The sequence below is a fragment of the Salvelinus fontinalis genome, chromosome 30, assembly GCF_029448725.1.
Source record: "Salvelinus fontinalis isolate EN_2023a chromosome 30, ASM2944872v1, whole genome shotgun sequence".
Classification (NCBI taxonomy): Eukaryota; Metazoa; Chordata; class Actinopteri; order Salmoniformes; family Salmonidae; genus Salvelinus; species Salvelinus fontinalis.
Window position 1 is genome coordinate 15,237,217 of NC_074694.1, and position 134,680 is coordinate 15,371,896.

At 42.6% G+C, this 134,680-nt stretch overlaps 4 protein-coding genes across 4 annotated transcripts; 3 read left to right on the plus strand and 1 right to left on the minus strand.

Annotated features, from left to right (window-relative positions):
• Positions 1-24,087: 24,087 nt before the first annotated feature.
• Positions 24,088-35,813, plus strand: fam83b (family with sequence similarity 83 member B). Its single transcript, XM_055889846.1, has 5 exons — positions 24,088-24,220; positions 27,978-28,480; positions 31,664-31,828; positions 32,493-32,617; positions 33,456-35,813. Exons 2-5 carry the CDS (start codon positions 28,016-28,018, stop codon positions 35,623-35,625), a joined length of 2,925 nt encoding a protein of 974 aa, XP_055745821.1. The 5' UTR covers positions 24,088-24,220; positions 27,978-28,015; the 3' UTR covers positions 35,626-35,813.
• A 9,392-nt stretch (positions 35,814-45,205) lies between these two features.
• hcrtr2 (hypocretin (orexin) receptor 2) lies at positions 45,206-67,799 on the plus strand. Its single transcript, XM_055889847.1, has 7 exons — positions 45,206-45,590; positions 47,559-47,737; positions 56,410-56,653; positions 64,662-64,777; positions 65,071-65,291; positions 66,024-66,145; positions 66,513-67,799. Exons 1-7 carry the CDS (start codon positions 45,374-45,376, stop codon positions 66,680-66,682), a joined length of 1,269 nt encoding a protein of 422 aa, XP_055745822.1. The 5' UTR covers positions 45,206-45,373; the 3' UTR covers positions 66,683-67,799.
• Positions 67,800-68,754: 955 nt separating this feature from the next.
• gfral (GDNF family receptor alpha like) lies at positions 68,755-77,597 on the plus strand. Its single transcript, XM_055889849.1, has 10 exons — positions 68,755-68,859; positions 69,570-69,704; positions 70,279-70,431; positions 72,445-72,834; positions 75,428-75,493; positions 75,624-75,954; positions 76,089-76,342; positions 76,620-76,700; positions 76,847-76,925; positions 77,010-77,597. The coding sequence occupies exons 1-10, from the start codon at positions 68,820-68,822 to the stop codon at positions 77,074-77,076; spliced, it is 1,596 nt and encodes a 531-aa protein (XP_055745824.1). The 5' UTR covers positions 68,755-68,819; the 3' UTR covers positions 77,077-77,597.
• A 2,031-nt stretch (positions 77,598-79,628) lies between these two features.
• hmgcll1 (3-hydroxymethyl-3-methylglutaryl-CoA lyase-like 1) lies at positions 79,629-111,682 on the minus strand. Its single transcript, XM_055889848.1, has 9 exons — positions 111,284-111,682; positions 106,534-106,611; positions 105,044-105,151; positions 104,494-104,589; positions 104,151-104,299; positions 91,176-91,239; positions 89,632-89,820; positions 80,051-80,176; positions 79,629-79,780 (listed from the first exon to the last, which is right to left on the minus strand). The coding sequence occupies exons 1-9, from the start codon at positions 111,377-111,379 to the stop codon at positions 79,676-79,678; spliced, it is 1,011 nt and encodes a 336-aa protein (XP_055745823.1). The 5' UTR covers positions 111,380-111,682; the 3' UTR covers positions 79,629-79,675.
• Positions 111,683-134,680: the final 22,998 nt, after the last annotated feature.

Consider the following 134,680-nt stretch of genomic DNA (forward strand, 5'->3'; position numbering starts at 1 on the left):
ATTTGTAGACTGCAAATTCACTGCAAGAAGCCCAAACAGATATAATATTTGACAAAAATATAATCATTTAAAACCTTGCTTATATCTATATGCTATTACATCTACACTACATGACCAAAAGTATGTGGACACCTGCTCGGCGAACAGCTCATTCCAAAATCATGGGCATTAACAGCATCCACTCTTCTGGGAAGGCTTTCCACTAGATGTTGGAACATTTCTGTGGGGACCTGCTTCCATTCAGCCACAAGGGCATTAGTGAGGTCGGGCACTGATTTTGGGCGATTAGGCCAGGCTCGCAATCGGCATTCCAATTCATCCGATCTCGACAAACCATTTCTGTATGGATCTCACCTTGTGCACATGGGAATTGTCATGCTGAAACAGGAAAGGGCCTTCCCTATCAGGTATCAAGGTAAGACCCAGATGCAGAACATGTCGAAGTAACAATGTTCATTACAGCAACAGGGGCAAAGGTACAGGACGGCAGGCAGGGTCAGGGGCAGGCAGAGTGGTCAGGTTGGTACAGGGGCAGGGGCAGGCAGAGTGGTCAGGTGGGTACAGGGTCAGGGGCAGGCAGAGTGGTCAGGTGGGTACAGGGTCAGAACAGGCAAGGGTCAAAACCAGGAGAAGGAGAAAAGAGAGACTGGGGATAAGCAGGAGCTGACACAAAAATATTGGTTGACTTGACAAACAAGACGAACTGGCAACGTACAAACAGAGAACACAGGTATAAATACACAGGGGATAATGTGGAAGATGGGCGACACTTGGAGGGGGGTGGAGACAATCACAAAGACAGGTGAAACAGATCAGGGTGTGACACTTCCCCAAACTGTTGCCACAAAGTTGGAAGCACAGAATCGTCTAGAATGTCATTGTATGCTGTAGCGTTAAGATTTACCTTCACTGGAACTAAGGGACTTAGCCCAAACCATGAATAACAGCCCCAGACCATGGTTCCTGTTTCACCAAACTTTACAGTTGGCATACATTGGGGCAGGTAGTATTTTCCTGGCATCTGCCAAATCCAGATTTGTCTGTTGGACGACCAGATGATGAAGCATGATTCATCACTCCAGAGAACGCGTTTCCACTTCTCCACTTCACCTTTCAGCAATGGGTGTGGCTGAAATAGCCGATTCCACTACTTTTGCATATATAGTGTATCTCTCTATTATATGTGGGAATACTTTGGATTTCCAAAATTAAAATCACCCGGAGATGATTTGCTGGTGTTTTAACAGTCATATGTCCAACAATAAAACACTTTTTTGGGGGGGGTCAAATAAAATCACCTGTTCAGTTGGGGAACCCTGCTCTAAAGGCTTATCAAGCGACTCTCCGATCCATTCAGCGGTTTTCTTTAACAACGATAGGCCTCAAAAATTTGCATTCTAATATAGAGAACCACTGAACAGACATTGAAGAAATCCAACAGAGTTGTCAACATCCATTTGAATATTTAAAAAAATGTGTTGTTGATATGATTAAAAACAATCTTTAAGTTTGGACTGCTATATTCAAAATGATGGACAGCTACAATTGCACATGTTAAAGGTAGACTCAGCGAAATGACGTTGCCACAAACAGCACCTCAGATATTGAGATGACCGAGATGCAAGACTTCACACGTAGTATCTGTGCTTGTGCAGGGGTTCACGTCACACTGTTCCCAGCGTGGTAGCCTTGGCATCAAAACAGAGGAGGGGTTGAGCCTCGCGCTTCAACACTCTTAGTTGTTACGGAAATTGACCCCACTATGCTGTTTACTTTCTGAATCTACTGGGTATCGCTAGTTCTAATACTGTATGTCAAATGCTAATTCAGCTAATTCATATTTGTTGAAGGAGAAAAATATTATTTATAGAAATGGTATCACATACATCCTCACTCAAGTCAACCAGCGTATGTTGATTGTATATCTATTGTACATCGAGTATACAAAACATTAAGAACAACTGCGCTTTCCATTGACATAGATCAGGTAAATCCAGGTGAATCTATGATCCCTTATTGATGTCACTTGTTAAAGCCACTCCAATAAGTGTAGATGAAGGGGAGGAGACAGGTTTTAAAGAAGGATTTTTAGGCCTTGAGACAGTTGAGACATGGGAATGTGTATGTGTGTCATTCAGAGGGTGAATAGGCTAGACAAAAAATTAAGTGCTTTTGAACGGGGTATGGTACTAGGTGCACTGGTTTGTGTCAAGAACTGCAACGCTGTTGGGTTTTTCACACTCAACAGTTTCAAGAATGTACATGTGTATCAAGAATTGTCCACCACCCAAAGGACATCCAGCCAACTTGACACAACTGTGGGAAGCATTGGAGTCAATATGGGCAACCATCCCTGTGGAACACTTTTGACACATTGTAGAGTCATGCCCCAACGAATATAAGGCTGTTGACGAATTGAGGTATTTGTGCTTTAGGCTAGAAACAGCCCAACAAATTCTAAAGAAAGATACAACTCTGACGCACATTTTTGTTTTGTGTCTATGGCATTGACTGTCAATGAGTCATAAATATGTTTAAATGTTTTTACTTTGCTTTGAATGGGAATTAAAAGTCATCCTGTAACATGTGTGAGTCAGTTGCCATCAGTTGAGCTATACAGTCTCTGAAAACTGCACAAAGTAAAGGCCTTAAGCATTACATTTTGGTTGTGTAATTAAAACATCCGAATAAAGGAATTTCTACCTCCAACTTGGCACGTACGAAAATGTCCAATTTTGAAATGTGCACCAAAGTTTTACAGCAAACTCAGCTTATTACACCTGCTACAGCTATTGATGTTCATAGGTCAAATTTGGAATATCCTGTCTTTTTGGGGTATTGTCAACACTAAATATGTTAAACAGTTAAAATGTAGTTTTTGTGTTTAATTGTACATATAAAACTAAAAACATATACATTGTATCAATCCAGAGCATCCTGGACGAGCCCTTATATATTACGAAACCATCTAGCTAGCCTAATGATATTGCTGCTCACGCTAAGTCTAGGGGTCCTAGGCCTAGCTAAATGGTCTGTAACCAAGTTTTCCGTGAAAAGTCAGAGAATGTGGACTCGTTGAGAGCGTCGATTGGCTAATGGCGAACAAGTTGCATCATCCATTAAAGAAAAGTACAGCTATCATGCTCGGAAATGAGTTACAGTATAGTATTCAAAAACCATAGGAATAGATTGGTTTTTATGAATGCTATTTTTGTATATTTTCTTTGTATATTTGTATTTTGTATGTAACATCTAACATATTTTCTGCTGAAAATGCTGTTATCAAGTTAATTCCCTTAGTATGTGATGTCGGAGTTCACAATGTGGGAGAAGTTGGAGCACAGGTATGATAGACAAGTTTCCCACTAGTAATTACAAGATGGAGGGGGGTTTCAGTGGATTTTTTCCATATGCTCGTATTTATACATTTATGAGATGTCATGAACACAGCATAATTGTGCTCAAAATAACTAAATTACCTTAACTCAAAACATCCCTCTGGAGAAGAGCTATAGGTCGCTAAAAATTCATTAACCTCGTCTGGTGCAGAACGATACAAACTGAAATTATTAGACTGTGTATTGGAATCCTGAGCACATCTCCTCTGAATTAATTGTTTTAAGTCTGGACTCTTTAGTCAATGTAATGCTCGTCGACGTCACTTCTTTCAGCCTCGAATTCATCCTTTTACTTCTCTTCAACATCCAATCAGATACACACTGATTATACAGTGCATTCGGAAAGTATTCAGACCCCTTGACTTTTTCCACATTTTGTTACGTTACAGCCTTATTCTAAAATGTATCAATCTACACACAATAACACATAATGACAAAGCAAAAACAGGTTTTTAGACAATTTTGTGAATGTGTTTTAAATTTAAAAAATGAAATATCACAGTTACATAAGTATTCAGACCGTTTACTCTGTACTTTGTTAAAGTTCCTTTGGCAACTATTACAGCCTCAAGTATTCTTGGGTATGATGCTACAAGCTTGGCACACCTGTATTTGGGGAGTTTCTCCCATTCTTCTCTGCAGATCCTCTCAAGCTCTATCAGGTTGGATGGGGAGCGTTTCTGCACAGCTATTTATAGAGATGTTCGATTGGGTTCAAGTCCGGTCTCTGGCTGGGCCACTCAAGGACATTCAGAGACTTGTCCCGAAGCCACTCCTGCATTGTCTTGGCTGTGTGCTTTGGGTTGTTGTCCTGTTGGAAGGTGAACCTTCGCCTCAGTCTGAGGTCCTGAGCGCTCTAGAGCAGGTTTTCATAAAGGATCTCTCTGTACTTTCCTCCGTTCATCTTTCCCTCGATCATGACTAGTCCCCCAGTCCCTGTCGCTGAAAAACATCCCCACAGCATGATGCAACCACCACCATGCTTCAATTCAAATAAAATACAATTTTATTTGTCACATGCGTCGAAAACAACAGGTGTAGACCATGCAGTGAAATGCTTACTTTCAAGCCCTTCACCAACAATGCAGTTTTAATAAAATGCCAAAAAAATGTAAGAGAGAAGAATAACAAATAATTAAATAGCAGCAGTAAATAACAATAGCGGGGCTATATACAGGGGTACCGAGTCAATGTGCAGCGGCACCGGTGTCAATGTAATTGAGGTAATATGTACATGTAGGTAGAGTTATTAAAGTGACTATGCATAGATAATAACAGAGAGTAGCAGCAGCGTAGAAGAGGGGGGCGAGGGGGCAATGCAAATAGTCTGGGTATTCATTTGATTAGATGTTCAGGGGTCTTATGGCTTAGCAGGTAGAAGCTGTTTATAAGCCTCTTGGACCTAGACTTGGCGCTCCGGTACCGCTTGCCGTGCGGTATCAGAGAGAACAGTCTATGACTAGAACAGTCTATGACAGTCTATGACTAGGGTGGTCTTTAACCATTTTTAGGGCCTTCCTCTGACATCGCCTGGTATAGAGGTCCTGGATGGCAGCGAGCTTGGCCCCGGTGATGTACTGGACCATACGCACTATCCTCTGTAGTGCCTTGCGGTTGGAGGCCGAGCAGTTACCATATCAGGCTGTGACGCACTCCGTCAGGATGCTCTAGATAGTGCCGCTGTAAAACCTTTTGAGGATCTGAGGACCCATGCCAAATCTTTTCAATCTCCTGAGGGGGAATAGGTTTTGTCGTGCCTTCCCCATGATGGTCTTGGTGTGCTTGAACCATGCTAGTTTGTTGGTGATGTGGACGCCAAGGAACTTGAAGCTCTCAACCTGCTCCACTTCAGCCCCATCGATGAGAATAGGGGCGTACTCCTTTTCCTGTAGTACACAATCATCTCCTTTGTCTTGATCACGTTGAGGGAGAGGTTGTTGTCCTTGCACCACACAGCCAGGTCTCTGACCTCCTCCCTATGGGCTGTCTCATCGTTGTCGGTGATCAGGCCTACCACTGTTGTGTCATCGGCAAACTTAATAATGGTGTTGGAGTCTGGCCTGGCCGTGCAGTCATGAGTTGTTACGTTCCCCAGTTTCTGTGTTGTGGTTTGTTAGGTGTGTGTTTCAGGATGGCTTCCTGAAATCCCCCCCCAAGCAGCTGATTGGTCGACTCCATGGCTAATTGGAGAGCTGACCCCGCCCCCTCGTCAGGACGCAGCTGTCTCCAATTACCAATGCCTTCTGAAGCTATGTAAAAACCAGTGTTCTGTTGCTCAAAAAGAAAGATCATTGCAGACAGATCATTGCTGAGAGATCATTGCTTAGAGAGGAGGTTGATGGCTGAGGGTCATTATGTTGGTGGTTGCTAAGAAAGATCATTGCAGACAGATCATTGCTGAGAGATCATTGCTGAGAGAGGAGGTTGATGGCTGAGGGTCATTATGTTGGTTGTTGCTAACAGAGATGGTTATGTTCTGTGGTTGTTGCTGAGAGAGAGAGCTGATTTGATGTCCTGTCTTGGTTGTGGCTCAGAGTGTAAAGGCAGTCATTGTTGTTCTCCTCCTCAAACGAGGACGAGCATGGATAGGACCAAGATGCGGATTGAGGGAAATAAGCCATCTTTTAATAAACACAGCAAACAAGACACTACAAAACTACAAAACAACAAAATGAGACTAACCTTCAACTGTCCTGTGAGGACACAGGAACAAACACCCACAAAAGCCTACTGCCTATGGCTACCTTAAATCTGGCTCCCAATCAGAGACAAATGAATGACAGCTGTCTCTGATTGAGACCCAATCTAGGCAGCCATAGACATAACTAGACAACCTAACAAACACTATCCCATACACATACAACACCCATGGACTAACCAAACACACACAACATACAATGCCCACCCCAACTCACGCCCTGACCAACTAAACATAATCAAAATAACATAAAAATAGGTCAGGAACGTGACATAACCCCCCCCCCTCAAGGTGCGTACTCCGAACGCACCACCAAAAGTCTAGGGGAGGGTCTGGGTGGGCATCTGTCCACGGTGGTGGCTCCGGCTCTGGACGCTGTCCCCACACCACCATAGTCACTCCCCGCTTCCGTATCCCCCACCCAATGACCACCCTCCAACTAAACCCACCTAACTGAATGGGCAGCACCGGGATAAGGGGCAGCACCGGGATAAGGGGCAGCACCGGGATAAGGGGCAGCACCGGGATAAGGGGCAGCACCGGGATAAGGGGCAGCACCGGGATAAGGGGCAGCACCGGGACAAGGGGCAGCACCGGGACAAGGGGCAGCACCGGGACAAGGGGCAGCACCGGGACAAGGGGCAGCACCGGGACAAGGGGCAGCACCGGGACAAGGGGCTCTGGCAGGTCCTGGCTGAGGGACTCTGGCAGGTCCTGGCTGAGGGACTCTGGCAGGTCCTGGCTGAGGGACTCTGGCAGGTCCTGGCTGAGGGACTCTGGCAGGTCCTGGCTGAGGGACTCTGGCAGGTCCTGGCTGAGGGACTCCGGCAGGTCCTGGCTGAGGGACTCCGGCAGGTCCTGGCTGAGGGACTCCGGCAGGTCCTGGCTGAGGGACTCCGGCAGGTCCTGGCTGAGGGACTCCGGCAGGTCCTGGCTGAGGGACTCCGGCAGGTCCTGGCTGAGGGACTCCGGCAGGTCCTGGCTGAGGGACTCCGGCAGGTCCTGGCTGAGGGACTCCGGCAGGTCCGGGCGTAGAGACTCCGGCAGGTCCGGGCGTAGGGACTCCGGCAGGTCCGGGCGTAGGGACTCCGGCAGGTCCGGGCGTAGGGACTCCGGCAGGTCCTGGCTGAGGGACTCCGGCAGGTCCGGGCGTAGGGACTCCGGCAGGTCCGGGCGTAGGGACTCCGGCAGGTCCTGGCTGAGGGACTCCGGCAGGTCCTGGCTGAGGGACTCCGGCAGGTCCTGGCTGAGGGACTCCGGCAGGTCCTGGCTGAGGGACTCCGGCAGGTCCTGGCTGAGGGACTCCGGCAGGTCCTGGCTGAGGGACTCCGGCAGGTCCTGGCTGAGGGACTCCGGCAGGTCCTGGCTGAGGGACTCCGGCAGGTCCTGGCTGGACGGCTCCGGCAGGTCCTGGCTGAGGGACCCCGGCAGGTCCTGGCTGGACGGCTCCGGCAGGTCCTGGCTGGACGGCTCCGGCAGGTCCTGGCTGGACGGCTCCGGCAGATCCTGGCTGGACGGCTCCGGCAGGTCCTGGCTGGACGGCTCCGGCAGGTCCTGGCTGGACGGCTCCGGCAGGTCATGGCAGGACGGCTCCGGCAGGTCATGGCAGGACGGCTCCGGCTGGTCATGGCAGGACGGCTCCGGCTGGTCATGGCAGGACGGCTCCGGCTGGTCATGGCAGGACGGCTCTGGCTGGTCATGGCAGGACGGCTCTGGCTGGTCATGGCAGGACGGCTCTGGCGCTAGGCAGACGGCAGACTGGCCGGCTGAGACGCACTATAGGCCTGGTGCGTGGTACCGGAACTGGAGGCACCGGGCCGTGGGCACGCACCTCAGAGCGAGTGCGGGGAACAGGAACTGGGCACACTGGACTCTCGTGGCGCACTCCAGGCCTGGTGCGTGGTACCGGAACTGGAGGCACCGGGCTGGAGACCCGCACCATAGGGAGAGTGCGTGGAAGAGGAACAGGGCTCTGGAGATGCACTGGAAGCCTGGTGCGTGGTGTAGGCACTGGTGGTACTGAGCTGGGGTGGGAAGGTGGCGCCGGATATACCGGACCGTGAAGGAGGACACGTGCTCTTGAGCACCGAGCCTCCCCAACCCTACCAGGTTGAATGGTCCCCGTAGCCCTGCCAGTGCGGCGAGGTGGAATAGCCCGCACTGGCCTATGCAGGCGAACCGGGGACACCACCTGTAAGGCTGGTGCCATGTACGCCGGCCCGAGGAGACGTACTGGAGACCAGATACGTTGGGCCGGCTTCATGGCACTCGGCTCGATGCCCAACCTAGCCCTCCCAGTGCGGCAAGGTGGAATAGCCCGCACTGGGCTAAGCACGCGTACCGGGGACACCTTGCGCTTTACCGCATAACACGGTGTCTGACCAGTACGACGCCCTCTTACTCCACGGCAAGCCCGGGGAGTTGGCTCAGGTATCCTACCCGGCTTCGCCACACTCCCCTTTAGCCTCCCCCCAAGAAATTTTTGGGTGAGCCTCTCGGGCTTCCAGCCTCTCATACGTGCTGCCTCCTCATACCAGCGCTCCTGGGCTGTGGCTGCCTCCTTCTCCTCCCGAGAGCGGCGATTCTCTCCCACCTTAGCCCAGGGTCCTTCTCCATTGAAAATTTGCTCCCAACTCCATTCCTCTTCTCTCCATTGCTTTAGTTCTTTTTCTCTCTCCTCAATCCGCTTGGTCCTGTTGTGGTGGGTGTTTCTGTAAAGGCAGTCATTGTTGTTCTCCTCCTCAAACGAGGACGAGCATGGATAGGACCAAGATGCGGATTGAGGGAAATAAGCCATCTTTTAATAAACACAGCAAACAAGACACTACAAAACTACAAAACAACAAAATGAGACTAACCTTCAACTGTCCTGTGAGGACACAGGAACAAACACCCACAAAAGCCTACTGCCTATGGCTACCTTAAATCTGGCTCCCAATCAGAGACAAATGAATGACAGCTGTCTCTGATTGAGACCCAATCTAGGCAGCCATAGACATAACTAGACAACCTAACAAACACTATCCCATACACATACAACACCCATGGACTAACCAAACACACACAACATACAATGCCCACCCCAACTCACGCCCTGACCAACTAAACATAATCAAAATAACATAAAAATAGGTCAGGAACGTGACACAGAGACAGGTTTTGTTAAGTATTTTTGGTATGTGTGTGCTAATGTAACTGTGTTTTTGATTCTTGAAATTGTTTAATTACATTTGGATAATTCTGATTCAGTTGTTCCCAGGGGGGAAGGGGAAGGCACCTAGGGAGTGCTTAGGCAAGAGGCCCACGGGCATACATATACCCGTAGTATATTCACAGTCTAGGCACACTAGGAAAGACCTGGGCGGACCACCCCCTGTATTTTGGTTAGCGCACCAGGTGGTGCTAAGTTAGGTAAGTAGTGGGTAGGCAGGTAAGGTAGGAGAGGGGGCTTTGATATTTACTTTCTGTGCTTTGGTTCCGTCCAGCCCCTTTTCCCCAAAATTCCCGTGTGACGGAATAAATTCCTTGTAAACGGTACAATTCTCTGCCTTTTGTCATCCTTACTCACACCTACAGTCCATACCTCCTTCACTTCACGGAGAGTTGAGTTGTAGCAGGGTGTTGCATTCCCTCTTCATAGAGGCTTGCGTAACACAGGGAGTACAGGAGGGGACTGAGCATGCACCCCTGAGGGGTCCCCGTGTTGAGGATCAGCGCGGCGGATGTGTTGTTACCTACCCTTACCACCTGAGGGTGGCCCGTCAGGATGTCCAGGATCCAGTTGCAGAAGGAGGTGTTTAGTCCCAGGGTCCTTAGCTTAGTGATGAGCTTTGAGGGCACTATGGTGTTGAACACTGAGATGTAGTCAATGAAAAGCTCTACCCTTTCGCTCAGTATGAATATTGCCTGTAATCCATGGCTTCTGGTTAAGGTATGCACGTATAGTCACTGTGGGGATGACGTCATTGACACACATATTGATGAAGCCAGTGACTGATGTGGTGTACTCCTCAATACCATCGGAGGAATCTCGGAACATGTTCCAGTCTGTGCTAACACAACAGTCCTGTAGTTTAGCATCTGCTTCATCTGACCACTTTTTTATAGACCGAGTCACTGGTGCTTCCTGCTTTAATTTTTGCTTGTAAGCAGGAATCAGGAGGATAGAATTATGGTCAGATTTGCCAAATGGAGGGCGAGGGAGAGCTTTGTACGCATCTCTGTGTGTGGAGTAAAGGTAGCCTAGACACCCCGTGTCTTACAAGAGGCTGCTGTTCCATCCTACAGATAGTGTATAACCTGCCAACTGTATGTTATTAATGTCGTCGTTCAGCCACGACTCGGTGAAACATAGGATATTACAGTTTTTAATGTCCCGTTGGTAGGATATATGTGCTTTCAGTACATCCCATTTATTTTCCAGCGATTGAACGTTAGCCAACAGTACGAATGGCAAAGGCAGATTAGCCACTCTTCGCCTGATTCTCATAAAATACCCCGATCTCTATCCGCAACATCTCAGTTTCTTTCTCCAGCGAATGATGAGGGCCTGTTTGGGTGTTTGGAGTATATCCCGTCCAACTCATTAAAGAAAAATTATTTGTCCAATTCGAGGTGAGCAATCGCTGTTCTGATGTCCAGAAGCTATTTTCAGTCATAAGAGACGGTAGCAGCAACATATGTACAAAATAATTTACAAACAATGCGAAAAAACAAACAAAATAGCATGGTTGGTTAAGAGCTAATAAAACAGCAGCCATCCTCTCCGGCGCCATCTTTCTCGCCACCTTCACCGTAGGGATGTTGAAAGAGTTTCCTACAGATGTGACGCTTGGCATTCAGTCCAAAGAGTTCAATCTTTGTTTCATCAGACCAGAGAACTTTGTCTCATGGTCTAATAGCCCCTTAGGTGCCTTTTGGCAAACTCCAAGCAGACTGTTATGTGCCTTTTACTGAGGGGTAGGTTCCGTCTGGCTACTCTACCATAAAGGCCTGATTGGTGGAGAACTGCTCCACAGAGGAACTCTGGAGCTCTGTCAGAGTGACCATCGTCACCTCCCTGGCCTATGCCCTTCACCCCCGATTGCTCAGTTTGGCCAGGTGGCCAGCTTAAGGAAGAGTCTTGGTGGTTCCCAACTTCTTTCATTTAAGAATGATGGAGGCAACTGTGTTCTTGGGGAACTTCAATGCTGCAGAAATGTTTTGGTAGCCTTCCCCAGATCTGTGCCACTACACAATCCTGTCTTGGAGCTTTACGGACAATTCCTTCGACCTCATGGCTTGGTTTTTGCTCTGACATGCACTGTCAACTATGGGACCTTATATAGACAGGTGTGCACCTTTCCAAATCATGTCCAATCAATTGAATTTACGACAGGTGGACTCTAATGAAGTTTGTGGAAACATCTCAAAGATGATCAGTGGAAACAGGATGCACCTGAGCTGAATTTTGAGCCTAATAGCAAAGAGCCTGAATACTTACAGTATGTAAATAAGGTATTTCTGTATTTAGGTTTAATACATTTGCAAAAAAATCTAAAACCTGTTTTTGCTTTGTCATTATGGGGTGTTGTGTGGAGATTGATGAGAAACATTTTTTATTTTATCTATTTTAGAATAAGGCTGTAACGTAACAAAATGTGGAAAAAGTCAAGGGGTCTGAATGCTTTCCAAATGCGCTGTATATGATGTACGATCTGTTCTAGTAACTTTATCAAATCCTGATACATCCAATGAATCAGTCATGTAAAAACCAGCACACGGGTATAATTGTTCCTCATAATCCGTTTGTTCCACAGCTTCCCGACAGATGTAACGTTTTCCTAATAAAATCAGGTCCAATTTTTTTGTCACATGCGTCGTAGAGAACAGTTGTAGGCTAACAGTGAAATGCTTACTTACGAGTCCTTTTCCAACAATGCAGAGGTAAAGATAAAAATTTAAAGAAAAATGTTTAATGGTGACCCGAGGTATAAATACAGTGAATAATGAATCGAAATAATGACAAAAAATATTATGGCTATATATAGGGAGGAGAAATAACATGGCTATATACAGGGAGTACCAGTACCGAGTCGATGTGCAGGGGTATGAAGTAGTTGACGTAGCTACTATATGTACTGTACATATAGGTAATGTCGGGGTAAAGTGACTAGGCAACCGGTTAGATAATAGACAGTGTTAGCAGCGTATGTGGTGAGTGTGAAAGTGTGTGTGTGCGTATGTGAGTATGTGTGGTGTCATTATGCATGTGTGTGCATGTTATAATTGTGTGGGCATATGTAGTGTGTGTGTATGTGTGTGTTGGGGTGTCAGTGTAAGTATGTGTGAGCGTGTGGGTAGAGTCCAGTGTGTGTGCATAGAGTCAGTGCAAGAAAGTTAGTTTAGAGTCAATGCAGGTAGCATTGTGAAGCCATTTGATTAGCTATTTAGCCGTCTTGTTTAGAAGTCTTATGGCTTGGGGGTAGAAGCTGTTCCAGACTTGGTGCATTTTGTTATGAACGTAAGGAGAGACTATTAGTATATTTTAATTTTATTTAAAAAGGGCCTTGTCGGTCGTCCTTACCACATCCTTCATTATTTCCAGATAATGTACAGACCGTCAGCGTTCATCCCTTACCTAAATATGACAGTAGGGCTACACACATTGTTTCTTAAGCATAACCACACACAGTTTGTTAGAAGGAGTGGCATCCCAGAGCTTCATTGTGCTTACATCAGAGTTGGGAATGACAAGACACATGTCTGGGCATGAGTCAGACCCAGACAGCCTGCCAGTCACAGATAAGGACAACATCACAGCAGGGCTTGAATTTCCCAGGGAGACTTACCAGTGATGCAGCTTCAGGTGAAGTAATGCACAGTTAATGACAAAAGACATACCTTACATGGACTAAATGACTACTACACCCACTTCCAGATTATAGCTGGAAAATGCAAGATCATATTATGTCCTACCTGATTCCTTTCAGGTTCAGAATTGGGGAACTAACTACCAGAGGCATTTCATTCATATTATGATATATTCAGGTATACAGTAGCTGTTGTAACATGGGACAGTTGTAACACTTGCAATTCCTCCAATCAGGAGAGAGGTAGAATTACGGGATTCACTGTGCACATGCTCAGTTTAGTCCTGAACCCTCATGTTTAAAAGCAAGTCCCGGTGATAAACATTTTTTGAAGTAAGAAAGTAATTATTTTGACCAATTGTGTTTCTGTGATGGCATCAACTGCTTTGTAGTTCCATTCACCAAACTTATGTCATGTTTCTAACCAGTCTGTGTAGGGATATTTGATTCAAGTTAGCAATGCTAAAGTTTTAACATTTATCTAAAATGGAAGCTAGCTAAGGGCTACAAGGGTCAGGGGTAGTGGTAACAACTTGTGAGAAAATGTTTAAACCTACCCTGAGGCGGCAGCGTAGCCTAGTGGTTAGAGCGTTAGACTAGTAACCGGAAGTTTGCAAGTTCAAATCCCCGAGCTGACAAGGTACAAATCTGTCGTTCTGCCCCTGAACAGGCAGTTAACCCACTGTTCCTAGGCCGTCATTGAAAATAAGAATTTGTTCTTAACTGACTTGCCTAGTTAAATAAAGGTAAAAAAAATAAAAAACTGGATGTTTTTGGTACATGTTTTCATATCAGCATGCCTAGATAGTGGAAAAGAAAGACAGACAGGGAGTACCTCTTCACACTTTGAAAAGAGCATCAAATTATGTAGCAAAGCAGGGGAAGTCAATCAGATCGGTTGCAAAGTTGTATGGCATATAATGCTGTACAGATTCTGCAAAGCGAGAAAGAAGCTACTGGAGAAGGGGTTGAGAGAGCTTCCTCATGTAGGCTACAGTAGTAGAAACAGGGTCTTCATGGAAAAGCAGGAGCAGAAGCTGTCAGAGTATCTCTTGAGGGCAGCTGATTTATGCCCACTGTGCCTACTGCTATCCAGCCCACCTCTCCAGTTGCTTTCCAGGCCACTTCTCCAACCACTTCACAGGGCACCTCTCCAGCTGCCTTCCAGGCCGTCTCTCCAACCACTTCACAGGGCACCTCTCCAACCACTTCACAGGGCACCTCTCCAGCTGCCTTCCAGAATGTCTCTCCAGCCACTTCACAGGGCACCTCTCCAACCACTTCACTGGGCACCTCTCCAACCATTTCACAGGGCACCTCTCCAGCTGCCTTCCAGGCCATCTCTCCAACCACTTCACAGGGCACCTCTCCAACCACTTCACAGGGCACCTCTCCAACCACTTCACAGGGCACCTCTCTAACCACTTCACAGGGCACCTCTCCAGCTGCCTTCCAGGCCGTCTCTCCAACCACTTCACAGGGCCCTTCTCCAACCACTTCACAGGGCACCTCTCCAACCACTTCACAGGGCACTTCTCCAACCACTTCACAGGCCACCTCTCCAGCTGCCTTCCAGGCCGTCTCTCCAGCCACTTCACAGGGCACCTCTCCAGCCACTTCACAGGCCACCTCTCCAGCTGCCTTCCAGGCCACTTCTCCAACCACTTCACAGGGCACCTCTCCAGCCACTTCACAGGGCACCTCTCCAACCACTTCACAGGGCACCTCTCCAGCCACTTCACAGGGCACCTCTCCAGCCACTTCACAGGGCACCTCTCCAGCTACTTCACAGGGCACCTCTCCAGCTGCCTTCCAGGCCGTCTCTCCAACCACTTCACAGGGCACCTCTCCAACCACTTCACAGGGCACCTCTCCAGCTGCCTTCCAGGCCGTCTCTCCAACCACTTCACAGGGCACCTCTCCAACCACTTCACAGGGCACCTCTCCAACCACTTCACAGGGCACCTCTCCAACCACTTCACAGGGCATCTCTCCAACTGCCTTCCAGGCCGCCTCTCCAGCCACTTCACAGGGCACCTCTCCAGACATTTCACAGGGCACCTCTCCAGACATTTCACAGGGCACCTCTCCAGACATTTCACAGGGCACCTCTCCAGACATTTCACAGGGCACCTCTCCAGACATTTCACAGGGCACCTCTCCAGACATTTCACAGGGCACCTCTCCAAACATTTCACAGGGCACCTCTCCAGACATTTCACAGGGCACCTCTCCAGACATTTCACAGGGCACCTCTCCAGACATTTCACAGGGCACCTCTCCAGACATTTCACAGGGCACCTCTCCAGACATTTCACAGGGCACCTCTCCAGACATTTCACAGGGCACCTCTCCAGCCACTTCACAGGGCACCTCTCCAGCCACTTCACAGGGCACCTCTCCAGCCACTTCACAGGGCACCTCTCCAGCCACTTCACAGGGCACCTCTCCAGCTGCCTTCCAGGCCGTCTCTCCAACCACTTCACAGGGCACCTCTCCAACCACTTCACAGGGCACCTCTCCAGCTGCCTTCCAGGCCGTCTCTCCAACCACTTCACAGGGCACCTCTCCAACCACTTCACAGGGCACCTCTCCAACCACTTCACAGGGCACCTCTCCAACCACTTCACAGGGCACCTCTCCAACTGCCTTCCAGGCCGCCTCTCCAGCCACTTCACAGGGCACCTCTCCAGACATTTCACAGGGCACCTCTCCAGACATTTCACAGGGCACCTCTCCAGACATTTCACAGGGCACCTCTCCAGACATTTCACAGGGCACCTCTCCAGACATTTCACAGGGCACCTCTCCAGACATTTCACAGGGCACCTCTCCAGACATTTCACAGGGCACCTCTCCAGACATTTCACAGGGCACCTCTCCAGACATTTCACAGGGCACCTCTCCAGACATTTCACAGGGCACCTCTCCAGACATTTCACAGGGCACCTCTCCAGACATTTCACAGGGCACCTCTCCAGACATTTCACAGGGCACCTCTCCAGACATTTCACAGGGCACCTCTCCAGACATTTCACAGGGCACCTCCCCACATGTATCAGGCTGAGGCTGGGAAACACCTGATTACTCTTCTGATTTCAACCCAGTTGATGTACGCCCCTTCCCAAAAGCAGGGCCCAGGAAAATTACAACAAGGGGTAGGAAAATAAGAAAAACTGTGATTTTGATGGATTCACCCAAGCATGTACTGGAAGAAGAGCATAACAAGTCAAGCGCTCAGCCCTGCCTAACAAAACTGCTAGAAAGAAGCAAGCCGAGACAAATCTTACTGAATAACAACTAAAAACAATCCTGCCTGAGAGAAAAGCCAAGACAAATCACATTGAAGCAGAAGATTCAGATTCCTCTATACGAGGAAAACTTCTGCATTGTGTGCATGGAGCCCTTTAACACTTTCAAGTCCAAGGAGGTCTCGGTGCAGAGTTCTGGGAATGCAAATGATGGGCCCACCAAGCCTGTACCCCAGTACAGCCATAACACTGTCACAACTGTGACTCTGATTAAGTGAACATGTCCAACATTCAGGAACACACACACACACACACACACACACACACACACACACACACACACACACACACACACACACACACACACACACACACACACACACACACACACACACACACACACACACAGGAGACACACACACCACAAACGTTCAGGTGTTTAGTTTAGCCTAGTTGTGGTTTGGTTGAGAAATACCATTTAGTGGAGGGTAAAATAATAAACATTTTATTATTTATATTTATTATTATTTCTGCCAAACAAAAGGTTCAACATGGCACTGTTGCTCTCATGGTCTCAATAATTAGTTGCATGTCATGATTTATGCACTTTTTCAATCTGTTACAATTCACCCCAAGCACTTACAGCTTACCCAGACCATGGGGTAGATTGTAACACTTCCTTGTATTTAAGACAACACCGTGCATTTGCAGTTTGATTTACATGTATAATAACCTCACCAATTGGTAAAGGATAGATGTAGGTTGTTTGTATCATGTTTTGAATACACTACCATAAACGATCTCTGAGACGCGGATGAAAAGGTGAGAAGTGTTACAACCATCCCCGGTCTCCCCTACTATATCTCAGGACACAAAGACACAGGGGCTTTGTGGACAAAAATGCAAATCTTGTCTGATTCACTGGCCTAGGTTTGAACATTACATTCTAAAGAAGTCAAGATAACATGCTTTGAATTTTACACATGCATTCTAAGATAATATTTGTATTCATAGGAACCGTTGGACTGACAAGACACACGATGATGGTAATAATTTTGTCTTTGTCATGTACACTGGTATCTTTTTATTTTATCAAAAAACAATTTCTGGCTTTATCTCAATCAGTGTATTAGTATCATAGATTTTTTTTTAAACAACACCATATACAATCAGTCAACATTCATGTTTCTGTTTAACAAAGTTTTTTGTTGTTGTAAATGATAAGCATACTATTGTTTTAGTCCAAACAAAAGATCCAACTGCGGCAGAAAGTAAATACTTCAGAAAATCCACTACAACCAATGCCACAGGCACCAACACAAACCTAATTTCCTGTCTCTATCTCATAATAGATGAGATAAAATAGAATAGATGTGTGTTGGCCTAGTAGTGTGATGATTCATTAGAAATAGATGTTTGAAAGTACAAACAAGCAGCATCATTGTTCATAGGCAGACAGTCCAAACACAAAGCAAGCTGCTCTTCAGGAAATAAACATGTTAGCTTAGTAACATGGAAATAAGGCGAGCCACTGATTTGCAGATGAGGGTGATTTAACTGAAACAGCAGTCCGAGTGTCCTTGTCAGTCGATGTGTTGAACTAAATTGAATATAAAAAATAACAAAAAACCACACACAAAATACATTTGTTCTCCCCAGGCTGATAAAAAACAACATTTGGCCTCCCCAGATGAGAGTTAATTTAGTCAACTCTGTATGACTCCAAAGCCCCCTCTCTGCAAAACTTTGATTGAATAAGGGAATAGTGGTCTATTGCCCATTGACCTACTACTGCAATTACACACCCCACGTAGGCATTTAGCCCTGGAGCTCACACTGTCTGACTGAGTCTAGACTGGTAAAGAAACTAAGTGCTCGGGATATCTGATCATTTTATTCTTTGACATACATGTCAGATAAGTGTAAGTACTCTTCTTTATGTTTGAAATGACCCCAGGAAATGTTTTTAGTTTGAGGCACGATTTCAAATACATCGTTTTCATATTTCTCAAATATTAGTATAAATTCAATGCAGCGTTAATACTTCAAACCAATTTGCCCCAGTTATTTCTAAATGACTCTATTAGCTAGGTTAATAGAATGAATGGAATAAAGGCCCTGCTCAGATTCTTTCAGTTATTTCTAAATGACTCTATTAGCTAGGTTAATAGAATGAATTGAATAAAGGCCCTGATCAGATTATTTCAGTTATTTCTAATTTACTAAATGACTCTATTAGCTAGGTTAATAGAATGAATGGAATAAAGGCCCTGCTCAGATTCTTTCTATTTCTCACCAGGCATGGGTGATGAAAGACTGTGGCTGCTTGCAGTATTCAAAGGCACCAGGGGAGATTTATTTTTTTAAATATACAGTATATATGCTATATTGTCACACACCAGTTAGGTACAGTGAAATGTGTTGTTTTACAGGGTCAGCCATAGTAATACAGCACCCTTGGAGCAAATTAGGGTTAAGTGGCTTTGCTCAAGGGTACATCAACAGATTTTTCATCTTGTTGGCTCGGGTATTCAAACCAGAAAGCTTTTGGTTACTGGCCTAACGTTCTAACCGCTAGGCTACCTTCTGCCCTAAAGACTGTGGCTGATTGCTGTATTCCAAATCTTTTCAGTTAGCTCAAGCTACACTTATGTACATGGTATAAGATATGTCCTCACTCAGGGATTCTCTGTGACTCTGATTGGCTCACTGATTTGGAGTGCAATGTTTAAACCTCATTTAGTATTCCACACTTCCCTTGCTGAATCTGAAGAGGCAGCTTCTCACCATGATGAGATCATTTCAATACATTGCCTGATCAAAGTGTTTCTGGCTACACAAGAATGACTGTCATGTTGACTGGATGTAGTCTGTTTGGGATGGATTGTGGTAGGTTTGGGTCAAGAGAAACCCAATCCCTTAAAACAATTAAATACACTGCAGGAAGACTGCATGTGGAGCTTCTTAGTACAAAATAATTCACTCTTACAAATAGCATAGATAACAAATAGATAACAATAATCAATAAATAGATAACAATAACAATACATAGAGAACAATAATCTTGTGTTTTCATGAGGTCACGGCATACACTTGTCAAATAAACAACAGGTGAAAAACCTGAGCCGTGCGCATTCGGAGGGTAATAATAGTTCATATGGTAAGGAACAAAGTAAGTGTTTGACATGGTTGTCAAGTAAGAGCTGTTCAGTGGATAATTGCAGTGATTATTAGTCAACTAGAATAATCCCTGATACACAGAGAATTATAAATAGCCTCAGAGATATATGGAATTGTATGCCTAATTGATCAATATTGCAAAATAGCAAAAATCTCTGAAGCTGGAGTCTTATATCTCCCTCTCTAACTTTAAGCATCAGCTGTGAGAGCAGCTTACCAATCACTGTACCTGTACACAGCCCATCTGTAAATAGCACACCCGACTACCTCATCCCCATATTATTACTTACCCTCTTGCTGTTTTGCACCCCAGTATCTCTACTTGCACATCATCATCTGCACATCTATCACTCCAGTATTAATGCTACATTGTAATTATTTTCACCTCTATGGCCTATTTATTTCCTACCTCCCTACTCTTCTACATTTACACACACTGTACATATATCTTTCTATTTTTCTTTTCTTTTGTGTTTGTTACGTTCCCCAGTTTCTGTGTTGTATTTGAGTGTGTGTGTTTCAGGAGATGGCTTCCTGGAACCCTCCCCAACCAGCTGATTGGTCGACTCAATGGCTAATGGATGATTAGAGAGCTGACCCCGCCCCCTCGTCAAAATGCAGCTGTATCCAATTAGACTCCTGAAGCTATATAAAAGCCAGTGGTCTGTTCAGGAGGAGAAAAGATTGAATATTTTGGAGAAATGAGAGAGAGAAGAGAGAGAGAGAGGAAGAGAGAGAGAGAGAGAGAGAGAGAGAGAGAGAGAGAGAGAGAGAGAGAGAGAGAGAGAGAGAGAGAGAGAGAGAGAGAGAGAGAGAGAGAGAGAGAGAGAGAGAGAGAGAGAGAGAGAGAGAGAGAGAGAGAGAGAGAGAGAGAGAGAGAGAGAGAGAGAGAGAGAGAGAGAGAGAGAGAGAGAGAGAGAGAGAGAGAGAGCGAACCAGAGCGAGAGAACCAGAGAGAGAAAGAGCGAGAGAACCAGAGAGAGAGAGAATCAGAGAGAGAAAGAGCGAGAGAGAATCAGAGAGAGAAAGAGCGAGAGAACCAGAGAGAGAAAGAGCGAGAGAACCAGAGAGAGAGAGAATCAGAGAGAGAAAGAGCGAGAGAACCAGAGAGCGAGAGAAAGAGAACCAGAGAGAGAAAGAGTGAGAGAGTGGGGGGTGAGAGAACCAGAGAGAGAACCAGAGAGAAAGAGAGAGAACCAGAGAGAGAGAAAGAGAGAACCAGAGAGAGAGAGAACCAGAGAGAAAGAGCGAGAGAACCAGAGAGAGAGAACCAGAGAGAAAGAGAGATTCAGAGAGAGAAAGAGTGAGAGGGGGGGGCGAGCGAACCAGAGCGAGAGAACCAGAGAGAAAGAGAGAATCAGAGAGAGAAAGAGAGAGAAAGAGCGAGAGAACCAGAGAGAGAGAGAACCAGAGAGAGAAAGAGTGAGAGAGTGGGGGGGTGAGAGAACCAGAGAGAGAACCAGAGAGAAAGAGAGAGAACCAGAGAGAAAGAGAGAGAACCAGAGAGAGAGAGAGAGAACCAGAGAGAAAGAGAGAACCACCCTCTGTTGAATTAATAAAGAATGCCCAGGCCCTGTTGGCTTGTTGACAACCACACAGAAATAAGTAATTGGTTCACAATCTGTTGGATTGCTCCAGACTCCTCATGCATCCCAGGGTACCACTGCTACAGTATAAACCTGATAATAGTAGCCTACTGGTATATCATTGTTGAATGGTGGGAAATTGACAGGTACTTTTGGATCTGGTTTGAGCAGGCAGAGTGATGTAGAGGCAAACACAAATGGCAATCAAATTTGCATTTTAAGGCATGGTTTTTATCATTAACAGTGACTCCACAATAATGACCTTAATGACACCATGGTTTTTATCATTAACATTGCAGTGACTCCACAATAATGACCTTAATGACACCATGGCTTTTATCATTAACATTGCAGTGACTCCACAATAATGACCTTAATGACACCATGGTTTTTATCATTAACATTGCAGTGACTCCACAATAATGACCTTAATGACACCATGGCTTTTATCATTAACATTGCAGTGACTCCACAATAATGACCTTAATGACACCATGGCTTTTATCATTAACATTGCAGTGACTCCACAATAATGACCTTAATGACACCATGGCTTTTATCATTAACATTGCAGTGACTCCACAATAATGACCTTAATGACACCATGGCTTTTATCATTAACATTGCAGTGACTCCACAATAATGACCTTAATGACACCATGGCTTTTATCATTAACATTGCAGTGACTCCACAATAATGACCTTAATGACACCATGGCTTTTATCATTAACATTGCAGTGACTCCACAATAATGACCTTAATGACACCATGGCTTTTATCATTAACATTGCAGTGACTCCACAATAATGACCTTAATGACACCATGGTTTTTATCATTAACATTGCAGTGACTCCACAATAATGACCTTAATGACACCATGGCTTTTATCATTAACATTGCAGTGACTCCACAATAATGACCTTAATGACACCATGGCTTTTATCATTAACATTGCAGTGACTCCACAATAATGACCTTAATGACACCATGGCTTTTATCATTAACATTGCAGTGACTCCACAATAATGACCTTAATGACACCATGGCTTTTATCATTAACATTGCAGTGACTCCACAATAATGACCTTAATGACACCATGGCTTTTATCATTAACATTGCAGTGACTCCACAATAATGACCTTAATGACACCATGGCTTTTATCATTAACATTGCAGTGACTCCACAATAATGACCTTAATGACACCATGGCTTTTATCATTAACATTGCAGTGACTCCACAATAATGACCTTAATGACACCATGGTTTTTATCATTAACACTGCAGTGACTCCACAATAATGACCTTAATGACACCATGGTTTTTATCATTAACATTGCAGTGACTCCACAATAATGACCTTAATGACACCATGGCTTTTATCATTAACATTGCAGTGACTCCACAATAATGACCTTAATGACACCATGGCTTTTATCATTAACATTGCAGTGACTCCACAATAATGACCTTAATGACACCATGGCTTTTATCATTAACATTGCAGTGACTCCACAATAATGACCTTAATGACACCATGGCTTTTATCATTAACATTGCAGTGACTCCACAATAATGACCTTAATGACACCATGGTTTTTATCATTAACACTGCAGTGACTCCACAATAATGACCTTAATGACACCATGGTTTTTATCATTAACATTGCAGTGACTCCACAATAATGACCTTAATGACACCATGGTTTTTATCATTAACATTGCAGTGACTCCACAATAATGACCTTAATGACACCATGGTTTTTATCATTAACATTGCAGTGACTCCACAATAATGACCTTAATGACACCATGGTTTTTATCATTAACATTGCAGTGACTCCACAATAATGACCTTAATGACACCATGGTTTTTATCATTAACACTGCAGTGACTCCACAATAATGACCTTAATGACACCATGGTTTTTATCATTAACATTGCAGTGACTCCACAATAATGACCTTAATGACACCATGGTTTTTATCATTAACATTGCAGTGACTCCACAATAATGACCTTAATGACACCATGGTTTTTATCAACAACATTGCAGTGATTAATGACCTTAATGACAGATTGAAAAGAAGAATACAAAAACATGCATCCTGCATGCAACAAGGCAACAAAAAAACCACATGGTACATTGACCTAAATGCAAAGCCTTATGTTTGGGACACATCACTGAGTAACTGCGTCCTTATTTTCAAGCATGGTGGTGGCTGTATCATGGTATGGGTATTGTTGACATCAGCAAAGACTGGGGAGTTTTTCAGGATAAAAAGAAACAGGATGGAGCTAAGCACAGACAAAATCCGAGAGGAAAACCTAGTTTCAAGGCCACTGGAGTTGTTTACCAAGAAGACAGTGAATGTTCTTTAGTGGCCAAGTTATAGTTTTGACTTAAATCTACTTGAAAATCTATGGCAAGACTTTAAAATGGCTGTCTAGCCATTGTCACCAACACCTTGACAGAGCTTGAAGAATTTTGAAAAGAATAATGGACAAATGTTGCACAATCCAGGTGTGCAAAGCTCTTAGAGACTTACCCAAGATGACTCACAACTGTAATAGCTGCCAAAGTTGTTTCTAACATAATATTGACTCGGGGAGGGGGCAGGGGTTAAATCAAGGTAAATTGGTGTTTTATTTGCCATTAATCTTTTTTTTTATTACAAAAATCTTTCATTTAGACATTACAGAATATTTTGTATAGATCATTTTCAAAAAATGACAATTATATACATTTTAATCCCACTTTGTCACAATGAAATGTGAAGAAATCCAAGGGGCGTGAATACTTATGATAGGTAAGTGTCATCAAATAAGTTAACAAGTACAGTTAAAGATTAATTACATATTACCATATTACATGTAAAAAGTGCAAAGCCTTTAAATTTGCTTGAAAAGATAACTGACTATCAAAACCTCCATTGTCTACACACCATAATTGAACTTTGAACGCTTGAAGAAGGAAGGGGTGTGGCTCCTATCTGAAACAGGTTTATGGCAGCTCTTGGCCTGTGAGCAAGTTTGAAGCCGGTGCTATTTGCATGAGAAAACTGGAATCCACACCCTCCCTCCACAGAGTGCTTCTCATGTTGAGACACCTCCTTGTCTTTGTTACTTCAGTTGGCAGATATCAGCTTTTGCTCCAATACGTCTAAACAGTCGGAAGAATACATTGAAAAATGCAGTACTGGAATTTATTGGGAAACTACAAGAGGATTTTTCTATAACTCATACTTTTAATGTAAGTAACTACTATAGAGTTTAACATTAGACTGTTGTGATACGGAATGTACAGTATGCTTTAAAATAATTAAATAGACTAATGAATGAATAACAATAGACACATGGACTAATAAGCATAACAATAAGCATAGCAATACGCATACCAATATACATAACAATATACATAACAATACACATACCAATATGCATAACAATACACATAACAGTATACATACCAATATGCATAACACTATGCATAACACTATGCATAACAATAGCATAACAATACGTATCATCCCTATTCATCTAAATATTTTCTCATAACAATTAAGAGAGTCTTGCAAAAATCAATGAAACACTTGTCTTTTGTTACTAGCACTGTCTTTGCTGATGGCTACTTTATGGAGGAGAAATTGTACTTGTACGTCACTTAGCAGACGCTCTTATCTTAGGGTTAAGTGCCTTGCTCTTTTCAACCTAGTCGGCTCTGGGATTCAAACCAGCACCCTTTTGGTTACTGGCACAAAGCTCTTAACTGCTAGGCTACCTACCACCCTTAAAATGACTGTGATATGTGGTTGTGCCATCTAGCTACCTAACGACGAATGCACTAACTGTAAGTCGCCTATGTATTAACCTTAAAGTCTCCATTAGGCAGGTTGACATTTATTGTCATGGTGAGTCTTGTCCTGGAGTTAGGACTGAACGATTTCCACTAGATAGGCCAGCTGCAAAGTCAAAATTGGCTATATTGTAAAAATTCCTGAAAACAAAAATGTGCTTTTTGGTCTTAATTTAAGGTTAGGGTTAGGCATTAGGGTTAGCAGTGTGGTTAAGGTTAGGGTTAGGTTTAGTGTCTCATTAGTATGCTGATTTGGTACAGCTGTTTCATTTATGGTCTCTAGCTAATGGTGGTTATAGGTGTCAGGTTTAGTGTTTATTATGTTTAACTACTTGATAAGCCTGAATGACATGTCATATTATGCTTCCTGCATTTTGTTTTCAACGCTCGTTCAAGGTTAAACAAATTCACCAGACAATTTGGGTGTAAACAGGGCAGCACCCACGTAACCGAAGTATCTTAAATGTAATTTGATAGCTCGAGGTAAGGTGAAAATCAGAGGATGTTAAATAAACACCTTTAATAATATCATTACCCCCCACCCTTTGATGTCTATATAGAGGCTGGAGCCAAGTTGGAATGTTTGTATTTCTTAGCTCTCAATTACAGAACGCTGCCATGCTCTACATCAATTAAGTGATGATGCCCGAGAACCCGGTGTTTGGAGGATATGTTGGCACGGTTGTTGTGCCAATATATCCTCCAAACACCACCTTTGAGAACATGATCACTTCTATACAACAGCTTATCAACATATTCAAATAATGATTGACATATTTTCATTAAAAACGTTATATTGATGATTTATTCATACTATTTCATCCTTCTACAAGATATAGTCCCGAAACAAATCTAGGGTTGCTGCCCAAGTCGGCTGGTTGTTCGTTCTATTGATTCGGTTGCCAGAGACTCAACCCAGTCGTTCAGTGTTTTTGTTCTGTATCTATGGATGTTCGTTTTACATTTACCATTGCCATACTGGCTGGCAACGTTCTTATCCTTTGCTTGCTAGCTAGCCAACTACGGCTAACTTACAGTCACGTCAAACAGTGCAGACAGAATAACAACAGTAGCTGCATTTGTTTAAGCTGCTTTCCAGTGACATTTATTTGGATACATCCATAACAATGAGCTAATGAGGCACGGTTTCATCTGGCAGAGAACATGTGCTCAGTCGTCAGGACACTGTTGTTCAGAGGAGCTAGCCAACAACACAGCTAACACAATCACTTCAAACTGAAGCTGGAAAGACTGCAAACTAGCTGCAATTGTTTCGTTTGACCTTTTTTTCAATTGACATTTCTGTGTATATATCTATAACATATCTATAATTGGCCTTTCTAGGGAGTTTTTCCTAGCCACCGTGCTTCTACACCTGCATTCTAGCTGTTTGGGGTTTTAGGCTGGGTTTCTGTACAGCACTTCGAGATATTATCTGATGTACGAAGGGCTATATAAAATAAAATTGATTGATTGATTGATAACAATGATGCCAGCTGATTCATGACTTTGACTGGCTGAAAAACGCTGCCTGCCTCTCTCTTTCGTTCAGACTGCCGACCCCTACACGTTCATTACTATGGGACAGTTGGAGATCGAATTTGAATATTGAAACAATGTCGGCGAGACAGACAGTAAGGTTAATACAAATCTCCGCTGTTGAAAACTAAATGTTTAAAAGAAATGTGAGATCATGTCTAGATGCTTTTTATAGAGGAGATGAAGTCCATAACTTCCTTGCCTGGGCTGATGGGACAGTGGTCAGACGGAACAGAGTAAATAGGCATTTTAACGGCATAGATTTAACCGCTGTTAATAGACACCGACTAGAATGTGCTTTTAACCAATCAGCATTCAGGATTAGACCCATCTGTTGTATAATGCTTAATGACATCTGGGTTTAAATTATATCTTAATAAAGGAATAGTTCTGGATTTTGGCAATGAAGCCCTTTATTTACTTCTCCAGAGAGATGAACTCGTGAATACCATTCGAGGGATGTAATTTCATGATAACTAGTTAGTACAAATACTATCTGTACCCGAAGACTTCCAGTCTTTGCGCTAAGCTAGTTAGCACTAGCTCTCAAAATTACCTCGAACTTCCTGCATACTGAGCACAGAGACATAAAAATGGTATCCATTGTCAAAATTGCGAACTATCCCTTTAAGATCTCCTTTAAACCCGGCTTTTATTAAGCATTGATGTAGAGCATGGCAGGGCTCCCTAATTGACTGCAGAGAAATACAAACATTCCAACTCGGCTCCAGCCTGTATATAGACATCAAAGGGTGGGGGGTAATGACATTATTAAAGGTGTTTATTTGACAACATCTGATTTTCACCTTACCTCGAGCTATCAAATTACATTTAAGATACTTCTGTTAGATGGGGCTGCCCTGATTTACACCCCAATTGGCTGGTGGATTTATTTAACTTTGAACAAGAGTATAAAACAAACGTGCAAAATGCAGGATGCATAATATAATATGTTAGCCCATTATTAAAACGTCATCCTGTCACGTTTTTGCAAAAGGTTAGTCATCAACAAATTGATGCTTATGTATACTGGCCATGCTCCCACCAAGATTTGCGGTGCCAATGGGAAAAGATAAGGATCAACCAATTGATCCTTATGTAAATACATTGCACTCAATGGGAAAAGATGAGTGCCAAAGGCTTGACGCTTATGTCAAAACATTGCAGTCAATGGAAAAGAGAAACTTCAACCAATTGATGCTTCTGTCAATACATTGCATTCAATGGGAAACGATGAGTGTCAACCTATTGAGTTTATGTCGATACATTGCATTCAATGGGAAAAGATGAGTGTCAACCTATTGAGTTTATGTCGATACATTGCATTCAATGGGAAAAGACGAGTGTCAACCTATTGAGTTTATGTCGATACATTGCATTCAATGGGAAAAGATGAGTGTCACAGGGTTGATGCCCCAAAGCTTTACAATGATGGTGAAAACTTGGGGAAATCCTGGGGTTAAGTGGATTAAAATCTTCCTAGAAGTTGGACAAACATGACCTGGGAAATGCCAAAATGTATTTTCAGTGAAAACATATAATTTATTTAAAGGAAGACACACTCTCTATCAGATTGTTTTTCTAATGCCTTGCTTCTTGTCTCTTTGACTTCAAGCATCCACCATCTGTAACAGAACGCACTAAGCCACTCTTATGATGGATTCCCAACAACTCTCCCTGCTGTCCTCCTTGAAGGAAGAGTTGAAGCCTGAAGATTACATTCAGCCCCACTATAAGGAGGCATATCGCCTTGCCATTGATTCCCTGGTGAATGACGGCAGAGAGAGCTACCAGGAGTTCCTCAAGTCCGAGCGGATAGGGAGCTTCCTCTCAGAAGATGAACTCCACTTCATCACTACAAACGCCTCACAGCCATTGCCTAGCAACCACGCAGAAGAAATTGATGGCCCAGCTCCGGACGCTGCGGCCAGCAAGTCTTCAACTGGAACGTACTGGCCTGTGGACTCTGACATAGCAACACCTGACTTGGAGTTAGGGTGGCCGGAGGTCATGCCTGATAGACTGCAAACCAATATAAATCTGTTCTTCCATCCACCCAGACTAAACAGACCCACCATCAAAGAGGTGATCCGGAAACACATTCAGGATGCCAGACAGGTAATCCTGCAATGTTTTGTGTCAACAACAATGGCAATGCTTATGGAGCTAATAGAGTTTATGGAATGCAAATCTTTTTTAAAAGCTGCTGCTCCTTTTTTTTTATGTATTATTATTATTGTTATTATAGTAAAATAGTATAGCATATACTATATAATTTATAGAATAATGTCTGTTCTTCAACTGTGACTGTCTCTTTGTGTGAACGTAATCGCTCCTGAATCACAAATTGAAACTATTCCAGGACAAAATGATTTACAGCACAACTCCCCAGCTCTCCCCAGCTCCCTTTTCTCCCAGGGCAGAATTATACCCACATAGTTCCTTTTCACTAGACAGGTGTGTCTGAGGTGGTATCACGGTGGGTCTATAAAATATATATATTTTTTACAATTTACCTTCATGAGTAGGTGCCGCAGCAACGAAAACTCACCCGGTATCCTTGAATGTGAGGTAACTCTCGTAGTTGTGGGTCAAATCCTGAGATTATACCATGTACAGATTATCCTGCTTCTAACCTTGTTCTCTGTGTGATTCACAAGACATTTTTAGACTACCATTACCAGAAATAGAAATGTAAAGATCAATAGACTTTTACCTTATGTTGCACAGCAGGACAGTACACAGATCATGGATTGCCTGCAGCTGTCATGCAAGAAATCTGTCAATGCTGTGTTCAAAGAAAGAACCGGTTGTACAGGAACTGGAATCATCAAAGGATGTTCCTGAAAACCTATCATCGTAGCAGTCATAACTACACTCTCAGAAAAAAAAGTTACCGAATTGTACTTAAAGGGGTACAAATTATTGTCAATGTAGTGCTACCCTGTAAGGTACATCCATTGTCCCATTAGTTATAAGTACATAATTGTACCCTTGCATAATTGTACCCTTACATAATTGTACCCTTACCTCAAAAGAGCCAAAAGGTACAAATGTGCCTTTTTAGGGTACCACCACAGTGACAAAGCCATTTGATAATTTTAAGTGGAAAAAAAGTACCTATTCTCTATGCCAAGTCCCTCACGTGTACATGCCTCTCCGCCATAAAACTTCTGACACCAATGTAGCAAATTGAGAGGATTTTGATCTACTGTACTTTGCCCTAACTGTACCCTTTATTCTGAGAGTGCACTTTGAATCCTATCATGCAGTCATATAATCTGTTGGCTATGCAATGCCAAACCCCTGATAATTATATTTGCTGCTTCATCCGCTTCGGTCAAGGATGGGTTATTTTGAACATTTACAAATCTCCTATCAGAACACTCAAACTATAGTTTTACTGTAGTTTCTCATGTGATTTAGTCTACATTGTCTAGCTAGTATTAGCTACAAGTATTCCAAATACATGAACATCTCATTCCAAAATCATGGGCATTAATATGGAGTTGGCTCCCCCTTTGCTGCTATAACAGCCTCCACTCTTCTGGGAACGCTTCCTCTAGATGTTGGAACATTGCTGCAGGGACTTGCTTCCATTCAGCCACATGCATTAGTGAGGTCTGGCATTGATGTTGGGTGATTAGGCCGGGCTCGCAGTCGGCGTTCCAATTCATCCCCAAGGTGTTAGATGGGGTTGAGGTCAGGGCTCTGTGCAGGCCATTCAAATTCTTCCACAACGATCTCGACAAACCATTATTCTTCCTTCAACAAACTTTACAGTTGGTACTATGCATTCGGCCAGGTAACGTTCTCCTAGCATCTGCCAAACCCAGATTCCTCTGTCGGACTGCCAGATGGTGAAACGTGAATGATCATTCTGGAGAAAGCGTTTCCACTGCTCCAGTCCAATTGCGGCGAGCTTTACACCACTCCAGCCAACGCTTGGCATTGTGCATGGTGATCTTAGGCATGTGTGTGGCTGCTCTGCCATGGAAACCCATTTCATGAAGCTCCCGACGAACAGTTATTGTGCTGACGTTGCTTCCAGAGGCAGTTTAGAACTCGGTAGTGAGTATTGCAGCCTGTCTGCAATAGGCTGAGAGAGGCTGGACGGAGGGCTTGTAGGCCTGCTGTAAGGCAGGTCCTCACCAGACATCACCGGCAACAACGTCGCCTATGGGCACAAACCCACCGTCGCTGGACCAGACAGGACTGGCAAAAAGTGCTCTTCACTGACGAGTCGCAGTTTTGTCTCACCAGGGTTGATGGTCGGATTTGCGTTTATCGTTGAAGGAATGAGCGTTACACCGAGTCCTGTACTCTGAAGCGGGATCGATTTGTAGGTGGAGGGTCCGTCATGGTCTGGGGCGATGTGTCACAGCATCATCGGACTGAGCTTGTTGTCCTTGCAGGCAATCTCAACGCTGTGCGTTACAGGGAAGACATCCTCCTCCCTCATGTGGTACCCTTCCAAAATGATAATGGCACCAGCCATAGTGCTCGTTCTGTGCGTGATTTCCTGCAAGACAGGAATGTCAGTGTTCTGCCATGGCCAGCAAAGAGCCCGGATCTCAATCCCATTGAGCACATCTGGGACCTGTTGGATTGGAGGGTGAGGGCTAGGGCCATTCCCCCCAGAAATGTCCAGGAACTTGCAGGTGCCTTGGTGGAAGAGTGGAGTAACATCTCACAGCAAGAACGGGCAAATCTGGTGCAGTCCATGAGGAGGAGATGCACTGTAATACTTAATGCAGCTGGTGGCCACACCAGATACTGACTGTTAATTTTTATTTTGACCGCCCCTGTAAGGACCGACGCTGGACAGGAGAAGCAGGTACGGGCAGTCAGACATTTATTCGGGAACAGACATAGAACAAGACAGGAACAGCGTCGGCACACGGGTAACACGGACATATGACAAACAATGCAGCAGCGGGGAACAGAGCTGGGGAACTGACAAATATAGGGGAGGTAATAAATAGGTGATTGAGTGAGTCCAATATCGCTGATGCGCGTGACGAGGGAAGGCAGGTGTGCGTAAATGATGGTGGCAGGAGTGCGTAATGCAGGACAGCCTGGCACCCTCGAGCACCAGGGAGAAGAGCGGGAGCAGGCGTGACACCCCCCTTTGTTCAGGGCCAATAAACTGAAAATAAACGCAGTTGACAGTGAGAGGTCGTTTTTTGGTTGTTGCTGAGTTTAGTATGTAATGGTATACAAATTATTTTCATAAATCATCATGTTTTTCTGTACTTCTGGTTCTAATTTGTGTTGTTATTGTCCCTTCTTTCCCTACAGGTTATTGCAATTGTAATGGACATTTTTACAGATGTGGATATATTCAAAGAGGTGGTTGATGCCTCCACCAGAGGAATTCCAGTGTATGTGCTTCTGGATGAATTTCATCTGCAAAGCTTTCTCTTAATGGTTGAGAATCAAGACATCCAAATCCCAAAACTTAGGGTAAGTTCAGAGCCTCTGCTACAATGGTAACGTATGCAGGTAGAGATCTATATGCATCGACTGATCATCCTCTCATCGTATAAACAGTATTGATTCAACCACTGACAGTAGGCCCTCAAAATGACAGACTGAAGAAGTCAAAGTCTCACTCCTCCTGTTTTTGCAGGGTGAGGCAGTTTAAAGGGCGAGGTAGTTATTACCAGAGGGATGAAGCTGTTCTGGCTCGCAGTGGCCCAACGCCCTATTAAGACACTTTATGTTGGTGTTTCCTTTATTTTGACAGTTAACTGTATTTATTACCAGAGGGATGAGGTATTTAGCACACAGCAACCACACCCTTTAAGTATATTCACAAAAGGGCGACAGTTAGTCTAGCATTTAGAGTGTTGGGCCAGTAACCGAAAGGTTGCTTGTTTGAATACCCGAGCAGACAAAGTGAAAAATCTGTCAATGTGCCCTTGAGCAAGGCAATTAATCCTAATTTGCTCCAGGGGTGCTGTACTACTATGGCTGACCCTATAAAACAACCCATTACACTGCCCCTATCTGGTGTATGTGACAATAAACCTTTTCTTTTTTTTAATATATATTCAAGCTTTGCATAAAGCGATGTGTTACCATGGAATGGTCTTAGTAACATTCCACTGACTCTCTTGGTCTACAGAACATGAGAGTACGGACAGTGAAGGGTCAGGATTACCTCTGTCGTTCAGGAGCTACATTTCATGGAGCAATGGAGCAGAAGTTTCTGTTGGTGGACTGCCAAACAGTGGTGTATGGATCATACAGGTAAATGGAGATAGGAGCTCAGGGAGAAGAAATGTCCAATAACCTGACCCTATTGTTACTCTTAATGCAATCCAGTTTCCTTGGGACGTCCCTAACCTAAACCCTAACCTTAACCCCTACTCTTACCCTAACCTTAACCATATCAACTTCAATGGGCGTGACGTCAGAGCTGGGACGTCCCAAGGAATCCGGATAGCAAGTACACTATCGTTACTGTATGATAATCTAGCAGGTCAGAAAAGGCTTTTCCAATATTGATTAAAATGTTCTTTAGATATAAATGAAAGGCACTTTATTGAGTCCTTATCATGTTCTTTCTTTGTATTATGACAGTGACTATTTGATCACGATAAGGGTAAGGCTTAAAGGGATGGTTTTCTGAATATTTATCCCAATCATAATTGTTTTCTGTAAACAATGAATGGAAAATGAGAATGAAATCTTGGACAAAGTTTTTAGGAAAAAGCTCTGTTCCAAAATGTTACATGACAGGGCTGTCTGTAGAGCCTGTATTTCAATTCTATATGGAATAAGAAAACATTTAAGATTGGGCAAAAAAATCGAAAAGGGTTCACTTTTCAAAAACATAATTTTTATGAGGTAGGGGCTGATATATTCCTAGAATACCTATGGGTAACAGATAAGGCAATATTACTTTTTTATTAATATTTTACTTTAGACAGCCTGAAGGCTTATCTTCAATACATCTTCAACAATTTACTGATATTGTGAAACTGTCTACCTCTGTTGACCGTGTGCAGTTGACTGAGATAAAAATGACTGTTATTTCATTTTCACTGAAGTAATTGCTGCTCTCTGTTTATTCTTCTTTGCCTAGCTTCATGTGGTCCTATGAGAAAATCAACCTGAGTATGGTGCAGGTCATAACAGGCCAGCTGGTGGAGTCCTATGACGAGGAGTTTAGAACGCTCTTCGCCCGTTCCTTCGTGCCAGCAGTTCTCACCCCTCCCGAGACCGTGCTACTAGAACGGAATGGAAGACATGCTCGGGCAAAGTATGCTTCTGAATCCAGACAAGCCTTTGAGAGGAAGGACCAGTTGAGACATACCCTGGACACAGTGTACAGGAAAGCCTGTGAGAGACAGATGGGCATGACGAGCCATATCGGAGAGATGGAGGAGAGACTTTATGACAAGGAGCCATTTGAACACAGACCCATGATAAATCACGGCGAGAGTGTTCAAAACCGCATCCATCAGTTCCAGTCTGCAGAGACTGTGAACTTCCTGAAAAGGCACAGTTATGCTGGGGAGAGACAAGAAGTCCCATATGTTCCACACAACACAAGGTATGGGGCAAGCAACTGGAACGTGGCTGGAGATGGAGGTAATCACTGTGCTCCTGGAAGAAGCCACTTTTCCAATGCTTTGGAAGACCATTCTCAGGGGGCACAGATAATCAGAGGTCGCAATTTTCGCCAGTCCTACCACGGGAATGACAAACAAGTCCGCTCTATGCAGCAGAACATGCCGACTTTGAAGAACACAGCTAAGTCCTTCTTGCGCACATATAGGATTGAGTCTTACCTCAATAACACTGATGATCCTATTGGGGAATCCTGTGACTATCTGGATCAGTATGAAGCACAGGAAAACAAAACTAGCTCATTGATTCCTTCCAGACTTAGGTCATCCCTTGTTTTCAAGTCCACTATTCCAGAGAAACCGGAGACAAACAGTCACTCAAACAACTCTTCCTCTTCCATACGTCAGGTCGACCCCTCTGCAAAGCCAAATAATGCACCGTATTACTCTTCAATGCAATTGCAATGGAATCCAGCAACATCGATGGAAAACAGAATGAGACAAGATGAATACATAATGAAAAGGCGGAGTCTGCAGATTTTGGATGATCCTAGGAATAACATTGGCTATGGCCCAGGAAGAGACCCATATCAGTCGGTCTATGCCTGCCTGGGAAGAACCAAAGAGGGACTGGTAATGAAAACCCCTGAGCTCCTTCAAGATAACTGGCACAAAAGACACAGTGTGGCAGACTCAAAGACCAACAGTGACTACAGAGTCAATAAAGAGTCCTCCAGTCACATGTACGGTAGGGCCTTTGGGAGGAGTCAGCCAGATGGTGGTGGAATAAGATTGGGTGCACAGAATGGAGGATATTCTTCAAATTTGAACAAGGATCAGAGATCTGTCTCTCATTATGACGTCAAAAACGTTGTGGACACAAAGCCTCCCTACAGAACTGTGTCTGCAGCAGCCATTGATATGAACAGCAAAGAGCCTACCTCCAGAACTGTGTCTGCAGCAGCCCTTGATATGAACAGCAAAGAGCCTACCTCCAGAACTGTGTCTGCAGCAGCCCTTGATATGAACAGCAAAGAGCCCACTTACAAGTCCACCAGCACGGCATTGGGTTCACCACATTTCCTCAAGAAGAGCACCAAGCAAATCAGATCATTGCTCAAAATACCGGAGAAAAAAGGGGGTTCCCCTAAAAGGGGTGGTAGCTCAGACACCATAGTCACTGACGAAGAGGTACAAAGACCAGAGAGAGAGGGGAAGGTTGCATCACAGAGTAGCATGCTCCAGATGGACAAGAATCACTGTGCAGATGATATAGGGTTATCCTCAACCCCTCGTTTTAGCACTGAAGAGCTGCACCAAAATCTTCCTGACAGAACTAAATCCATGGGGACACAGGGGCAGCATACTTCCATTGATAAAACGCATGAAAGAGCAAGGCTTGCGTCAGGAAATTGGCGTAGCGATCGGGGTGGCGATAGTCGTTTGTATAGCAGATTTGAGCCTTTCTGTTCATTGGAGAAGGAGCGACCCCATTCCTCACAATCTGCAACAGGCCCTGCCCCCATACACTCCCCAGAGAGGACCAAGAGCATGTACTCTGCTAAAAGTAGCTTCACCAATGAACAACACAACCACACTGGCCAGCAGACATATAGCCACCATGAAAACAAACTGGGCAAATTCATACAAAGAGTGGGGCATTTCATTCACAAAAATAAGTAGTAGAAAAGAAAGTTAGCATAATACAACATGGATTACTGGTCAAATTTACAAAAGCTTTCAAGGGCCCAATCAAATGGTAGGCAGAGTGGAAACAGTGTACTGCGCTATTTAACTTGAAAACTGGTTACATGAAGAGATTACATCCTTTTAGGACTCTTTAAGGCAATTACAAACAGATTTTTACTTGAATTAAGGGGGGGGTGGGGGGGGGGGGGGTCAGCATGGTCCAGGACAAGGCATCACGGACTGTGAAATCAAGTCAGGGGCCCACAGTGTCAGTCGGAACAGCAGAACTGGATCAGCAGCACGGCCAAGTGAACAGGGACCACATGAGGTTGGTGGCAGCTTAATTTGGGAGGCAGGGCTCATGATAATGGCTGGAGCGGATTCAGTGGAATGGTATAAAATACATCAAACACATGTTTGATGCCATTCCATTTGCTCCATTCCAGCCATTATTATGAGCCGTCCTCCCTTCAGCAGCCTCCAATGACAGGGACAGCCAGGAATTGGCAGGCCAGGTTGCTCTGAGGCACAATCCAATGTCCTTGTGGTAGGGGAGACAGAACTAGAAGGGAATTAGTGGTCAGCGGCAGGGAATCCGAGTGGGGAGCCGGCCAAGCAAAGACAGAAAGGGTGGCTCGTCACTCCAGTACCTTGACGTTGATAAGTCTTCAGTCCAAGACTAAAAGAGGTAAGATAAAAGTGTGTGTGTGTGTGTGTGTGTGAGTGTGTTTGTACACTTCAGTGTGGGGAAACACTGAACACAAATTTGTTACATCTTATTTGCTCTTCGAGTCGAAGAGTGCTTTAATATGTTATGCTTTTTGGTCTTTAATACATCAAAGATATATATTCTTCATAATATATCAAAGCCATTGGCATTTTTTTTAAAACCCAGAACCAATCAGCTGCTCGATGGCTGTGATGAGAGACTAAACGTTCATAATGCAGTAGCTTCATATCCATTTAAAACACAGGAAATATTTTAATTTTAAAGATGTCTTCACAATAGCAACTCTGATCAAAAGAGTGAAAACAATCTATTTGTTAGCCACAATATCAGAAAAACATATCCAGAGTACAGGATTTACAGTGTGTACATGTGAATTGCATGATTGGGTGAATTAGTTAGTCTGTCAAAACCTAATGCCGCTTTTGTCATCATTGCAGTGTCTGGAGTGTTTTGGAGTGTTTTTTTTCTTGGAAAAATGTCTTGGCAAAATATGCTTGGATTTTACAGGTGTTGTGGGAAATGCAGTGGTATTATGAGGGACTAATTTAGGGAAATGTACATTGTGTGTCAAATATTTGACCTGTACAAACACTGACAAAGTTGGTTGAAAAATATAGTTGCTTTTTCCAAACAAATGTGACATTGTGTTTGTGTTAGTGCATCCTACAGTACCACCATGAGGTGAAGTATTTATTTCAGTCTGTTTAAGCTATGGAATAGTTTTTTGGCCAGGTTGTATGTGTTCGTATTCAACCCATTCCTCTGACAAGCTAAAGACAATTTCACAGTCAACATGATACATAAGCATGACTTGAATAGAGCACAGCATTATTTTTGCGTTTTGCATTCCACTGATTCTGGACTATTTGAACTACGCTTTTTTGAACCATGCCTTTTCATTAGACGGGGTTCCTACTGTCACTAAGTACTTCAAGACCTCAATGTTTCACATCACATAGAAAGTGTATCATTCAATGTGAAATTCACAGAGTGCATGCATGCAGGCATTCAGCTGCTTGTAATTGATATGGGAATAATTGTCATTGCATCAGGTATACAAGAAATCACATTCATAATAAAATGGGGGGGGGGGGGACATATGATGGATGGAAGGTTGGGAATTGTTCTATTGAAACTTTTTTTAATCTGTGTTTGATAATATGATGTTGGTATTTGCTCTCGAGAAGCATAAGTGAACACTTAGCCCTTTTATAATTTGAATTGAATTACCTGTTGTTGCGTTGTGTTTTCCATCTTTAGTAATGATGAGAATAGATATTGTCCAATAGATCTGTTATAATTTAGAGCTATGAGGTCGGAATTATGAGATTGTAGTTTACAAGAGGCTTCTATGGAGGTCAGCATTATGACCATCAAGTCAGAAACATTATTTTGTAATGTCGCTAGGAAGATGTGTCATTGTCATTTTCCCACTGGGTTTCTAATTTGTGCAATATGTAATATATATGCAATGGAATAAACTGCTTCCAAAAGCCTCTCATAAGTATACATGTATATTGTTATGTTCCACTAAGAACATTATGCGCCATTACGTGCCATTACGTGCCATTAAGCTCAGAACAAATAGGAGTTACTGTACAAATACATGTGGTCACTAGTCTGATCAAAATAATTATTTATAAATCAGTAGATTAGAGTGTTTATGGGAATTACAAAAGTATAGAGTCTCTTGACTATATTTTATATGCAATAATAAGAATATATGCTATTTAGCAGCCACTTTTATCCAAAGCAACCAGGGCCGGCTCTAGTCTTTAGGGGGCCCTAAGCGAGAATTGGTTGGGGGGCCCCCACCAAGCGGGCAAAAAAAATGTGACCTCCCTTGACAGAGGAGAATTTTTTTGTTTGTTTTAAAGTGAATTTCCTGCAATTCTAAACATTTTGCCATAGGGTGCAAAGAAAATGTTAAAGTTTTAAAGCAAGTTTTCTGCATTTCTATATATTTTGCCGTGGGGAGTAGAGAACAAAAGATCACAACTGCTGATGCACAACCAAATTTCGAACTTGCACCTTTTTTATTCTACTATTCTAACTCTCTAGCGGCTGGGGGCCCTAAGTGACAGCTTATGGCGCTTATGCCTGGAGCCAGCCCTGAAAGCAACTTACAGTCAAGCATGCAAGGACAGCTACGCCACCCCACCCCATGAGACCTGTGTTTGCTGATCTATTTATTGTAAATATTTCATTAACCTTGGAGCTCGCATAGCTAATGATGAGGGAAGAACATTTAATGTCAAACTAGTTGCTGCAGGACAGTGGGACAGGGTTGGGAACAATTCAGGAAGTACACTGAAATTCCAATTCTCTTCAAAGCTTTTCAATGAGGAAAACGTGTAATTGGAATTTGGTTTACTTTCTGAATTGACTAGAATTTAAATGGAATGGACCTGCAGTGGGATAAAGCAACATAGTGTCCAATAATATGAAAAACAGACATGACTATTCTTAAAGACCCAGTTGAAAACTTGTTATTTAATGAGGACACTGCCACAACTGGAGGTCTGCTTGTTGGATTTTTATTTGCCCTGCGCACGAAGAGACAACCCACAATATGTTAGCCCTTGGCGCAGTCACAGCTCTCAGGCATCTCGCTAGCTGAAGGTCAGGCAAGAGAGCAATCAAAAGGAAATAACTGGTGCTGCGTGCACACATTCAGTGCACAACAGCACACAATACAATACAAGTAAAATGATATACAACATAGTTTGGTTGTATTCATCAACCTGCCCATCTAAAATAAGCACTGGGACCACATAACTGAACCCATAAAGCTGATTTTTTTAAGTCACACATGCCCACTGGGCTAGTTTGCGTCCCACCACAACCCACCAGAATGATGTCTGAAGGAGCTAGAAAGTTCCCCTCTACCACTCCCGCCTCTCTCAACCGAGGTATAATATCTGCACGCAGAGTAGTAGCCATGGACCCACTATCTAACATCCCCTTCAGCTCAACTTTATCCTGTACTAGCACGGTGGTGTAAAACAAACGGTCATTCTGAGTAATTGTCATTGTGTTCTGAAAAATGACTGTTGTTGGGTACTGACAAAAATAAGAATAAACAGATTGGATATCATCATCAGTGGAGGAAAAATTAGACTGCCCCACATTGCCCTCCTCAGAATGGAGGCTTTCTAGTTTTCCTGATACCTGCTGGTCTGTCCACATCCAGGGCTCTGTTGCTGACCAGTCTCACTAAAGTCAAAGCTCATGTGGCCAGGAGAGAAGCACTTGAAACACAGCTGGTGCAAAGACGGCAGCCACCTGCTGTGAAAGTTGTGTTCTATATGCTTAACGCTCCCTGAACAGTTCATCCAAACGATCCTGTATCTCACTGGCTGTCCAGTCATGAAGGGGTTTGCTTTTGAACACTTGGGCCAACTCTTTATCAGGACAGTTGCGTACAAACATGACTGCCAACTCTGAGCACTGTTCAGCTGCCTCTGCAGCTTTGTTAAGCCTAATCCAGAAATCTAGTGGATCCTCATTAGCATATGGTTTGATTGAATAGAAATTTAGCTAATGGCATACCTGAGCAGACAGTATCCCCAAAGTGTTGCTTGAGAACACTGAACACTGCCTTAACATCTGTGACAACAGGGCTGTTACGCATCCAGGCTTTGGTCACATCCTGTGCCCTCCGCATGAGCCTAGACATCACCTCCCCAACATGCTCAGACCCAGTGTAACAGCTCTTCTCTAGGTAGACTCCCATTAGCTCCTCCCACTCCAGGACAGAGTACTTATCTGAGCCATCACCCCTAAAGAAAGGTGGAGCACTAACATCTGACTTCACAACCAGATTCAGCTTGGACGTATCAATAAAAGTTGACCCACATTGATCAGACAGGGGAAACTGCTGGGGTTGGTGAGGGGGATGGGCAAGAGAAAGACTTGAAGCCCCAGGCTGCAGTTAACTTGCTATGATTGGTTCAGAGATAGGAGAATCTATATGCTTAATAAGGTCACTAAGCTGACTCGGACATGTCCCATTATTACTGAGGACTGGTGATGATGGTACATCAAAAGATAAAGATGGGATACCCTGCTCAGGTGGAGTAAACAGCCTACCCCTCTCAGTGCAAGAAAGATCTTGTACAACGCTTTGTACTACTCCCTTCACAGAACAGCGCAAACTGGCTCTAACCAGAACAGAAAGAGGAGTGAGAGGCCCCGGTGCACAACTGAGCAAGAGGACAAGTACATTAGAGTGTCTAGTTTGAGAAAGAGACGCCTCACAAGTCCTCAACTGGCAGCTTCATTAAATTGTACCCGCAAAACACCAGTCTCAACGTCAACAGTGAAGAGGCGACTCCGGAATGCTGGCCTTCTAATGTTTTACTCACGCCAGCCACGGAGAAGGAGAGGGGGGTATGCAGTCCTTGTTAGCGGGTCACGATGATGGCCCTGTATTTTCCTCAAAGCGGGCAAAGAAGGTGTTTAGTTTGTCTGGAAGCATGACGTCGGTGTCCGTGACTTGGCTGGTTTTCTTTTTGCAGTCCGTGATTTCCTGTAGACCCTGCCACATACGTCGCGTGTCTGAGCTGTTGAATTGCGACTCCACCTTGTCCCTGTACTGGCATGTAATTTGTTTGATTGCCTTGCTGAGGGAATAACTACACTGTTTATATTCAGTCATATTCCCAGATCTCTTTCCATTGTTAAATGCTGTGGATCGCGCTTTCAGTTTTACGCGAATGCCGTCATCCCATCCACGGTTTCTGGTTAGGGTAGGTATTAATAGTCACAGTGGTAGTTTAATAGTCACAGTGGGTACAATCGGAATATATTCCAGTCCGCCTGATCAAGACAATCTTGAAGCGTGGCTTCCGATTGGTCGGACCAGCTTTGAATGGTTCTCGTCACTGGTACATCCTGTTTGAGTTTCTGCCGATAAGACGGTAGTTAGCACGATGACCTCGTGGACGGATTTGCCGAATGGAGGTCGGGTTTCGTATGCATTGCGTAAGTTAGAGTAGAAGTGGTCGAGGATATTTCCCATGCACGTAGCACAATCATTATGCTGGTAGAATTTAGGTAGCCTTGTTCTCAAATTTGCTTTGTTAAAATCCCCAGCTACAATAAATGCAGCCTCAGGATATATGGTTTCCAGTTTGCATATAGTCCAGTGAAGTTCCTTGATGGCCATCTTGATGTCTGCTTGAGGGGGAATGTACGCAGCTGTGACTATAACTGACGAGAATTCTCTTGGTAGGTAAAATGGACAGCATTTGATTTGAAGGAATTTTAGGTCAGGTGAGCAGAAGGACTTGAGTAGCTGTATGTTGTTATGATTACACCATGAGTCGTTAATCATGAAGCAAACACTCCCGCTGTCACGGCCGTTGAAAGAAGAGGACCAAGGCGCAGCGTTGTAAGCGTACATTTTCTTTTTATTTGAAAAGACGCCGAACAAAACAATAAACACTACAAAACAAACCGTGAAGCTAAAGGCTATGTGCCATAAACAAAGTAAACTTCCCATAAAGACAGGTGGAAAAAAGGGATACCTAAGTATGGTTCTCAATCAGAGACAACGATAGACAGCTGTCCCTGATTGAGAACCCTACCCGGCCAAAACATAGAAATACAAATAATAGAACATAGAATACCCACCCCAACTCACACCCTGACCAAACCAAAATAGAGACATAAAAAGGATCTCTAAGGTTAGGGCGTGACACCCGCCCTTCCTCTTCCCAGAGAGGTGTTTATCTCTGTTGGCGAGATGCATGGAGATGCCCGGTGGCTGAACCGATTCCGACAACATATCCCGAGAGAGCCATGTTTCCGTGAAACAGAGAATGTTACAATCTCTGATGCCTCTCTGGAAGGCAACCCTTGCTCGAATTTTGTCTACCTTGTTGTCAAGAGACTGGACATTGGCTGGTAGTATACTCGGGAGCGGTGGGCGATGTGCACGTCTACGGAGCCTGACCAGAAGGCCACTTCTGTGGCGCCCTTGTTTTGGTTCGACTACTGGAATTAGATCCATTGTCCTGGGTGGTGTTCCGAACAGAGAATCTGTTTCGGGAAAGTCGTATTCCTGGTCGTAATGTTGGTAAGTTGACATTGCTCTTATAGCCAATCGTTCTTCCCGGCTGTATGTAATAAAACTTAATTTAAAAAACTTTAAAAACTTTCATGGGGTGTTACGTTCCCCAGTTTCTGTGTTCTGTTTTGTATTTGAGTGTGTGTTTCAGGAGATGGCTTCCTGAAGTACTCCCCAACCAGCTGATTGGTCAACCCCAGGCTAATTGATGATTGGAGCTGACCCCGCCCCCTCGTCAAGAAGCAGCTGACTCTAATCACCATTGCCACCTGAAGATAAAAGCCAGTGTTCTGCCCAAGAGAGAGAGAGGAGAGAGATGAGATAAGGAGTAGAGATTTGGAGATTGAGAGAGAGAAAAATTAGATTGTGATATAGTGTGGGTTGTGTATCAGAAAGTGTGGTATGTACTGTTGTTGTTGGTAGCAGTTTTTCTATGTCCTGTGTTTGTGAAATTGTTAATAATTACTCTGTTTCGTTTGTTCCCAGGGGGGAAGGAGAAGGCACTTTGGGAGTGCTTAGGCAAGAGGCCCGCGGGCATACATATACCCGTAGTATATTTACTGTCTAGGCACACTAGGTAAGACCTGGGCGGACCACCCCCTGTATTTTGGTTAGGGCACCAGGCGGTGTTAAGTTAGGTAAGTTAAGTGGGTAGGCAGGTTAGATAGGAGAGGGGGAACTTTGATATTTACTTTCTTTGCTTTGGTTCCGTCCAGCCCCTTTTCCCCATATTACCGTGTAAGAAAATAAATTCTAGTAAACGGTAAATTCTGCTTTTGTGTCATCCTTACTCGCACCTACAGTCCATACCTCTTGCACTTCAGAGAGTTGAGTTGTAGCAGGGAGTTGCGTTCCCTCTTCTCAGAGGCGTGCGTAACATGGGGTAACAATGTAAGAAATAATACAGAAAAAACGAAATACTGCATAGTTTCCTAAGAACTCGAAGCGAGGCGACCATCTCTGTAGGCGGCATCTCCCCGATTCTCTACTGCGTAACTCTGTCTCTCTTCCAGGTGGGCCTAGATCACTATTCACTTTAATAATGCCAGTTTAATAATGTTTACATATCTTGCATTACTCATCCGATATGTATATACTATATTTTTATACCATCTATTGCATCTTGCCTATACCGCTCGGTCATCGCTCATCCATATATTTTATATGTATATATTCTTATTCCATCCCTTTACTTACATTTGTGTGTAATTAGGTAGTTGTTGTGGAATTGTTAGATTACTTGTTAGATATTACTACACTGTCGGAACTAGAAGCACAAGCATTTCGCTACTCTCGTAATGACATCTGCTAACCATGTGTATGTGACCAATAACATTTGAGTTGATCTGTATCTGCAAAAGTTATTTCTGGGAAGATGATAGGTTTCCCTCAGCAAATCAAAGGAGGCAAAGGCTATACATTTTAAACTGTAAGCATTTAAAGGTTGGTTTTACTGAAAGATATAGGCCTAACTATTTCACTGTGTAAACTTCTTCCAATACCATTAATAATTTTACTTTCAGGCAGCTAAGCAAGCACACAAAGTTTCTACTGAAACTTCCTTTTCTAGTTGTCATTGTTGTCAAGCACCCCTCCTTTTCTTTTGTTTGCTGAAGCGCGAAGACCCACCAGAACTCACCAAAACTATCACAGCTTATTGTGAAATAAACATTAATTACTTATTCAAAATTTGTGACAGGCACAAGAAAAAGTACACTTCTTTCTTGTGTATAGGTTTTCTTTCTTCCTTCATAATGCAGCCGTGTCTATTTTACAATAATCTGTGATACTGGGTTGAACTCACACAACCTATACCTGTCTGTATGAAAACAGGAAGATACAGTTTTCAGCACAGGATGCTCTTCCTTTAGAGCACCTCAGCATCAAATTGAAGTGCTCAGAGGCTTCTAAGAGGGAGTGCCAGTCCCTCACCACCAGTAAACATGCAGGAGTGCATGAGGCTATGGCCAAGTTTAATGATAGGTGCCAAACCAATTTCAAACCGCTGGGGTATGTGATCCCAATCAACCGCTGTAGACAATTTTGGGGATTAATGAACAGCTAGCTCAGGGTTTCCCAAACTCGGTCCTGGCCCATTATCTTTCAATATAATGGAAAACCCCCAACCTGGAAACAACATGCTGTCAGACAATGCCGTCAATATGCTGTTGCGTACCAGTGATTTATATGTGTAGGGAACCACTTGTCCAAGGCTAGGCAACCCTGCTCCTGAATTCATGTTTTTGTTTTAACCAACATGGAAGACCAGGCGTGTTGAATTTAAAATGTTGATCACTGAACTGATAAGCTCAGTTGGTCTGGTGTGGTGCCGAGTTGGGACATAATCCTCCATTATCTGTGGCACTTTGGGAACAGGGTGGTCTACCCCTGCACTATATTTATATTGGTTTATAAACAAATGTGATGGACATCCCTCTCCTGTCAGAGTGGTTAATTGTCCACTTCTGCTTCCTGGTGACTTTTTCAAACTTTTTCCCAAGACAAAGATCTGACTTCAACTCTGGTCTTACTTTGCTTCAATAAGGTAACGATCAGGACCCTCCACTGAGACCTTTTTCAGTTGATTGTTACACATTTGTATATCACATCTTTCTATTAAAAATAATGTTATTTGATGAAGTCATCAAATCTGGTCTCCTCAATTCCTCATGCAATCACTTGTGTTTTATGACAGGGCTTCTGATATTTGTGGAATTAACCCCCCCCCCCTCTTTTTTGTCAACAAGGAATTTTCTGATTGGTTTCTTGCCTTGCATGATCCCTGCTTTGGAGAGATGGTCACGTTGACGATGCCAAAGCTATTCAGATCTGGTGCATAGCCATTCTATTAGCAGACGTTAAACCCGATAGTCTGTTGCTCGTTCCAGGCGCGCTGAATGAACACTAAAAAGACCGTAAACACTTCCAACTATTGAAGGATGTCGGGGATCACAGTGAATTCGGATTGTGGAGAATGTTCACCCCCTTCGCATGAGCCTTGCACCACGGAATTACACCCATACTCTAGCATCGATGACGACGATGAACTGCTGAAGTATATCTGGAGGGAATATTTGCATCCCAAGCAATATGAGTGGGTTCTTATTGTAGGATACATACTTGTTTTTTTTGTTTCTCTCCTTGGAAACACACTAGGTAAGTTTTGGTAAAGGTTTTGGCGCAGGTTGGATTAATTGAGCCAGTATAATTTCTAAAATGTCATCCTCATTTTAAAGTGCATAGCATTATATCAAGTCCTCAAAGTTATCTGGGCTTCATTGAACATGATGGTAGTTTTATAGAAGTTAGGCTACTGGTGAGTCGAATGTAGGCTATGTATTACATATATTATTATTAATATTATTATTATATTCATTTGGTGTTCACTAATTTAGTATCAGTAGACTACCTTCTAAACAAGAGGTGACTGACAAACGAATGTATTTGGGAAGCGCAAAATAAAGACATTATCCCGAGTGCGGACATGCATGGGCATCTGTCTTATTTGGATGTGCATGCGACACTCGACAGGGAAAACGATAAACCATGGGACCTGTAAAGTGATAAACCGCAATCAAAGTGCTGTAGCACTTCTCTGTAGCATTCTCTTTAAACGGTCGTTTTATGTTTTAGCTGTTAATAATAGTTGACAAATATAGTTGAGGGCATATTAGAAATTGTCAATAAAATATTTTTGGAACATCCTTATTAGGCCTATACTTCTAGTTCAGAATAAGATGCCTGTGGAATAAATCAAGTCTACTGCATTAACATAGTCCCTTTACAAGTAGATGCTTCCAGTTTTCAGAACACGATTCTCGGGCAGTATCTTATCAAGACACTTAAGATACTGCTTAAACATGGCATATTTAAATACAATTTAATCTAGCCCTTGATAACTGCTATTATTAAACTATATGCTCATTAAATTATTGTTAATGGTCTTAATTAAATGTCTTAATTGATTCTAAACAATTTTTTTCGGTGCTGACAATACTGGCATAATTTGACAATGTTTTCAAGTAGCCTACAATCCGTCTCATTTTCTCAGCGTGCAGTTTCTCTTGTTACTATGGCAGTGCTGTTCGCTTGAGTTGATCGGGCTCCCGATTGGCGCAGCGGTCTAAGGCACTGCGTCTCAGTGCAGTCCCTGGTTTGAATCCAGGCTCTATCACATGTGATTGGGAGTCACATAGGGTGGTGCACAATTGGCACAGTGTTGTCTGGGTTTGGCCGGTGTAGGCCGTCATTGTAGTTAAGAATTTGTTCTTATCTAACTTGCCTAGTTAAATACAAAATAGTGCAAGACATTTTGCTGTGAACTGAAAGGCAGTGTTCAACAGCCATCAGCGAAGACGCTTTACCCAAAGTTTAGGGCACAATTTTACTCATTCTTCATGAGCTGTTTGTGAATGAGACTGGTTTATTTGCCAATTATAATACATGTGTCTGTAGTGAGGGTACATTGTGTATATAAGGCAGGAGGAGCGTTCTGTGCTTTTTGAAGAGCAGCGTTGGAGAATGGAATGATTCACTGCAGACTGGGGAACCTTTGAAAACGAGAAACCTGTTCAATATGTTTAACTCTCCTGAGTTTTTTTTAAACCTGTCCACATACCCTGTGGATACTGAGAGTAGGCTATGTTTACTGTGTTCATATCCCTTATTTTTACCTTCCACATTATTTTGGAGTAAATAAGAAATGTGTTTATGACAGTCTTGTTACAGATGTAGGCTTATTGTAGATTAAATGAGTCACTATTATACAATGTTGTTTGCCTGCCCTTTTCATAATCACCAACTGACATTTAAGTGACATAACAGGACAACAGGTTCATTTGTAATACCTTCATATTGATTATGCAATTGATAGTTGTTATTCAGGTGTTATTCAGGTGTTATTCAGGTGCTGCTATTCAGGTGTTATTCAGGTTCTGTTATTCAGGTGTTATTCAGGTTCTGTTATTCAGGTGTTATTCAGGTTCTGTTACTCAGGTGTTATTCAGGTTCTGTTACTCAGGTGTGTGCTGTGTGTTGTATTGCATTTGATTTAAACCAATTAAAGTCATTGATGTTTCCCTCTATTGCTAACAGCAGCAGTCCTTGGTTGTGTCTTGTTGTCAGTTTGTTTTGCAGTGTGGAAAAACCATCACATGCGCACAGTGACCAACTGTTTCATTGTGAATCTCTCCTTTGCTGATGTCCTGGTCACCATCACCTGTCTCCCGGCAAGTCTTGTGGTAGACATTACAGAAACATGGTTCTTTGGAAACACTCTTTGTAAAATACTGCCTTACTTACAGGTAAGAGGATGTCTCAAGGTTTTTATTTTCACATTTCCCAACTTTCACTTTATATTAAAACCAAATAATATTTCATTTGTCACATGTGCTAAATACATTTACATTTTAAAATATGCTCTTATCCAGATGACTGCATACATTTTTGTACTGGTCCACTGCAGGAATCAAACCCACAACCCTGGCGTTGTAAGCACAATGCTCTACTAATTGAGTTACACAGAACTGCAAAAGGTGTAGACTTTACCATGAAAAGCTTAGGTACAAGCCCTTTACCAACAACACAGAGTTAAAAAGCAAAAAAAGATGAGCACAAAATAAATAAATAAGGAAATGGTAACACAATATAATAACAATAACGAGACTATATACAAGGAGTACTGGTACCGAGTCATTGTGCAGGGTTACGAGGTAGTTGAGATTATTGAGGTAATATGTAGGTAGGTAGGGGTAAAAGTGACTAGGCAATCAGGATACATTAATGAACAGAGTAGCAGCAGCGTATGTGAAGAGTGTGAATGTGTGCCAATGTGTGAGTGTCAATATGCATGTGTGTGTGTGTGTTTTGTGTGTGTGAGCGGATGTACTGTAGGACAACAAAAAATAAAAGTGTGTACTGTATGAGAGCATCATAGACCCTTTCATCAACATGAAAGAGAGGAGGATGGCATTGGCATTTCTCTGCAAGAAGGGTGAGTCAACATGTTTTTTCTACTTGCAGGAGCGCACACATACACACAAATCAGAACCATGTCATGGACAGAGACATCATATTTAGCTTAAGTTGATTGGACTAAATTGTTTTTGGTATCTTTTAGTTGTCACTGTATTAGACTAAGTATAGGTGATTTGATGATGTTGAAATGTTGAAGATGTGTGTGTGTGTGTGTGTGTGTGTGTGTGTGTGTGTGTGTGTGTGTGTGTGTGTGTGTGTGTGTGTGTGTGTGTGTGTGTGTGTGTGTGTGTGTGTGTGTGTGTGTGGGTGTGTTGGAGTGTCAGTGTAGTATGTGTGAGTGTGTGGGTAGAGTCAAGTGAGTGTGCATAGAGCCAGTGCAAGAATGTCAGTGCAACGGCTGGTTGGGTTGTGCTTCGGAGGACGCATGGCTTTCGACCTTCGTCTCTCCCGTGCCCGTACGGGAGTTGTAGCGATGAGACAAGGTAGTAATTACTAGCGATTGGATACCACGAAAATTGGGGAGAAAATGGGATAAAAAAAAAAAAAAAAAAAGAATGTCATTGCAAAGAAAATACAAATTGAAGAAAAAAAGGGGGTCAATGCAAATAGTCAGGGTAGCCATCTAATGAACTGCTCAGCAGTCTTCTGGTTTGGGGTAGAAGCTGTCTAGGAGCCTTTTGGTCCCAGACTTGGCGCTCCGGTACTGGTACCGCTTGCAACTTCAAGCTTGATAGCTGGTACGGAACTCCAGGATACTGAACAGTATTCTTTGAAGGGACCCCATGGTGATCCTTGTGCCATGGGAAAGTATTTTGCTTTCCCAGCTCAACTGCCATGGGCTTAGTCTTCAATGGATCAACATCATAATTCTCTTTTGATCCAGTGTGATGGAACATCCACTCAGCCGTATGGGGCAGAATCCTATGCCAATCTGTGTGTCAGAGGATTAGCCTAAAGATTCAGACCTTACAGCCACTGTAATTACATCTTCCCTGTATGGTCTGAACGGCAGGCTGCCATGATAAGGACACCGCGGAGCCGACGTGAGATATGGCACAGAAAACGTATCTCATTCCTGAGATGGGATAAGGTGCTGTACACCTAATTATCCCATTACCAAAAATGATACAGTAAGATTGAAATACTGCTATTCTACTCTATGGGATAGGTGTCCCTACACCGGGACAGTTGAGCTATGTGATTAGCGTGACGTTTGTAAGTAACAGCAAACCTTCCAGGACACAGACATGTCTTATATGGGCAGAATGCTTAAATTCTTGTTAATCTAACTGCACTGTCCAATTTACAGTAGCTATTACAGTAAAAAAAAATACTATGCTGTTGTTTGAAGAGAGTGCACAACAACAAAAAACTTACCACAGTAACTGATCTGATACATTCACCTCTGAAGGTAAATCATGTACTTACATTCAGTAGTCTTGCTCTGATTTGTCATCCTGAGGGTCTCAGAGATAAAATGTAGCATAGTTTTGTTTGATAAAATCCATTTTATATTCAAATGTAGGAACTGGGTTCTACAGTTTTGAACCTCTGCTGTCTGTGGCTCCACACCCACCCTGCCCGGCCATCTAGATGTGTGAAAGTTAGTGTAGAAGCTAATGATCCGTCATGTATGATATTCCTGGGAGTGTGTAAACTTAAATGTTGTATTACCATATCATTTTTGTATTTTGTCTATAGTTATGTACTTTGACCAATTAGTTATGTATCAATTGACCAATTCGGCACATTTGGGCAGACTTGATACAAAATATTGTCCAGTATGGCTATGCTTCACTGGATCAATCTGAAACTTTGCACACACACTGCTGCCATCTAGTGGCCAAAATCTAAATTGCGGCTAAACTGCAATATTGTGTTATGGCCTTTCAAAGATGATGGATCAAAAACAATAATAGAAAACACATGTTTTTTTGTTTGTGTTATCTGTTACCAGATCTAATGTGTTATATTCTCCTACATTAATTTCACATTTCCAAAAACCTGAAAGTGTTTCCTTTCAAATGGTGTCAAGAATATGCATATCCTTGCATCAGGTCCTGAGCTACAGGCAGTTAGATTTGGGTATGTCATTAGCTACAGGCAGTTAGATTTGAGCTTCAGGCAGTTAGATTTGGGTATGTCAGATTATTATATGATTTAATAATTTATATCAGTCTGCTAATACAGGACTAGTTAAGGCCCAGTGCACTACTTTTGTGAATACATTTTTGTAATTTAAAAAATATATATTATTATTTTGTTTTGTATAGATTTTTCAGGGGTACTGCAGCACCCTCAGCACCCCTACTTTCCATGGCTATGAAAGCAACCCATTGGATTCCACAACACTTATGTTAACTACTCACCCCAATGCATTTTCAAGGAATCCAATTGGCTGCTATAGCATTAGCTAGCCCAGCATGCAGTTTAATAAAAAAACTAGCAGTTTTCCAATCTTCTCAATTCACCATTCATAATTTCAGGAGAATTAGGAGCACATTGACATATTCCATCACTGGACTGAGGTATGTTTTCCCAGCCATACACTGCACTGGGCTCTGACTGTCCACATTCTGGCATAGCACCGTTCCGATAACAGAGAAGAAATTAATGAATGTTGGATTCTGGCTAGTCCAAGGATATGAGAATATTGTCTAAAATGTTAGCCTTTTTTAAAAGTTTTATGAAAAGCTCTAAAGTCTAAACAAAATTACCTTTCTTCAGTCTCAGTTTATTTTCATGTTAAATGGGGGCATACTTTATCAATCAAACATACTTTATCAATCAAACATCTGATTGCCTAACCGTTGAGAAAATATCATTGAAATGATCTAAAGACAGCCTCTCATCCATTTGTGACTCATATTATTTTGCATTCATGCTGGGGACAAATATAGTGGATAGTGCCCTTACATATTTGCAATGCTGCCTGTTGACAAATATAATAAGTGGTCAGGAGATTGAGAAAGGGTTTATCAGGGTAGCTGATCTTTGGATTTCCTTAACACTGGACTGCATCCAAAACCCACAGACAAACGCTGGGAGTCCTATCAGTAAGGTCCTGGACTGAATTAAGGTCTTATCATTCATGTCTGCCTGAAAGACCGTGTTGAGAGGACTACAATTACCAACAGAGGAGAGGCAGCTGGTGGTCTACCTCACCCCATCAAGAGATAAATTTAAACCATTTATAAAACCTTTACCTGATGAGCTGAAGAAGCAGAATATTAAACTGGGTTTCTCCACTGGCCTACTTGCAGTGTGTCAAAAGTGCTTTCCCAAGGAAGGTCATCTGTAAATGCTGCACAAACTTCGTTGACATTTCATTAGTTACTCCAATATTTACTACAACACTGTGTGTACATCGTGCCTCTCCTAATGGCTGTGTGAAGCATGTCTGAGGTAAATTGGAATAGCTGTAACAGCTGTAGGGCCAATTTGATGTGTCCATTGGCTATAGGATCTTAATGAGAGAGCGCTGAAAATATCCCCCATCGTCAATCAGATGGCCTCAATTGTAATTCTCACAGCTCCTCTACTGTCTACAGGCTCTAATTGATTTTTGAGTAATGGCTGCAGATATGAAAAGAACATAACACTCTAAGATCAAAGTGTGTCAGCTGTTTTAAACCATCAAAAGTAGTCTAATGTCAAAAACAGTCCCGTGTAGCTCATTTGGTAGAGCATAGTGCTCGCAGTGCCAGGGTTGTGGGTTTGATTCACACAGAGGACCAGTATGAAAGAAGGATTAAGCTGTATGCACTTACTACTCGCTCTGGATAAGCTAGTCTGAAATGTAAAAGGCCCAGGCTGTCTGTTTTGCAGATCCAGCTATATGACACAATCTAAAACGACTGTAAAGAATACACGAGCCCCATATCATTTCCAAATCTGTGATGTCTTTCTTTTTATTAATATGAAGTTGACAAATTATCTCTTGAAAGTGTTATGGTTAATATAATCATAAATCCCGCCACTCTAAACCGACAGAGGAAACAAGGATAATAGAAAATGGCTGGTAGATTCATATCACTGTGATGAGTAAAAATCAACATTCATGGAATTTCGGATGACGGTTATTCGTCAGCCGAATGACCAGAGTCACGTCATAACCGTTTGAATAGCAAAAAATAACAACCAAAACACATCATTTTTTAAAGATGCACATTTTCTCCTCTCCTCCGCTCCTGTCTGCATGTGCTGCCATAGAAATAGAATGAATATAACGGGCGGACCTCATTCAAGTCAAGGATCGCATAATGGGTGGACTGTTGGCCGTTGGGTTGGTCTTATTTTAAGGTTAGGGATAGGCATAAGGTTAACAGTGAGACGGTTAGGTTAACAGGTTAACAGGTTTTAACAGGAGACGGTTAGGTTTGGTGTGGCTGGCTCCGTTGGTAGAGCATTGCGCTTCCATACTCAGGGTTGTAGGTTTAATTCCCATGGGGGAGCAGTACAAAAATGTATGCACTCACTACTGTAGGTTGCTCTGGATAAGTGCATCTGCTAAAATGCAACATATATTTTAAGAAGATAAATTGAAGAAATAGGCAGGGTTTATGACTTTGTGGCTGTGATAACTAGTGACGACCGCTGTGATTTGTTGGTTCAACTCAACTCAAATTAATTTGATTGCATGAGCCACATCAGTTAACATCATTTGAATGAACATTCTAAATTACCATGGAAATTATTGCATCAATACCGTAGAAACAAACTCAACCGCACGAATGCCCGGTCGTCACGTCTAAAGTTAGCTGTTCCTCCACAAAAACAAAATGGTTGTGACGGTTATTTTATTTTCATTGTAAATAAGAATTTGTTTTTACCTGACTTGCCTAGTAAAATAAAATAAAAATGCTGAGAATGTTGAATGTTAAGGGAGTATAGACCTGTTGAATATAGACTAGGGCCCCCATACTTTGATAGTATTTCGCCATATCAACAGTAATGCCGTTTTTTTTTGTGTCTATTGTGTAAACTCAGATTCATCATCAAATCAAATCAAATTTATTCATATAGCCCTTCGTACATCAGCTGATATCTCAAAGTGCTGTACAGAAACCGGGCCTAAAACCCCAAACAGCAAGCAATGCAGGTGTAGAAGTACGGTGGCTAGGAAAAACTCCCTAGAAAGGCCAAAACCAAGGAAAAAACCTAGAAAGGTACCAGGCTATGAGGGGTGGCCATTCCTCTTCTGGCTGTGCCGGGTGGAGATTATAACAGAACATGGCCAAGATGTTCAAATGTTCATAAATGACCAGCATGGTCAAATAATAATAATCACAGTAGTTGTCGAGGGTGCAGCAAGTCAGCACCTCAGGAGTGAATGTCAGTTGGCTTTTCATAGCCGATCATTAAGCGTATATCTACCGCTCCTGCGGTCTCTAGAGAGTTGAAAACAGCAGATCTGGGACAGGTAGCACGTCCGGTGAACAGGTCAGGGTTCCATAGCCGCAGGCAGAACAGTTGAAACTGGAGCAGCACCACAGCCAGGTGGACTGGGGACAGCAAGGAGTCATCATGCCAGGTTGTCCTGAGGCATGGTCCTAGGGCTCAGGTCCTCCGAGAGAGAGAAAGAAAGAGAGAAAGAGAGAATTAGAGAGAGCATACTTAAATTCACACAGGACACCGGATAAGACAGGAGAAGTACTCCAGATATAACAAACTGACCCTAGGCCCCCGACACATAAACTACTGCAGCATAAATACTGGAGGCTGAGACAGGAGGGGTCAGGAGACACTGTGGCCCCATCCGATGATACCCCCGGACAGGGCCAAACAGGAAGGATATAACCCCACCCACTTTGCCAAAGCACAGCCCCTACACCACTAGAGGGGTATCTTCAACCACCAACTTACCATCCTGAGACAAGGCCGAGTATAGCCCACAAAGATCTCCGCCACGGCACAACCCAAGGGGGGGGGCGTCAGTGACTCAACCCACTCAAAGATCACGTCAGTGACTCAACCCACTCAAGTGACGCACCTCTCCTAGTGATGGCATGAAAGAGCACCAGTAAGCCAGTGACTCAGCCCCTGTAATAGGGTTAGAGGTAGAGAATCCCAGTGGAGAGAGGGGAACCGGCCAGGCAGAGACAGCAAGGGCAATTCGTTGCTCCAGAGCCTTTCCGTTCACCTTCACACTCCTGGGCCAGACTACACTCAATCATATGACCCACTGAAGAGATGAGTCTTCAATAAAGACTTAAAAGTTGAGACCGAGTCTGCGTCTCTCACATGGGTAGGCAGACCATTCCATAAAAATGGAGATCTATAGGAGAAAGCCCTGCCTCCAGCTGTTTGCTTAGAAATTCTAGGGAAAATTAGGAGGCCTGCGTCTTGTGACCGTAGCGTACGTGTAGGTATGTACGGCAGGACCAACTCAGAAAGATAGGTAGGCGCAAGCCCATGTAACGCTTTGTAGGTTAACAGTAAAACCTTGAAATCATCCCTTACCTTAACAGGAAGCCCGTGTAGGGAGGCTAGCACTGGAGTAATATGATCACATTTTTTGGTTCTAGTCAGGATTCTAGCAGCCGTATTTAGCACTAACTGAAGTTTATTTAGTGCTTTATCCGGGTAGCCGGAAAGTAGAGCATTGCAGTAGTCTAACCTAGAAGTAACAAAAGCATGGATACATTTTTCTGCATCATTTTTGGACAGAAAATGTCTGATTTTTGCAATGTTACGTAGATGGAAAAAAGCTGTCCTTGAAACAGTCTTGATGTGTTCGTCAAAAGAGAGATCAGGGTCCAGAGTAACGCCGAGGTCCTTCACAGTTTTATTTGAGACGACTTTACAACCATCAAGATGAATTGTCAGATTCAACAGAAGATCTCTTTGTTTCTTGGGACCTAGAACAAGCATCTGTGTTTTATCCGAGTTTAAAAGTAGAACGTTTTCAGCCATCCACTTCCTTATGTCTGAAACACAGGCTTCTAGCGAGGGCAATTTTGGGGCTTCACCATGTTTCATTGAAATGTACAGCTGTGTGTCATCCGCATAGCAGTGAAAGTTAACATTATGTTTTCAAATGACATCCCCAAGAGGTAAAATATATAATGAAAACAATAGTGGTCCTAAAACGGAACCTTGAGGAACACCGAAATGTACAGTTGATTTGTCAGAGGACAAACCATTCACAGAGACAAACTGATATCTTTCCGACAGATAAGATCTAAACCAGGCCAGAACTTGTCCGTGTAGACCAATTTGGGTTTCCAATCTCTCCAAAAGAATGTGGTGATCGATGGTATCAAAGGCAGCACTGAGGTCTAGTAGCACGATACATATAAATGTTTATATTGTAATCATCCTTTGGTTATGGCAGTTAGTCAGACTTCATCATATATACTATACATATATATAATATATAATTCTAATACCTGACAGTCAATTATCTCTGCGCTTCTAACAAAAGCTAAGAGTACTTAGCACCTCTGAACAGAGTGCCGGCCGTCATTTTCAAAACAAGTGCAAGTCGATTCTACATTCTACAGAATCGTGCGAAAATGTCAGCAGTCAGATATCCACCCGTAGGTGGTCCCTAAAGAAATACTGCGCTTAACGAATGGCAGATCAACATTCGGTGCGGTGTGTGTGGTCTCTAAGGGTTGCCTTACCATTCTGCTTTACATCATACCAATTCTAATTAGTCCATATAAATAGTTGATGCCTTGGGGGAGGTTGGGTGTAATCGTCCTGGGGGAAAACGGTTGCCCCTGTCAATATCTAGATCAGCCAATTGTCCCTGTCCATCAATGTTTTTCTGCTGGCAGTGACAGAATATTCATATTGAGAAGTCTTTTAAATGAGAAAATAGATAAAAAGAACAGTCATTTTCTTCTTCTCAATAATGAAGAGAAAGTATTATTTTTTTGCCCAAAGGAAATCCCAGATTTTCTCTCAGCAGGTATATATTAAGTGTAGTACTTTTTGTACTGCTTCACTTTGTGCTTTAATTAACTGGACATCCTCTTTTTCAATCTCCCAGACAATCTCCGTATCTGTGTCAGTCTTGACTCTGAGCTGCATTGCTCTCGACCGCTGGTACGCAATCTGCCACCCGCTGATGTTCAAAAGCACGGCCAGGCGCGCCCGCAAGAGTATCCTCCTCATCTGGGGGGTTTCCTGTGTCATCATGATCCCTCAGGCCATCGTGATGGAGTGCAGCAGCCTGCTCCCTGAGCTCACCAACAAAACCAGCCTTTTCACTGTGTGTGAAGAGCGCTGGGGAGGTAGGCGGGCATCCACAAAATCCCTCCTCTCAATGCCATAGGAACTCGCTAAGGCAATGTAACCTCAGACCAGACCAATTTCTAATACTCTAACTCTGCTGGATTAAGCTTGATTGAGAATGCCTGAAACAATTGAGTACTCCACTGGAGTAGTCCCAAAAGTATTAAGCCAGCCCATTTAGCATTCCAGACAGCCTCTAGTAAACAGTCACTGTTTGAACCAAGGTCTGGACCAAAGGCGACAGGCATATTTCAGTTATTGTGACTTAACCTCCTGGAGCTGTTGTCAGATGGGGAATAATTAAGCAATAAGTTCAGAGAGGGTGTGGTATATGGACAATATACCACGGCTAAGGGCTGTTCTTTCGTATGACCGAACGCAGAGTGCCTGGATACAGCCCTTAGCCATGGTATATTGGCCATACACCACAAACCCCCGAGGTGCCTTATTGCTATTATAAACTGGTTATCAATGTAATTAGAACAATGATAATATTTTTTTTGTCATACCCGTGATATACCACGCTTTCAGCCAATCAGCATTCAGGGCTCGAACCACCCGGTTTATAATTTGTGTTACACTACACCAGCTACACAAATGTGCTCGTTCTTTTCTGATGGAATCAGTATTTCATAGGAGCATTAGAAAAAAACATCTGTAATGTCATATACTGTAGTGTCTGCTGTGTTGACATCACTCTTAAAGGAAAATTCCACCGAAAGACTATCTATTGGTATTTGTTTCATTAATCCAATGTTCCTATAGTCTCAAAATGTTTTTCATGTCAGCAATCAAGTTTTCAAGATATATAACTTTCAAAATACAGAAAAGTGCAGCATCATATGATGCAAAATGCATCATACCAGCTGTATTTCTGAAATTTGAAAGTTATATACTGTATCTTGAAAACTTGATTGCTGACATGAAAAACATTTTGGGACTAAATCAATAATGGACTAATGAAACAAATACCTAAAGATCGTGGGGTTTTCCTTGAAGGGATTCTGAAGCTGTGTGAGACCAGTATCCAAATGTCATTAATCCGCTGCTGTATAGTATTCTAATAATATACTAAGTGTGGGGATAACTAGGGAATAACTAAGTAGAATTCAAAAGGTACTCACACTCAAACCATGCAGAAAAAAACATGCAGGAGGCAGAGATAAAATGCTATTGGTGTTTAATTACATACTTGACAGTGAACACAAAAAGGTGCAAATCTAGGATGCAAACAGAAAGCATAGCTTTCAGCTTCATACTGTACCGTCAAGTCACTGTCTTCCTTTGATAGGAAAAACGACTATCTAACCAGACTGTATGTTTCAGGCAGTGGTGGATGGTAGCACTTTAAATGGGGACGACAGGCTCATAGTAATGGCTGGAATGGAATAAATGTAAAAATATCGAACACATCAAAGACCTGGTTTTTCATTCCATTCATTGTTATGAGCTGTCCTCCCATCACCAGCCTCCCATTTATCTGTTCTACTGCATGATTAAGGGTCAGACAGTTGAAAAATACTTGGAATGCATTGAGGGATGACTTTGCAGGTTATCCGATAAAAGAGGCTTGGATGCCTCTTGATTGCTACAGACAAATACTCTTTCACAGAAAACCATACAACTATTGGCAGCACAATTGTTTAGATAGAAAATAAATGAATGTGTCAAGGCTATCGATTAAATGAGCGAGATGAAAGTTCTCCATCTCTCAAATTCGTTTTTGGGTGGAAAACCTTTGCAGGAATGTGTCCTCATGCAAACTCTCAACTTTAAAGGTTGATATCTACAGACGTAGGATCTTAATTTGCTGTAGGATCTTAATTTGATGCATGACATTTAAAACTTGTAGTGTATCTGAAGTGTAAAATGTCCATGCGTTATGTAAGGGATAATCAGCGAGCGGCATATGCATTCTATGGAAAATAATGGACGACGTGGAAGGCATAGAGCCCCGGTTGATTGTCCCTTTTACAGTATACCATGGCTATAATTTAACACATTTGCCACTAGAAATGTTTTCATTTGCCTTGGTAACCAAACAAATAGACTTGCTAGTTTAGCTAATCAAACTATCAGTCCTAGCTTGCTGTTATGAAAATGAAATTCACCGATGTCAATAATGTTTTCAATTCGACTTTTGCTTTCAAAAGCAGGTCAAACATAAAACATGTAAGAAGGAACTATTGCCATTAAATTCAAACATGCGGATATTCCGTGCTTTACAGGGAAATAATGTATGCTCTAGAATTCCCTTCAAGCCAATCAGAAACGAGTATTCAACAATGCCATTGTATAAAATCCATATAATAGTTTACATTTCCTGTGGCTGCAGGATTATTTTCGTGCTGTAGCAAACTGGCTCAAATTAAGATCCTACATGGCAAAAGTATTAGTGGATTCGGCTATTTCAGCCACATCTATTGATGAAAGGTGTATAAAATCAAGCACGCAGCCATGCAATCTCCATAGACACACATTGGCAGTAGAATGGCCTTACTGAAGAGCTCAGTGACTTTCAACGTGGCACAGTCATAGGATGTCACCTTTCCAACGAGTCAGTTTGTCAAATTTCTCCCCTGCTAGAGCTGCCCCGGTCAACTGAAGGGTTGTTATTGTGAAGTGAAAACATCTAGGAGCAACAACAGCTCAGCCACGAAGTGGTAGGCCACACAAGCTCACAGAATGGGACTGCCGAATGCTGAACCGCGTAGCATGTAAAAATCGTCTGTGAAACACTCACTACCGAGTTCCAAACTGCCTCTGGAAGCAACGTCAGCACAATAAATGTTCATCAGGAGCTTCATGAAATGGGTTTCCATGGCTGAGCAGCCACACACAAGCCTAAGATCACCATGCGCAATGTCAAGCGTCGGCTGGAGTGGTGTAAAGCTCACCGCCATTGGACTCTGGAGCAGTGGAAACGCGTTCTCTGAAGTGATTAATCATGCTTCACCATCTGGCAGTCTGATGGAGGAATCTGGGTTTGGCGGATACCAGGAGAAAACTACCTGCCCGAAGGCATAGTGCCAACTGTAATGTTTGGTGGAGGAGGAATAATGGTTTGGGGTAGGCCCCTTAGTTCCAGTGAAGGGAAATGTTAACGCTACAGCATACAATGACATTCTAGACAATTCTGTACTTCCAACTTTGTGGAAACAGTTTGGGGAAGGCACTTTCTTTTTTCAGCATGATAATACCCCCGTGCACAAAGCAAGGGCTGAATGGAAGCAAGTCCCCGCAGCAATGATCCAGCATCTAGTGGAAAGTCTTCCCAGAAGAGTGGAGGCTATTATATCTAAAAGGGGGGACCAACTCCGTATTACCGCCCATGATATTGAAATGAGATGTTCAACGAGCAGGTGTCCACATGTAGCATATGTAGAGTTACCTGCATCTCAGACTTATGCCACGTTCGCATGCTATTCAGAACTCGGAAATGTTAGACTTTCTAACTTGTTGAACACATCACGTATATAACTACAACCCGTTAGCAAGTCGGACATTTCTACTTTTTTTTAGTTCTGACTAGCACGTGAACGCGGTATTACTCATGACTCACATCTCTGAAATGGAAAAGTTATCATTTAAGTTGTATGGGGCCAGTTACATTGCCAGGATCAATTTTTGCTCAGCAGTTTGTCTAAAGCAGGGATGTCAAACTCTTTCCATGTAGGGCAGAGTGCATTAGTAAATTGGTATGCCCGCTCCCACCTATCTGTTTCATGTCTTAGGTTATCCGCAAAAGTTAACATGGATAGAATGCAAGAATTTAGTAATATTTGCAATATTCTAATAATTCTCATGTGCCAGTGTATCGCCCAACCATGCCATGGTGAAACTTGCAGTCCTGTAGACCCGAAATAATTGGATCTTGGAACTTTCATCTAGCCAACCAGAAAGCAAAGTTAAGCAATTCATTCATTCTTGATAGACAGCACAAGTCTTGTCCTGCAAAAAAAACATAATTTCTATAGTTAAAAAAATTGATTTAGCAAGCACTAGGACTTTAGAGTTAGGCTAAATGTGGAGTGGAGCTTTATAGTAAGGGAAATGACATCACATGCCCAACGTACCTTCAAAAATATTTGGCAATCATTATTTATTTGAAAAATACCGTTTCCATAATCGTTTGTCACAATGAAGAAAGCTTGACAAAAGAAAAATCCGCCTCTGTTGAATAGATATAAATGTAGTAGATGTTTAGAACATTTCTCCTATAACTGCCTTTTACTGTAAGAGCTGTCGCTCTCCTCATCCTCAGATGAGGTGAGGAGAGAAGGATCTTCTGACCAAAATGCGGAGTCTGGGAAATATGCCATCTTTATTATAAATTACAATGATGCAGATGGCAACACGAAAACTAAACAAAACACTTTCAAACTACAAAATAACAAAACGACGTAGAACGAAAACCTGAACATAAACTTACATAACTGGAACGTAAACTCACGAACAGGCAACAGACGACATCGAAACAAAACGAACAGCCAAACAGCTCCATATGTGAAAAAACATCGATAACGACACGAAGACATCACAGGAGACAATCACCCACAAACACACAGTGATAATGCCCTACCTAAATATGACTCTTGATTAGAGGAAAATGCAAACCACCTGCCTCTAATCAAGAGCCATACCAGGCACACCGAAACCAACATAGAAACAGATAACATAGACTGCCCACCCAAAACACATGCCCTGACCATAAACACATAAAAAACAACATAAAACAGGACAGGACTGTTACAGTACCCCCCCCTCAAGATGCGCACGCCGGGCGCACAAGCACAAAGTCCAGGGGAGGGTCCGGGTGGGCAGTTGACCACGGTGGTGGTTCCGGCTCAGGACGCTGTCCCCATACCACCATAGTCACTCCCCTCTTCTTTCTACCCCTTCTAATGCCCACCCTAACACTACCTTCCCCTAAATAAACAGCTAGCACCAGGACAAGGGGCAGCACCGGGACAAGGGGTAGCACCAGGACAAGGGGCAGCACCAGAACAAGGGGCAGCACCAGGATAAGGACCATCACTGGGACAAGGGGCAGCACCGGGACAAGGGGCAGCACCGGGACAAGGGGCAGCACCGGGACAAGGGGCAGCACCGGGACAAGGGGCAGCACCGGGACAAGGGGCAGCACCGGGACAAGGGGCAACACCGGGACAAGGGGCAGATCCCGGCTGAAGGACTCTGGCAGGTCCTGTTTGGACGGCTCTGGCAGGTCCATGCTGGCTGACGGCTCTCTACGCTCATGGCAGGCTGACGGCTCTTGACGCTCATGGCAGGCTGACGGCTCTCGACGCTCATGGCAGGCTGACGGCTCTCGACGCTCATGGCAGGCTGACGGCTCTCGACGCTCATGGCGCTCTGACGGCTCTGGCTGCTCATGGCTCTCTGACGGCTCTGGCTGCTCATGGCTCACTGACGGCTCTGGCTGCTCATGGCTCTTTGACGGCTCTGGCTGCTCATGGCTCTCTGACGGCTCTGGCTGCTCATGGCTCGCTGGCGGCTCTGGCAGATCCTGTCTGGTTGGCGGCTCTGGCAGATCCTGTCTGGTTGGCGGCTCTGGCAGATCCTGTCTGGTTGGCGGCTCTGGCAGATCCTGTCTGGTTGGCGGCTCTGGCAGATCCTGTCTGGCTGACGGCTCTAGCGGCTCCTGTCTGGCTGACGGCTCTAGCGGCTCCTGTCTGGCGGATGGCTCTGTAGGCTCATGGCAGACGGGCGGCTTTGCAGGCTCATGGCAGACGGGCGGCTTTGCAGGCTCATGGCAGACGGATGGCTCAGACGGCGCTGGGGAGACGGATGGCTCAGATGGCGCTGGAGAGACGGATGGCTCAGATGGCGCTGGGGAGACGGATGGCTCAGATGGCGCTGGGGAGACGGATGGCTCAGATGGCGCTGGGGAGACGGATGGCTCAGATGGCGCTGGGGAGACAGATGGCTCAGATGGCGCTGGGGAGACAGATAGCTCTGTAGGGAGGAGAAGGAGAGACAGCCTGGTGCGTGGTCTAGGCACCGGCTGCGCTGGAGAGGAGGAAACAGCAGGAGAGAGAACCCGGAGAGACAGCCTGGTACGGGGGGCTGCCACCGGAGGACTGGTACATGGAGGTGGCACCGGATATACCGGACCGTGAAGGAGGACACGTGCTCTTGAGCACCGAGCCTCCCCAACCCTACCAGGTTGAATGAACCCCGTAGCCCTGCCAGTGCGGCGAGGTGGAATAGCCCGCACTGGGCTATGCAGGCGAACCGGGGACACCACCTGTAAGGCTGGTGCCATGTACACCGGCCCGAGGAGACGTACTGGAGACCAGCTACGTTGGGCCGGCTTCATGGCACCCGGCTCGATGCCCAACCTAGCCCTCCCAGTGCGGCAAGGTGGAATAGCCCGCACTGGGCTAAGCACGCGTACTGGGGACACCGTGCGCTTTACCGCATAACACGGTGTCTTACCAGTACGACGCCTTCTACCTCCACGGTAAGCACGGGGAGTTGGCTCGGGTATCCTACCCGGCTTTACCACACTCCTCGTGTGCCCCCCCCCAAGAAATTTTTGGGTCTTACTCACGGGCTCCCAACCGCGTCGTCGCGCTGCCTCCTCATACCAGCGCTCCTGGGCTGTGGCTGCCCTCTTCTCCTCCTTAGGACGGCGATATTCCCCTGGTTGAGCCCAAGGTCCTCTACCGTCCAATATCTCCTCCCAAGTCCAGAAATCCTTATTGCTCCGTCGAGCATTCCCATACCGCTTGGTCTCTGTATTTTGGTGGGTGATTCTGTAAGAGCTGTCGCTCTCCTCATCCTCAGATGAGGTGAGGAGAGAAGGATCTTCTGACCAAAATGCGGAGTCTGGGAAATATGCCATCTTTATTATAAATTACAATGATGCAGATGGCAACACGAAAACTAAACAAAACACTTTCAAACTACAAAATAACAAAACGACGTAGAACGAAAACCTGAACATAAACTTACATAACTGGAACGTAAACTCACGAACAGGCAACAGACGACATCGAAACAAAACGAACAGCCAAACAGCTCCATATGTGAAAAAACATCGATAACGACACGAAGACATCACAGGAGACAATCACCCACAAACACACAGTGATAATGCCCTACCTAAATATGACTCTTGATTAGAGGAAAATGCAAACCACCTGCCTCTAATCAAGAGCCATACCAGGCACACCGAAACCAACATAGAAACAGATAACATAGACTGCCCACCCAAAACACATGCCCTGACCATAAACACATAAAAAACAACATAAAACAGGACAGGACTGTTACATTTACATTACACATGTCGCAATGTTTTCTTTTGTGACATAGATTTTGTTGAATAAACTTGGGTCACTGGAAACTTGCCTACTTATTCAATTGTTATTTCTTAAAGTGTAGAATGTTTTATTTGTTCCGCTGAACCTTTCTGTGATAGGAACCATATTCAGCACAATCTGATGATTCCCTTTAAAAAAATGTTTCTTTTTGATGGAGAGTTCTGTCTTGCCACTCAATTTAAATACCTGCACAGTAACTACAAGCTCATGCATGTTACTGATAAATATGTATATAAATGTAGACACGTTTGTTTCCCCTTTGGATTTGACCAATTACCACCACAATTCCTACAGTACCCTTATGATAAAGTACATCATCTCACATGTGATCAAGTGAAGTATTCCAAAAACACATGTTTTCATGTGATCTCTGATCTTATGTGAAGTTGATGTGATAACATGTGACAACACGTAAAGCAACATGTGATAACATGAAACTACACATGTGAAAACCTGTGAAACAATGTGAAGGGTTACAAAAACATTTTTTCACATGAAGTAACATGTAACATTTCATGTAAAATCATGTGATTTTCCACATGTGAAATCATGTAATTTTCCACATGTGAAATCATGTGGTTTTTCTCTAAGCGTAGCGCCTATAATTTACATCTATGTCACAATCATTTAGTTAAGTCACATTTCATTCTCTCAACAGCTGATGTCTACCCCAAGGTGTATCACACCTGCTTCTTCATCGTCACATACTTCGCTCCCCTCTGTCTGATGGTTCTGGCATACATCCAGATATGTCATAAACTGTGGTGTCAACAGGTATCTATGTAAATTTATGTTTGTGAAAGATAACAGACAACATTTGCACTGTTTCTTAGCAATCTGGCTCTTTGTTGATTCTCCACATTTATTTCTAGATCATGCATTCACCAATTTATCAGTGTCCATTATCCTTGCAATTATTTGACAATGCACTCTCAGATTATGCACTCCACTGTTCAGATCCTTTCCATTGAGCTTTTTGAATGTTTTGAGTTTTAATGAGCTTGTCAAGCAAACGCTGTTCAAAGACCACAGTGTGATCGGCTGTGGGTTGTGGGTTCTGTTAACAGATTCCTGGGACGTCATCTGTGCTACAGAGGAAGCGGACGTCCCTCCAGGGTTCCACTTATCCTCCAGGACCTGGAGAGTCAGCCAGGGTCCGGACCGGCACAGTGTCTGCTGAGATCAAACAGGTCCGGGCCCGCAGGAAGACAGCCCGCATGCTGATGGTGGTCCTCTTTGTCTTTGCCCTCTGCTACCTGCCCATCAGCGTACTCAACATCATGAAAAGGTAGCAGCCTCTTTGGCTGCTCTGTCTCTCTGTCTTCAGGATCAATAGCCATTAGACTCTAGGATTCAACATAGAGATGTTTCAATGAGTCAGAAGTTTCGATTTGGAAATGAGTCATTGACTCAAATAACGGTTGTCATTCACAGTAGTCCCTGGTAAACATTGTGTTTACAGAAAAATGTGATCACATACTGGGAATGTAGTAATCTGTAAGCATTAATTTAGCATACCTAGATCACACATGTTCTGATCTATATCAATGCGGTAAGCAAACATATTTTGTGATGTCTGTCTCTCAGGGTGCATATCGTTGCATATCGTTGCTGTCTGATTTTCTCCAAAACAGAAGCTTTTCAGGAATTTGAAAGAATGACCGTAATTTCCCATTAATATACAATGATGAAACTTCAGAAGCTATGTTGAATATATTTTCTTGGTCCTAGAGTCATGAAATGTTCAGAGTACATTGAGGGTAGTTACTGCTTTCAATAAATGTAAAATAATTATGAAAATTGGCAAAACATTTAGTTACGAGGTTTTCATCAGACAGCGACGATATATCACTTGCTATTTATTCATAGAATGAGGTAAAATAGAAATTAGGCTAAACTATATCTTTAATACCCCCCACCCCTGCAAACACCTGTCAATAAGCTATAGCTCCATTTACAGCTTCAACACACTTGGTGTCATTACTGATGAGGTCTCACTGATGTTACCTTGTCATTGCAGAGTGTTTGGGACGTTTAAGTACACAAACAGCAGAGAGACTGTATACGCCTGGTTCACGTTCTCACATTGGCTGATATATGCCAACAGTGCTGCAAATCCAATCATCTATAACTTTTTAAGTGGTGAGTTTGTCTCAAAATACTTTGTTCATGATTTTATTGCCCCATCTGCTGGACAGTATAGTATATCACAACACGCTTAGAGTGGAGCTTTGGAAGAGGGATTGGGTAATTTGTTCAATCAATTTTAATGGTAAAGAAACGTAATACTTAAGTGGTAGAATTTCAACAGAATACCACTTTCATATCAGGTTTGATTAGCGGTGAAGAGTGTTGGGCCAGTAACCGAAAGGTTGGTGGTTCAAAAAACTAGATCTGTCTATGTGCCCTCGAGCAAGGCCCTTAACCCAAATTGCTCCTGTAAGTATAACAGCGTCTGCTAAATTACTAAAATGTTACGTGTTTAACAAAGTTTAGCTTTTTTCCACAGGGAAGTTTCGAGCGGAATTCAAAGCAGCATTTTCCTGTCGCTCTTTTGGCCGATGTCAGAACCAAACAGAGGGCATACGGACAAGAATAAACACTGACAGCCGTAAATCCTTGTCCACTCAAGTCAACAACATGGACAATGTCTCACGGATATCTGACCATGTGGTTTAATCCTATACTGGGGCATGCTGGGAGATCTTATAATTGCACCATGCCACCCAGGACACACTGGCATTCGCTGTCTCCATGATACAAAGATCACAAATAGAACACATTGTAACATCAAGCTTTTAATAACAGACATCTTGAATGAGACCACATACTCTGAATGGACTGAAAGCACTCAATATCCACCAACCTGTGTGAAAGCAAATCCCTCCCCTGCTGGAACTTCTACCCAGGGGAAGAGAAGTGATTTGAATGAGTCGTGTCTGTTACAGATGGATAACCGTTCTATTGGCTCCAGTCTTTGATTCTCATCCCACCAGAGGCAGGAAGTAGCACCCCATAGTGTTGTACACCTCACCAGAAAGAACAGACTGAAGGATGAATCACAATGCAAAGATTAAACCCTATCAACGTTTATTATCAAAGCTTCTTAAATCTGAAGATGGATTACAAAATAACAATTTGCTCGTTATTAATTAGCCACAATAGTGTACTACATGTGTATTTGTGGTGATGTTTACTTATGTCTTATGATGACTACTTATCATAATAATAATAATACTTTTTATTATTATTGTTATTATTAGTATTTGTATTATTGTTGTTGTTGATGCTGTTGTTTATTATATTTTATTGTTATTGTTATTACCTTCCTATTCTATGTGTAATATCTGGTTATATGTTTACAAATATGGTATTGTACATTGACAATCCAGCCAAAGTTCGAAAATCTCCACGGATTAATACATCTACAGTGGTTTTCATGACAAGGTGGGAGGTTAAATTCTCACAACCTTACATCACAAAGACGGCTTTGTTTCTAATTCACTGCTGGATCGATCAACAAGCAATCAGAATTAAATAACCCTACAAGACATTGAATTCTGATATTTTTTTAAAACGTCTTATTTGATGTAAACCCTTGAAAAGCAGTTTCTACAATCGCTTTTGTTTGTTTTGATTTCTTCTCAGGTGTTTGTTGTGATGATTTCTTAGTGGTGTTTTTTATTATTTCATGTACTTTTTAAACAGTATGTTAAGCAGTTTCCCCTAAAAATGTATCTGTTCATGTAAGTGATTGTTGTGTTTGATCTGTTTGAAGGTAAACATTTGAAACATTTATCATTGTTTGCTGTGCTTCTTGTAAAACAACATATTATGTACCAACGTTGATCTTGTATTCATCAGACCTGAGTTCAAATACTATTTAGGGTGTTTCAGTTAGTTCATTAACACCAGTCATTAACCAGTCATTAACCAGTCATTAACCAGTCATTAACACCAGTCATTAACCAGTCATTAACCAGTCATTAACACCAGTCATTAACCAGGCATTAACACCAGTCATTAACCAGTCATTAACACCAGTCATTAACCAGTCATTAACCAGTCATTAACACCAGTCATTAACCAGTCATTAACACCAGTCATTAACCAGTCATTAACCAGTCATTAACCAGTCATTAACCAGTCATTAACACCAGTCATTAACCAGTCATTAACACGAGCCTGTTTTCCACAATGAAGGTGCCATCAACCTCCTGTGGTTAAGTATGAACTTTACCATGATTGACTAACCAGGTTGTATAGGCTCTTATTTAAATGGATGAATATACCCACCTCTTACTGACCATCACTGTCCTTAACCACTAATCATAACATTGATGAAAGCAACCTGGAGACAATGCTATGTGTTTTGTTATACAACTCATTTATTAGTGGTGTATGTATTCCACCCTGACCTAAACATCTTTCATTGACTGTCAGTCACCATGAGTTTGACAACTTTTAACATATTTCATTAGAATGAATTTGCATTACTCCCTGAAGATTCAAGATAAAAGTTACCAAGTTATTTTATTTGATAACCCAGTGCTGCATGCATAACAAGGGCATAAAATGTTTACTTTATGAGCATGAAGTATGATGTGTGCAATCAGCCGCACCTCAAACTTGCATTCACTTATCTGTTTAACTAATCGTAGTCTCAGAGATGTAAGTACTTAGCCTAGATCCCACCTGCAAGTCTGGTTACCTTTCAACTGACGTCATAGCGATTGATACGCACCGGGGCAATCGCAGCTGCAAAGATCGGAGCTGTCCACTTGTTTAGGTACCAACCGAAAGGGAAGGTGTTACCATGCAGCGAACGACAGGTGTGAAAACCGCGACGGTAATTGGTGAGTATATAAAGTCTACCAGGTAATTTGGTGTATATTTAGCTTTTTATCGAGCCTCAAGCATGTGAATAAAGGACAAGCTTTCCTTTACTATTACTTCTGTGATACCTGACCTATAAAGATAGAATGTAGCTCCCCAATGTAGAGTAAGTAGCGAAAGTGGTCAAGTTAAATAGAGTTATGATAATATCCATATGTTTAGTATTTTAATTTGCAAAATAAATTAGTGAATTGGCAGCCTAAATTAACTTGGTTGAAATAATGCTACACAATCTACTGGTTTAATCAACGCTGTTTCCACGTCATTTCAACCAAAAACATCTATGTGACGATGCTGAATGATCGTGGAAAACTGATTGAATTTGCAAAAAGTCATTTAAAAAATGTTTTTACCCAACTTTTAACCTAAATCCAATGAACTTGTGATTTTGTTTGTTTGTTGATTTTGCATTGAATTAACAACTCAACAAAATGTAAATCAAAACTGGACCTTGAACTGAGGTCTGTGCCCAGTGGGTAGTTTAAAGGGGAACATAAGGACTAAAGTTTTGTTTTCAATTTCAAGCAGTAGCCTACTTTGCAGCTTACTCAGTGTGAAATCCACTCATAAGAGAAGGATGGGGAAGGTGTTCTATCTACCAAAACATTGGAGAAGAGTTCAATTACTTTAAAGTTGTTGTATTCAAACTTTTTTTGTAAATATCTTCCAGTAGTTCTTGTTTACCAGATGACCAGCATCAAGATTTCATCCAGATCCACAGGCTGTTTGGGCTTTATGGAGACATGCATATCAGAGTCAGCTTTCTGTGAGAAATCATCTCTCAGAAACACATGTAATCCTAAAGGTAATTTTTTTTGCTGTAAGAGATGTCATCTGTTTTATTTGATTACTGGGACTTAACCATATTGCCATTCTTTGAGTGAATAAAAATTATCAAAAGCCATGGAACATAAATTCAATTACAGTAGAGATAATGTTCGATTCCACGCCTGTGTGATATTGAGGAAACCTAATACTACTAAAGCAATAGCCTCAAGCCTATAGTCTTGTGTGGAAAATGGATTTCACACCTGCTATTGCCTAGAGCAGATGATATTGTTGTCTCAACGAGAGGATAAATAGAACCTCAATGACTGTCATTCTGGGAGCTGTAGGCTACATTATTGTGGGAAATGGATTTGATATTTACATGTCCATTTTTGTAGTCCCACAAAGCTACATCAAACCTGCTCAGAAATGCTTTGTGTTTATTCTGAGATAATCAAACAATTCATTTGGCCAATTACATGGTGGGGGGTAGCCCAGCCTTGAAAAAAAACACCTGTTGCACAGAATACATATCAGTGCCAATGTGCATCTATTTAACTGCCTAAGAAAATCCTGTTTTTCTACCTCTTCTCCTTTGTGCTCGAATCCAGATGGAAGTTGCCAAATAAAAGTCTCAAAGGTCTGTAACATGACCATCCACTCCATTCTTGACCAATATCCTACAGTGAGAGGGTGTCTGTGTGCATGGGAGGAGCCCTGTATCTCTCTGGAACTACTCACTTCACAATGCCTCCCTGAGACAGGTGAACCCATTCTCTCATACATAGTACAGATGTAGGATCTTCATTTGTTCACCCTGTTGCAGAAGAACTATCCTGCAATGCAGGAAATTAAAGACTTCTAGTCTATTTGAGGTCTAAATAGGCTTCTTAAGTTGATTATTTCCACTTTAAAATTCCAGACTTAATTTCCCATAAGATACATTTATCAACCCCAACAAAAAACTCCCCTAATTATAATTCACATAATATTTCACATTTCCTGTTGCGGCAGGATTATTTTCCTGTTTTAGCAAACTGGCTCAAATTAACATCCTACATCTGTACATGTTATTTTTAGTTGTCCTATCAACATTAGTATTCTTCTTAAGGAAACAATTAAGAACAAAATGACGCAAACCTAGTACGGTAAATGTAACCCTCCTTTGGTGATACATACAGTTGAAGTTGGAAGTTTACATACACCTTAGCCAAAGACATTTAAACTCAGTTTTTCACAATTTCTGACATTTAATCCTAGTAAAAAATTCCCTGTCGTAGGTCAGTTAGGATCACCACTTTATTTTAAGAATGTGAAATGTCAGAGTAATAGCAGAGACAATGATTTATTTCAGCTTTTATTTCTTTTATCAATTTCTCAGTGGGTCAGAAGTTTACATACACTCAATTAGTATTTGGTAGCATTGCCTTTAAATTGTTTAACTTGGGTCAAACGTTTCGGGTAGCCTTCCACAAGCTTCCCACAATAAATTGGGGGAATTTTGTCCCATTCCTCCTGACAGAGCTGGTGTAACTGAGTCAAGTTTGTAGGCCTCCTTACTCGCACACGCTTTTTAAGTTCTGCCCACAAATTTTCTATGGGATTGAGGTCAGGGTTTTGTGATGGCCACTCCAATACCTTGACTTTGTTGTCCTTAAGCCATTTCGACACAACTTTGGAAGTATGCTTGGGGTCATTGCCCATTTGGAAGACCAATTTGCGACCAAGCTTTAACTTCCTGACTGATGTCTTGAGATGTTGCTTCAATATATTCACATAATTTTCCTACCTGATGATGCCATCTATTTTGTGAAGTGCACCAGTTCCTCCTGCATCACAGCACCCCCACAACATGATGCTGCCACCCCTTTGCTTCATGGTTGGGATGGTGTTCTTCGGCTTGCAAGCATCCCCCTTTTTACCCCGAACAGAATGATGGATGTTATGGCCAAACAGTTCTATTTTTGTTTCATCAGACCAGAGGACATTTCTTCAAAAAGTACAATCTTTGTCCCCATGTGCAATTGCAAACCGTAGTCTGGCTTTTTTATGACGGGTTTGGAGCAGTGACTCCTTCCTTGCTGAGCGGCCTTTCAGGTTATGTCGATATTAGACTCGTTTTACTGTGGATATAGATACTTTTGTACCAGTTTCCTCCAGCATCTTCACAAGGTCCTTTGCTGTTGTTCTGGTATTGATTCACACTTTTCGCACCAAAGTACGTTCATCTCTAGGAGACGTGTTTGTACTTGCGTACTATTGTTTGTACAGATGAACGTGGTAGATTCAGGTGTTTGGAAATTGCTCCCAAGGATGAACCAGAATTGTGGAGGTCTACAATTTTTTCCTGAGGTCTTGGCTGATTTCTTTTGATTTTCCCATGATGTCAAGCAAAGAGGCACTGAGTTTGAAGGTAGGCCTTGAAATACATCCACAGGTACACCTCCAATTGACTAAAATTATCAAGCCTATCAGAAGCTTCTAAAGCCATGACATAATTTTCTGGAATTTTCCAAGCTGTTTAATAAAGGCACAGTCAACTTAGTGTATGTAAACTTCTGACCCACTGGAATTGTGATACAGTGAATTATAAGTGAAATAATCTGTGTGTAAACAATTGTTGGAAAAATTACTTGTGTCATGCACAAAGTAGATGTCCTAACTGACTTGTGGTTGAAAAACGAGTTTTAATGACTCCAACCTAAGTGTATGTAAACTTCCGACTTCAACTGTACATTACATGTCCTTTTTACATTGCAATGCACCTGTATTTGTAGATGGTCAAGCCCTGAGCAGCTCTGTTAGACCCCGCTGGAATCCTATGAAGGAACAACCAATAACCACCAGAGATAGCTGTCTCTCTGCTCTTCATAGTTGCCAGAAGTCCCACCAATGTGCATTAGTGTATAAGAAGTTGAAGGACTCATGCCAGAAAGGAAAAAAACAGTGCAACTCTCCAAGCTCTCAGCGCCACTGTCTGTCATTGTGGATGGAACTCCAGAGCACCTCTCTGTCTAATTGTACATGCGCCCTGAGCAGAAGAAAGTGCCAAGGAATATGGAGTGTCGTGAACAACAACTCCTGCATTCAGAATGCACTGGAGGCATTGGCTTCAACGGGTCTACATGATTTAAAGGACAGGTCAAATACAAGAAAGACGTTAAATGGTAAAACTAATTTTATCTCCTGTAATATACAGGGTATTGATCAACTTTTATTTACTCCTAAAATGGACATAGGTACAGTACCAGTGAAAAGTTTGACATATCTACTCATTCAAGGGTTTTTCTTTACTATTTTCTACATTGTAGAATAATAGTGAAGACACAAAAATATAACACAACACATGGAATCATGTAGTAACCAAAAAAGTGCTAAACAAAATATATTTTGTATTTGAGATTCTTCAAAGTAGCCACCCTTTGCCTTGATGTTAGCTTTGCACACTCTTGGCATTCTCTCAACCAGCTTCATGTTTAATGCTTTTCCAACAGTCTTGAAGAAGTTCCCACATATGCTGAGCACTTGTTGGCTGCTTTTCCTTCACTCTGTAGTCCAACTCATCCCAAACCATCTCAATTGGGTTGAGATCAGGTGATTGGTCATCTTATGCAGCACTCCATCACTCTCCTTCTTGGTCAAGTAGCCCTTACACAGCCTGGAGGAGTGTTGGGTCATTGTCCTGTTAAAAATCAAATGATTGTCACAATAAGAGCAAACCAGATGGGATGGCGTATCGCTGCAGAATGAAGTGATTGCCATGCTGGTTAAGTGTGCCTTGAATTCTAAATAAATCACTGACAGTGTCACCAGCAAAGTACTCCCACACTATCACATCTCCTCCTCCATGTTTCATGGCGGGAACTACACATGCGGAGATTATCCGTTCACTCACTGAGGTTGGAATCAAAATCTCAAATTTGGACTCATCAGACCAAAGGACAGATTTCCACCGGTCTAATCATTTTCTTGGCCCAAGCATGTCTCTTATTCTTATTGGTGACCTTTAGTAGTGGTTTCTTTGCAGCAATTTGACCATGAAGGCTTGATTCACGCAGTCTCCTCTGAACAGTTGATGTTGACATGTGTCTGTGAAGCATTTATTTGGGCTGCAATCTGAGGTGCAGTTACCTCTAATGACCTTATCCTCTGCAGCAGAGGTAACTCTGGGTCTTCCTTTCCTGTGGCGGTCTTCACGAGAGCCAGTTTCATCAGAGCGCTTGGTGGTTTTTGTGACTGCACTTGAAGAAACTTTCAAAGTTCTTGAAAGTTGACTGACCTTCATGTCTTAAAGTAATGATGGACTGTCGTTTCTCTTTGCTTATTTGAGCTGTTCTTGCCATAATATGGACTTGGTATTTTACCAAATAGAGCTATCTTCTGTATACCAACCCTACCTTGTCACAACACAACTGATGTTTTCACTATTAACTGATGTCTTCACTATTATTCTATAATGTAGAAAATAGTAAAAATAAAGAAAAACCCTGGAATGAGTAGGTGAGTCCAAACTTTTGACTGGTACTGTATAAGTGGCTGGATTTATATTGTTTTTGAATCTTTGTCCCACCCATATAGCACAATATAAAACATGAGCTGGCGCCCACCCAGAAAAATGTGTTTGTATGGAGGTGCTGACTAACGGCGAATAAACTATAAACTATCAAAATAGAGTCGCAAACTCCATATATAAACTCCCAGTAATTTATTGAGTATTTACCAACGTTTCAGCATCACTGTGCCTTCTTCAGGGTATTCAATATATTAGGCTATTGTTCTCATATAGAAACATAATTAAATATTTTACATAATGTTAGCATCAACATACATTATTGTTTAATTCAATTTCACATATTTAATTGTTTCATATTTCATTTCATATTTGTTACATGTAATCTTTTGGTTCAACCATAATGCATAATAAGCATCATCAACACGGGGAACATATTAGGTGTACGCTAATAAGCCGTAGAAAGAATATATACATTTATAAGAATTGTTCATAAGAAGGGCCTGAGATCAGACCACTAGGGGTCAATGTTTTTAGAAAGGATATCCGGTAAGCCTCCCTTTGTAGGCTTTTCCACATGAACAGGTGATGAGATAGATTACTCCCTTGGTCTTGCATGAGATGATACCCCTAACAGGGATTTTTCGACCTGTATGTGGGTGTCTGAAGAAGGATGTTTTTATAGTGCTATTACACTGTGCGCATGAGCCACATTTGTAGTTCCCATTTGGAAAGGGTGTCAAGAGTATCTGAGTGGGCTCAGGGGGTATGTCAGATCTCAAAAAACTATCTCCAATATTGCGACCACACTTATAGACCACCATTGGGGGTTCCTTGAAGAGGTGTGCGATTTTTTTGTCTAATTGCAGAATATGCCAGTGCTTTTTCAGGATTGCGTTCATTTTCTCCAAACTCTTGGTGTTCTTAGTGAAAAAGACGGTTGCGTTGTTTTTCTTCTTTGGTTGAGTTTTTAGTAATTCCTCTCTTGGTTTTTGAGATATTTTCATCATTGCAGCATCAAGAGTTTTGTCCTTATAGTCTCTCATTTTGAATTTCTGTCATTTCTTTAGCATTGCTGTCAAAATCTGTCTGGTGGCCACAGATTAATTTAACCCTGCATAACAGGCTGTATGGTAGACCATTCTTGAGGGGAAAGGGATGCATACTATCCTCACATAGCAAGGTATTGTGGTCTGTGGGCGTTGTGTATAAGTCTGTGTGTAATGCATTATTCTCTTTGATGATCTAAGTCCATATAGCACAACAGAAGAAGAGTTCAACTGTGGATTGGAAAAGTAGCAGTCTGAAAGAATACGGTAACGAATTTGTTGTCTTCGTGTTCATACATTTAGAACACAGTTAGACGATTATAACTATTTATGTTACTGGAAATATTGTAGTTTGGGCTATAAACAGTATAATTGACTCCGGACCCTTATTTTTCAGTTCATGACATTGATGGGTCCTGTTTGCAACAGATGACAATCTGCCTTCATGATGATGTCTGCAACAGGCAGATAGTTCCTCTTGTGCAGACGTGTTTGGCAAAGCAATGCAACAGCACTCACTGTCGACAGGTCACTCAACAGCTCTACGCTGGTCTGCCATACAACATCGCAGAGATGTTCGTCCTCTGTGAATGTGACCCAGGCGATCCGGACTGTCTGCATATGAAGGAGGGTCTGCACAGTGGCACATGTGGAGAACATTTGGAGGAGGCCAGGACCCAAATCTGTCTGGAAATCTTTGACAACTGCCTGGGGGAGGCGCTCTGCAGGTTTGTATTGGACAATCGTGATACAACATTTCTATAAGTCTACAGGGGATTTTGCTGATGTTTTCATGTAGACATTGTAGTGCCTGCCTGGGTCTTTTTGCTGTATGATTTATTATATAAATATAAATGAACAGGAACCGTTTAGAAGCTCTCCTATCAAACTGCTGGGATACTGAAGACACACCATGCAGTGATTTTTCTATGGATGAATGCACTAGTCTTCTGGATCCTGCTCTTATTCTGGGAGGAGATGCAAAGTGCAGAATGTCTTTGATTGCTACCATGGGAACAACACTTCAGCATCCCTGTACATGTGGTGGACTTCACAACAAAGACCTATTCAAGTGCAACATGATGCGGGAAGTACTTCACAACCGAACGCATTTTAGTGAGTGACGTCCACACAGTCATTTACTACAACGCTACTTATTGGATTATTTATACGGTGAAGTTTTTTCCCCAATGGATGAGTTTATTACATTTACATTTTACATTTGAGTCATTTAGCAGACACTCTTATTAGTGTATTCATCTTAAGATAACTAAGTACATTTTCTCTCAACAATGAAGTTATCAGCAATGTCAGTGGGGGAAGTGGGGCAAATAGTTTGTGTTTCAGATTTCTTTTGAAGTGTCTGAAAACCTGTTTTTAAAATGTATTTCAGTGTCACCAGTGAAGAAAGAAAGTACTCCTTATGTGCCACCTCCAATGAGTGAATCAGAATCCGGATACGAATGGTTGAGTGGTAATATTTGAAGTTATCCTTCAACTGTAATGCTAAATGTCAGCACTGTAATGGTTGTTGTGTCTATTCAAAATGGTTTTGAGACAGTCAAATCAATAGACATCCACCATCAGAGCTTCAAATGAAAGTGTATTTTGTTTTTTCAGATCAGCTGCTGAATGTTTTTGCATACATACTGCTTGTTGCAGTAGTACTGTTGGGAGTCATGATTGTTTTTCACATACGGTAAGTAAGTATACATTAATAATAGATGCTTATTAGAATGCTTAAACAATACAATTGTTTGATACATTGCTTTTTTTCTCATAGGACGCACAGAGGGAACGAAAAGCCTCAATTTCACCCTCCTGATGAAAATTGTGTTGTAATTTTCTGACCTTGACACTCAAACACGCATGTATCTGTGTATATATTATGCATATGATTATGGTACAGTATGCAATGGTATATGTCTGATAATGCAGAACCTGCATTTTCTGATCTAATTTAGATTTATTGGGATCTAACAGCTTTTTGAAAATACTATTTTATCAACATTTACTTAGCTACTTATACTAATATGTCAAAACATGACTCTGTTTTAAGATAATTTTGTGCAATTAAAACAAATGTACGGCCATAAGCCATTTCTGCTATCCTTGCTTGCTTGAGTGTCAGAACACAGTGGCGTGGTTTATGTGATAACTCCTGGAAAAAGCTGATAGCGCTCTAGTAACTGGTACACAACACAGTCAGTAAGGGACATTATACAACTGGTAATGTCAACAAGGCAATGATGGTCAAATATTGACTCATCCCTTTTAAGTGAATTTTTTTCCTTCCCTCTATTGTCACTCCAATGCTGTCGAGCTGATTCAAACTTCTTATAAGAAAAACATATATATATATATATATATATATATATATATATATATATATATATATATATATATATATATATATATATATATTTACAGCCTTGTAACCATCCTGTTTCCCCAAGGGAGCAAAGACAACAAGATCTTTGTTGTATTTTAACATGTGCATTGTATTACCAGTAACCAACATGAGTTAACTATATTAGAAATATGCTAGCTGGCTATACAGAACGTGTTAGAGAATTGCATAATTAGGTTGATATATGATGGCTAACGTTGCTATGTAGCAGATGTTCATGTTTAGGGTCACGTCTATGACCTGTCTCAAGTCTGATAAGATGCATTGCTTTGTCATGTCCCCCTTTTCATGGAACCTCAACACCTTAATCCAGATGTCTACAAAATGTATGATGTGTTTACTTAAGCCCTCCAAAAGCAATGGGAATTTTGTATTTTTTAACATTCATAAAATATATTGGTAATGTGTGTCAAAAAGATTATTGTGTGTTTAATCCTGTGATACTCTCCCAGTAAGATATTTAAAGGTTAACAACTGTTTGGATTTATCGCAAGTAAAATAATAATTTAAGTAATACAATATTGTCACAAGATAATAACAAAGCTAGGTCTTGATTTTTGGGAAAGGTTGGGCTGAAGGGGCTGGTAGATGATTAGATAAATATTAGATATGCAGGCAGCACTGTAGGCAAACATTGAAAGCTTAGAATGTCATGTGTAATCTGAAACCTTCAGTAATCTAGCACTTTAACTGTAAACAATTTTGTTTAATCAACCTTTATTATCTTTATGTAGTAAACATGTTGGATTCACAGTGGTTTGCCAGAACTCTCTTCAGTTGTTTTCTGTTTATATTTCCTCAAATCCAACTACAATATAAAAGGGATACTATTATTTATATTATCTTGGTTTCCTAACAAATCAGACTTACTCAACCACCCTTCTTTAAATAACTATTTATTTAATGTATAATATAAATGTTGCTTCCTATTGCAAGATGAACCCATAGAATAACGTCACTACATACATTGAATATATTTCTTATTATTATGGGACTTTGTCACATAATACTTCACATTGAACTGCATTCATTACTATTGAAATGCTACTTGAAATGCTAATTTTTACTATTGAAAATTAATAAAATCATTTAATTGTGTATATTGACATTTTCTAAGGCGTTTAAAAAGGAGTCCAGTCTAGTGGAAGGGAGGTTAAATACTTTGTTATACAACAACGTTCATGATATTGTTCGGTGTTCTTAGATATGCTGTATGTTCAGAAGGCCTACTTCAACTAAAATAAACGGTTAAGAGGCTTCTCCAGGTAAAATACATTTGGCCCCTCTGACTATTGCACATACAACAGGTCAATATAAAGCTGCCGCCTACTGTGCTTTTAACTCTACAGAATAAAATAAATAGTCGCAACCATCTATATGGTTTCTAACGGGGTCATGCACTGGTGAGGATGAATTGTGTTACTATTATTTGTTTGAGTCTGCATCGTTGTGACGGGCTCGTAAGCAAGCATTTCACTGTAAAGTCTATACCAGTTGTATATGGCACATGACAAATAACATTTGCTTTGAAGAGAGAAAAAACGAATCAATATTTTACATGTGGAGACAGGCAGACTTCCACGTTAATAAAGCAATGGACTTGAAAATACATTTTGAGGGAGAAAACATTTTTTTGAGGGAGAAAATGATCGACGCTCACTGGTTTAAAACCCAGCAGGACTTCTGCTGAGCTGGAAATGAATGGGAAGAGACCCCCACAGACACAACATGAATAACTTTCACAACTTAGTGAGGAGTCATCTCTATCTTTCACCTCCTACCAGACAGACTATATGTGATAACTGGAAGAGTTTTTTTGGTAAAAAAAAGTTCAGTTATTTTTTAATTTAAGTAGGCCTTATCCAGCAACATTTTAATAAAGTGCCTCTGCTAAATGGCCATCAATTTTGGTTTAAAAAAAAGATGTATATTGCACTTTGTATAGAATCATTGGCTATCTATATGCAGCATCAACAGGACAAAACACTGTGCTAAAGGGAAAGGTCTTTATCTTCTTCTTGTATCAATGCACAAAGTAATCACGAGGACTTGCTTCTTGCTTGGGCTACCTTGGAGTTGGTCTTGCGGTTTAAGGCTTTGCAGATGAAATCACCTGCCTCTATTACCTTGGAGAGATCGACTCCCTGGAATGAAAGAAACAAGGGATCAAAGAAGCAGGAATGGTACCCTGCCAGCAGGGGGAGCCATTGCAAAAGAAACAGTTGTGAAAATAGAAACAGCAGGCCTACCAATACACATGACAGTTATGCAAAAAAGCACTTTACTAATGTAAACAAGGCCCGATCCTCTGTCTGAAGCTTTCTCAAATGAAAGAGGGTGAGCTGTATTTTCCCTAGCGATTACAACACTGTTTTAAAGTGCTGTTTTCAGGTTATGTGTGAGGCAACACTCACAGTTTTAATGCCCATGCCATGGAGCATATAGAGAACATCTTCTGTTGACACGTTACCAGAGGCTCCCTGGGCATATGGGCACCCGCCCAGACCTGCTACAGATGAGTCCACCGCACAAATCCCCATCTGAGGTATACACACACACAGGAGAGACATTCAGCAACCACACGCACAAAGCAAGCAGATGGCAAAATCCCATGTAGAACAATGTCCCCTGTTCTCCTGTATTGTATGTGTTGGTACAGTGTGCCCTGCCAGGGTTGTGGTGATGTTTTACAGACAGTTAGGATAACTGTGGTCTTCATTTCTCGGAGATGAGTGGGCGCAACAGCCTGGTGTCCCTCACAGTTCAGCTTACTCATCCTCTTTGTCATACTAAACCAGTGGCACATCATTTGTTTTTGGTAATATAAGACTCTGTAAATGCACAAAGTTCCATATTGTTTTGCCATGTTTTCTGATCTTCATGGTAACGTGTGTTAAACTGCACCACCTCTTGTGACCTCTTAGTCTCAAAATACTTTTACTTTTTACTCAATTGTTACTCACTTTTAACAAGACTGTTCTCCACATATATTTTCTTGGGTCTTTTTTCTATAACTCAAAGACTTATAACTTTATACATTCATTGAATAATTAGTCTTCTACCTACAGTCCATTTGTAAATGGTTAATTCCAAAGGTGTGTGTTACTAAGCGCTGGGGTTGTTTAAATTCAGGGCAATAACTCAATTTCAATGACATCAAGACAGCCTCTGCTGTCTTTGAGTATAATGTCTCAGTATTTTCCATGTACTGAAAAAATAGGACGCATCCATATGTAAAAATAATTACATATAAAATGTATGTCTTGTTTTGTTTAATGTCTCTGAGTTCAAAGTGGTTCATGCAATGTCCACAATAAAAGTAATTGTCAGAGAGAGTTCTACTTTCTGTGGGAAAATGCTTTTTACTGCCTACGACACCAACTGTCTGGCCTCCATATGAGAATTAATGATGCATTGTTGAGCTTATTGTTGGACCACGGTACCAAACAGCCAGAACATGTTGCTTAGCAAGGGATAGGCTCACTGATATTTGGTTGACCTAGTGTTGCAGGAAAGAAATGCCTTATCATAGTTAAACATTCCCAAAACATCCACCTCATGTGATCTTGGGGAGAATAATCCACTTTATCGTGCTAAGAATGTTTTTATCTTTCATAAGGAATGCAACATCACTGTATAAAGAATGTAGAAAAGCATAAAGATGTGTTGTTGTCCTTTGTTGTCCCTTCAGACTTTAAGCAAAGGAGACAGGAAGTACAGCTGAAAGTGACAGTTCAATTCCAAGTTATGAAGACCTCAAAAACACATGAAAGCATAATCATTTGCCTTAAACCCACCTCGCTAATTTGTCTTCCATTAAACTTTAACTCTACCTTTCAGAAAAAAAATCAGGAGCTTGTTTCGTCCAAAATGTTGATGTCATAAAAACATCTTCAGTCTGCCAGACAAGTTTAATTATTCTTGTCGAATACATTTACATTTCATTAAAGACAATATGACCCATAGAGAAGTTTTCCCAGATGTTAACTCTCAAATCATGGGATATGCTATTGTTGTTATGTTGGGTTTTAAACATGATTTATATGCTCCAACAGAGAACCGGAGTTTTATACAGTTTATCAACTGCCACGTGATAAAAACGTTGTACACAGCTTCACTTACTTTCAGGATGGGGGAAATTATTATATAATATGCCTCTGAGGACCTCAGGCCTCAAAGCCATCAGGTTATTTACAATAGCCTTGGAACTTTTTGTCTTCATTGGGACAAATTATGAAATCAAGCAGGGCCGGTTCCATGCATAAGCGACATAAGCGGTAGCTTAGGGCCCCCAGCCGGTAGGTGGCCCATGACCCCAAAAAACATTATTTTCTAGGAATTCAGTCGGGGTCTCAAGTTGAGAGGTAGAATAGTAGAATACACAAGGTGCAAGTTCGAAATCTGGTTGTGTATCAGTAGTTTTTTATCTTGTTATGTCAGTCACGAGAGTCATTAAATTAGCCATGTCAGTTAACAATTTTTAGATTGGTAAGTTAGTCTAGCCAGCTATCTAAACTTGTAGTAATCATGTCCGAATACCGACCAGGCATGCAGGGCACGCGCCCAGGGGCCCTGACCTCCAGGCGGCCCACATTGATTTTGTTAGTCACTTTCACTCAGATCATTGGAATACAGTGCCTTTAGAAAGTATTCACACCCCTTGACTTTAGAAAGCATTCACACCCCTTTACTTTTTTCACATTTTGTTGTGTTATAGATGCATTTAAAATTGATTAAATAAAGATTTTGTGTCTCTGGCCTAAACACAATGCTCCATAATGTCAAAATGGAATTCTGTTTTATTTTTTTTGTACAAAAAATGTATACAAAAGTAAAAGCTGAAATGTCTTGTGTCAGTAAAGGAAAGAGAGGTGTGGTATTCAACCCCTTTATTATGGAAAGCCTAAATAAGTTCAGGAGTAAAACTCTGCTTAACAAGTCACTTAATAAGTTGCATGAACTCACTGCGTGCAATAATAGTGTTTGACATGATTTTTGAATGACTATCTCATCTCTGTACCCCACACATATAATTATCTGTGAAGTCCCTCATTTGAGCAGTGCATTTCAAACACAGATTCAACCATAAAGATCAAGGAGGTTTTCCAATGCCTCACACCAAGAAGGGCATCCATTGGTAGATTAGCATACATTTTTGAAAGAGCAGACATTGCATATCCCTTTGAGCATGGTGAAGTTATTAATTACACTTTGGATGGTGTATCAATACTCCCAGTCACTACAAAGATACAGACGTCCTTCCTAACTCAGTTTTCGGAGCGGAAGGAAACCTTTCAGGGATTTCACCATGAGGCCAATGGTGACTTTAAAACAGTTACAGAGTTCAATGGCTGCGATGGGATGAGGACGGATCAACAACATTGTAGTTACTCCACAATACTAGCCTAATTAACAGAGTGAAGAGGGTAACCTGTACAAAATAAAAAATATTCCAAAACATGCATCCTTTTTGCAATAAGGCAATGAACTAAAACTGCAAAATATGGCAAATAAATAAATGGAATGTCCTGAATACAAAGCTTTATGTACTTTCTGAAGAAACTGTAAGTCATGGCAAAATATGTAGAATTGCATTACATATATTATACATTTTTTTAAATGTCTTTCCGCCCCATGGCAAAATGTGTAGAATGGCAGAAAACTTACTTTAAAACTGCAATATTTTCTCTATGCCCCATGGCAAAATGTGCATTGCAGGAAATGTCTTTTAAAAGTTTTCTTTCAGCCATCAAGAGGGGAGCCACGAAAATGTTTTACCCGAGAGGTGGGACCCCAAAAAGGCTAGGGCCGGCCCTGAAGCCAAGCATCTACTTCTCAGAGGCATCGCAGATTAAGATATTCACAATGTTTTCCATGTATCTCAGCGACCGTCAGGAGAATATTAACAACGTTTCCCTGCTTCCGTGGCAGAACCAGATGTCAGAGGATCCCACGGTGCTATAAAATGAACTCGCTTATCCTCCCACTGACCCCGGTGTGGCACGGGGACACATCAGAATGAAACCATGAAGGACGTCTCTCCCTGGGGGACAGACCCAAGTAAACAACAATAACGGAAGCACGGTTTGCTCTTTAAACAATGGTCCTAATTGGTGCCTTTTCTCCGAGACAAGGGTCTATTTTATCCAGGGGCTGTTCCCGAGCAGCCTGTAATTGCTGTTTGTGTTGGCAAAGGCCTAGTGATCCACTCCGGTGTGCACTGCGCACAAGATTCCCAGACCTTAGTTAACTCCAGGGCAGGATATTGTACTGGGCAGACTTTTTTGTTGTGTAAACACAGAGTTGTAATTTACAGTGCCAAACCTCTCGCATTCTACCGCTAACTGCGAGAGGGTCAGAGGGTCTCCGGTGGACCATTTCCGAGAGGAACAAAATGCAAGAGCACAGCGATCCTTTTCAACAACACGTCTGACTCCTGTTGCTCTATGGGACGTAATATGCACAGGGACTGGTGGTCAGAAAGTCCAAATTGCCAGTGTTCAATTAGCCTCTCATAGCCCAGAAACCAGATGTGGCCTGGCTGTTAAAGAGCCACATTCAGTGAGCAGTGGAGGTAAAAAAACAATACATTCCTGGCAAAATACACTTTAGTTTACTCGGGCTGTTCACATCACATGATATGGGATTACGGAAGGCGGCTAATATACTGTAAGTGAACAATTTGAGAGATTGCCACACTCTTGTCCAGTATTGTTTGTTTGAAGTGCGGCCGTGCGTCAGTTGGGGCAGAAAGGGTATGTTCATTGAAGTGTTTGAGGCAGCAATGTTTCACCACCGCAGCCTTGACATTTCTCTACATAGAATGTGGAACTGAAGGAGATTGTATTCAATGGTAACTCACAAGGCTGACAAATGTCTAACCTGGGACAGCCCTTTCCAGCAATAAATAAACTGTCCTGTCATTGTAAAGCCACCTTTACAAGCCATCTTCCTTGATATTTGTAGGTAATAGGGAGGTAGACACAAAAACATATATGGATTAATCAGAAATGAAAAGAGGGAAATTTCTAACTTAAAGCATGAAAACCTTCTATTGTCTAGTCGGACCATGGCAGTCATTGGCCAAGTAGAGCCCTCACTCTTAAAGAAAGTACCCCTCAGTTACAGTGTAAACCACTCAAAGCATTTGACTACAATGTTTTGTACAGTAAGCTGAAGAAGTAAGTCATACTAAATTCAAGAAATACTAATTTCACCTGCCTCATTGGTTGCACCAATTATTGAGACAATCTAACCTTTGTTGTTTGTATAGTTAACTTTGAGATGCATGGTTTTTAGTATATTAAACTATATTTTCCATCTTGAGACACAGCAGACACCTCATGTCGACCTAAGGTTGATTACTTGATAGTGTTTTACTCTCTAATAAGGCACCATTTCTTTGTGTGTTCGTGTACTAATGGGACCATGCCCAGGGCAGCATTGTCTTGATCTTAAGCGCATACGGAGAGGTATATTTTCCACCAAGTTACTGGCTTTCATCACTATGGTTACCTGGCACATACACTGACTCCTGCACCACGCTCTGGGGCACAGGCCTTTTCTAATAAGCTAATATCCTCAGCAGGCAATTAAATGGGAGTTCCTTGTAGCCTGTCATGTTGGCAATGTTGCCAAATTTCCAGAAGTAATTTTTAGGGAAAAGTTTAAATATTGTCATAGGCGGTGCTGTAGGCTAGCTAGCTAGAGCACTAAACATGCTTACCGAAGATAAACATTGCTAAGACTGCACAACGTGAGCGTTCCAAATTCTTTAGAAAAGAGACTCCCTTTGTTGATATGTCAACAACCTTGCGTTTGAAGAGTCATTAACATTCAACTAATGTTAACACTCATTATTCTAGAGACTTTGCTCCTTGACCTTTGAGTGAGGGTTTAGTAATCAACCATCAAACCACATAGATGAAGCTGTCTAAATGTTTAGTCACTTTGTTGAAAATAGGCAGAGTTGTTTACCACTGACAGGTCTTTACACCCATCTCACTTCACTTTAATGACACTCAACAATACACCTACACAGCTCAAATGTAATGTCCTCTGGATTGCATGGGTTAACTCATAACCATAGGTTTATTGGACAACATGCCTGTTTGATTTGTCATCACCGTGGTTATGAAACATTCTCATCCTATTTACAACTTTGTCTCTGTCACCAGTGCTTCCCAAACGTTGTACACCACAAGTAAAGATAAACATCTCTATCCAAGTTAGAGATCCACTACCCAGCAGATATTAGCTACAGTACAACCCATTAGTGGGTCTCCCAAGCCACCACTGGGAAAACACTCATCTGAGTATTTAGATATATTGGACAAAATGGAATAGTGACCCTTTCTGACCCACTTCCACCCATTATCAGAATAACATCCATACTTTCCACTCTGTAAATACACTACATGACCAAAAGTATGTGGACACCTGCTCGTCGGACATCTCACTCCAAAATCATAGACATTAATATGGTGTTGGTCCCCTTTGCTACTATAACAGTCTCCACTCTTCTGGGAAGGCTTTCCACTATATGTTGGAACATTTCTGCAGGGATTTGCTTCCATTCAGCCACAAGAGCATTAGTGAGGTCGAGCACTGATGTTGGACGATTAGGCCAGGCTCACAGTCGGCGTTCCAATTCATCCCAAAGGTGTTCGATGTGGTTGAGGTCAGGGCTCTGTGTTCTTCCACACCGATCTCAACAAACCATTTCTGTATGGACCTCACTTTGTGCACAAGGGCATCGTCATGCTGAAAACAGGAAAGGGCCTTCCCCAAACTGTTGCCACAAAGTTGGAAGCACAGAATTATGTACAATGTCATTGTATGCTGTAGATTTCCCTTCACTGGAACTAAGGGGCCTAGCCCGAACCATGAAAAACAGCCCCAGACCATTATTCCTCCTCCACCAAACTTTACATTTGGCGCTATGCATTTGGGCAGGTAGCGTTCTCCTGGCAACCACCAGAGATTTACACTACTCCAGCCGACGCTTGGCATTGCGCATGGTGATCTTCGGCTTGTGTGCGGCTGCTCGGCCATGGAAACTAATTTCATGAAGCTCCCGATGAACAGTTATTGTGCTGATGTTGCTTCCAGAGGCGGTTTAGATTTTATAAACCTGCCAGCAATGGGTTTGGCTGAAATAGCCGAATCCACTAATTTGAAGGGATGTTCACATACGTTTGTATGCGGTGTATTTAGCGAGATTCACAAGTTTAAAGCACTGTCGATGAGCTTTGGCTCGGACTTGCTTTGCTTCATGTAGAGGAGATAAGCATGAGTAAGAACAGGTCTGAATTCTCAGTCAAGAGCGTCTGGCTACACTGAGTTCTATCAATAGCTCAGCAAGTCAGCTGCAGTTTACATGGAAACGTTGGGTCAGATCAAATCTATTTCCCAGCCAAGTCTGAAAAACGAAGTACATAGTTTGTCATTGTGTGACCCGCCAAGGTGGGTTTGTAACAAAGAACCCCAGAACTTCCCAAAATAAAGGTACAAAGAGCATGGAATGTCATTATCATGAACAAAAGCAGAGTTGACACGGGGTTGACAGGGGTTAGTGGAATTCATTTCTATCCCAGTTGGTGGCATGGACTACTGGCACTCAGTAATGAAAAGCCTATGATAAAATCTTTCATTTCCACTGAGGTTGTTGAGATGGGAGGAGAACAAATGGTTGGCTAAACATCCACGCCTGTTATTATTTTCAATGGTCACGGGGCAGCTGTGATAAATCAATTTCTATGTGATTCACAGAAAGGAATTTTACCCACACTCTGGGTCTTCTCACCCCTTGTCAAAAGTGCCCAACATCAGGATGTGTTGAAAGGTTATTTAAAAAAAAATACAAAACAGGAAGCTGTTTTATGAACAACAGCATGGAAATACACAGCAAATTGGCCAGTGTTACCTAGTGTTGATCTTTCAGTGTAACATTTACAGTGTTAATTCAGGAGCTAAATGAACTCTGTAATTGATAAATTAACACTAATGGGTGTAAAAGAACCCCAGTGTTGGTGTTAATAACCAGTGTTACCACGGCCATCATTATCATATTTCCAGCATGCTCTATTGCAGGTAGATTTTTTAGAATTGTTTGTTTCAATATCAATGTTTTTATGCAAATAAGGCTTTAGACTAAGCACTGTGTTAATTTAACACGGAAAAGTGTGGAACTGCATAGACACTGTATCAGTGTTAAATGTAACACTGTCAGTGTTGATTTAACACTGGTGAATTTTCTGTGTAGATAAATTCATAAGTAAAGCCATGAATCAGTGCTAAAAGTTATGCAGACTTTGGGTTATTTAGGGTAAGTGGGATTGCAGCACAACAAATGCTTTTCTGAAGTGAATGATGCCTTTTTCATTTTGAATTGTTCTGTTTTTCTAAGTGTCTTACCATGAGTCACTTTTTGGGAGATTGGGACTATAACTTCCTATCTGCATTCTTGTCAAAATGTTGTTATTGACATAGCCTTGTTCTGTTCAATGTTCTCTACCTATATAGTTCTTTAAATACCCAAATGCATGTTGTTAAGTTCAAAAGAATAAGAGATTAAAATTGCTGACACAATGAGGGTTGCGAAAATGTAAAGCTAATTATCTCAGAATCATATCTTTGCAGATAGAACCTTATAGTCCCAAGCTCTTGATTTCTCAATGAATTCAGCGATAGTCACTGCATTCTCCCTGTCTCAGTTACATAGTTACTGGTCTGGACAGGTTTCTTTCGCCTTCTCCATTTTCCATGTGTTTCATGCGGGCCAATGATAGGATCATTTTCCCCATGCCCTTTAAGCGCAGTATTGTCAAATAGTTCAACAGCCAAGCAGCACATGAGTTGGGAACCCCTCAGGGCTGGCTGTTTCTTCCGCTCACACTCAGTACCATTGTCAAGGCCAGAGCACTGTCATGTGAAACAGACACTGAATAGGTGAGCCTTTGTGTGAACCCCCTTCACATCTTCTGACCCCCCCCGCCCAGCACCAAAAGATCATCCCTCCGCTGCCAAGGATGACAAACTGGGAGACAGAGCACAATGAGGTTCCCAAGAGAACTGATACAGCCATGTCTACCTTACCTCTGGTTTATGACCTGACTGACTCCCGGGTCATAGGTTCACTCCGGAGAGGTGGTGAAAAACACAATAGAAGAGTGGTGTTCCAGGAAGCTTTGTACAACTTAATTCGATTTTGTGGTTTAAAGAGAGGATAAAGCTTTATTAATGATCTGTGAAATACTATTTTATTATCTTTAATGTAGTTGCTGGTAATATGACAGCATATCTTATGTTCATTATGATTCTGGGATTTTATTGGTGGGCAGTTTTTGTATTATTTTACTTTGTGGGGGACTTCCAGATCATGTTCCCAATTGAGAGATGTGTGTTCTCCTATTTATGTACAGTATGTCCTATTGTGACATATAGCCTCTGTTTTTGTTGTTTATGAATATATTTTCATTCAAGCAAACAATGCCTCCTCAATTCTCACAAAACAATCCGAGCACACAAGACGTTTGGTACACAAGAGCCTTCATAATACAGATGTAGGACCTTAATTTGGTGACAACTTTCCTGCAATGTAGGAAATGTAAAACTTGTAGTGTAGTTGAGTGAAATTTCCACTTTGAAATTTCAGACTTGATTTTCCCTTACGAAAAGTGTATAAACCCCTACAAAAATGTCAATTAATTATAATTCTCATAATAATTCACATTTGCTATTGCTGCAGGATTATTTTTCTGCTATAGCAAACTGGCTCAAATGAATATCCAACATCTGTACCATCTTGGACCACTTCATAATGGCCCTCTACCACATTGTTATGTATTGTGTCATGAACGTTTACCATGCATCCTTTCAGTAACGTTTTACTACACATTACTCATACCCTAGATTGTCAGGGGATCTAAAAATATGTGTTTGAAACAACCGTAGTGCCCATATTGTGCTTAAATGTTAGCTGTTAGCTCATTACCTGCAGTGCAGTTAGGATGTTGGCCAGAGCCTGGCCGTAGGTGTCGTGGCAGTGAACGGCCAGAGCGCTGCTGGGTACCTCTTTCATGACGTAGTGCAGCATCTTGGCCATGGAGCCTGGGGTGCCCACGCCGATAGTATCCCCCAGAGACACCTCATAGCAGCCCAGTTCATACAACCGCTTTACCACCTATAGCCAAGAATAGAGCAACTTATCATAACAAGTCCATTGGAAACATAAACATGCAGGAGCTCAGAGCTCTCTTGCTTGATATGATCCAGGCTGTATCACAACCGGCCGTGATTGGGAGTCCCATAGGGCGGTGCACAATTAGCCCAGCGTCGTCCGCTTTTGGCAGATGTAGGCCGTCATTGCAAATAAGAATTTGTTCTTCACTGACTTGCCTAGTTAAATTAAGGTTACATTTTAAAATAAAAAAAGAAGAACTGTGTATACTGTAGTTACAGCATTACAGACATATGAACATTTTCTTTTTATCTAGAAAACAGTCCTTTCGGGGGTTTGATATTGTTTAGATTATACATGTACAGAAAATTATTCCCTACTGCGTCCCTTTGATGTTTTAAATAGAAATTGTCCACCAATATTGGATTTTTAAAGCCTGATACTGTATATGAAATGAAGTGCTCTTTACTATACAGTGCCTTCAGAAAGTATTCATACCACTTGACTTATTTCACATTTTGTTATGTTACAGCCTGAATTCAACATTCATTTAATACATTTTTTCTCTCTCACCCATCTACACAAAATACCCCAATTTAGGCGATAAGGACAGTTATGAGTCTAGAAGAGCTTTGCACACCTGGATTGCACAATATTTTCCCATTATTCTTTTAAAAATTCTACAAGCTCTGGCTCATTCATCCCTGTCCTCTCCCCTGTAACTATTCCCCAGGTCGTTGCTGCAAATGAGAACGTGTTCTCAGTCAACTTACCTGGTAAAATAACGGTAAAATAAAAAATAAATAAAAATGTTGATGGTTGATCATTGCTAGACAGCCCTTTTCAAGTCTTAGATTCATAGATTTTCAAACCGTAAAAACAAACTGTAAATAGGCCACTCAGGAACATTCAATGTCTTCTTGGTAAGCAACTCAAGTGTTGATTTGAATAGAAATCTTAGAAAAATTGCATTTTCTTTGTGAAGCTTGCATTAATTTGCCTCTCCCTGTTGCACACAACAAGCTTCCATTTCCCCTGTCACAAGGGTTTTATGGCTGATTAAATCGTCAACCCTGTTACGGTCAATCCTGTTATGGTCAACCCTGTTATGGTCAAACCTGTTACTTTATTTGGCACTATAGGCACTTACTACAGTAATTTTTGAGATAGGATTTTTTTTTATTAGGTTGAGCATGTGCTCTTTGTGACAGAATGTTAAAATTAGGTGAAATAAAACAAGATTTTTTTCAACAAGTTACACGAGCCAAAAGGAACTAATATCGTGGAACGACCCACGTATAAGATATAGAGTATGTCCATTATTGACACAAGAAGGCAACGCAGAAGTGTTGTCTTACCTCTGCAACTTTAGTGGGTTCAATGGGTCCCTCATATGGACATCCTAGTGCACAAGAAACATATCTAAAAGAAAACAAACATACATGGTAAATATAAACACACTTGGCATATATTAATACATGGGTCAAAAACACACATATAGTACCAGTCAAAAGTTTGGACACACCTAATCATTCAAGGGTTTTCCCCTATTTTGATTATTTTCTAATAATAGTGAATAATATATAATAATAATGAAGACATCAAAACTATAAAAGAACACATAGGGAATCATGTTGTTAAACAAATCAAAATATATTTTATATTTGAGATTCTTCAAAGTAACCACCCTCTGCCTTGATGACAGCTTTGCACACTCTTGGCATTCTCTCAACCAGCTTCATGAGGTAGTCACCTGGAATACATTTCAAATAACAGGTGTGCCTTGTTAAAGGTTAATTTGTGGAATTTCTTTCACTCTTAATGCATTTGAGCCAATCAGTTACTTTGTGACAAGGTAAGGGAGGTTTACATTTAAGTCATTTACATTTAAGTCATTTAGCAGACGCTCTTATTCAGAGAGACTTACAAATTGGAAAGTTCATACATATTCATCCTGGTCCCCCCGTGGGAATTGAACCCACAACCCTGGCGTTGCAAGCACCATGCTCTACCAACTGAGCCACATGGGACAGAAGATAGTTCTATTTGGTAAAATACCAAGTCCATATTATGGCAAATCCATTATTACTTTAAGACATGAAGTTCAGTCAATCCGGAAAATTTCAAGAACTTTGAAAGTTACTTTAAGTGCAGTCGCAAAAACCATCAAGGGTTATGATGAAACTGGCTCTCATGAGGTCCGCCACAGGAAAGGAAGACCCAGAGTTACCAGAGGATAAGTTCATTAGAGTTACCAGCCTCAGTAATTGCAGCCAAATTAAATACTTTACAGAGTTCAAATATTGGGCACATCTCAACATCACAGAGGGCAGTACGTCACTGGGGCCAAACCTCCTGCCATCCAGGACCTCTATACCATGCAGTGTCAGAGGAAGGCCCAAAGAATTGCCAAAGACTCCAGCTACTCTAGTCATAGACTGTTCTTGCTGCTACCGCACGGCAAGCAGCCTCGGTCCAAAAGGCTTCTAGACAGCTTCTACCCCCAAGCCATAAGACTCCTGAACAGCTAATCAAATGGCTACCCGGACTATTTCCATTGTCCCCACCGCCCCCATTTTTACGCTGCTGCTACAATCTGTTTATCATCCATGCATAGCACTTCACCTCTATCTACATGTACAGTTGAAGTCAGAAGTTTACATACACTTAGGTTGGAGTCATTAAAACAAATTTTTCAACCACTCCACAAATGTCTTGTTAATAAACTACAGTTTTGGCAAGTCGGTTAGGACATCTACTTTGTGCATGACATAAGTAATTTTTCCAACAATTGTTTACAGACAGATTATTTCACTTATTATTGTAACGGCATTCCTCCTCCTCTTCATCTTCGGAAGAGGAGGAGTATTGAGGGAACCAAGGCGCAGCGTAGTGAAATGACATTTTATTAACGAAAACACGAACTTGACTAAACTAACAAAAACAACAAACGGTGTAGACAGACCTATACGACGAATTTACATAAAACAAGAAGAACGCACGAATAGGACAATTAGACTACACAAACCGAACAAACCGTAAACAGTCCCGTATGGTGCAAACAATTACACAGACACGGAAGACAATCACCCACAACGAACACTGTGACAACGCCTACCTAAATATGACTCTTAATTAGAGGAACGCCAAACACCTGCCTCTAATTAAGAGCCATACCAGGCAACCCAAAACCAACACAGAAACAGAAAACATAGAATGCCCACCCAACCTCACGTCCTGACCAACTAACACACATAAACTAACAGAAATAGGTCAGGAACGTGACATAACCCCCCCCATAATGTGCGAACACCGGGCGCACCAGCACAAAGTCTAGGGGAGGGTCTGGGTGGGCATCTGACCACGGTGGTGGCTCAGGCTCCGGGCGAGGTCCCCACCCCACCATAATCAATCCTAGCCTCCATCTACCCCTAAAAATGTCCACCCATATCTTACCCCCACAAAATCCTCTTAGTAACATCCATGACAGGGACAGCACCGGGACAGAGGGATAAATCAAGATAGAGGGATAGCACCAGACAGAGGGATAGATCAGAATATAGAGGTAGATCAAGATAGAGAGGGAGATCATGATAGAGGGGCAACTCCGGACTGAAAGGCAGCTCCGGACAGAGAGACAGCTCTGGACTGAGGGGCAGTTCTGGGTATATAGCCGTTTCTGGCTGAAGGGCAGCTCATGGCTGACTGACGAATCTGGACGCTCATGGCAGGCTGACGGCTCTCGACGCTCATGGCTGGCTGACGGCTCGACGCTCATGGCTGGCTGACGGCTCTCGACGCTCATGGCTGGCTGACGGCTCTCGACGCTCATGGCTGGCTGACGGCTCTCGACGCTCATGGCTGGCTGACGGCTCTCGACGCTCATGGCTGGCTGACGGCTCTCGACGCTCATGGCTGGCTGACGGCTCTCGACGCTCATGGCTGGCTGACGGCTCTCGACGCTCATGGCTGGCTGACGGCTCTCGACGCTCATGGCTGGCTGACGGCTCTCAACGCTCATGGCTCGCTGGCGGCTCTGGCAGATCCTGTCTGGTTGGCGGCTCTGGCAGATCCTGTCTGGTTGGCGGCTCTGGCAGATCCTGTCTGGTTGGCGGCTCTGGCAGATCCTGTCTGGTTGGCGGCTCTGGCAGATCCTGTCTGGTTGGCGGCTCTGGCAGATCCTGTCTGGTTGGCGGCTCTGGCGGATCCTGTCTGACGGGCGGCTCTAGCGGCTCCTGTCTGGCGGACGGCTCTAGCGGCTCCTGTCTGGCGGACGGCTCTAGCGGCTCCTGTCTGGCGGACGGCTCTGTAGGCTCATGGCAGACGGGCGGCTTTGCAGGCTCATGGCAGACGGGCGGCTTTGCAGGCTCATTGCAGACGGATGGCTCAGACGGCGCTGGGGAGACGGATGGCTCAGATGGCGCTGGGGAGACGGATGGCTCAGATGGCGCTGGGGAGACGGATGGCTCAGATGGCGCTGGGGAGACGGATGGCTCTGGCCGGATAAGGCGCACTGTAGACCTGGTGCGTGGTGCCGGAACTGGAGGCACCGGGCTAAGGACACGCACCTTCATACTAGTGCGGGGAGCAGGGACAGGGCACACTGGACTCTCAAAGCCCACTCTATACCTGGTGCGTGGTACCGGCACTGGTGGCACCGGGCTGAGGACAAGCACATCAGGATTAGTAGGGGGAGAAGAAACAGTGTGTACAGGGCTCTGGAGACGCACAGGAGGCTTAGTGCGTGGTGCCGGAACTGGAGGCACCGAACTGGATACACGCACTACAGGGAGAGTGCGTGGAGGAGGAACAGGGCTCAGGAGACGCACTGGTAGCCTAGTGCGTAGTGTAGGCACTGTAGGTACTAGGCTGGGGCGGGGAGGTGGTGCCGGAAATACCGGACCATGGAGGCGTACTGGCACTCTTGAGCATTGAGCCTGCCCATCCTTACCTGGTTGAATGCTCCCGGTCGCCCGACCAGTGCGGGGAGGTGGAATAACCTGCACCGGCCTATGTAGGCGAACCGGGGAAACCATGCGTAAGGCAGGTGCCATGTATGCCGGCCCGAGGAGACGCACTGGAGACCAGACGCGTTGAGCAGGCCTCATGACACCTGGCTCAATACCCAATCTAGCCCTACCAGTGCGGGGAGGTGGAATAACCCGCACTGGGCTATGCACTGGTACAGGAGACACCGTGCGCTCTACTGCGTAACACGGCGCCTGCCCGTACTCCCGCTCTCCACGGTAAGCCTGGGAAGTGGGCGCAGGTCTCCTACCTGCCCTTGGCCCACTACCTCTTAGCCCCCCCCCCCCAAGAAATGTTTGGGTGTTACTCACGGGCTTTTTGGGCTTCCGTGCAAGACACGTTCCCTCATAACTCCGGTTCCTCTCTCTCTTTTCCTCCACTCTCCGAACTGCCTCCAGCTGTTCCCATGGACGGTGATTCACTTTAGCCCATGGTCCTTCTCAGTTAAATATTTGCTCCCAACTCCACAAGTCCTGTATACTTCCCCGTTGCTCCAAATTACGCGGCTTGGTTCTGGATTCTTGGTGGGTGATTCTGTAACGGCAGTCCTCCTCCTCTTCATCTGAATAGGACGAGTATTGAGGGAACCAAGGCGCAGCGTAGTGAAATGACATTTTATTAACGAAAACACGAACTTGACTAAACTAACAAAAACAACAAACGGTGTAGACAGACCTATACGACGAACTTACATAAAACAAGAAGAACGCACGAATAGGACAATTAGACTACACAAACTGAACAAACCGTAAACAGTCCCGTATGGTGCAAACAATTACACAGACACGGAAGACAATCACCCACAACGAACACTGTGACAACGCCTACCTAAATATGACTCTTAATTAGAGGAACGCCAAACACCTGCCTCTAATTAAGAGCCATACCAGGCAACCCAAAACCAACACAGAAACAGAAAACATAGAATGCCCACCCAACCTCACGTCCTGACCAACTAACACACATAAACTAACAGAAATAGGTCAGGAACGTGACAATTATTCACTGTATCACAATTCCAGTAGGTCAGAAGTTTACATACACTAAGTTGACTGTGACTTTAAACAGCTTGGAAAATCCCAGAAAATTATGTCATGGCTTTAGAAGCTCTGATAGGCTAATTGACATAATTTGAGTCAATTGGAGGTGTACCTATGGATGTATTTCAAGGCCTACCTTCAAACTCAGTGCCTCTTTGCTTGACATCATGGGAAAATCAAAAGAAATCAGCCAAGACCTCAGAAAAAAATTGTAGACCTCCACAAGTCTGGTTCATCCTTGGGATCAATTTCCAAATGCCTGAAGGTACCACGTTCATCTGTACAAACAATAGTACGCAAGTATAAACACCATGTTTATACACCACGTGGCAGTCATACCGCTCAGGAAGGAGACGTGTTCTGTCTCCTAGAGATGAATGTACATGTCACGTTTCTGACCTGTTTTCTCTTCAGACGAAGAGGAGGAGGACAACCGTTACAGAACCACCCACCAAACAAGGATCAAGCAGCGTGAGAGGAACCAGCAACAGCGGCCAAAAAAACAGGACTCGTGGACTTGGGAGGAAATATTGGACGGAAAAGGACCCTGGGCTCAACCAGGAGAATATCGCCGCCCCAAAGCTGAGCTGGAGGCAGCGAAAGCAGAGAGGCGGCGTTTTGAGGAGCTAGCTCGGAAGCAGGAGAAGGAACTGGGCTACACTACGTGGGAGGAGATCGACAGGTGGGCGATCGACCCAGGGCGAGTGCCGGAGCCCGCCTGGGATTCTCTGGCGCAGTGGGAGGAGGGATACCAGCGAATGGAGGCAGCACGAAGACGCGGTAGGAAACCCGAAAGTAAACCCCAAAAATTTCTTGGGGGGAGGGGATAAAAGGGAGAGTGGCGAAGTCAGGTAGGAGACCTGCGCCTACTCCCTGTACTTACCGTGGAGAGTGAGAGTACGGGCAGACACCGTGTTACGCAGTAGAGCGCATGGTGTCTCCTGTACGTGTGCATAGCCCGGTGCGGTACATACCAGCTCCTCGTATCGGCCGGACTAGATTGACCATTGAGCCAAGTGCCATGAAGCCGGCTCTACATATCTGGCCACCAGTGCGTCTCCTCGGGCCGGCTTACATGGCACCAGCCTTACGCATGGTGTCCCCGGTTCGCCTACATAGCCCGGTGCGGGTTATTCCACCTCCCCGCACTGGTCGGGCGACGGGGAGCATACAACCAGGTAAGGTTGGGCAGGCTCAGTGCTCAAGGGAGCCAGTACGCCTGCACGGTCCGGTATGTCCGGCGCCACCTCCCCGCTCCAGCCCAGTACCACCAGTGCCTACACCACGCACCAGGCTTCCAGTGCGTCTCCAGAGTCCTGTTCCTCCTCCACGCACTCTCCCTGTGGTGCGTGTCTCCAGCCCAGTGCCTCCAGTTCCGGCACCACGCATCAAGCCTCCTGTGCGTCTCCAGAGCCCTGTACGCACTGTTCCTTCTCCCCGTACTTGCCCTGATGTGCGTGCCCTCAGCCCGGTACCACCAGTGCCGGTACCACGCACCAGGCCTATAGTACGCCTTGAGAGTCCAGTGTGCCCTGTTGCTGCTCCCCGCACTAGCCTGAAGGTGCGTGTCTTTAGCCCGGTACCTCCAGTTCCGGTACCACGCACCAGGCCTACAGTGCGTCTCAGCCGGCCAGAGTCTGCCGTCTGCCCAACGGTGCCTGAACTGCCCGTCTGCCCAACGGCGCCTGAACTGCCCGTCTGCCCAACGGCGCCCGAACTGCCCGTCTGCCCAACGGCGCCTGAACTGCCCGTCTGCCCAACGCCGTCTGAACTGCCCGTCTGCCAAGCGCCGCATGAACTGCCCGTCTGTATTGAGCCTTCAAAGCCGCCGTCTGTACTGAGCCTGCAAAGCCGCCCGTCTGCCATGAGCCTTCAGAGCCGTCAGCCAGCCATGACCAGCCAGAGCCGTCAGCCAGCCATGACCAGCCAGAGCCGTCAGCCAGCCATGACCAGCCAGAGCCGTCAGCCAGCCATGACCAGCCAGAGCCGTCAGCCAGCCATGACCAGCCAGAGCCGTCAGCCAGCCATGACCAGCAAGAGCCGTCAGCCAGTCCGGAGCTGCCCCTCAGTCCGGAGCTGCCCCTCAATCCGGCGTTTGACCTCAATCCGGTGTTGCCCCTCAATCCGGTATTGCCCCTTAATCCAGTGGGGTTAATTTGGAGGGTGGCATTGGGAGGAGGCTAAAAAAGCGAGGATTGACTATGGTGAGATGGGGACCACGCCCAGAGCCTGAGCCGCCACCGTGGACAGATGCCAACCCAGACCCTCCCCTAGACTTTTGGTGGTGCGCCCGGAGTTCGCACCTTGAGGGGGGCGGGGGGGGGGGGGGTTATGTCACGTTCCTGACCTGTTTTCTCTTGTTTTTGTATGTGTTTAGTTGGTCAGGGTGTGAGTTGGGGTGGGCATTCTATGTTATGTGTTTCTATGTTTAGGTTCATTGTCATTTAGCCTGATATGGTTCTCAATCAGGGACAGGTGTTTTACGTTTCCTCTGATTGAGAACCATATTAAGGTAGGTTGTTCACACTGTTTGTTTGTGGGTGGTTGTCTTCCGTGTCTGTGTCTGTGCACCACACGGGACTGTTTCGTTTGTTCGTTCGTTTGTGTAGTCTGTACCTGTTCATGCGTTCTTCGTGTTTATGTAAGTTCTCTAGTTCAGGTCTGTCTACATCGTTTATTTTGTTTTGTAGTTTGTTGAAGTATTTTCGTGTTTCGTCATTACTTTAATAAATTCATTATGTCATATAACAACGCTGCGCTTTGGTCCAATCCCTACTCCTCCTCTTCAGGCGAAGAGGAGGAGGACAACCGTTACAGTACTTTGGTGCGAAAAGTGCAGATCAATCCCAGAACAGCAGCAAAGGACCCTGTGAAAATGCTAGAGGACACAGGTACAAAAGTATCTATGTCCACAGTAAAACGAGTCCTATGTCGACATAACCTGAAAGGCCGCTCAGCAAGGAAGAAGCCACTGCTCCAAAACCGCCATAAAAAAGCCAGACTACAGTTTGCAACTGCACATGGGGACAAAGATTGCACTTTTTGGAGAAATGTCCTCTCGTCTGATGAAACAAAAATAGAACTGTTTAATGACCATCGTTATGTTTGGAGGAAAAAGGGGGAGGTTTGCAAGCCGAAGAATACCATCCCAACCATGAAGAACGGGGGTGGCAGCATCATGTTGTGGGGGTGCTTTGCTGCAAGAGGGACTGGTGCACTTCACAAAATAGATGGCATCATGAGGTAGGTAAATGATGTGGATATATTGAAGCAACATCTCAAGACACCAGTCAGGATGTTAAAGCTTGGTCGCAAATGGGTCTTCCAAATGGACAATGACCCCAAGCATACTTCCAAAGTTGTGGCAAAATGGCTTAAGGACAACAAAGTCAACGTATTGGAGTGGCCATCACTAAGCCCTGACCTCAATCCCATAGAAAATTTGTGGGCAGAACTGGAAAAGCATGTGCGAGCAAGAAGGCCTACAAACCTGACTCAGTTACACCAGCTCTGTCAGGAGGAATGGGCCAAAATTCACCCAACTTATTGTGGGAAGCTGGTGGAAGGCTACCCGAAACATTTGATCCAAGTTAAACAATTTAAAGGCAATGCTACCAATTACTAATTGAGTGTATGTAAACTTCTGACCCACTGGGAATGTGATGAAAGAAATAAAAGCTGAAATAAATCACTCTCTCTACTATTATTCTGACATTTCACATTCTTGAAATAAAGTGGTGATCCTAACTGACCTAAGACAGAATTTCTTTACTAGGATTAAATGTCAGAAATTGTGAAAAACCGAGTTCAAATGTATTTGGCAAAGGTCTATGTAAACTTCCGACTTCAACTGTACATATTACCTCAATTACCTTGACAAACCGGTGCCCCCGCACATTGACTCTGTACCGGTACTCTCTGTATATAGCCTCGTTACTGTTATTTTTTATAAATATTTTTTTTCTATTTCACTTTTGTTTTTGTATTTTAGAACGTTTAATTTGTTTTATTTCAGTTAATTTTAGTAGATACTTTAACACTTTTTTCTCTTAAAACTGAATTGTTGATTAAGGGCTTGTAAGTAAGCATTTCACACTGTAAGGTTGTTGTTTTGTACCTGTTGTATTCGGCACATGTGCCACATCTTTTTGATTTGATTTGAACATCAACTGTTCAAAGGAGACTGTGTGTATCAGAAGTTCATGGATGAATTACTACAAAGAAACCACAACTAAAGGACACCAATAATAATAAGAAGAGACCTGCTTGGGCCAAGAAACATGCGTAATGGACATTAGACCAGCGGAAATCTGTCCTTTGGTCTTATGAGTCCAAATTTGAAATTTTTGGTTCCAACCGCTGTGTCTTTGTGAGACGCAGAGTAGGTGAAGGGATGATCTCTGCATGTGTGGTTCCCACCATGAAGCATGGAAGAGGAGGTGTGATTGTGTGGGGATGCTTTGCTGGTGACACTGTCTGTGATGTATTTAGAATTCAAGGCACACTTAACCAGCATGGCTACCACAGCATTCTGCAGAGATGCGGCATCCAATCTGGTTTGCACTTAGTGGGACAATCATTTGTTTTTCAACATGCCAATGACCCAACACACCTCCAGGCTGTGTAAGGGCTATTTTACCAAGAAGGAGAGTGATGAAGTGCTGTATCAGATGACCTGGCCTCCACAATCACCTGACCTCAACCCTATTGAGATGGTTTGGGATGAGTTGGAACGCAGAGGGAAGGAAAAGCAGCCAACAAGTGCTCAGCATATGTGGGAACTCCTTCAAGACTGTTGGAAAAGCATTCCAGGTGAAGCTGGTTGAGAGAATGCCAAGAGTGTGCAAAGCTAACATCAAGGCAAAGGGTGGCTACTTTGAAGAATCTCAAATGTAAAATACATTTTGATTTGTTTAACACCTTTTTAGTTACTAAAGGATTCCATATATGTTATTTCATAGTGTTGATGTCTTCACTAATATTCTACAATGTAGAAAATAGTGAAAATAAAGAAAAACCCTTGAATGAGTAGGTGTGTTCAAACTTTTGACTGGTACTATATATTAATACATGGGTCATAAACACACATGGAATATATTAATACATGGGTCATAAACATGCCAACTTGGCCACATGTCACAAAGTGAATTGGACTAAAAGGTTAACTCTCTCTAGTCAAAAAGTCATAATTTATGCTATTTGTCTAAGGACAAATAGCATAAGGTAGATCATAACTCTGTTTTCTGGATTCAGTAACCGCTAACTGCCAGTGCAATATAGACTTCAAATCTTATATCCAATTGGTGTTGAATATTTTGTTATATGTAGTGGTTATGTTGTTGACAGTAGCAATGAGAAATTATGCAGGGGGGTGAAGTCAAACAATATGCCTATTCCATATGTGTAGGAAAGGTTCACTGCTTGAAATAGCGGACATGTGAAAAGTAGAAAATGTTTCTCTTGGGCTCGCAGTCGTTAGACGATACCTCAGTTTGTCACCGGAATATCCAGAAAGTTCTAGCTGCACTCAAGGGAAGGGAGTGCTGCCCAAGCCATCTCCAACAGCAGGATATTTGCCAGAATGCCTGTGTCAAACTGATGTGTTGCCATGGCATTGCTGCGTTGTTTGGATGAAAGGGGGCTACTGTACCACAAAATTTAAACATGCTTCATGTCAGCGGTTCTATACTGTCCATCTGGACTTGTAGTTGAAGCAACACATAGAACGATTCAGTGCACATCTGGAAATTTGCTTGTTAACCTATTATTTCTGGAGTCATTTATCACTGTCTGAGTGTACCTTTGCTAACAGAGAGAGAGTAACATTAGTCCTTTGAAACATTTTACGGCAGTACATTTTTTTCAAAGTCAACATAAACATACAGTTGTGGTCAAAAATATTGGAACCCTTGCACTTTTCTTAAATATTTCCCTATTTCATCAAAAAATAAGCTAAAATTGCAACCACAACAAAGTCTCCACACCTTATTGGATTTTCAACATTACAGAAACAATTTTATTTTTGTTAACTTATATTTTCAATTTTAATTTTTAAAATAAAGACAAATGGCATGGACAAAATTATAGGCACCCCAGAGCTATTACTTGGTTGCACAGCCTTTGGCCAAGATAAGTGCCAACAAATGCTTCTTGTAGCCTTCAATGAGCTTGTTGCACCTTTCTACTGGCAATTTGGCCCACTCTTCAGTAGCAAACTGCTCAAATTCTTCAATGTTTGAGGGTTGCCCTCCACCAACTGCTGTTTTCAGTTCTCACCGTGGGCTATGGATGTGATTCAAAGAGTCCAGTGTTTCTTCTTGAACTATTCATGGGTGCTTTTGATGTGTCTTTGGGGTCGTTGTCCTTTTGGAAGACCCACAACCTCAAATCAAATCAAATTTTATTTGTCACATACACATTAGCAGATGCTAATGCGAGTGTAGCGAAATGCTTGTGCTTCTAGTTCTGACAGTGCAGTAATATCTAACATATAATCTAACAATCCCCAACAACTACCTAATACAAACAAATCTAATGGGGTGAATGAGAATACGTACATGTAAGTATATGGATGAGCGATGGCCAAGCGTCATTGGCAAGGTGCAATAGACGGTATAAAATACAGTATATACATGTGATATGAGTAATGTAAGATATGTAAACATGAATAAAATACAGTATATACATCTAACATGAGTAATGTAAGATATGTAAACATTATTAAAGTGGCATTATTTAAAGTGTCATTGTTTAAAGTGACTAGTGATCCATTTATTAAAGTGTCCAGTGATTGGGTCTCAATGTAGGCAGCAGCCTCTCTGAGTTAGTGATGGCTGTTTAGCAGTCTGATGGCCTTGAGAAAGAAGATGTTCTCTTCAGTCTCTCGGTCCCAGCTTTGATGCACCTGTACTGACCTCACCTTCTGGATGGTAGCGGTGTGAACAGGCAGTGGCTCGGGTGGTTGATGTCCTTGATGATCTTTTTGGCCTTCCTGTGACATTGGGTGCTGTGCATGTGGGGACAACAGACTGGGATAGGGAAGCGGGGGGGCACAGTCCTTGTTAGCGGGCCTCGACGGTGGCACTGTATTTTCCTCAAAGCGTGCAAAGAAGGTGTCTGGAAGAGTGACGTCTGTGTCTGTGACGTGGCTGGTTTTCTTTTTGTAGTCCGTGATTTCCTGTAGACCCTGACACATACGTCTCGTGTCTGAGCCGTTGAATTCCGACTCCACCTTGTCCCTGTACTTGCAGGTCGCTTGTTTGATTGCCTTGCGGAGGGAATAACTACACTGTTTATATTCAGTCATATTCCCAGACCTCTTTCCATGGTTAAATGTGGTGGATCGCGCTTTCAGTTTTGTGTGAATGTTTTGCATCCATCCACGGTTTCTGATTAGGGTAGGTTTTAATAGTCACAGTGGGTACAACATCTCCAATGCACTTCTTTATAAACACACTCACTGAGTCAGCGTGTAGGTCGATGTTGTTCTCTGAGGCTGACTGGAACATATTTCAGTCCGCCTGATCAAAACAATCTTGAAGCGTGGCTTCCGATTGGTCGGACCAGTGTTGAATGGTTTTCGTCACTGGTACATCCTGTTTGAGTTTCTGCCTATAAGACGATAGGAGCAAGATGGCGTCGTGATCAAATTTGCCTAAGGGTGGGCTTTGTATGCATCGCGGAAGGTAGAGTAGCAGTGGTCGAGGGTATTGCCTATGCGCACAATCAATATGCTGGAAGAATTTAAGTAGCCTTGTTCTTAAATTTGCTTTGTTAAAATCCCCAGCTACAATAAATACAGCCTCGGGATATATGGTTCCAGTTTGCATATAGTCCAGTGAAGTTCCTTGTTGGCCGTCTTCATCTTCGATGGAGACCCAGTTTTTGGACACAGAGTTAAACACATTGATAGTCTGTTGATTTCATGATGACTTGCACACATTCAAGGCCCCCAGTACCCATGTCCATAAAATGTGTCTTTATATTCTTAATACAAATTCTAAACTTAAGTTTACAAAAATAAAATTGGTTCTGCAATTTTGAAAATACAATTACATGGTGTGGAGACCAAAAGTATTTTTAAATTTCAACTTATTTTTTTTAGAAGAAATAGGAAATTGTTTAAGAAAAGTGCAAGGGTGCCACTATATTTGTCCGCAACGGTACATGGTTGATACCAGTTATAGAGCATATGGAATCATTGCAATATATTAAAGTAAAATGGCTTTACTGGTGAAGAAGCGCAAAGTGAGGAATGATACAAACCCACGGACTGGAATCTGTTGTTGTTTAGCAGTGCAAATGACTTCCTCGAATCTCAGTATGCTGTCATCAATAGAGCAATTGATATTTTTCCGACTGAAGGTCTCAGAGGCAGACCCAAACACGGCCACTTCAGTAGCACCAGCTGCAACCTTCAACAGGACAGAGGGAAGTTACATTATTTCGATGTAACATTATGCAACAAACATTACTTTAAAACTTTTCCATTCATCTCAGGCATAGTGTTCCCTCAACCTCTATACAGCACTACACATCAGGGGAGCCTGGGGAGATATATGTTCTTTTTAAAGAGTGTGATTTCTCGGATGAATAATGAAATGCTTACAGCATCCTGAAAGCCGTGCATGTTGGGTGTCAGTACAGGATAACGAGCATGAGAAGATCTGTGGATGGCTTGAAGCACTTCAGTGTGGTCCGCCATCTTGACAACAGACAAAAGCATGTTTACAAAATATGTCGACAGAGTATAGTCTCTTCCCACAGCTGCTGTTGGAGGTCCATGCGCCTGGCAAGCGAGACTAGTATGTAGCCTAGTTTTACGAAAACTCATATTTTCCAGAAGCTCATATAGAAATGCAGAGATAGCTGTTCCACATCATATGTCTCAATACAACTCAAGAATATGACACAGACATCTGTAGTTTATTTCATGAGGTGAGCTGTCATATATTTTACACAGGCAAACAAAATAAAGTGCTTGGAACACAGTTTTTGGAATAGGCCTATAGCTCAAGGTTTTCCCCGAAAACATCTGCGAATCCAGGGTCTAACTGGGATACTGGAGTAGCAGGTTCCCCCAGTAGTCCTGAAGAGAACAATGAGAGCCTAATAAATCACTCAGTAAGCTTTCTGGGAACACAAAGAAGAGTTATTACCTGTGGTACCCACTTTGAAGACACAAAGCTGGTGGCCTCGATCACAGGCAGGCCTGTTTCCGAGAGCATGTTTATCAGCTGGATTTTGACTCTTGTCGGAACCATTTCCTGGAAAACAATGAAATGGAGACCGTCTCTTTCTGGATATGATTCTGATCCCCTGTCAAGATTGGAGGTATGTGCGGAGTGGACATCTGGGCAATTCAGCTGCAATATCTTTGCAACCAGAGTAATTTACGGCACTCACCTGCTTGGTCCACTTCTTCCAAACTACAGTACTTCCTACAATTACAGCATGTAGTACCCCCAGAGTTTGACTTTGTCATCATGTCAATTTGTACAGCTACAGTAGACTTGAATATATACAACATATGAGCCATCTGGTAGTCATGTCATGTTTCCCATAGATTTCAAGGGCAGTTGGTGTTCATTTGATCAATACATTTTTGGAGAAGAACATGTGAAACACATGTCATGGGTAATCATAGAAAAAAAGCAGGTTTTCATCAAGGATCTCTCTGTACTTTGCTCCTTTTATCTTTCCCTCGATCCTGACTAGTCTCCCAGTCTCTGCCACTTAAAAACATCCCCACAGCATGCTTCCACCACCATCCTTCACTGTAGGGACGGTGCCAGGTTTCCTCCAGACATGACGCTTGGCATTCAGGCCAAAGATTTCAATCTTGGTTTCATCAGACCAGAGAATCTTGTTTTCTCATGGTCTGAGAGACCTACAGGTGCCTTTTGGCAAACTCCCAGCGGGCTGTCATTTGCCATTTACTGAGGAGTGGCTTCTGTCTGGCCACTCTACCATAAAGGCCTGATTGGCGGAGTGCTGCAGATATGGTTGTCCTTCTGGAAGGTTCTCCCATCTCCACAGAGGAAGTCTGGAGCTCCGTCAGAGTGACCATCGGGTTCTTGTTCACCTCCCTGACCAAGGCCCTTCTCCCCCGATTGCTCAGTGCGTCGACAAAATCCTGTATCGGAGCTCTACGGACAATTCCTTGGACCTCATGGCTTGGTTTTTGCTCTGACATACACTGTCAACTGTGCACTGTCAACCTGAAATAGACAGGTGTGTTCCTTTCCAAATCATGTCCAATCAATTGAATTGACCACAGGTGGACTCCAATCAAGTTGTAGAAACATCTAAGGATGATCAATGGAAACAGGGTGCAGCCGAGCTCAATTTCGAGTCGCATAGCAAAGAGTCTGAATACTTATGTAAATAAGTTATTATTATTATTTTTTTTAAACCTGTTTTTACTTTGTCATTATGGGGTATTGTGTGTAGATTGATGAGGAAAACAGTTTATTTAATCGATTTTAGAATAAGGCTGAAACGTAACGAAACACAGAAAAAGTCAAGGGGTCTGAATACTTTCCGATTGCACTGTAAATTACTTATTTCATGATCATGGATGGTGTGTGTGTGTGTGGGGGGGGGGGGGGGTTCTGTGTATTCAGATGTGACTGATGAAAATATATACCTTTTCATTTTGAAGTCCGTCTCTTGGTCCAACTTCAATAATTTTAACATACTCTGGATAGTCACGTGTTAAAGTGCACTGAAAATGAAAAGTCATGTTAGATATTGAAAACAATAAACAAATGTTTTATCTGTTGTCACAAAATCTAAAGCGCTATTTTCCCATTTAACTGTTTCTCCTGTCCAATATTGTGTAACAACCTTAAAAGGGAACTACACCTGCTGATTTGGCCTCGTTTTTTGGCTTGCTCCTTATGAAATGCTGGCAGCCATGACAGAAGCTGGCTTGGGGGTGTGGTTTGATGTGAGTGTTTCTCGGGTGTGTCCTTGCCACCACCAAGACACACCCATCTGTCAGAACCTTACCAGCAGCTGTTTCTCCCCATTAATCACAACAAACATACATCCTGCAGGTTGAACTCAACTACAGGCGGATGTATGGTGAGATGCTTGAGGAAGCTTTGAATAGGTCAGCCTACAGAATAATATGACAAGAATATTTTTTTTAAATTTATGTAGATGTAATAAACAAAGTGTTTTGATATCTTTCAAATGTAGTAACAGGTCCATGTAGAATATACAATCCTTTACATAATACCATAGAATCAGTGTTCTGCTAATATAACAATGTGCACCTTTCATTGTCGTTCCCAGCCGATACAGATACTGTGCCTATCGACATTTTCTCTTGTTGTAATGGGGCCACCTTGTCAAACATGTCAGAGTGGTCATACCTCCCTGTGTGGTGTCCCGTATACAACAGGAGTTCCCTGATCCTGGTGCAGAATGCACAGGGTTTCTTCCTCCCCATACTGACTGATACCATTCCATTCAATAATTTAAAAAAAGACAATACAAGTAAAAGTTGTGTCCAGTAAACATTTTATGATGAGTTCCAGGTCTCTCTACATTCAGAGACATCAGTATCAAGTGCGTCTGTCGATCTGGACTTCATCACATCATCTTGCAAGTCTCCATGTGCTGGCTCCATACATGTTTCTGTGAACACATACACACATAGTCACTGTTCTATTACCAATGGCAATTAGGATAGGTAATGTCTGACACACAAACAGGTACTATGTTGAAGTTTGAAGAGGTCACACTAAACCTACCGAATTCTGTTCTCCCCATCGATGACCGTTGGTGAGCAGGCAAGAGGTGAGGCTGGAGGTAAGGTCATTGCCAGAGCCCCATTGATAACACATGGCAGCGTAGATTAGCTCCTGCCCCCTGTTCAAAGATACTGGTTAGTCACACACACACACACACACAACTGATTACATTATTAATGGTGGTTATGATCAGCCTGGCGGAACCAACCTCACAAAATGTGAAGTGAAATAGAATGGTGAATACAGCGACCAGGCTGGTTCCACCAGGCTAGGTTTTGCCCTGGACATTATATGCATCTAAGAAGTAGAAAATAGCAACAAATAATGTCAGTTTACATTTAGTTTCAAAATTTGGTTATCAAATGGATCAAAGTAATGAAGTGGGTTACCTTCTGTATTAGTACAAACTATGAGCCGGTGAAAGCTGTTGCCGCTGACAGGTGAAGGTTGCTGGTTGGATACTTGCCAACATGTGACTAACTGTTCCATTCATAGGAATACTCACAGCGAGGGCATGTCTGCATTATGCCGATGAGGGCCCCCATGTCCGGCTGCAAACTGGACATCTCTCGAACAAGTGCAGCAGGTGAGGTGGTGTTGACTGGTAGGGCCTGTGACAGGTGATATAATAGACAGCCAAGTGGTCAATTGTATTTTGTTCTAAAGAAAGGACAGAGCTAATTGCTAATGCACTTCACAACCAAAATGATTATACTAGTTGTATCTGCTTGCTGGGGAATTAGCCTACTATTTTATCAAGTGTTTTTGAATACAACTTTTTATATAACACACATTACTTGTCTTTGTTGATGAAGTCATCTGTGTCATCAGAGCAATGCAAATAGTCCGGGTAGCCATTTGATTACCTGTTCAGGAGTCTTATGGCTTGGGGGTAAAAACTGTTGAGAAGCCTTTTTTGTCCTAGACTTGCAACTCCGGTACTGCTTGCAATGCGGTAGTAGAGAGAACAGTCTATGACTGGGGTGGCTGGGGTCATTGACAATTTTTAGGGCCTTCCTCTGACATCGCCTGGTGTAGAGGTCCTGGATGGCAGGAACCTTGGCCCCAGTGATGTACTGGGCCATTCGCACTAACCTCTGTAGTGACTTGCGGTCGGAGGCTGAGCAGTTGCCATACCAGGCAGTGATGCAACCAGTCAGGATGCTTTCGATGTTGCAGCTGTAGAACCTTTTGAGGATCTCAGGACCCATGCCAAATCTTTTTAGTTTCCTGAGGGGAATAGGCTTTGTCGTGCCTTCTTCACGACTGTCTTGGTGTGTTTGGACCATTCTAGTTTGTTGGTGATGTGGACACCAAAGAACTTGAAGCTCTCAACCTGCTCCACTACAGCCCCGTCGATGAGAATGGGGGAGTGCTCGGTCCTCCTTATCACACGAGTACTTGTGTCGCATGACACACTTTTATTCTGAGGTCTTTCCTGACAAGCTGTGAAAATAGCAAGAGAACAGTGAATTAAATAATTTTTGGAGGTCGCTAAAACATTGGAGTCCCATTGCTAGACATGTTATGGTACCCACCTTTGCTCTTTCTTGTAGGTCCTGGCATCCGTTCATGACCAACTGTGCACTTTGTCTAACAGAAAAAAAGGGTCAACGATTGTCATCATTCCTCAATTTTAAAACATAGATAGAGAAATAACAATCTCGTTTGGAAGCTAATTCTATGCTCCAGATTAGATTCAGGCCGGTGACGCCGTTACAATATGCATCCAACTGTGACATGTTTTGCTATGGCCCAGAGTTGGTTTGCGTTTGTTGCTGCTAGTTAGTGCACTGTTGTAGACAGACATGGTTATCTAGTACCATCATCGTTGCATCCAATATTTACTGTATTTGTGCCTCGGAGGCTGTGACAATTTAGTCTACATTAAACTAAATTAGAATGGCATGGAAATACGATGGCAACGCTAAAGTAGGCAAATATTTCATTGGAAACAACTTTGCCATATTATGGTGTTGTCAAATTTACTCTAGAGAGATGGCAATGTTGCCATTACTGTTACTAGCGAAGTGTTTCAAAAATAGCTAGCAATGCTAATGTTAGCTAGCTAATATACGGTTGTGTCCTTAATCTTAGTTAGCTGGCTAAAGTTATACTGCATCTAAAGTCAATCTGGTGAAATCACAATCATGACAACAAGTTTTCCTACTAAATATTTGACTTCTTTTGAAATGTTATTGTGTTTCGAAGCCAAGTCCAAGTTGTATTGAGGTTAACATTAGCCAGCTATCTAGTTATGTAGGTAGCTAGCTAACATCAGCTAGAATAGCGATGATGGTGATAATGATTATCACAATATACATAACCAGCAGTCTATGGTCTAGCTACCAGTATACTCACCACCACTGGAGAGCAACGAAATCCAACCACCTATTGCGCATGATAGGGTTCTTCGGCAGGGCATGCAAACCATCGTTTTTGGCTGTGCATCCTTCTGGAAGCATGCATTGATTGCATGGTCAATCGAATGGCCGTTTTGAACGTGTTGGTTGGGGGCGATGAAACAACCGGAGCCCCATTCAATAAAGGGAGGCTGAGGGGCGATTTGCTTGTGGAGCTTGGAAAAGGGTAGCATGATTTGTTGACATAATTGTAATCGAAACCCAACCTTCATTTAATTCGTTGTGACACACTGAGGTTCCAAACTCCATTTTAGGCGAGACTGACTTTATGACTAAAATTATGCTATTACACTTTGTAATCAATTTTGACACTAGAATAAATGATTCTGACTCAAGGACGCCACATAGGCCCTTTTCAAATGGATTCGTTGTTTTCGAGGGGCAGTCGCTCTTTAAGCCCAGAACACTTTGATCTTCAGATCACTGCTGGCATTTTAATAATGCATGAAACGCGTAAAGTGTGTCAGTTCAGAATTTCTAATAATACCTACAGTCGATTTTACAGTTGACAACAAATGCAGTCCACCAACAACTATAATACAGATTTTTTTAGGTTATACCTGACTAACTAATCTAACAGTTGTAGTGGGAAAAGATGAGAGGAGGATAGGAAGGGTGTTCACTTGATGCACTCTCTATCTGACAATTACCAGACTTACTTAAGATAGATGGTGGGGGAGGAAAGAATGAATTAAATTCTACAATATTTCAATTAGATATTTCATGGACAACATTCCATGTATTTAAGTATTTTTGTTATTTTAGTGAGGCCAGTAACATTAGTAATCGCTCAAAATTATACTTTAAGGATTATTATTTTTTCTTATCTCACATCATATAATTTAAAAGTATGTATTAAGGTGTCTGTAATAGAATAAAATACATTAATAAATGCATTTCTATAGCTTCCAAAATATTTTCTACAATGTGGGGGAGTGCCAAGATGGAGATACGTAGCGTCCCCTATCATTCATCTAGTGTATATATAAATCGTTGAGAGGAACAGGATCCTGCTTTTAGACCGCAAGTCAACGTTAAACAGTAGGCATAACAATTATTTCATATATTGCGCTCTTATCACGACAATTGAATTTATTTAGAAATAGAGTGTTTGCAGTGTGATGCCAGTTAGTGTAGTGCCTGTTTCTGCATCCCAGGGTGATGCCCCCTCTCTGTCCTTTCACATGTCCGCAACCTACACCCTCCCTCTTACCTTCTCATCCTGCAGCCGGCTTCCTAGCCACGGATAATCCTGGATGAGTTGTTCATAGCTCAGGCAGTGCTTCACTGTGGTGGGGATGTTGCCCATCCGAAACGCTCCCGTTTGGCCTGTAGAGCTCCCCCAGGATCCTCTGGCTCCGACACCCGCAGTGATGGATCTTTACGCTCAACTGCAACAAATGCACATGGTGGAGTTTTCTGATCAATATGCTCATGAAGCAGACAGAGTGGAGACTGAGGCCCTTTCTGCCCCCCTCACTGAAAGAATCACATCAGAGGACGGCAGCTGAAAGCAGAGAGCTGGCAGTGACTCAGCAGTTGCCATGGCAACCGCATCCCTAGCAGGGAATGGATGGGAGAGAGGATAGAGTCAGCGAGAGGGAGGAAGAAACACAGAGACAGAGAGAGAGATTAAAAAAGGCGATGAGAGAGATTAAAAAAGGCGATGAGGGAGAGTGGCATATGGAAGGGGTGGGAGTGTCAGTGACTAGCTGGCTCACTGGGGACTCAAGTGTGAGCTAATGTTATGTCTGGACTAGTCTGACAGTGTTACGAGCGACTGTGTGAGCTGAGAGGTCAGGAAGCTCTCAAAGGGAAGTACTTGCCTGCCGAGTCTCTGGGCTGTAGAATAAGACCAGTCACACACTGCTTATTGTAAGTCCCCCACCTCAACCTTTCTGGATGAAATCTAACGCTTCAGGGAAACAGGTTGCTTTGATTGATCTCTTTTGACTGAAACAGCTGAGGGTTTTCCATTGCCAGGTGTGCCACTAGCTGCCAATGTCAACGGCGTAGCGTAATAGAATCCTCTTGTAAAGCAGGGGCACAGTTTCCCAGAGAAGGACCCATTCTTTCTCACCCAGATGTTAACAATAGAGGGGCTTAATGAAGTCCTAGCACTGTTTAGATGAAATTGAGAGGTTGCTATTGAAAGGTTGACATTTTAGTCATTTCGATAAAAAACGATTTGGCTGTAGGTTTACTATTCTGTGGATTTTTGGCAGACACATAGTCTCATTATATAGTATACCAACATCAATACTCAATTTTAGATGAATGAGTTAAAGGTAAAGTATTCCAACAACAATGTGTCATTCCCAAAGCAAGTTTCTAATTCTACTATACAGGACAGTGTTACTATCTGGGACCTTGGCAAATGAAAATGGCCACTGCAGGGTAGAATTTCAAAAAGTTGATACTGAATCTCTGGCAAATGCATGCCCCTAACTGGGCATTTAATGTTTCCCTTTTACGAGAGCTATGCAGCTAAAAGGACAACAATGGAAGCTCATCTTGACTAATACCAGCTGCTGAGGGTAACTTTTAAAGGGGGGGGGGGGGTCCTAGGGGAATATCCCTACTCATTCAAAGCAACGCAGTGCAGGCGATTGAGGAAGGTTTATGTTAGAGAAAATGCATATAAAAGGGCTATTAAGAGGGCTTTTGTACATTTGAAATAGCTTAATGATTCACTCCATGATTAAGAGCAGGCTGGCATTTGTTGGGATGAATCTTGTCCTGGAGGCAGCTCTGCAGAGTGGTCATTAGCTGGCCTAGCCACAGTGAGAAAGTTACAGAGACATAAATACCATACCCCCGAAAAAAATGCTAACATCCTCCCCTGTTATTGGGAATTGTGAGAGGTTAGCATGTCTTGTGGGTAATGTCTTTGTGCCTCTGTAACTTTCTTAATCATCATTATTCACAATTCATTTAGGGTTATCTATAATCATGGTAGCATCTACATTAATGTACAAGTGTTCAGAAATATATTATATTCTTATTTGATTAAAAGTTCATCCAATATGAGGCAATACATTATTTACCATTTATTGCTATTGGGCACTAAATAATTTGAAACACAACCAAAAAGAACTGCAAATGCATGTAACAAGTTTGTTGCCACAAGTTGATGTAGTCATTGCGTGCTAGGAATATGGAACCAAATGCTAAACTTTTTACTATTTTAAAACACGTATACATATATTTATCCAAATACATTTGGTTCTCTAAAATGGGGAGACTATGTATAAAACGTGTTGTAATTTCTAAGCGGTTCACCTGATATGGATTCCCTCAAATTAAAGCTGACAGTCGGCACTTTAAACTCATAGTCATTGTATAATTTTATATATTTTGTATGGTGTACAGAGCCAAAACGTCAAAAAATGTGTCACTGTCCAAATACTTTTGGACCTCATATGCACAATATATTTTACACATGAAACTCTTGGAGAGCAATCAGAAGACGAATGAAAATATGTAAAAATAAAAATTATACGCCAACAGTTTCCCTCTTAAAGACCCATCTAACCTGGAAAATGTTTCTTGTAAGTAATTGAGAATATATCTTATTATCTTCAGAAAGAAACAAATGTGAAAAACACACTTTATAGGGAACAGGCTTTTCGCATGACATGAAAGGGTTTTAAACTCTCAGATACTGAAAACAAAATGGAACACAGAAAACAGGATCCAGATTAAATCAATTTTCATCCCTCCACCCGTCTTTAATTCTAAACCATATATTTGATTGAATTGCTTAAAAGTACTGGCTGCAACAGAAGAGCCTTGTTCATTCTTTAACTGTGAATGCTAGAATAAGTTTTAACAATGTCCGTTATTTATGGGCAGCAGGAAAGCTTTATAAATGTACTCTTCAAGCATGGAAAGTTAGAACTAAATTAGCTTACCAGTGATTATCTGGTTGCAAAGGTCTGTGTCAGCAAAATCTGGTCAGAATGGATGGATTGAGATGTGTATGTGGGCGGCGTCAGATATGCTGAATAGATACAATATGATAAAAAGAAACAGATCTGTGACCTTTCCCCACAACTCAACTCTGTGTAAACGACATAGAGAAAAATAGTACTTTTTATTTTTTTTACAAACGTAAAAGCCTTTATAAAAACAGCAGGTTACCTTATAGTTTTCAGGAAGGTCGACTGGCTGTGGCCAACTTTCCATAGCACCCCTCAGAGACAGCATGTGTGTTAAAGATTACTTTGCAGTAGTCACATTGCCTAGCACCCTTTGGTTTTTGGTTACAAAAGTCACTGACCTGTGCATTGGGGTCACTGTCCCCAAAGGACCATCAAGTCCAGGGTCATGTATGACATTTCTCAACAGATTTGGATGTTCGTGCTACTAAGCAGTAGCTGGCTTTGAGACCCGTTGACTGCTTGGTATGCCCTCTATGACAGCTCTACAGTAAGTCCACAGCAGCAACACGCTGACTGTTAAAGTACTGTTCAGCAGGTGGGAACGCAGAAGCGCTTACCGTCGTTGAATCATTCAAACTTGGAATCAGAATAATTTTTGCTTAAACATTAAGTTTTTATTTTTGCTTAAACATGATGGATTGGCTGTAAGATTTCCACATGGTCAATTTGATTCCTGAGAAGACTGAGAAAACTAGGTAACTACAGGTTTGACATTGATGTATCTAGGCAGATGTTTTAATGCAGCTTCAGATGTATTGTGTAGATTGGTTAATTGCCCAGTAGAGCAATCTAAGGGTCTACTCATGTTATAAATGATGATCTCTCAAATGTTCCCATCTCTTTTGTGGAAGAAGTTATATTTAATATATTTTTTTACAACAGCCGGGAGAATATTTGTTAAATGGCAGCTGTTGATATCTCTATTCACTTTCTAACCCCCCCCCAAAATTCTGGTTCCGTAAGAAAGCTTAACATAACTATGTGTCTTTGGTGTTTGAGTCAATTAGACCATACCCATTTCAAGATTAACTTTCTAAAAAATGAAAAGTTATTTCAGAATATTTAGGCAAATTAGCTGGCTCATTGATCCTGCTTTGTAGTATTCCTCTCTGTATCTATTTTTCTAAAACAAAAGTGTCTTCGTCAGATGTTGTGAGAGGATGAAAAGACAGTAGAGAGAGCATAACTAATCTTTCTGGTTACTTTTAATGCATAACTACACAAAACAAAAATACCTGATTGATGAGGAACCCAATGCACAATGTATTTTGTATCCAATGCAACAGTATTATTCCCTGTGCCTAGAACAACAGACAGAAGGTAGAATTCCTTTTAGCATCCCATAGCCTGTCAAATCCACTTTACTCCACCTTTCTGTCTTACACAACTCGACACATTTTGATGCAATATTTGTCTTGGCTGCCATGACAGTGATGAAGATTGACTAAGGAAATTGTAGTTTCTTCTTTTATCCAAAGACTATAACAACTAATACTGTTTCAATGCACATCCTTTTGGAATATTGTTTGTCATCAGGCTTCTTTTGGCAAGGATGTTACTTCTGGATGTAACCACTGACAGGCATTAGTGCTTTTTAATTTCACTTGGGTCCAGAACTGAAAACAGAAATATAAACCAGGTGGGTTTGTCTTCCGATGGACTCTGGCAGGAGACCAGCCATCGGCTTTTGAGACTTGATGATAAATCAGTATGATTAATACGAGATCTCTGACCTCGTTTAAACCCCTTTCAGAAGAAGATGGTTAATACTGTACAGCTGATTTAGTCTGTTTTTTCCTTTATCTTTTTCTTTTGAGGTATTTTCCCCTGGAAAACACATGACAGTCATGTTGTTCTGTCCATCTGTGTCACGGTTGTCGTAAGAACGGGACCAAGGCGCAGCGGATGTTGAGTTCCACATATTTATTGCAAAGTGAAACTTAAAGAAAAACCAATAAACGAACAACTAAACGTGACTACGTGGTGCACATCCACATACACAAAACAATATCCCACAAACACAGGTGGGAAAAATAGCTACTTAAATATGATCCCCAATTAGAGACAACGATTACCAGCTGCCTCTAATTGGGAATCATACAACACACCAACATAGAAAAATTAAACTAGAACACAACATAGAAATAATAAACTAGAATACCCCCTAGTCACGCCCTGACCTACTACACTATAGAGAAACAATGGCTCTCTATGGTCAGAGCGTGACAGTAACCCCCCCCCCCCCCCCCCAAAGGTGCGGACTCCGACCGCAAAACCTGAAACCAAATGGGGAGGGTAGGGGGGGTGATTAGTGTCGGTGGCGACTCCGGTGTAGGTCGTATCCCCCGCCCAGACCCCGGATCCGGCCATCGCACCGGGCTGAACGCCATGCCTGGACTGGGCACTGGCGCAGAGGAGGGCTCCGGCCCTGGAACTGGGTTGGACGCCGTGCCTGGACTGGGCACCGGCACAGAGGAAAGCTCCTGCCCTGGAGCAGGACTGAACGCCTTGCCTGGACTGGACACCGGCGCCGAGGAAGACTCTGACCTTGGAGCTGGAATGGACAGCGTGCCTGGACTGGGCACCGGCGCAGAGGAAGACTCCTGCCCTGGAGCGGACCTGGACACCGTGCCTGGACTGGACACCGGCGCCGAGGAAGACTCCGACCTTGGAGCAAGACTGGACACCGTGCCTGGACTGGACATCGGCGCAGAGGAAGGCTCCGGCCTTGGAGCTGGACTGGATGCTGTGCCTGGACGCCGTGCCTGGACTAGACACCGGCGTAGAGGAAGGCTGCGGCCATGGAGCTGGACTGGACGCCGTGCCTGGAAGCTCCGGACCGTTGCCCCTCGCTGGAGGTTCCGGACCGTTGCCCCTCGCTGGAGGTTCCGGACCGTTGCCCCTCGCTGGAGGTCCCGGACCGTTGACCCTCGCTGGAGGTTCCGAACCGTTGACCGTCGCTGGAGGTTCCGGACCGTGGACCGTCGCTGTAGGTTCTGGACCGTAGACCGTCGCTGTAGGTTCCGGACCGTGGAACGTCGCTGGAGGTTCCGGACCGTGGAACGTCGCTGGAGGTTCCGGACCGTGGACCGTCGCTGTAGGTTCCGGACCGTGGACCGTCGCAGGGGGTTCCGGACCGTGGACCGTCGCAGCTGGTTCCGGACCATGGACCGTCGCAGGAGGTTCCGGACTGTGGACCGTCGCAGGAGGTTCCGGACTGTGGACCGTCGCAGGGGGTTCCGGACTGTGGACCGTCACCGAAAGCTCTGGACTGTGGACTGTCGCCGGAAGCGCTGGACTGTGAACTGTCGCCGGAAGCTCTGGACTGTGAACCGTTGCCGGAAGCTCTGGACTGTGAACCGTTGCCGGAAGCTCTGGACTGTGAACCGTCGCCGGAAGCTCTGGTCTGTGAATCGTCGCCGGAAGCTCTGGACTGTGAACCGTCGCCGGAAGCTCTGGACTGTGAATGCGCACTGGAAGCCTAGTTCGTGGAGCCGGTACAGGTAGCACCGGACTGGTGACACGCACTTCAGGGTGAGTGCGGGGAGCAGGCACAGGATATACCGGATTGGGGAGGCGCACTGGAGGCCTGATGCGTGGAGCCGGCACAGGTTGCACCGTACTGGAGAGGTGCACTGGAGGCCTGATGCATGGAGCCGGCACAGGTTGCACCGGACTGGTGAAACGCTCTTCAGGGCGAGTGCGAGGAGGAGACACAGGACGTACCGGACTGGGGAGGCGCACTGGAGGCCAGAAACGTGGAGCAGGCCCAGGTTGCACCAGATCCTCTGGTCGGATGTTGAGCAGAACGCACTTGCACAACATCTCTATCATCTCTCTCTCTCCCAACTTCACCATTGCCTCCCTGACGGTCTCTGGCTCTTCAGGGCGAGTGCAGGGAGCAGGCACATGACGTACCGGGCTGGGGAGGCGCACTGGAGATCTGGTGCGTGGAGCCGGCATAGATGGCACCGGACTGATGACCCGATCTTCAGCCTGCCTGCGCTGCAGCCTACTCTTCGCCAACATCATTCTCCGATATCCCTCTTCACACCGCTCCAGCTCCCAGGCGGGCTCTGGCTCTCTCCTTGGGTCGACCGACCACCTTTCTATCGCCTGCTCCATGTGCTCTGGCTCTTCCCGCGCCTCAGCTGGCCACCCCCTGTGCCTCCCCCCCAAAAAAATATTGGGGTTGTCCTTGGGCTTTCTGTGGCCGCGAACCCTGGCGTCGTCGCTGTCCTCCATTATTACCTTCCGTCTGCCGCCAAGGAAGGGTTTCACATTCACCCATCACTTCTTCCCATGTCCAAAACTCCTTTACCTAGTGGATACGCTTCTTGGTCCTCTTTTGGTGGGATATTCTGTCACGGTTGTCGTAAGAACGGGACCAAGGCGCAGCGGATGTTGAGTTCCACATATTTATTGCAAAGTGAAACTTAAAGAAAAAACAATAAACGAACAACTAAACATGACTACGTGGTGCACATGCACAAACACAAAGCAATATCCCACAAACACAGGTGGGAAAAATAGCTACTTAAATATGATCCCCAATTAGAGACAACGATTACCAGTTGGGAATCATACAACACACCAACATAGAAAAATTAAACTAGAACACAACATAGAAATAATAAACTAGAATACCCCCTAGTCACGACAATCTGAAGCTACATGTTCCCCTGGAAAACATGCATGAAGTCCCTATTTGACTGTAGTCTTATGACATAGCTGACTGCGAGTTACTGTAACAAGCCTACAGCCTGTACAGTAAGAAGGAAGCACACATTCTCTTCCCAAGTTTGCACAATGTGGCCAGGAGCTCTGACTTTGTTCCTACTGGAATACATTAACAAGGGAGATTATCCAGAGGCTAGCCTGTTTGAATTAGACGCCTTGAGAAAATACATTTGTGTTTCATCAATAGGAGACATGCACTGACCACCCTGCCTCTGATAACATCATAGAGTGATTCCGAAGCAATCTATAACACCTTTACTGTATAAAGATTTGCAAGGCATGTTTCCTGTGTTAGTCCCCCCCAAATAGATATAATGTATATATTTTTATGAAATCCATAACAAACACAGCTTTCATAACTGAAAGTAAATCCCCAAATATCCTCTCATTACATGGCAGCAGAATCAGGAATGCACCTTACCTCTTCAATACTGTAGTTGCCAAGGAGACTACACTAAACAGGAACCCATACAGAACATGTTTACATTTTTATACAGACAGATACATTTATCAGTTTCAGGTATTCAATTTAGAGTTAGCGATGATAAAACAAAAAATGTAAACATAAAATGGGACGGGAAAATATAAAATTGGGAAATATGGCATCATTTGGAATCATTTGGCATTAATTTTTAAGAATAAATGACTGGCAAACTATTGTTTAAGTTTGATAGAAAAATGTTATCCACTGATCTTCAAACAGTAGGTATTTCACATAGGGCCAATATGCAGTATGTAATCCTCAATTTATGTTTGTAACAATAGAAGGGAACCTTGAATTTGTCCTAAATTTACAACACAAGACACAAGTTAACCTTGGGAAAATGCTTGATTCTCATGAAAGGATGTCTGAAGATGAAAGTCTAAGTCCCAGGGCTAACCCTGTCAAGGCACAGGTACTTCAATTTACAATGATTGGAGAAGACATATCAGGTCAAATGCAGTCTTTTGGGACTCTGGAAAGACAACACACCACCCTGCTTTCTCTAGTTCAGGAAACAAATGTGCATATACACACACATACACACTATACATCAGAGTAAGGAGACATTTCTTGTGTCTTGCTGCAGCCTTGTCATACCAAGCAACATGTACAAATCTGACCCAGATGGCTGTGCTGTTTAAGAGACACTGATTGAGCTGTAATGGAAGTCCCAGCCCACTCAAAGAAGACAAATAGGGAGAACCGGAGCCATATATTTACAGAGTTAGGCCAACTTTTATAATGTTTTTATATTGTTCTAATTCTAGACATTAATTTAGATAGTATTGTCTAAATATTCCTAATGTAATGTTAAAGGGGAGCTAACATGGCTGCCATAAACTGTTGAAGTGTAATGTAAATGCGTCAATATGCAGAAACCGCATTGGCCCAGCTCTCTATATAAATGACTCTATAGGGAGAACTATATATAACGTTGAATAAAGTAAACTGAATAACATTTTTATTAGATACAATTTCACCAGCCTTGTGGACAGACTGTAAGCTGACCCTTTGAAAATAAACTGTGAGGCAAAGAAAAAAAAAAATCCTATAGTTAACTCAAGGGAAACATTAATGTGAATTACGCAACAGAATTGACAATGGCTGTTGTTTTGTGGCCATTCATTTACATGTATTAATTAGATCAGTGAGAAACCAATGTTAACCCTGAAAGTGCCAAAAATGTAAATTACTAAGCCCTTTTTTTTATCCAACTGAAATGTTTAGGACTTTGTCAAGCAACTAGTTATAGACAAAAAACACAATTTATCATGATTTAATATCAAATAAAAAATAACCTCTCTTTTGTATGCTAGTGGTGTGCGGCTAAACTGAAAATGTAGACTCAATAGTCAATTTTGGCACAGAGGTAGATGTAAAGTATATAAAAAATAATTAGATATGGAGCCACTTCAGATCTGCCCTTATGGTGTGTGGCAGCCACTATAACTACACAATTACTAAACAATTCTAGTCAGTAGCTAGGTAACCATCCAACTGGCGATAGGTTTTCAATATTCTAAAATATGCATAAATAAAATATTCACATTTTCCCACCAGAGATGTGTTTCCATCAAATTAACTTGTTTCAGATAAAAGTCTGTGCATGATGACGTAGTGCACATATAAAACTTTTGCGGTTCAATTTCCATGTACTGAATAAAAAATACAAGTTAACTGGGGTTCCATAGCATTTTCAACTCTACTGATGGTTTTGTCACAAAATGTTTTGCTTTATATAGCGAATGTGCCACACTGGTCTGGGTACATGCACTCTAGTCAACAGCTCACAGACACAGTGCTGGTATAGCCTACATGATGAGATCATTTTGAACGAAAGAGCAATATTACTTTTAATTGTCAAACGGCACCCAAGCATCGATCATCATGTCACCAGAATAAGATATTTCACCACTCTGTGAAATTCATAACTTATAATAAACGTCTAGGTGTAATAAACTGCATGTTTCCTGAGTTGTAGTGGGAGGACCAGGGTTGGGTAGGTTACTTTCTAAATGTAATCTGTTACAGTTACTAGTTACCTGTCCAAAATTGTAATTAGTAACGTAACTTTTGGATTACCCAAACTCGGTAATGTAATCTGATTACATTCTTGTTACTTTTCGATTACTTTCCCCTTAAGAGGCATTAGAAGAAGACAAAAAGGTATGTTACCAATTGAACGACATCTATTGCAGGATGAATTAATGTTAAAGTTTAGCTGGCCATATATGGATGTTAGATTTTACTTTATGGGTTGGTTGTGTATGCTTCTTCTAACCCATCGCTTTCTACTACATATAATAATACGATTAATGTTACGATCTTTAAAGATGGATTGGACCAAGGTGCAGCGTGGTAGGCATACATCATACATTTATTAAATGAACACCAAAAACAAGAAAGAATAAATGACACGTAAAGTTTTGTAGCGCTAACACAGCAACTAACCAAAAACAAGATCCCACAAACTAAAGGTGGAAAAAAGGCTGCCTAAGTATGATCCCCAATTAGAGACAACGATAGACAGCTGCCCCTGATTGGGAACCATACCCGGCCAACAAAGAAATAGAAAAACTAGAATGCCCACCCAAATCACACCCCGACCTAACCAAATAGAGAAATAAAAAGGCGCTCTAAGGTCAGGGGGTGACAATTAAATGATATCTTTACATTAATATACATAATTTATAAGTCCAAAAATGGATGTAACAACTACAGATTGCCCCTCTAAGTCTATCAAAAGTGTGCTAGTTTGAGCATGTGTCCATTAGGCCTATGGATGCATTTTTTTATCAGCATGAATTAGACTGAGCAATAAAAGCCCCACTTTTATTCCATAGGCTGGGATCCGCACTATGAAGCTGTTGCAAGAGCACACTTTTCACTGGCTGTCCACTGGTTAAAAAAAAAAAAGATTGATAGACAGCTTAAATTTCTTGAATTCAATATTGGGTTCAAATACACATTTAGATTTGTGAACAGCCATCCACAACAACCACAATCCGTAAGGCTCAAATAGCTAAATGAGAGAGCAGCAGTGTAATTCACATCAACGCGCTATGTAGATATCAATAATAAGTGATATTCGTATCGCCGTAGACAACACCACTGCTGTCATCCTTTACCTCCAAGCGTTTATTCAAGTTGGATAATCTTTGGATGCCGACAGCAGTCGCACCATTGGAAGACATAGTTTGGACTGTAGCCTACAAAAGCCTATTCCTGCTCTTTTCTCGTGATCCATCAAACACATTTGGTGTGTCATCATAGTGGTCTCTGACTTGGGGTCAGACTCGGTCAGGTGGAACAAACTTAAACTTGTGCCTTTTTTCAATGCTGATTTGAATGTCATTGAGAAAACAGAGAACTGTTAAAGATTTTCTTTTCGCAAACACCTTTTCTCAATTTAAAAGTAATCTTCGATGTAATCATCTAGTTTTCCAAAAGTATCTGTAATCTGATAACAATATTTTTCCTTGTAACGTAACCGGTTACAGTTACCGTTTTTTGTAATCTCTTACGTGTAACGGATTACTTGTAATTCGTTAATTACTTGTGTAATTACTTGTGATTACTCGTAATCCATTACTCCCCAACCCTGGGGAGAACTACACAACATGTCATCTCGTGACTCCAAGTTAACTTCGATATGATGGTTACTAAAGATGAAGTCAGAAGTTTACATACACCTTAGCCAAATACATTTAAACTCAGTTTTTCACAATTCCTGAAATTTAATCCTAGAAAAAATCCCTGTTTTAGGTCAGTTAGGATCAGCACTTTATTTTAAGAATGTGAAATGTCAGAATAATAGCAGAGAGAATGATTTATTTCAGCTTTTATTTCTTTCATCACATACCCAGTGGGTCAGAAGTTTACATACACTCAATTACTATTTGTTAGCATTGCCTTTAAATTGTTTAACTTGGGTCAAACGTGTTGGGTAGCCTTCCACAAGCTTTCCACAATAAATTGGGTGAATTTTGGCCCATTCCTCCTGACAGAGCTGGTGTAACTGAGTCAGGTTTGTAGGCTTCCTTGATCTCACACGCTTTTTCAGTTCTGCCCACAAATTTTCTACATGATTGATATCAGGGCTTAGTGATGGCCACTCCAATACCTTGACTTTGTTGTCCTTAAGCCATTTTGCCACAACTTTGGAAGTATGCTTGGGGTCATTGTTCATTTGGAAGACCCATTTGCGACAAAGCTTTAATTTCCTGACTGATGTCTTGAGATGTTGCTTCAATGTATCCACATAATTTTCCTACCTCATGATGCAATTTATTTTGTGAAGTGCACCAGTCCCTCCTGCAGCAAAGCACCCCCACAACATGATGCTGCCACCCCCGTGCTTCATGGTTGGGATGGTGTTCTTCGGCTTGCAAGCCTCCCCTCCAAACATAACGATGGTTGTTATGGCCAAACAGTTCTATTTTTGTTTCATCAGACAAGGGGACATTTCTCCAAAAAGTACAATCTTTGTGCCCATGTACAGTTGCAAACCGTAGTCTGGCTCTTTTTATGGCAGTTTTGGAGTAGTGCCTTCTTCCTTACTGAGCGGCCTTTCAGGTTATGTCGATATAGGACTCATTTTACTGTGGATATAGATAATTTTGTACCTGTTTCCACCAGTATCTTCACAAGGTCCTTTGCTGTTGTTCTGGGATTGGTTTGCACTTTTTTGCACCAAGGTACGTTCATCTCTAGGATACAGAACGCATCTCCTTCCTGAGCGGTATGATGGCTGCATGGTTCCATGGTGTTCATACTTGCGTACTATTGTTTGTACAGATGAACGTGGTACCTTCAGGCATATGGAAATTGCTCCCAAGGATGAACCAGACTTTTTTATTTTTTATAGTTTTATATTTCACCTTTATTTAACCAGGTAAGCTAGTTGAGAACAAGTTCTAATTTACAACTGCGACCTGCCAAGATAAAGCAAAGCAGTGCAACACAAAGTTACACATGGAATAAACAAGCGTACAGTCAATAACACAATAGAAAAAAAATACTTGTGGAGGTCTACAATTGTTTTCTGAGGTCTTGGCTGATTTCTTTAGATTTTGATGTCAAGCAAAGAGGCACTGAGTTTGAAGGTAGGCATTGAAATACATCCACAGGTACACCTCCAATTGACTCAAATGATGTCAATTAGCCTATCAGAAGATTCTAAAGCCATGACATCATTTTCTGGAATTTTCCAAGCTGTTTAAAGTCACAGTCAACTTAGTGTATGTAAACGTCTGACCCACTGGAATTGTGATACAGTGAATTATAATTGAAATAATCTGTCTGGAAGCAATGGCTGGAAAAATTACTTGTGTCATGCACAAAGTAGATGTCCTAACCGACTTGCCAAAACTATAGTTTGTTGACAAGAAATTTGTGAAGTGGTTGAAAAGCGAGTTTTAATAACTCCAACCTAAGTGTATGTAAACTTCCGACTTCAACTGTATATCTATATTTGCACATAAAAGTGTTTCCACCACCATTTCTCACATTAATACATTTTACCGACCAAATCTCACCTTGTCTACCATATTTTGTTCGTCGACATTCTTAACATTTTACAGACAAATTTGCTGTTTTCATCAGGCATTGCGTGACATGTTTTATCCGACATGTACTTTACTCGCATAAAAAGGTTGGAAACCTGATTAACCTGCTACTGGAACTGGATTGATAGCACATAGCATTCCAAATGTAGAGCTAAAAGTCTGATGGCACCAGTGCCCATATCACGTTCAGCACCAGTCAAAAGTTTGGACACACCTACTCGCTCCAGGGGTTATCTTTATTTTGACTGATTTCTACATTGTTGAATAATAGTGAAGACATCCAAGCTATGAAATAACGCATACTGTACGGATTCACGTAGTAACCAAAATAAATGTGTGGAATTTCTTTCCTTCTTAATGCGTTTGAGCCAATCCGTTGTGTTGGGACAAGGTAGAGGTGGTATACAGAAGATCGCCTTATTTGGTGAAAGACCAAGTCCATATTATGGCAAGAACAGCTCAAATAAGCAAAGAGAAATGACAGTCCATCATTACTTTAAGACATGAAGGTCAGTCAATGCGAACATTTCAAGAATTTTGAAAGTTTCTTCAAGTGCAGTTGCAAAAACCATCAAGCGCTGTGATGAAACTGGCTCTCATGACGGCCGCCACAGGAAAGGAAGACCCAGAGTTACTTCTGATACAGAGGATAAGTTCATTAGAGTTACCAGCCTCAGAAATTACAACCCAAATAAATGCTTCACAGAGTTGAGGTAACAGATACATCTAAACATCAACTGTTCAGAGGAGACTGTGAATCAGACCTTCATAGTCGAAATGCTGCAAAGAAACCACTACTAAAGGACACCAATAATAAGAAGAGACATGCTTGGGCCAAGAAACATGAGCAATGGACATTAGACCAGTAGAAATATGTCCTTTGGTCTTATGAGTCCAAATTTGAGATTTTTGGTTCCAACCGCTGTGTCTTTGTGAGATGCAGAGCAGGTGAACGGATGATCGCTGCATGTTTAGTTCCCACAATGAAGGAGGAGGTGTGATGGTGGGGGGGTGCTTTGCTGGTGACACTGTCTGTGATGTATTTAGAATTCAAGGCACACTTAACCAGCATGGCTACCACAGCATTCTGCAGCGATGCGGCATCCCATCTGGTTTGCACTTAGTGGGACAATCATTTGTTTTTCAACATGATAATGAACCAACACACCTCCAGGCTGTGTAAGGGCTATTTGACCAAGAAGGAGAGTGGTGAAGTGCTGCATCAGATGACCTTGCCAATTGAGATGGTTTGGGATGAGTTGGACCGCAGAGTGAAGGAAAAGCAGCCAACAAGTGCTCAGCATGTGTGGGAACTCCTTCAAGACTGTTAGAAAAGCAAAATAATGACAAGAATGTGCAAAGCTGTCATCAAGGCAAAGGGTGGCTACTTTGAAGAATCTAAAATGTGAAATATATTTAGATTTGTTTAACACTTTTTTGATTACTACATGATTCCATATGTGTTATTTCATAGTGTTGATGTCTTCACTATTATTCTGCAATGTGGAATTTAAAAACCATTTCTTTTGTTGGAAAAGATAAATACAATAATGTGTATTTTTGCCATAATTTCCCATTTAGGGTCAGAAATTCCCCCTGTTGGTGCTTTTAGGGGTCTAAATAGCCTATGTTGCCGCTTTTAGGGTTAAGGATATTTGATTTGTTTCATGAGGAAACCTCTAAATTACTTTCATAAACCCCTCGAGGTGTTGTTATCCTCTTTCCCCCTTATTATTCTTTGTAACACGTTCCACCTTCTATAGAGTGGATATTATACATGTTGAGACATTTGATAACAGTTGTTTAATATGCAGACCTAAGCTTGTCCCCTGCCTTCTTGCCTTTGGGACGACTCCCATTGTTAGTGCGGAGACATGAGCAACTCGTCATTGTATAGCCAACAGATCTCGGACTAATGCTGCATTCACTTGCACTCTGAAATTTCCGACATGTTAACTGATATTATTTATACACGTACCGCAGCCCAACCAAACAGGAAATCGGAAATGTCAGAGTTCCCGAGTAGCATATGAACGTGGTATAAGGTAACACTGACATCATCTTTTAGGGTGTGGTAATGAGGTGACCATTAATGGTTGCAATTGAGATCGGCCGCGTGGGTGAATTTAGCGCATATTGATGGTTTAAGGAGACATCAGCTGGCGTTAATCTTGTGCCATCGATGGTTGCAATAGGCCCCTTGTTATTTGATTATATTCCAATAGGCTACATTTTGCCAAGCCATTGTCACAAATTGAAAGTTGTGAAAACCATTAATAAGCTACTGTTTGTGTTTCCCTGAGCTGATTTGGGCCATCAGTTGATTGACAGATGTAAACCTACTGTAGAGTGGTAAACTTTCCTCCAGTGTGGACGCTCGCCCATGTTTTATAGTTAGGCTGTGTATAATTTTTAGAGGAATGTATGGTACTGAAAATCTGTACTTAAAGCGGCTATCAGCAGTAGAAACAATAACAAAGTGCTCTCTCAGCCCCTGTTTCGGTATAAAGCTGAGGAATGGGGCTGGAGAAATGTAACCATTCAAATTCATAGACAGAGCTATTGATGCAAGGGCTGACCATCCATGATATCACAATTATAGTTTTAACCATGTTTTGAGGCTATACAGTGTTTAATTTGTTTACAAACCGAAAAATACCTAAGTACTAGTCACACATTTAGTTTGGTAATTTTGACACCTTATTGTAAACTGTGACAGCAAATAAAAAGGACAGTTTAGTGCAAGTGATTTGACATTCATTGTTTAATTTAAGCCTGCCAGCCAGCACCATCTTGCAGATGTCCTCCAGCACAGCTAAAAAAATTATATAATAACCATCAGATGGAAATAAACGGAGTCACGCAATGATATGGTGTGGTCCTCTCACTACGACTAGGGAAACCATGCAGTTTACTAGGCTACAGATGAAATAAGTTACGATGAACTTCACAGAGTGGTGAAGGTCACGGTGATCTTGATGTTCCTTTCAAAACAATATCGAGGGTCTTATTCTGGTGACATGATGTTTGACAAATGCTTGACTGCTGTTTGACAAATACAAATATTTTTGCTCTTGTCCATGATAAACTCATTATATAGACCAGCTTACCCGTCCGTATTGTATCTACAAGCTGTCGGCTAGAGCACACGTGCCAAGACCAGAGTAGACACATTTGCTATTTACTGCAACAGTTTTTGTGACAAAACTATCCATTGGGTGGAAAATGCGATGGACACACATTGAACTTTAGATTTTTATTCGGTACATGAAAATGTAAGCGAAAAAGTACATTTTGTGTGGATTATGTCACCACGCGCTGATATCTATTTGGTGTAAACACCATTGATGGGAAAAGGCACATATTTTCTTTACGCGGATTCTAGAATATTCACATGAAAATCTGTCGCCAATTGGATCGAAACCTAGCTGCTGTGCACAATTTCATAAAAAGGTAAATGGTAACTGAGACATTTGAATCATTTTACAATTACAATAGCATTAGAATGCCAAGCAGCCCTGAGGTTAAGAGGTTGATCTGGTAACCGAAAGGTTGCTGGTTTGAATCCCCAAGCTGACTAGGAAAAAAATCTGTCGATGTGCCCTCTGTAACGCTCGTCGTTAGGAGAAAGAGAGGAGGACCAAACTGCAGCGTGGTGAGTATTCATATTCCTTTGAATGAAAACCGAAATACTCGAGCAAAACAACAAAATAACGATAAATGAGAATAACACAAAACGAAACAGTCCTGTCTGGTGACAAAGACACAGGAAACAATCACCCACGACCCACAATGACAAAACAGGCTACCTAAATATGGCTCCCAATCAGAGACAACATCTGACACCTGCCTCTGATTGAGAACCATATCAGGCCAAACACATAGAAATAGACAAACTAGACATACAACATAGAATGCCCACTCACATCACACGATGACCAAACAAAACATAGAACCATACAAAGCAAACTATGGTCAGGGCGTGACACCCTCGAGCAAGGCACTTAACTCTAATTGCTACTGTAAAGGATAAGAGCGTCTGCTAAATGACTAAAATGTCAAATGTAATTTCACAATATAATTTCAAGTACATGTGATGGTGAATGCCTACCAAAAAGATTTACACCATGTTTCACTCAAAATGAAAAATCAAGGAGGATCAGGCAAGCGTACAAAAGTCAAATAACCATGAATATAGAAATGTCACTATCAATCCGGTTACTAGTATGCAAATCAGGCACATTTCCACGTGTAATTAAACATCAAGGTAGGTATTCAGGTCAGCATCATATAAGTAGCCTAACAGATAATCAAAAGGCCTAATAGAATATCAATTGCCCTAGTCAACTCAATCATCTTTTTCCAGCCAAGGTAGGATTTACTGGTCATGTCTGAATGGGATTTTGACGTCCAAAGTAGATTTTTTGGTACATTTTAGCTAACTGTAACCCTTTTCCTAACCTACTCCACCTAACCTGCTACGTTAATTATCTTAATCTGCTGCATAAGTTCCAAAAGCACTATTCCTTCTAGACAAAAACAGATTTACCCTCCGAACCTCTCCTTTCCACTTACGAAGTATTTTATTTTCTTGGCTGGCCTATTCTCCTCCCCCTTGGTTGTGCTGTAAATAAGACAGACACAAAAACAACTTTGTAATATATGGCACCAAAAAGCTTACTGATATGATACACTGACTGTATGAGATATTTGCTTATGGGCCTAGGTCATAAAAACAGAGGGACATTTACACGCACACTGCGCTGAACGTTAGCTAGCTAGCTACATGGTTGACACTGCAGCTAGCTAGCTAGTTTACCCAGCATATCTACTGGCACTTAATGTGATAACTAGTTAGCTATTGCCACACACATCTGATTAATCTGGGCACTATTTAAGCCAATGACAAGGTGCCTAGTTAGCCAATAAGCAGAGATAATATGGAGAGCTAAAAACAGGTAGTTAGCGACCTAGCCATTTAATTTGCACTCACCCTCAAAACATAATTTCAACAAATCAAATCAGATTTCATCTGTCACTTGCGGCGAATACAACAGGTACAGCAGGTACAACCTTACCGTGAAATTCTTACTTACAAGACCTTGACCAACAATGCAGAGTATGAAAATACAGGCTAAATAAACTAATGTAAAAAAATTTACAATAAAATAACAATAACGAGGCTACAGTTGAAGTTTATATATACTTAGGTTACAGTCATTAAAACTTGTTTTTCAACCACTCTACAAATTTCTTGTAAACAAACTATAGTTTTGGCAAGTCGGTAAAGACATTTACTTTGTGCATGACACAAGTAATTTTTCCAACAATTGTTTACAGACAGATTATTTCACTTATAATTCACTGTATCACAATTCCAGTGGATCAGACGTTTACATACACTAAGTTGATTGTGACTTTAAACAGCTTGGAAAATTCCAGAAAATGATGGCTTTAGAAGCTTCTGATGGAATAATTGACATAATTTGAGTCAATTGGAGGTGTACCTGTGGATGTATTTCAAGGCCTACCTTCAAGCTCAGTGCCTCTTTGCTTGACATCATGGGAAAATCAAAATAAAACAGCCAAGACCTCAGAAAAAAAAGTCTGGTTCATCCTTGGGAGCAATTTCCAAATGCCTGAAGGTACCACGTTCATCTGTACAAACAATAGTACGCAAGTATAAACACCATGGGACGACGCAGCCGTCATACCGCTCAGGAAGGAGACGCTTTCGGTCTCCTAGAGATTAACGTACTTTGGTGTGAAAAGTGCAAATCAATCCCAGAACAACAGCAAAGGACCTTGTGAAGATGCTGGAGGAAACAGGTACTAAAGTATCTATATCCACTGTAAAACGAGTCCTATATCGACATAACCTGAAAGGCCGCTCAGCAAGGAAGAAGCCACTGCTCCAAAACCACCATAAAAAAAGCCAGACTACGGTTCACAACTGCACATGGGGGACAAAGATTGTACTTTTTGGAGAAATGTCCTCTCGTCTGATGAATCAATAATAGAACTGTTTTGCCATAATGACCATCGTTATGTTTGGAGGAAAAAGGGGGACTTGCAAGCCGAAGAACACCATCCCAACCGTGAAGCACGGGGGTGGCAGCATCATGTTGTGGGGGTGCTTTGCTGCAGGAGGCACTGGTGCACTTCACAAAATAGATGGCATCATCAGGTAGGGTAAATTATGTGGATATATTGAAGTAACGTCTCAAGACATCAGTCAGGAAGTTAAAGCTTGGTCGCAAATGGGTCTTCCAAATGGACAATGACCCCAAGCACACTTCCAAAGTTGTGGCAAAATGGCTTAAGGACAACAAAGTCAAGGTATTGGAGTGGCCAACACTAAGCCCTGACCTCAATCCCATAGAAAATTTGTGGGCAGAACTGAAAAAGCGTGTGAGATCAAGGAGGCCTACAAACCTGACTCAGTTACACCAGCTCTGTCAGGAGGAATGGACGAAATTTAAACCAACTTATTTGGGAAGCTTGTGGAAGGCTACCCGAAACGTTTGACCCAAGTTAAATAATTTAAAGACAATGCTACAAAATACTAATTGAGTGTATGTAAACTTCTGACACACTGGGAATGTGATGAAAGAAATAAAAGCTGAAATAAATCATTCTCTCAACTATTATTCTGACATTTCACATTCTTAAATAAAGTGGTGATCCTAACTGACCTAAGACAGGGAATTTTAACTCGGATTAAATGTCAGGAATTGTGAAAAAAAAGTTAAAATATATTTGGCTAAGGTGTATTTAAACTTCCAACTTCAATTGTAGCCTACGCTGCTTGAACTGACAGCCAGTGGACTTGTAGTCTAATATAGCCTACAAACACCGTTCAGATCTTCCCCCTGGCAGTTGTTCCTAAAATATTCAATATTCACTCAAATCCTCCTGCTGCAGAATTATTTTCCTCCTGCGACGAAAGGGGTCAAATTAAGATCCAACATCTGTAGGATGAGCCATGACAAGAATACGCTATATACGCTACCATTCAAAAGTTTGGGGTCACTTAGAAATTATCCTTGTTTTTGAAAGAAAGCACATTTCTTGTCCATTAAAATAACATCATATTGATCAGAAATACAGGGTTGACATTGTTAATGTTGTAATTGACCATTGTAGCTGGAAACGGCTGATTTTTAATGGAATATCTATATAGGCGTACAGAGGCCCATTATCAGCAACCATTGTTCCTGTGTTCCAATGGCACGTTGTGTTGACTAATCCAAGTTCATCATTTTAAAAGGCTAATTGATCATTAGAAAACCCTTTTGCAATTATGCTAGCACAGCTGAAAACTGTTGTCCTGATTAAAGAAGCAATAAAACTGTCCTTCTTTAGACTGGTTGATTATCTCAAGCATCAGCATTTTTGGGTTCGATTACAGGCTCAAAATGGCCAGAAACATAGACGTTCTTCTGAAACTCGTCAGTCTATTCTTGTTCTGAGAAATGAAGGCTAATCCATGCGAGAAATTGCTAAGAAACTGAAGATCTCGTACAATGCTGTGTACTAGTCCCTTCACAGAACAACGCAAACTGGGTCTAACCAAAATAGAAAGAGTAATGGGAGGCCCCGGTGCACAACTGAGCGAGAGGACAAGTACATTAGAGGGTCTAGTTTGAAAAACAGACGCCTCACTAGTCCTCAACTGGCAGCTTCATTAAATAGTACCCAAAAACACCAGTCTCAACGTCAACAGTGAAGCGGTGACTCCGGGATGCTGGCCTATGCAGAGTTGCAAAGAAAAAGCCATATCTCAGACTGGCCAATAAAAATAAAAGATTAAGATGGGCGAAAGAACACAGACACTGGACAGAGGAACTCTGCCTAGAAGGCCAGCATCTGTTTAACAGTCTAATGGCCTGGAGATAGAAACTGTTTATCAGTCTCTCCTCCCAGCTTTGATGCACCTGTTTTCTTCTCCTCTTTCTAGATGATAGCAGGGTGACCAGGCCCTGTTTCGGGTGGCTGAGGTCCTTGATGATCTTCTTGGACTTCCTGTGACACCGGGCTGCCCTCAACACCATCTGGAGAGCCCTGTGTTTGCAGACTGTGCAATTGTCGTACCAGAGGTTGATACAACCCGACAGGATGCTCTCAATGGTGCATCTGTAGAAGTTTGTAATGGTTTTAGGGGCCAAGCTGGATGTCTTTAGCCTCCTGAGGTTGAATCAAATCAAATCAAAGTTTATTTGCCACATGCACCATATACAACAGCGGTAGACCTTACAGTGAAATGCTTACTTACAGGCTCTAACCAATAGTGCAAAAAGGTATTAGGTGAACAATAGGTAGGTAAAGAAATAAAACAACAGTAAAAAGACAGGTTATATACAGTAGCGAGGCTATAAAAGTAGCGAGGCTACATACAGACACCGGTTAGTCAGGCTGATTGAGGTAGTATGTACATATAACTTTATAGTTAAAGCGACTATGCCTATATGATTAACAGAGAGTAGCAGCAGCGTAAAAAGCACACAATGCAAATAGTCCGGGTAGCCATTTGATTACCTGTTCAGGAGTCTTATGGCTTGAGGGTAAAAACTGTTGAGAAGCCTTTTTGTCCTAGACTTGGCACTCCGGTACCGCTTGCCATGCGGTAGTAGAGAGAACAGTCTATGACTGGGGTGGCTGGGGTCTTTGACAATTTTTAGGGCCTTCCTCTGACACCGCCTGGTGTAGAGGTCCTGGATGGCAGGCAGCTTAGCCCCAGTGATGTGCTGGGCCGTACGCACTACCCTCTGTAGTGCCTTGCGGTCGGAGGCTGAGCAATTGCCGTACCAGGCAGTGATGCAACCAGTCAGGATGCTCTCAGTCTTGGTTACGTTGAGGGATAGGTTGTTATTCTGGCATTACCCGGCCAGGTCTCTGACTTCCTCCCTATAGGCTGTCTCGTCGTTGTCGGTGATCAGGCCTACCACTGTTGTGTCATCGGCAAACTTAATGATGGTGTTGGAGTCGTGCCCGGCCATGCAGTCGTGGGTGAACAGGGAGTACAGGAGGGGACTGAGCACGCACCCCTGGGGAGCTCCAGTGTTGAGGATCAGCGTGGCAGATGTTTTGCTACCTACCCTCACCACCTGGGGGCGGCCCGTCAGGAAGTCAGGATCCAGTTGCAGAGGGAGTTGTTTAGTCCCAGGATCCTTAGCTTGTCAGTGGCGACACCTGTCAGTTGGTCAGCACATACCCGGAGCACACGTCCTGGTAATCCGTCTGGCCCCGCAGCCTTGTGTATGTTGACCTGTTTAAAGGTCTTACTAACGTCGGCTACGGAGAGCGTGATCACACAGTCGTCCAGACAGCTGATGCTCTCATGCATGCCTTGAAGCGAGCATAGAAGTGATTTAGCTCGTCTGGTAGGCTTGTGTCACTGGGCAGCTCATGGCTGTGCCTCCCTTTGTAGTCTGTAATAGTTTGCAAGCCCTGCCACATAAGACGAGCGTCGGAGCCGGTGTAGTATGATTCAATCTTAGCCCTGTATTTATGCTTTACCTGTTTGATGGTTCGTCGCAGGGCATAGCAGGATTTCTTGTAAGCTTCCGGGTTAGAGTCCCGCACCTTGAAAGCGGCAGCTCTACCCTTTAGCTCAGTGCGAATGTTGCCTGTTATCCATGGTTTCTGGTTGGTGTATGTACGTACAGTCACTGTGGGGACAACGTCCTCGATGCACTTATTGATAAAGCCAGTGACTGATGTGGTGTACTCCTCAATGCCATCGGAAGAATCCCGGAACATGTTCCAGTCTGTGAGCAAAACAGTCCTGTAGTTTAGCATCTGCTTCATCTGACCACTTTTCACTGTGTCACTGGTGCTTCCTGCTTTAATTTTGTCTTGTAAGCAGGAATCAG

Coding starts and splice junctions, on each gene's coding strand:
- hmgcll1 (XM_055889848.1), bottom strand. CDS start 111,379: ATGGGCAACATCCCCACCACAGTGAAGCACTGCCTGAGCTATGAACAA. Junction 106,612..111,283: donor GCCGGCTGCAGGATGAGAAG/GTAAGAGGGAGG, acceptor TTTCATTTTCAG/TGCACTTTAACACGTGACTA. Junction 91,240..104,150: donor CAACAGATTCCAGTCCGTGG/GTTTGTATCATT, acceptor GTTTTCTTTTAG/ATATGTTTCTTGTGCACTAG.
- gfral (XM_055889849.1), top strand. CDS start 68,820: ATGCAGCGAACGACAGGTGTGAAAACCGCGACGGTAATTG. Junction 72,835..75,427: donor TACAAGAAAGACGTTAAATG/GTAAAACTAATT, acceptor TGATGATCTAAG/TCCATATAGCACAACAGAAG. Junction 76,926..77,009: donor ATGATTGTTTTTCACATACG/GTAAGTAAGTAT, acceptor TTTTTCTCATAG/GACGCACAGAGGGAACGAAA.
- fam83b (XM_055889846.1), top strand. CDS start 28,016: ATGATGGATTCCCAACAACTCTCCCTGCTGTCCTCCTTGAAGGAAGAG. Junction 28,481..31,663: donor ACATTCAGGATGCCAGACAG/GTAATCCTGCAA, acceptor CTTTCCCTACAG/GTTATTGCAATTGTAATGGA. Junction 32,618..33,455: donor GTGGTGTATGGATCATACAG/GTAAATGGAGAT, acceptor TTCTTTGCCTAG/CTTCATGTGGTCCTATGAGA.
- hcrtr2 (XM_055889847.1), top strand. CDS start 45,374: ATGTCGGGGATCACAGTGAATTCGGATTGTGGAGAATGTTCACCCCCT. Junction 47,738..56,409: donor AAATACTGCCTTACTTACAG/GTAAGAGGATGT, acceptor TCAATCTCCCAG/ACAATCTCCGTATCTGTGTC. Junction 66,146..66,512: donor CATCTATAACTTTTTAAGTG/GTGAGTTTGTCT, acceptor TTTTTTCCACAG/GGAAGTTTCGAGCGGAATTC.